Here is a 106,459-nt window from a genome sequence, read left to right as displayed (position 1 = left end):
ACAACAGTCTCACAAACACACACAAACACACACATGCTATATCACTGTTCTGTATGACAGCAGCAGTGGGAATTGCTGTATAAAAAGAATTTCTATACAGGTGTAAAAAAAAAAGCTCATTTTTATACTCCTGTGACCAAGTCAACCTCGAAGGGTTCACATGAGGTTTCAGGACAGATTTTGTATAGAAATCCTTCTTTACTTCAGCTTTAAGTGACAGTGGCAGCCTGCCAAGCTCAGATCAGATCACTCCTAGATTTTTTTGTTTTTCCTTTTCAAAGCCAATATCAAACTTTTTCTTCTTAACACGCTCCAAGACATTTCAAATCACACTGCCAATAACAACACAAGGCCACATGCTGGAATATAAATACTTTATATTTGAGGAAAATAACATGATATATATTTCACATACATAGAGTCTCCATGAGATAGTAAAGGCAATTAAAAAAATAAACAATTTGTAACTTTTTGGAGTAATTTTGGCATATGAGATATCATTAGTGTTTACTGTCACATATCTTTACATGTTATGATGAGCATCATAGTGTTAAGTAACTTTTAAATGTTTTGGTAAACTTTAAAACACCCTGAAAGCATCAGTTACTTTTGGTTTCACAGATCCTTTTAAATACATTAACTGAAGACACATGATTGAACATAAAAAAAACCCAGTGATTTTACTCTTGTTGCTGCTTTCTGGTAATAACTAATAATAAATAAATACACATGAAAGATTTGCATCTGGTGGAAGTAACAGTCCGACCATCTCCATTCTTAGAAATAACAAGGCACCTATTTCTTATTTGTGTGATAAGGCAACAAGTATGTTCACCACAATGTGAACTTGGTTGAGGGTTTATCACAACCAGGCGGTGTGTGTGCTAATCTATCCTACTGCCCTTGAGAAGAAAAGGCCACAGAGATCCTAAATGTTAAACTAAATCCAATGAGGGTGCTATCCTGAGTCTCTGCTGATGGAAAAACAATATAAAGATACACATCTGGTGATAAGAGCGTATAGAATACAGAAATAAAGAAATTGCAATATAGCTGTGGTATGCCGGGCAGAGGAGATAAGACACATAGAGCTTACTGTACAATACGGCTACCAGATGTAATACAAGATAGATGAGGACTGCATGCATACACGGAGCCTTAGCACATACACACTCACACTCCCATAAAGTGTCTCACACAATGGAACAACAAAGCTGACAGCTTGCAGTATTACCCGACCATCAGAAACGTCTATCAGCAACCTTGACACCTCTATAAACATGATTGTTTGACATGTACAGCACTAGCAGAGAAGCATTTACTGTATTGATATATTGACTCACATATAATGTGGCACAGTGAGGTTCAAATCCATCAAACATATGATACCATGACATTCATACATCCCCTGTCAGTAAGGTTTGCTGTGTTCAAATAGATGACATACATTAACATTTAAAAATAGAAAGGAGTGCTTACATTCTCATTATGCTGGTGACCTAACAGTCATAAAAAATTAAACAAAATCATTGACCTTAAAGGAAAAGTTCAACAATTTGACTTATTAGCCTTACTGCTGAGAGTTAGATGAGAAAGTCTATAACACACTCATGTATATATGGCAAATATGAAGCTAAAACCAGGAAATGATTAGCTTAGGTTAGCATAAAGGCTGGAAACAAGGGCAAACATCAACCCTGGCTCTGTTCAATGGTAACAAAAATCTGCCATGTCATTTGTTTAAGGTGTGAAAAAGGAAAAGTGTAACAATGACATGTTGTGATTTTATGAGGCGTCATGTGTCAGACTATTTCTTGCAGGACCAGTAACCTCAAAAACTTGATGCAGTATCATAGCAAATGCAAAACGGGACAAAATAGTCAATGTTACATTTAGCAGGATCTTCTGTATTGTACACTCTTTAAATTCTACTAAATTTTCCAGATTATCAGAACTCAGTTCAGATTCTTTTCATATACAGTATATATTGCATGCTGAACCTGAGAATGGTATTGAAATACATCAAGATGCAAAGTTATCAATGGCTGAGGCGTACTGATATCTGCAGGCAATTTGTTCAGCATGATGCAAGCCACAACCACTGCAGTTTGTAATTTAGACATGATGTGTACTGAAGCTGAAAACAGACAGCTATAGATTAACAGATGGACACAAACTGGCTGCTGACGTAAAACGGTGACTGAACGACTTAATAAGAAGGTCGCTTTATTGTTTAATTAAATCATGCTGAGGGGAGAGTAAAATGAAACCTGTGCTGAGTACTGATCAGCTGCTGGTGCTGTTTTATTTTATCCCGCAGTGTTTCTGTAAAAGGAGACCATTCAGAAACAGATGAGAGAACCACAACTCTCCTCGAGGCTATGTTGTTAAATTACTGTTTCGACTCTAAACTGAGCTTCTGAATTAAATATTTGTGCATTTTGGGAAGGTGGAATGGATGAATAAGGTTTTAGTGTTTCTGTAACGGCTCTAATGTTTCTCCCGAGCCTATTACACGGAGAGAGTGTCCATCTGCATGAGGATGAGTAAAAGTGAACTATGTGCAACTCATGGCAGATAACAAAATGAAGTGAGAGGTAGGCTAATAAGATGATCTGAGCAAATGACCTTGCTCGAGTCATCACCACAGTTTATAACCTTGTTCTCTCCACAACTAAGCTGCTACTGCCTCTAAAGCAGCTCACCAAAGCTTTTACACATAGAAGCATGAGGGAACCAAGCATAAAACATTAGCATAGTGTTCATACATTACATAAACTGTCCTTTCATTAATGACGCGTTTCTGGCTGGATGAAGGCATTTCAAAGTTTGATTACTACTTTCCCCCTACTAGAATCCCCCTCTAGGGATTACTTACTGCTTAATGCTGTGAAAAGAAACTAAATGTTCTAATCTCAAAGTAAATTTTGTTTGGCACTAATCCAACACTTGAGTGATGGGTGTTAACACTCCATGTGTTCAATAAAAGATCAAAGTGAAATAATATTCCTGCTGAGAGCGCTGATTAAAACATCACTTATCCAGGAAGTTTCTGCTGGTCTGTTATTGTCTCACACAGCTTGTGTGAGCAAGAGACCACAGTATCAGCAGATGATTGGATACTTTAAAGTAATGGAACGACAAATGTGATAGAAATGATGATGCAACAGTAAAGTGAATAGTGTTTCATTAAGAAGTTATTTTGACCTGAAGTCTGACGTGATTTTTGGTGTCCACAAAGGATACTGTGACTGAGGTACAGTGCAAAGCAATATTTTTGTCATTGTTCTTTGCATACTGTGTGTACGAGCTGCACTGCTTGTCAATCAAAGCACAAAGCAGAGTCGTAACACACAGATTGATGGCCTGTGTAATTACCATTACTTTCTGCACGCTCTGAGGCCTTGGCTTGGCACTGGATGGCAAGGGCAAAAATCGATTTTGGCTGCGCAGACCAACAAACATGCCAACACACTCACTCTCACAAGCACACACATACTGTACAAACACCACACACACACACACACACATACACACACACATATTATGCTTCATGGGAACAGTCCACTGAGGTGTAGAGCGTGAAAGTGGGAGACTCATCAGTCAGGCAGTAGAGTCCAGTGCAGGGCTACCGATGCAGGTCTGGTTGTTACAGCTGCCATTACAGCAGCGCAGATCTGCTGTTAGTGAGCTGCCAACGTGAATAATGTGTCCCTCTTTCCATGTTTCCATATCCAATACGCTTCAGCATCCAAGTAATGTTCCATAAAGACCAAATAAATAGTATAAAATGCTAAAAACACAACTACATATTGTCTTATCTTATAAAACTTAAGGCAAAGGTGTTTTGTTTTTAAAGCTTGATTGAAGATGCTATTTGGTTTGTTCAATCTGTGACTTAATGGCACCAGAAGGTCAATTGTTTGGGTGTATATGACACCGATATGACAATTTCTTCAAATTGAGGCATAACAGTAAAAAAAAGACAAAAAATCTCTATTGACTTTGGTTTTCTCAATTTTCTGGTACTACACGTCTTGATCGATGATAATTCCTGATTCCTGATTGATTATAAAGCTTCGTGTTATCAGACTTGTTGAAATTTTCACACGAGCCCTGTATTTTTATGTTGCCCATGGCAACGGCCGAGTTCAGCCTAGCTTGGTGTGTGCGTCCTGGCTATAGAACAGGACCTGGAGCAGGATGGCCACGTCAATCAGGATCTGGACTAAACCGCACACCCAGAATTGAGTCGGGCTTTCGTTCATCAGAAAGTAGGTGGTCTTGAAGACGTCACCGGCCGTCCACAGCAGCACCATCTTCACACTGGAGTTAAGGAGACACAAGAGGAAGGTGTGAGGAAAGAGAGGATTAAGGAGTACAATTTTCCTGTTGATGACGTTCTCCAGGGAAATCCTAAAGTACAAAAAGTGCAGCAAAGGTCAAAATAACAGCAGCCAAAATAAGTAGCTGCTCCTTTTCCACATTCATCTGCAAACATTTTATTGATTTTTAGAAAGTTTTTTTGGTCTTGATTTAGTTCCTGCTATACAAGAAACAGCAGGCAGGCAGTGAAAATTTGATAAACAGGGTGAAGTTAGCCCTAAACTGCTGATTGATCACACCAAGTTAGAAAAAGTAAAGGAAAGACGAAGACGCATAGATTGCTTGTCTAAGGGAAACAGAGACTGAGAAGAAAAACCTTGCAGAAGACAGCAGTCATCTACCATGCCGGCGGACTGATGCCAACAATACCCTGAGGGAAGCTGAAACTTATAAACGGCATCAGACAGAGTAGAAAGGAGACACTTCACTTGTATCACTGCTTCTCATGCTTCTCCACTTGTCACTTTCTATCTTGTCATAATCATTCTTCAATTTACCTTTTCTCCTATTTTGTGCTACTCCTTCTTTCCTCCTTTCTGTTGCTGTCCCGACTCATTTACTGTCAGTTTTCTTTAACTCTTACCTTTCACAGTCTACGCTCTTACCTCACTCCTACTCCACCTACTCTCTGCTCCCTCCTCTGTTCTCTGTTATGCACTCTGAACAGAGAAATCCCATAGGTATGAATGTTATATGAGTTTATACTTTTTATTAGAGCTGACTGGGCCTGGGGACGGAGCAGGACCATCAGTCATCAGTGAGACATACTGTAAGGGTCGGGTAGGGGTGAGGGAGATAGGAAAGGGGAGAGAGAGACAGAGAGAGAGCCTACAGAGGACAGCATTTATCTAGCATGCAGAAAGAGAGACAGGGCTAAACCACCAGAGAGAAAGAGGAGGACCTCTGTGAGATAGATATGGATGATGAGTGTGTATGGGGGTGGAGGCAGCTTAATGACTATAGGGACAGCTGTCCTGTGCTATCCTTGAGCTCTCCTTGCAGAGTCACCTCAAATTCCCAGCTCTCCCCTGGGCTCCCTTCAGGCCCCGATGAGGAACCGAAACATTGGCAGCAAACAAGCAAACATTCCTGCCGTGGCATCGAAATGACAAAGAAATGAGGACATTGTTATTCAACATATCTAGGAATGTACCAAATCTAGACACTGGAAGTGGTATGAAAATGTGATTAACAACACCAGACTGATGCAGGCTGCAAACAGCAGCTGTGCTTGAGAGCTACAGGATGCGTAATGATTGAAACTGAACTCACAGCTGTTCAGATGGGCTACACATCTGGACACTTTCATACTCAATCATATCAGCGCTGACGCACTCATAAATTGAGTCATTAACTCTCTGATGAACTGACTGTCAGTTTCTGAAAGTCAGACTGAAATTTAAATACATTTTTGTTAAGAAATCAGTACATTCTGTTTTTTTTTTTTACTTTTACTTAATTTGGTCAAAGCTGAAATCATCAAACAGAAGAAATTGAAGTTTGATTTATTTTCCTAATTTGATTAAGCTAGGCTAAGTACCTGCACTTTCTGAGTTGAGTTTCCACTTTTCAAGTGTCTGGTGTCAGTCTACTGCCGCCATGGAATAACTCTCATCCAGTGGCTTGAAGCGTAGATGTTGTTTATACTACAATTTTATCCTTTTATGACAAAATTGTGTCCAATAGCTGCAATAACATTATAGTTTACATTTCCTTACACAACAAGTGATGATAATTCAGATTTCAGTTCGACTTTAAAGCAACACTGTGTAATTTTTGTGACAAATGAAAAGTTGAATTCATAAATAATAAAAAGCACCCTTGCTCAGTACACATTAAGGTTTTACTGCTACACCCAACCTGGTCTGACATGACCGGTAGCTTATGGCAGCAAATGTTAGCTGTTGGTTGCTAATGTCTGCCACTGTAAGCTTTGTTTGTGAAATTGTGAGATTGTGAAAGTTTGCTGGAAAAAAAAAGCCGCAGTACCGCAGCTGTCTGCCTTGTGAGTTTTCGTGTGGGCATGGGCTGCTGCACTGAATGCACTGCATGACAGACAGGAGTCACATAACGTCATTTTCACTGATGAAATGAAATGCAGGTCAATAATAAATTGTAACGTGCAAAAATAGATATTCGAATGGTTTGAACCTATGTGTTTATTTTAGAAGGAATAATCGAACATCATTTTTGGCCAATTTTGACAGCCCTGATTGTGACTTGTGGCTACAGTGGCCTTTGTTCACCAAAGGTTAGTCTTGCTTTGAACTGATTTAGTATAGTATTTCAGTCAAAAGCTAGAACAAGTCTAACCTGAATGTGTGAGCACACTTCCAATTTAACCACCTCAGGCTTTAGTAAGAATGAGGCTGTTTCCACCTCTCCCAGGGCTGACCAAGGAGCGCTTGTTTAGAGCACATCTGAGTCTCACTGATGCTCCCCTAACAATTTAGACTTTCGGGGTAAACACTCCAGGGTTTGATTGAACTGATCCAAAAATAAGTGTGCTAAAGAATTTAAAATCGTCAGGCTTTTACTCCTCTCTCTCTAAGCTGCCAGTTTTCCTCAGGGGAAATACTTGCTTTTTGTTCCACTTTAGTTTTTTTTCTCCTCAGAGAGTACCTTTGTTGAACGTCAGATTTCTTGTTTCATCTCATCTTTTCCTTTCACTGCGCCACTTATTTCTTTTTTCCAATGTCCCGCTCAACTGTCATCTTTATTACCTCTGTCATTGCCTTTAATCTGCTCCCCTCTTCTCTATAAAAGGGAATGGAGTTAGTGACTTTTATCAGCCTCTACTGTGAACCATGATAAAGTAAAATAATAAAGTTGCATTTTACAGCACGGTGATCTACAGCTAGTTGGAACTGAGATCCAGTGAGGAAATAATTATACATTTAAAATAAAAATAAAAAATAATTTCAGTTAAATAATTTAGGGCTGTCACTTTTTAATTTGAAATTTGAGCTACCATTCAAACATGGGAGCAAATTAAATATTGGATCTGTAATGATCTGTTTGACTTCAAATTCCAAACCACATCACATAATTTTATGTTGACATGTCCTTTATCACTGTTTGTGTCAATGCTGTCCACTAGCATTCAGTCTCTATATTTGTTTTCTTACTTTAGACATACAAACAGTAATCTACTAGTGAAGTCAAGGATGGATGGTGGTATCCACCAAAACTCAAAACAGATGCCAGTTTCACCAAAATGTCTCTATTCACTGGTTTCTCACTGTCAGTGTGCATCATTCACCTCTATTCACAGTAGACACTTTACAGGAACAATATGTAATGTAAAATTCAAAACATCTAAACATCATCAACATCATCAACATCATCAACATCATCAACATCATAACTACTTGATCTGTTTCCATTGCACTTTGCCACATTTTTGGTTTTATTGAAATGCCGACTTTTCTACCTCAGCCAAGCATAAAAACTTTTTGGTGATATTTCAAGATTTTTCTAAAATCTTCTACATTTCCGCTCAGGTTTTTTTATGCACAAATTGAAAACGCAAATAAAAAACAGGTACATTAGATGGAAATGCACATTGTCACAGCGTTTCAGCTCCCTCACATCTGATATCTGCTCTTTTGGCATGATGCAGCCCTCCCCTGTATGTCTGCAGTGACTCTTCCCGTGTCCATCACTTCCTCTGACTGACACATACCAGATACTTTCTCCTCTTCCCGTCTGTATGAGCGGCCTGTTTTTCCTCTCTGATGTCTGTTTGCTTTATATTCATAAACTAAGTTTCACCCCCTGTAATGTAAATGTGTTTGATAAATGATAGTTGAGGAGCTGCGTCTGTAAACTAAATTTGATCATATTTTCATATTAGTGGTCAATTTCTGCAATGTAAACATATAAATCTCTGTAGTAAAAGAGTAGATTAGTGTGTGCCTGCATCCAAAATTGGGTATAAGTGCAGGACTGATCAGTGAATAATGGTGAAGAAGAAAACAAAGAAGATAAAAAAAAAAGTCTAGACCCACAAGAGATTTTGCTGGTCAAAATGTTGCAGCTACAAGTATTAGGGTAGATTATAAATTCAGAGCAGACAATTTCTCCTTTTTTCTACCATATAAATCCTCACCCACTGCACCTTTAAATTCATGCTTTACTTGATTTATCTTTAAACAATGTCTCCTCTGTCCTTCTCTGCAGCCCTCCAACCTTCATTTATTCTTTATAATCCTCTCTGCCTCTGCCTAACACTCCCTCTCCTTCCTTCACCCTCCCAAATTCTCCTCTCCCCCCTTTGGCTAATTTCTTTGCTCAAGAGATGGCAAACATCATTAACGAGGATGAGTCATTAACAGTGTAATTAAGGAGGGCGGGTCATCTGTACAAAAGCAGTCTCTATAGCAGTGCAGCGGAATGGAGACAGAACACCAGTTTGAGGTCGTTCGTCTCTGGCAGGCACACACGTACACACACACACACATACAGTATTTTCCACATTTTACTGTTTGTCATGCTAGTCTCATGTAGCTCCAACTGGATTGGCAGAGATACCATTAATCGTGGGACTTGTGGCTCAGTTGACAGGTGATGAAAGACACACAGAACAAACAATTAGACTTGGTCCTGAGTGAGGATTTGTGCGTCCACAGGGACAAGGAGTGATTATGGTATTGATTGAGAATACTGACTGACTGACTACCACTGTCTCACACGCAACATGCAAGCACATACTAACCAGCATGTGTACTGGTTTGCTTTAATTTGCACAAAAACAGTGATGCAGATAGATGAAGAAGGTAAACCATGAAATTGCATATTGGTGGTGCACTCTAACTAAACAATACACACACACACACACACACACACACACACACACACAAACAAACACACTGACGCACACACATGCACTCACGCTGACTCAGTTCAGTTCAGCATGGACAAGTCGCTCATTGATTACTACTGACCTGATACCTTCATCTGAGCTAAGTGGCAAGAGATGAGAGAGGAAAGGGTGAAATGGTGAACTGTGCTCTTCAGGGATGGAAAGTAAAAGACGGTAGCTGGGAGATGGATGAGGGAGAATGGAGGTAAAGGGGAAAATGACGAGAGATGGATGACAATGTAGCCGGGCAGGGGAAAATAAATCAAGAGAAGGGTGAGAAATGAAGCCACCCTGATAGTCAGAGAGTGACAGGACGAGAGAGAGCAATGGAGAGAATAAGAAGGGGGTCTGATTGCACGGTGTGATGCCTGTGCCGTATGTGGGCCAGGCAGTAATTGTGCTGTGTATTGAGCGAGTGCTGTCAGGCCAGCTATTAGCTCCTCTAAGCGGCTGGAGTGGACAAGTGGAACACTACTACAGGAAAGAGGGCTGAGTGACATTTAGAAAGAGAGACAGAGACACAGGGAGAGAGAGAGAGAATTAAATGGACGTAAGTGTGGTGTATACAATTTACTGATTTCACGTTCCAAATGTTGCGAAGTTGCCTGGTGCATCTTTAAATGTCACTTTGTGAAGCAGCAATCGACTTGTTAAGGCCCAAAGCTTTCAACAGACAGAATGTTGTTATTGGACGATTCCCCAATCATCCGTTATCTTATCTTATCAAAATCCCAGATTACATTCAATGAAGATGTGTTTGATTGATCAATATTTTTTTTAATGATATATTCTTCTAATATCCACACGACAACTACAGTATGGTTAAGATATTTTGTGAATGTTAGGAAGAGATTGTGGCTGTGTATCTGCTGTAATCAATATTTCAATATTGACAATGCAAAAAATGACTGTAATGTAAAATGGGTTGCTGATGATGATGATCTCACAGAGAATGATCACCTCATTGTACAGTGTTTTAGCGTCTTTCAGCTCATTGTTTTGGTTTTATGTCCTGCAACTTTACAGTTTTGGTTCACTCTTACCACCCTCATCAGCTGTTTTTATCTAAAAAGCTTTGATGAACTCACTGTACGATACCTGTCTCGCACCAAATGGTAGACAGACCAAGTTAGCAAACTAGATGGTGAACATAGTTAACAGCTGATGAGCTGAGGACATGGTGAAGACCAAACCAGAGCTACAAGGAGAGTAAATATTGGACTAAGATTGGCCAGGTGGCCAGACAGACAATTTTGATAATCAATTACCCAGTCAAATAATTTACCATGCAAAAATACCACACTAACTGGCTACAAATTATATATATTTTGTTCACTTAATTGTATTGCAATTTCGAGACTTCCGTTATTAGTGGGTCAAACAAAAATCTGAGTGTAATTTTTGTTGATAATCAAAGAGCTTCCTTCTGTAATCTATTCAAGATCCTACGGTTTGTATCAGGGCTGTCAACTCTCATGTAACTGACACTTCACATGCTCTCATGCCACATGTCCAATTTCTTGCACAGTGAAAAACAAATTCATAGCTGATAATGTGGTGGAACAAAAAGAGAACACTGACAGCGCACAGACAGACAAAACAGAGAATCACAGTACAACAGCAGCATCATGCAGCAGCAAGTTATTCAGACTATCAGGGAGAAAGCGAGAAATATACATAAATCTATTATATTGTAATGTATTCCTATGCATGCTGCTCAGAGTAATCTCAGTCAGGGGCTCTTCTGGCAGCAGCGCAGCGTCTCTTCCTCTCCTCTTCCATAAATATAATTTCAAATAGGAAATAGTTATTCTTCTAATAATCATTTCCTGTCCTGATCCACCCAATGTTCTTGATGCATTCTTTGTTTTCATAGCACCCTCAATCTAACTAATCTAGACAAGTGAAGGTGGCTGTTTCTTGACTTAATCCAAGTGGTAGAGTGGTGTAGGAATGCAGAAAATTTGTTTTAACTTTTTTTTTGGAGGGGGGGCGGGACCACCAGGCCAAATAATGTGGGTTTTACAGTTTTACAACACTAAAATCACAGAAATGAACCACAAGTCAATTTGAGACACACTTGCCACACTGGTTTGTTGCCTGAACATGACCACTGAGTCTGTAATTACTGGCTTTTGGGTAAGGTATATTTATCATCATCTGGTGTTTTCCCATGGCCGAAAACCTTACTGTGACCAAAAAGTTGTCAACTGTCCAGCTGTGTTGTGGTGGTAAGCAGGCAGCTGATCGCAAGTTAAACCCAGTGGAGGCTTTGAGCTTTAAGTGTAGAATCACACTTTGTGTGTGAGACTTAAAGAGTCTCCAGAGGGGGGTTAGACAGTCCTCGTAATTGCTTGATAATACTAATACAAAGCTCATGGAGAGAGGCACACTCGAGCAGCAGGGGCTGATGTTTAAAGTTTCAAAGAGCTTCAGTCTAGTCTTTTTAGAACAACCATGCATGTGTGCATTGGCATGATGTGTGTGTCCACGCAATGCCTGTTTGTGCATCTGTCTGTGTGAGCATATGTGTGCGCCTACACATGAGGGTGCGTGTGAGGTGATTTAACAGCAGGGCTATAGCTCTCCCTGAGGGGGCCAGATAGAGAGATGAAAATCAAAGAGCCCAGCACTAGAGAAGCCGAGCTGCTCTTAACCCACTAACTATGAATTATGCATGATGATCGATCGCACACAGGCAAACACCCGAAAAGTTCCCAACCTGCCAGAAAAAGATGGATTCTACTTCACAAAATGAAGCGGAGGGAAGGTGAGCAGAAGAAGGAGTATCATACAAAGTCTGCCCAAGGATATTTTAGATACTTTTCTGGAAAATATAAACAAGCCAGAATAGATGAGATGGCTTATTGGTGATGGCTATTTCAGAATATTTATTACATCAGTAATATTATGTAATTGAAAAAAATGCTCTATTTGTCATTGCTTTGTTACTCAAAAAAAAGACAGTTGTGAATGTTTATAAAAACACAAGACTGCACAACCCTCTCCAAGTGTTTCTAATAAGAGGAGCCAATAGGAAATGTATTCCACTCACTTTTAATACTTAATACTAAATTATGACAGGAACATTTTAAGCAGAGCCCTTCCTCAGTGTGCAGAGTTACTCAGTGAGTTAAGCTGAAGAGTCTGTCTTCAGCCTGGTGATCTCTGAAACTATACTGTATAGGTGATTTGGATCAACAGAATGACAAAACACTCCCATTGTATGTAACAGACATATAACACAGACACATGGAGTCTCACTAAGTGTGACAGCAAACAGGAGGAATCAAAAACGAGAGAAAAATCCCCCATAAAATATGTGACCACACAAGGAATCCTTCTTTTCTTTCTGACTACATAAAAGCAAGTTAGAAAATAAAAGTGTAACATCTCATAATTACATGTTAAATGGTGACTAAGAGGACTTCAAAGTTACTACAAGGAACTTTCATTTTGTGTTGATTTAAGCGACCCTGTGATCAGTGTAGTGTTTTCCCAGAAGGCTGCGTTTCCCAGGAGCACCACCACCTTGTGTTGTGAAATCTTGGCTAGCGCGTGCATTTGTTTTGGAAGCGATTTAAAGAAACATGCAATTTATTTTTAATACTATTTTTCTTTTATCCATTTGTAGGATGCATAGCGATGAGTTAATGTATCTGTTTGTGGTTATGTAAGATTAAAAATGTTATTATGATGATGATGAAACAAATTAAACTTTGTTTCAGTACTGTTCATACATCTAGCTTACGTGTAAGGCTGCATTCACACCAAATCTGGCAATGCAGCATCTTCCTGCAGGGTTGTGCAGAGATGTGGGCGTGTTTATTTATGCTTTAGAACATAACCGCTGTGAAACAATCAGAAAATAATGTTTTATTTCTCAGATTTCCTCCTTTGTCCTTGCTACACCACTGCTCGCTCTCTTCATTCACTCTCTAGCTCGCTTGACCACAGCTGCTCTCTCTCTTGCTCTCGTTCATGCTCTCAGCTCTCTCTCTCTCTCTCTTTCTCTCATCTTTTTTAAAATGAGTCAGGAAGCTGACAAGTCGCACTTTACTTTTAACTTTATCGAACAAGAAGAGAAATGTCCTCCCCTCGTCCTAGTAATGTCTTTGTACTCCCTCATGCTACAACGCTACATGTAATGTAAACATAGGCTCTTCTGGTCTGCATGCTGTGAATCGTTTTGTCTGATTTTGCGGGGAATCCGACCTGGTGGCAAGCATTTCGAATAACTTTAGAAATAGCCAATCTTTCACTGATGGTGTCATTTGCTTATGTGGGTCATAAAGAGGCATAATGAGACTGTTTCATAACAAGTTAAAAGTTCCTTATAGTAACTTTAACATCATGCTCTCTCTTAATTTATAGGTATTTAATAATTATATTGATCCAATTACAAGCGATAATATGCTGATGTCTACACACTGGTACAGATATCTGTGCATGCTGAGGAAGGGCTCAGTCAAAGGTTCATGTTGTATAGATTTAGTGTTTGTGCATTTAACAGTTGAAGACTACCTCGGGTTGAACATGCACTTTTTACGACGCTATTACTGTACATTATATAAAACGTTTAGAAATGTGGATGTGTATGCAATATTGGAAAACCCATTAAAAAACATCCTCAGTCTGCAGGAGCAAATGCATCATCTGATTCTTTCCTAAACAAATATATCAACACTCTGAAAAAAGTTAGTACTCTTATATTTTTCTCTCCCTTGTTTTTCTGCAGCCTTAAGGCCAAAGCTAAACCTGCCACAACACAAGAATAATATTCAGTGAATCTGCAGTGCTGGTGTGTTTTGATGTGTTCTTTCACTTGATTCATCTCCTGAAGAGCTAGTCTCTCCAGCTATAGTTCACTGGGATATGTATTTTTTGATATTATCTCTAAAATGCCTGGACTGTGGGTTGCAGAGGTACGCAATTTGTTTTTTCTTCCCCATTATACAAGACCACAAAAGTGGACACGCTATCACCTCAAGGGAAGAGGTCACAGCAAAGGAGCCAGGACGAGTCTGGAAAAATCTTGCTTTTCGCTGTTCCATCATTGTGGTAGTTTACAAAGAAGATAATGAGGGTGGCTACTTGGCATGCATCTTATGCTCCCAGTGGGATCTAGGCTTTATGTAACTCTGTCCCAAGCTCTAGGTACAACATGGCCTTGAAATTTAACTGAATATAATGCTAACAAAGTCAACAATAAATGTATGCTGGTGAGGATTCTACAATGAAAGCATGAGTATATTTGAAATAAAACTTTCTAGCTAGTTACAGTGGAGTGCATGCATTACTTAAAAGGTACCCTGAGGAGTGTTGGCCACTAGAAAAGCTATGGAGCCATGTTTTTTTAAGTGGGCTAAGAAATGTAGCAAAACGCCAACAAAGGCAGCCAAAAAGAAGACTGCCAATATGTAACATGGGTGTAAACAATGTGGGATTTAAAATATTGGCTGGCTTTGCAAATGTTATATGAGGAAGGAAGTTCACTAAACATGTTTGTTAGACGTCAGGGATACACACAACAGATTCTGGCGAGAAACATGGTGAGTGTAAACAGAAAACTCCACAGAGCACCTTTTATTTGTTGCCAATTAAGGCAGTTTTAAGACTTGTTAGACACCACTGTGAAATTTTTTAGGACAACCAGCTTGAGGTAAAACTAATGTCATTATATTGTATCTTTTATGTAGTATGTAGTATATATCTTTCTACGGTATAAATCTGCAGCTGTGGATGATCAGTGGCGTCTTCCCTCTTTCATTTGGAGATCTGTTCCTAAAACTAAGTCAAATCTGCACAAATCTCAAGTGAGTTTTAGCTTATTCAATCTCATTTACATTAAAGAAAACTTGTCAGAATTAAACAGCAGAGCACAGACTGGATTATTTGTACAAACATGGTTCCAAATGCATGAATAAGTTTCATGATGCTATTTCATACTTTTTATGTTCACTTGGGAAATAGGAATAATAAATTCACACGGCAAAAACACCCAAAATGGCACTTCTCCAAATCCCTGCCATGTATAAATAAAAGAAAATGGATGGTCTCACAAGAAAATCTCCAGTCTTGTTTTGCCCCTGGGACAGTCAGAACTGAATGGCTTTGATTGCGTTCACTATACCCTATAGTTTATATATATATTATTATACGTGCTTTGCTTACACACCATACTATCTAAGCATCGAATTATTGCACACTATCATGCATGCATACGTGTACACATATTACACATAAAGGACTAATGCCTGAATGTTCACTGGCTGCTTCAGGCTGTGAGCCTATGAGAAGAAAATGAATGTGAGAAATAAATAAACAGGTTTATAGAGAAAATCCAGTGATATTACCAGACTGTATTAAAATGACTAAACCTGTAAATCTGTATATCACACTTCACAGCTGCTGTGAAGACTTGACTGCATTTACTTGCACAGGAATATGTCAAAAGCACTCAGCATATTCAAGGTTTACGTTCATGAGCTGCCACATATAAACATCATGGTTTATATGTTGAAAGTACAGCTAAAACTAATGATAGGTATATATTAATTTGATTTATATTTTTCTATTAAGTCTATAAAATGTGAAAAAAATAGCAACAACACATTTTTTAGCTCAGAAGTAGTTCTGTTGCACCACAGAGCATCTTTCCTATATTGCCCTTAACAGCACTGTCAGCCAAGAGGAAGCAAGCCAGCTTTTGGTTCACTGGTTGTTTTACTAAAACATAAATAAAAAAGACCAATGATTCAACCTGAAAACCTGAGGTTTGAATCTGGGGCTCCTCCGATGATGGTTCAAACCATCAACTTTTATGGGTGTTTTCAAACTGTGAATGCTCAGTTTGTTGAAGGTAGGAGAGCACATAACTACTCAAAGGTACTTTGACATAGCCACTGTTCTCACACTCACCATCCACATGTGGGCCCTTTTGGGACACAACTCTGGATCATAGGTCACAAAGTGCTTAGAGGTCAGCACAATGTCTGCATCACATCCTCCAGGGCCAGACTGTAAAGGTACTGACCCTTGGTTTGAAATGGCCTCAAGCTAATGGGCGCCTCAAGCGAAACGTGAAAGCACCATTAGGATGGCATTGAAGGGACATCGTAATTGGACCACTATTAACATTTGGAGGGTGTTACCCAGAACTGTGAGCTAGAAACAAGATGCTAGCTGTGAAGGTGTGGGAGAAAGAGAGTGATAAAGAGAGGTAGCTGAATACACACACACACACACACACACACACACACACACACACACAAACACACAGAAATGGAGCAGGTGTTTTATACATGTATTTTATTCTTTTTGCTGGACTCAGTTGTATGTAGGTAGTTTGGCTTCTCTTGTTACATTCTTGACAATAAAGAGCAGTAAAGTGAATTGAGAGAAGCAGAGAAAATTAAAAGCAGAGGAATTTTGTTAAGAAAGAGAACGAACAGAGGTAAGAGTCTCTTGAGAAGGGAAGCACTACTGTATATGTCTGCATACTTTTATGTCAGTGTGACAGAAAGACTGCCCCCGTCCATGTCCCCTCCAGTGTCACTGAGTGACATTGTGAAGGTTGGCAGCTTTGGTGCAGGGCTGGGAGAGGAGGCAAAATAGATAAAGTTTAATGAGAGGGAAGAGAAAAACAGGCGGCCTCCACAGGCAGCCGAGCAGAGAGTGCAGAGCAATCACTCACACACACACCAACACATTGTTGTTTATATAAACAAATCACAACTTTACCAGTCAATTATAGCTTCCACCTGAGTAATGAGTGTTTTTAAATGCCAAGCAGATGACAGCATCACTCAGCGACCAAACACTGTCAAATCAAAACCTGGCATCTCCATAAAGCCAGTGTTTAATGAATGACTTAACAGCTTAACGCTCTGATTGAACCGTGAGCAATACTCATTTTCATAGTTAATAAAGTTATATGAGGTCATGAAAATAACCTGGAGGGCTGAATGTGCAAAATAGTAAATTCACGCAGTAATTAAGTTTTCACACTTGCAGTTTGGTTCACACAAAAGAAGCTCTGGTAGGTTTTGTGTTCACACTGACTTTGAACAAACAAAGAGGTGTAAACATGAAGTCACATGGACTGAGCTCATTCTTTGGACAGCTCTGGTGAGCTGGTGGTGCCATCCTGCATCATCAGTGCAACATGGATCCACAGGAAAAAAAAAATCCAAGCTTGTTCTGGTGTCACAAAGAGTTCACTTAGAAATAACAGATGATTGGTAAATTGATTAACTTGCAACAAGCATAGTTAAGAGTTACAGTTGCAGTCTCATAGTTGAGACTGCAACAGGGCTTCATATGCCATAAATAATACTGGGGAGGTAGAAAAAAGACAAGAGGTGTACTTCTATAGTAACATCAGGGGGATAGCTGCTTACTTTTCATAGAGGAACTGCCAAAATACATGGAGGACACAAGTTCAGCACACCTCTGTTTTCAATGGATATATCAATGTGCATATGTGTCATCATGGTTATCAAATTATTTTGCACAATCACATAAATATTTACATAACTATTTTGCGTACTACATTGTTTAGGGGATTATTCCCTTGACAGTTTCCATGATCAGAACATGGATTGAGTACATTTTAAGGTAAGGTAGTTTAAAAGAGTTTAAGGGCCTTTTCAAACCTTCCTTGTTTAGTCTGGTTGAATTGGACTCTAGTTTGTTTTCCCCCTCGGTGTAATTTGTTTGGGCAGATCTAAACACAGTAATCATACTACGGTGTAGACCAAAACACACCAAGTCCCTCTGAGGAAGTGGTCTGGGTCTGGTCCCTAGACGTACTCTGCATGTTTGAGCTAAATAGCTCCTGTAGCCAGGTGCACTTTGCATGCAGATGAGCGAAACAACAGTTGCTAGCAGCTAACCGGGGAGTGAATCGACCTGGACTAGCGCAACAAAGTACGCTGCATTTGGCCAGAGGACCTTCTTCAGGAATTCTTCCTGTTTACGCTCCTTCTCCCGCCCTAGACACAATTAACCAATGAGTGGAGTAACGTTCTCACGAGGCATTTAGTGATGCATTTTGGTTCCGATGAATTTTTTCTGTGTGAAAAGAAATCGAAAAAACATGAAGTGCACCAACTCATTCACTAATTCAGACCACAGCAAACAAACTATGCCCTAAATGATAGCTTTTACACCAGCCTAAAGGAACCAAACCAAATGGGCAAACCAGCTAGACTGCACCAAACAGCTTAGGTGTGACAACACCAGAGAGCACCAGTAATGAAAAGGGATTGAAAATAAAGGGTTCTCCCTCTTTGATATATATCCTCTCATCTCTCAAATCTACTGTACATTCCCTCATACACACACGTTTATTTCTACGCCTCATCCAGTTTTGCCTTTTCTTTCCTTTCCTTTCTCCCTCTGTTTCTACAATTGTATCTTTCCATTACCACTCTGTGCTTTCCTCAATTTCCCAGGAGCAGTGGTATGTGTGTGAAAGTGTGCGCACACATGCACGAATACAAAGCGTCGATAGTGACCAGGCAGCATAATAAGCGACTGAACGGGCCTGTGTGTGTGTGTGCATGTATGTGAGACTCCCTCTGTAACTCTTTGCTTTTCCACAACATGCATCATTTGGGTGACCTGGAAAAGGTGAGCCATCCTTAGTGTAACACATCCATACAGTCACCATCATGCCTCAGTAATAGGACTCATGGGAATCTGACTGCACAACAACAAGTAACTGTTTCACATGGGATAACATGAGAGGAAGTGCAGACCATGTGCTGCATCATCATATCTGGAGAACAGTTTGCTCAAGCTTAACTGAGCAAATGGGAGAATCTTTAAGTACACATGATGAGGGTCAAAGGATGTGGAACCTATTATACACGAAAGGACAGAACTGCTGAGTGGGCTGTTTCAAGCCAGCAGGGTCATTTGTGCAATTAGACCGTTGAGAATGATAGTAACAATGGAATATTTTCAAGTTGAAATTACAGTATTTTCTGGAACAAGTCATTTAGCATTGTAAAGTATTCTATAATAACTTTGTTTTGTTGTATTCACAGAAATCATAAAGAAGAGTTGAAATAGAATAAGATCTGTTTTGACTTTTGATCTTATGATTATGATGCTTCTATCACTCTAATGCAAGGCCAAGATAAACAAAATGCTTAGGAGGGAACAATTATTTTTTGTTATAAGAAAACATTTAGTTATTAGTTATTAGTTATCTCACTGACCAAACACTATGTTTTCAGTCATCTGTTAATATTTTCCCCAGATAATTAATGAGCAAGAGGCTCTCAAAGTTTTTGGGAGCTGATATCATATTATTGAGACTGCAAGGACTTTTCCATAGATCTGAGTTGTGCAAATTGATATTCCTAACTTATTCATCAGTCATCTCTGGGACTTAATGTAGCATTATTGCGTATTTAATCTCTGGCGTGATATTCACTCTGAGCTGGAAGGGTGCTTACAGGAAGTGCAAGCCCAGATGTACACCCTGAGGACACTTCATGTGAAATGGGGCGTACTTTCCAGATAGAAGCTTTTGCCATTCAAACAGCAAATCACCTACAGTGCAGCATCTTTCATTACACAACTGCTTTACATGAAAACTTCAAAACTAAAGGTAAACATGTAATTATGGATAAATGTTTGAAATTAGGTAAAGTATGTGCAGACTTGACATGATTTTTTTCCCTCTGTGTGTGTTTCAGTGTAAAATATACTGTTACGGTTAATCCAAAGAAAAATGGAGGGGTAGAGAGACAGAAGGGAACTTGAAGCAGAACTGCAGACAGTATGTGGAGAATATATACAGTAGATGACATCTCTGTCACTTGTCTGCAGTGAAAAAGACTGTCTCTCAAGGGAAAAGCATGCATCATGAATCAAGGCCCTTTGCACCTTCTCTTTTTATTTATGTCATCAAGTGTACACTATTTCTATGGTATGCGTTTGCTTTGGGGAATTGGCAAAAAACAAATATGCAGTGAACAGGGACAGAAAATCACTGACAGAAAAGTCTCAGTCTATGCAACACAGCCAGGGTGTCTATTACAGCATGGATGACTTCTCATTTCAAAGGTAAAAACATTGGAGTTGATATGATTAGTACATTAATCTATGAGTTGATTGGCAGAAAAATAACCTGTATTTTAATAATTGATTAATCCCTCTCAAGATGAATTATAATGACTTTTCATCTAGTGCCATCATCAGCTCAAAACCTTTTTTATGGCCAAAACTTTGGTTTATGACCACATACTTGCAAAACAAATGACATTCCCTCAGCTATACTTGGTAAACATTATACCTGCTAAACATTAGCATTGTCACTGTGAGCATGTTAGGATGTTGACATCAGCATTTAACTCAAAGCACCACTGAGCACTGCCAAAGTAGAGCCTCACAAATCTGCTAACATGGCTGTTTACTCTTATTTTTGTTAAAGTAGAAACTTGTCATGTGTGAAAGTAAACTTAATATTTTTAGATTTTCGACTGTTAGTCGGACAAAATCAGCAATTTAATGACATCTCCTTGAGCTTTAGGACATTGTGATGGACATTTTCTACTATTTCCTCATTAACTAAGAAAATAATCAACATATTAATCAATAATAAAATTAATATTTAGTTACAGCCATGGATGTATTGAGGAGAACTAGATACCAAGTTCAAAGATGGTGCACATTCATTCCTATGAAAGTTGCTCAGTGCTGCATGAAGCCATAAAAGTCAGCCGTGCTTTCGCCATGCTTCCGTGTTTTTGGGCCCATAGAGCATGCGCACCTTCTCCGGCACATCCGAGACTTCCGCTGGCTGAGTAGGCTGACTTCCAGTTGGCTCCTTGTTAACTTGAATGGGAATGAAATAATTTGACAATGCTGCTCTTTTATACTTTCCAGATGTTACTGGGCCAAATGGATGAAATTCTGATAATAAAACGAGAAATTTTGCAGGGGTTGTGACAATGTATTCATTGTTTTACAGCCGCTCTTTTTCCAATTATTATGTATGGGAAAAATGCTTTTTGGGCCAGTGTGCATCACGTGATGGACCCAGAAGTTGTAATTACACTTTTTGGCCACATTGGCCAAATTGGCTTCACAGCCTGGTGCCATTCCTCAGGGCTTGGTTACAGCATAAATAATATATACATCTGTCATTGTGTATTTGTGTAAGAAGACATTTCGAGACTACTCAAAATATGATAAACAAAACCACTTCCAACTCAAGGAAAAGTATACAAGATTCTATTTTTAGACTCCCATCTCATCATATTCCCCTGATATGCACGTTAACTTGCATCAGACTTCTATACTTACTTACTTATACCTGAATATCTAATGATCACCAATGATGGTGGTTGTGTCCTAGAGAGAAAAAGTAAATATTTTGTTTTGTCTCTACAGGCTTTTTTCAGAGATGGGTGATCAGCAGAGCATGTAACTACGCACGCACACACACACACACACACACACACACACACACACACACACACAGACACACACACACACAAACACACTGTATGCATGGTTTTTGCACTGATGACAGACAAGAGACATAATGAGGAAATAATGATCATAATTAGTATGAGGTTCTGTGCCATTAGGGGCGTAATTGATCTTTAAGTCCTCTATCTGAGAGGCTAATCAGTATACACATTGACCTTTGCACACTCTGACATACTCTTAACAGAAAAAACATTCAGAATGCGAGCAAAGGCTTTTGTCTGCCCCACCCCCTCTTCAACCTTTTCCAACTCTCTCGATTCAAGGTGACCTTGAATTTAATGTGAATACTGCCTAAACATTAAAATGTGGCATGTAAAACTACTATTAAGAATGTTTCCTGGAAGGGATCTGTTGATTCCTTCAACTGATTTTAGATTATTATTATTTGAAAGAAGAGGGCAGATGGGTTATTTTAGTGTATTATCTGCATCTTTTTCTACTTTTTATGGCCCAAGTTCTCTGCTATAGGTTCAGTCTAAACATGAAAGCTAATTCAATGTGACACTGTTCATCATTATTCATTGCAATTCAGTGGGTGGAGATCTCCATCTCCATCTCCACCCAGGAGACTGGCAACACTACAAGTATGATCCCGACCAATCATCATTCATGACCTTGCACAGGATCATAGGTTGTCAATCATGGCTACAGAAGTGCTATGTGTGACACTGGCAGTCTTGTGTTCCAAAAAGAAAAAGAAAAGAAAGAAAAAACAATTGCGGACCCACTCTTGGGTGTCACGAAAAGGACAGTAAGGGCTGTCCATCCTTCGAAGACAACTTGAGGTACCAATGTGTTAACATGTCAAGAACATTACATAAATGTCGCTAGCTACCAGGTTTACTGTATGTAAACAGAAGGTCTCATGGAGGGAAAAATCATTGGGTTTTGGACACAGAGATGAGCCGCTGCTCTCTCCACTGTCTGTGACAATAAATGCGGCTCAGCTTGGCTGGACAGCAGCTGGACAGCTTTGACTTTCTGTGATGGTGTTTACATATGTGTGCCAGAGAAAATTCTGACATGCTAGACTTTTTGTCGGGGTGTCATGGGACGTCCCTGATGCCACACAACTGTTCTTCAATTCTGTCACACTACAAGGCCTTTTGGTCGTTTTCCAACATTCATTTTAACATTTTTGAAATTTGTCAGCGAAGACAAAATCGGGCTGAATTTATGTAGTCTGATCCAGGCATCAGGCTTTTGCCAGACGTAGATCTGACACATTCTGCACCAAACACATACTGCATTTATGAAACAGTTGCACCAGGCTGGAATCCCAATTTGCACGTTATTTGTTCAAGTGTTTGCAAGGTGTGCCTCTCTCCTCACTGCATATGCATTTAATGGAGGACCACTCAAAGAATAGAGGGAGTTATGTTGACAGAATTTGATCACGTGTTCTGCTGAATTTGAGGAAATTTAGTTTTGCGGGGAAAATTCTCCACCTCTGGAGACCAAGTGTAAACACAGCGCAGATGAGATTTAGAAAAGCCACAGGGAAGGTTGGAGTGGGGAAAAGAAACATAAATTAAATATAGGCTTATATATAACTAAAAACTGATCATTAGAAAGAAAATTGAGGAAAAAAGGCTATTAATAATGAACACAGTCTGATTACTGTAACACAAAGTATTAATGGATTGGTTTGTGTGCATCAAACTGTATTGCTACAGACAGATGCAACTAAACTTCTCTCTCTCTCTCTCCACCTGTTGCGTTGTTTTGTGTATATTATATGTGTCTTTTATCACTTCATATCCTTCTTGTTTTACATGAAAGTGTTTATTGCCACGAAATGTTTTCATATGTACGTATATGCTGAAGATTATAAACTCATCATTTTATGAGTAATATTTTCAGTAATGGCCTGACAGTTTTTCTTAGGTGGTGTTGAACTGCATCCAAAGTAAAGGTTTTATGATCAAGATCAGTACATTTTAATTTATTTTAAGAGCTTAGTGATTGCTGACTGAAAGTTGACTGTGTGACTGTGGGACTGTGTGTGCACGCTGTCTTCAGGCGCTGAATAGACGTAGATAAAAACCACAGTGCAAATTTGCACAACCTCATTGTCTTAGTAAATCTGGCCCTCGGTTTCTTGGTTTATCCAAATGTTGATTCACTGATTTTTTGTGTAGCCTCTAATGATTATAAATTACCTTATTAGCATATTTATTTCTTGGGAATATAAATTACTTGCACTCCCTGGACACTAAGGTTAATGAGAGCACACCGTGGGATGGTGAGCAATATTTAAATCTTGAGGGAGTGTGTTTCTGGATGACAGTGCAAGTGGTGAGTTTTCTGCAAAACTTTGTTTGACCTCAGAATGTGCTGTACCTCATGCCTTTGGTGGAGCGGTTGTGGAAGTTTTGCAGTAGCTGCGGGAGGCCCAGCATGGCCTCAAACATCACGGCCAGGGAGCCCAGCGTCTCCACAAACACAGCAGAGTCCAGCAGCAGCAGGGTAACTACCGCACACAGCACAGTGAAGCCAAAACAGAAGAGCAGGTAATCCTCGAATGCACTCCACTTCCAGAAGTAGCGAAAGTCCAAGTCTAGTTGAGGGGAGAGAAGAATAAAGCACAAACAGAGAAACAATTTAACTTGTACTCTAACTTGTCATCGGTATTGTTTTAGTCAGACTAAGTTATATGAGGAGCGAGGAAGGAACGTGAAGTTTGGGAAGAAGTGTGGGAGGATTAAAAGGAAAGAAAACTGACATAAGAGCCTGAGGAGATGATCAAACAAAGGAGCAGAATAAGAATGAGGAAGTGTGTGTGTGTGTAGTGTGTGAAGTGTGAGAACGTGGTTACAGTATGTGCAGATGGCAACAGAAGAGCAATAGTGACAGGCAGAGATTGAAAGCGGCAAGAGCGATATTGCGGGAAAGGAGGGAGGAAGACAGAGCAGGAATGAGAGTGTTTCATTAAAGGATGCATAGAAATTCTGCAAAGACAGCACTCCTAAATCAATACTGTGCACATGCATAAGTGAATGGAACAAAGATAAATGAGATACTCGAAAGCTTTTACATTTCTATTACTTTGGAATAACCTGGCCTTTGGTGAGGCCAGACTATACATTTAGACAGTTTATTACCTTTGGCTTAAAGCTATCTTTCCACTAGCAAAACCCTATTTATCATGTGTGGCTTTCAAAACTCACTGATTAATGCAAAGATCACCACTGTCTAAAGCTGTTGTTTATTCTCGAAAACATCTACTCATCTTGAATGGAGGAGTTGGCCGGCACCAGTGACTGAGAAAAACAGTCAGAGTGTGATTTTGAATTTTTTGAAATTTTCAACCTTTAAATAATCACAGCAGTGTAGCTACAAAAAAGATATAAAGCTTCTTCCATTGGCTATAAAGGGAGTTCACAGCTCAGGACGCTGGTTCAGGAGCTGCCAAGAAAAGCTTATGAAAGGAAACATTAAACCTACTACATCTACATTCCTGTCACCATCAACCATCTACTCAATGGACCATAATGTGAGATGATCAACGATCTCTCATTGCTTATGTATGACCATGGAGTTGTGGAAAACCAGCTGACATCAGCTAAGGGGGATTGATGGCTAAATAAGAGCACATTAGTTAGCGTGGGGACTCAAGTGTGACACTGCATACAGCGAAGCTCCTGGCTTCTCTATGTGCTGCTGTTACCTTTCACACTTCAGACTATACAGGCTGTGCAAAAATATGTACATTTGCATGTCTGGGGATGTCCTTGAATTTCTATATAGATAGGAGGCAAATGAGACAGCACATTGAGATAAGAAAAATGATGATAAGAAAATCATCTTGAATGTGGCAGTTTTAAGGCTGCAGCAATTTTTTTCATTGATTAACCTGTCAATTATTTAGTCAGATTACCAGTTTAATCAATAAAATGTCACAAAATGCTGCATCCCATATGGTAATGGTCTCTGGGGCAAAATTACCAACAAAAAGTCCAAATATCTCAGTAAGTTGTTGTGTAGACCTTCAGTTAAGATTTTGATGTTGCCAATGTCAAGAATTAACTTTCATGCTCAGGTACGTCATGGTTTCCTCCATATCAATGGTGCACCGCTGCAGAATTATGAGCGCTACTGCTAAAATTTCACATGATCATTAATATCAATGGGCTACTAATGATGTTCACTCACACATGATAAAACCCTACGTAATTGTGGAATTGTGAGTTTGAGTCATCAACTAGTGCAGAATCCTAGAATCCTCCCTCCCCTCATTCTTCATCTATGTGAAAGGTACTGTTATAAGAGTAGTGTAACTCCTTTAGCGCAGTGCGTAATATGTGTGGTTGAGCAAGAAGAGCAAGCAGAAGAAAAGTGACAGTGGATAATGTACAGTACAGGCTACAGTGTGTCAGTTAATTAATGTTGTAGCTTCTCAAGACCAAGAAAAGTCTTGTCTGTTGTTTCCACAACCGTTGCAAATGTGAAGGGGGTTAGACCCGAAGTTAGCGACAATGGGTTAGTCTAACCGGACCAGGCTCACTTAAACCAGCAGTATTCAAGCCTACTTTTTCATTGTGGTCAGTCACAACTCCTCTCAGCACTGAAAGAGGAGTGTTTTAAGTGCTTCTCTATCTAAAAGGAGATTTATCTGTTTCAATCATCATGTGTGTACTGTACACACATGGGCACACAAAATATTAAGTAAGCATCTATTCAAATTCAAACACACACAAAACCAAGCTGTGGAGTTTCTCATTACACTCCAGTGAGCTGCATCTGCTGTTGCATCCTGGGACAGACTGAGTGAGACATCTTGCAGCGGGTGCAGTATGGCATGTTTGTGGCAAACAGCGAACATGATTAATGGCTTTATTACCGAGAGCCACAAAAGACACATCGCCCACAGCTGATAACAGACATGCGAGGTGGGAGAGGAGAGATATAACAGAACCCACACGCATGCTTCTCAGCCCTCTCACACACATACTACTTGACAAATACTGACTCTCAGGGCGTGACTTATGTCTGTCCTCACAAACTGTGACACTGACGGAGGGCGAAGAGCTGCAGACGGAGAGCCTGGCATACTTTAGCTCCAACACAACTTCAAACCTGAGTCATTACAGCTACTAGCGGCTGGCAGAGGAAAACTGGAGAGCCGGGAGTGGCTTAGAGGCTGCCTTTTATCAGCAACATAAAAGCTCTTTCATTTCCTTTTGAATGAGGCTGAGGTGGTAAAGTATAAACATGCTGACAGCAGCAACAATGAGAGTAATGCTATTTCAGACTACTGTAAACTTTTCAGTGAATGAAGCCTCCAGCTGAGCTACTCACATCTTCATCTCTCGATTCATAACTCAGCTCACCTCTCCCTCTCCTCTCTCTCAGACACCAAAAACATTCTTCTCTTGGCCTCTTACCAAGCAATCCAGTCCATTTTCATATATATACAGCAACACACTTACTTCCCCTCCTCTTCTCCCTGCTCATTCATCTCTCACATATACTGCCTGGTATGTCTACCTGCATAATCAAATTGCCCGGAAGAGTATCATGGTTGGAGAAAGCTATGCATCATTTATGGAGTCATCTCTTTTCTTTTGTCCTCCTCTCATATAATGCATCATCCCCAGCTTCCTTTCCCTGACCTACCACACACACACATACACACATACACACACACACCTGCTTTGTGGCTGCTATCCTGTCACCTCAGCCAGGTGGCCAACCCTTTCCAAACAGCACCCTGTCTGGTGTGTATCAAGGTCAGAGCCACACTTCAAAGATCCCGCAGACTCCGGAGTGCCAGGAGGAGGCAAGGCGCTCTTTCTTCACACAGACTCTTTGTTTACACAAAGCCCATTCAAGATCAAACAATTCAATTACTAAAACGGCTGAGGAAGCGGCCCCGAGGATGTCAATATATGTGTATGAAGTTGCTCTGCGAGAAGGTAAGTCAATCGATTTGTGTATGTGTGTATCTGCTCAGGTGGGTGTCTCAGTAGGTCTTGTACCAGGTGCAGCATTCTCTGTTTCAGTGCTGTAAGACTTGAACAACAGTTCCATACATGCCACTAAGAGGAGGGAGCGGAGGATTAGAGGTGGAGGGAAGGATGGAGGGAGCACGTGAGTGAGTCAGAAGAAGAAGAAGAGTAGCCTTGAGTCAGTCGAGTAGATATATGGAGGCTAAACTCAAGGCATTTCCCATCAGGCCGAGCAGAGACCGCAGTACGGGGCTGAGAGTAGAGACTCCGAGACAGAGACAAGGATAGGACCTGACAGCTAGAGAGCTCCGAGATATGTTGACTCAGCACTGTCAGTCCTGGCTCTCAGCCTGCTCAGTGTATTTTAAGATGTGTGAAAGTTGCTGTTTGACATCTCTTACAGGCTGTCTATCCAGTGCTCCGCTCACTGACTGGTCTAACGTGCCGATACGTGCGGCTTCTTATATGACACAAACTTGTCAGATCATGTTGCTATGGCTATGTCAAACAGGCAAAAGCCCATTTTGTCCATGAATGTGGCTGACAACGTAAAGGACTAACTTCATCCATATCTTAATCTGATCCAGAAGCTCTGGTCAAGAGCCCTCCTGCAGAATCTACCAGCTGAGCATTTTCAGCTTTTTCAGTTCATGAACACAGCTCCATAGAGGATCGACAGGACAGACACACCAGAAAAACTCTCTAATACCCTCTTGTCAAGTTTTAATAGGGACACCACAGGCGCTATGAAATAATTTGGACAGACAGGAAGTCACTGAACCGTTCTGAACTCTCTCTCTCTGACGGGGGGCTTCTTTCTGTGCTGTGGGAGGCAGCAGAAACTTAACTTGGTTCACCGGCAGAACAGGTAAAGACAGACGAGAAAGGCTCCGCTGCACTCTGTGTTTCTTTCATTCTCTGTCAGCTCTCTCGATAATACAAAAGCTTCTAAAATAATGTCCATTCATTAAATTTGTGTAACACACACAGTAACACACACAATTGACTTGCCTTCCCAGTGGATTTACTCCGTTATACCACTTCATATTTATCCTAGGAGTGGAGGAACTTAATTACAAAACTGCCTTCCCTGGTAAAACATTCAGTTAATTTATTAAGGCAGATATTAGCAATACTGACTGAGAATTTCCAAAACTTTCCCACAATTTTTCACAAACTTTGCAAAGACTACTAATCACAAAATCTACAGAATACTCTATTTTAATAATTTATGAAACTTAGCTATGAGCAGAAAACTGAACAATCCACACATTGACAAGTCAAGACAAACCTGAAAAAAGAAAGTGATGACAAGACCAACAATCTCCTCATGATTTCATACATGCCACAGAATTTTTTATATCCCCCTACCCCTCCACATCATCTGCTCCATTTCACTCTGCCTCCCTCCTGCTAATACTGTTTAGCTGCATCCAGGTGGAGAGGAATGTTTAGAGGTGGACGTTGCACGAAGTCAGACCGAACCAACAACGGCACTGTGTGGAGAACAGTTCGGCTCAGGACCAGCCATGCGTTACAGGGGTTATTTGTGTTAACAAGGACTGTTATTTCTACCTGAATTCCCACCTGCTTGGCTGTACACTTTTGAGTCATGTTCACTGGCTGAGCTCAGTCCACAGCTGCTGTCTTCAATCACACAAAAAAGCGAACATCTCAAGACTTACTTGGCTTCTTCAGCTACCAAAAAAAAAGCTCCATGTAAACATCATTTAGCGGAGTCAAACTAACAAAGAAAAGCCTTAACAAGCTGATTAATGGCTTAATTTGCCCCAAAAGCTAACAATAAAATCACTGGAAATGTGCGAGTTGTTACAATGCAGTTTAGTTTAGTCATTTTCACTGAGGAAAGCAGGTCAGTCACTTTACATTTGTTCAGGGTGATCCTTTTTGTGCAGTTTGCTGACAAATTAAATTTTTCATCTCATCTTGCCAGCGTACACACACTATTGGACAAAAATGCCTTCATATACACTCACTCACAAACGTGCTCACATGGGAATCACAATGTCCACTTCAATTATCTTTTCATTTCCAGTAGCTCTGCGTGTGTCTTGTACCACAGGGGAATGGGGCATATTGTAATGGGCTGTACACTGCCTTATGTATCTGAGTTTTGATTTGTTTCTATTGCATTATCTTTTTAGTTTACATATTTAATCCCGTTTTGGATTTGTTGCTTCACTGCCCAATTTTCACAAGTACTTTCTTTATTTTTATGTGCAGTGACTTAACAATATAAATGAAGCTGTAACAGAGGGCCACATTGTTCTATAGTTTCTGACAGCGCTGCAGTGGTCTCTCTTAAGCTCTGTTTGGTCACATCCACAAAAACAAACACAAAAAAAGTCTGCCTGCATCTTTAATGCATATCTATTCATTTGCATAATAGTTTGGGTATTACAAAAGTCATTCATGCGGAAACATCCGAGTAATACATTCATAAGTCAATAGTTTACAGTTGCTTGTTTGAATGTCTAATGGTGAGGCGTTGTCGTCCTTTAAATAGAGGTTCCTCACATGCACTATCAAGAATGTGCTATGAGCTAGAAGGTACAATAAATAGTGACATTAGCACGTTTGCCTTAGCACAATTATTCTATTTACACAGGGTTAAGAGTAGGCATGTCACAATAATTATGTTATCAACTTACGTGATAACATGATTATCAACATTATCATGTCCATATATCGACTTATCGTACGATATATGGACATGACCTTGATCATTTTTGCTGACCTCGATATTGCCCATTGTGTTTACCTATGTGTTTGTCTACAAAGAACGTCACCAACATTTTAGCCAGTATGATGCCAGAATAAACAGCATAACTTTATTATAAATTATGTGTGGTCTATCTATTGGAGGCAAATGATGTGGCTACCTGTTTCAGCAGGTTGTGTCCAGAAGGTTTCAGCGTTTTGATAAATCCAGTTTTCACTCCTGCTGTTAAAATTAATAAAAGAGGAAGGCAGCGAGTGAGACCCCGCTCTTCCTCGCCCTCCACATCACAAACAGATCTCCCACACTCCGCATTAGCAGCTAATAGGCTATTCATGTCACATTGGCTAAGTAAGTAGTCGCCACAATTCCTCGCTGCGCAGTTCCTGTGTGGGGAATGTGCGATGTAATGTCCTTCCTTAAACTGGAAAAAAAAAATCAAACTCTCTCTTAGAGGATTGACTAAGAAATTTTACATTACATGGCAACCTACCCTCTCATATTTTGATAAAGTATCTACAGTTCCCATTGCTTAGAAATGCACTTTCTCATCACTTTGTACCCAGCTGTGTTTCTGTAGTGGCGTCATGTACTTGAATTCTTTCAGATGCTGAACATGTTTAATTATGTTTGCTAGCTACATGTGCTACAAAACACAAATTCATCTGTTAAAAGCGTACCAACTGGGGGGTGTGAGGGTGGGTGGTTTTTATTTTTATTATATTCCTGTTTCCTTTGTTCAACTGTATGTATGTCTGTGTCTCTGCTTGAACAAATATAAATCTGAACCTGTTGGTCCTTTCAGATGCTAATATGATGTGATGTCCCAATAAAACAACAACAAAAAAACAGAAGTTCCTCACAAAAACAGGGGGATCCACCTCTTACAGTGCTCTAACCCCATTTTTTCCACAAGCCTAATTATATAGCATTATTATATACAAACTGTTTGCAACATCTTGGCCATGGGTGCATGGGCCATGGTGAGCTTAGATTTTTCACTTGCTGAACTTGCACTTGCACTTGCTTGTGCACCAATTATTCCATCCAGTTTGGAGTTTATTAAAAGACCTAAGAGACTGGGGGCATAGTAGGTTTGAACTACTACTGCTGCTGTAAAAATAAGGATCATTACAATCACATTTCATCATATTTTTAATACATGATATATATATAGATATATTGATAACATTTAACAAGTTCTTCAATAATTTCACAATTTACTGCTTCATGTATATATATTTTTGTTTATTTGTTTATTTGTATCTCTTTTAGCTCAAGGCTAATCTCCCAAGAGTCCGTCTTAAAGTCATTACCAATAAAGTAATTACCATGTATAAACTAAGTGTTGGTATTTAATGTACACAGTATATTGTTTTTCACTCATATGATAATTTACTCATATGATTACTTGATAATTCCTTTACCTCTTGTTTACTGCATGTTTTGACAGCTAATTAGAAAAACAATGAAGGAAGAGAGAGAAAGATGAAATCATAAAAAAAATATTTTATCAATGGTGTGATTGGCTCACAGCAAATAATCTTTCATCACTTTTTCCTCCTAGTTTCTGCTGCAATAGCACTTCTGAAAGCAGGCTGCTTTGACCTTGCTAGTGAACCATGACTGTGTTTTTTCACCACTGATTGCTTCCTCACTGAGTGTATGTGTGTGTTCTCTTGAGCCTCTTGACCCTGACAAGGCTTAACTAATGAGCTCTTTTGGCATTAACAACCCGAAACAACAATTCGGTGACCGCTTGACCTCTGTTATGTACTAATGGATTCCATACCCGTTTCATAAAGGAATAACCCCAGGACACTAAAGTGCTCAATATCAAAGTCAGAGTATACACTCCTTCACTGACAGGGACTGAACAACCTACACATTATATAATGTGAAAGGAGACACTTCTGTGCTGTACTTTTGTTAATGGATAGATAGAGACAGACAGAGAAAAAGAGAGGAGAGAGAGCGAGGAACAAACGTTTGATGGTGGAGACGAAGATTGATGGCCTACTCCTGTGCTGGTTTTGTGTATATACTAACAGAATACCATATGTCAGTCAGTATAGTCAGCACATGACATCTCTGCACCTAACAACATTTTTCCAGCTTCACATCCATTGACAGACATACTGTCTAACCCCCACATCCACCACCACCACCACCACCACTACCCAATCTACCTTTTAACATTCATTCCCGCTCTAGTGCTTCTGTCCCTAAAAGTCATTGGCTGCCGCCTGCAGCTCTGAGATAAATGAGAGTGAGTTAGTCTGCCTCATGTACTCCACATCCCCAAAAAAGACTCCCATTCAGCCAGGTACACTGACCAGCTTTCTGTCATGACCAGGCTGTATGTGTGTACATAAGTGTTTGCGTCTGTGTTGAAATTTGAGTGGGTGTCATTTCATGGGTTCATGTAAGGGTGGGTTATAAACTCAGTAGAATCACATTGTGATTATTGGATCATTTCATGTTATTCTCTTGTTATTCTGCTAATTATAATTTAAAAAATAACTAAATAAGTTGTTAAGGGTTTTGGCTGTGTGTGAAAAGTTCTGTCTGATGTGATTAATAACAGGGGATGACAGCTCATTGTCTTAGATGTTATTATTTTATATGAGTGTGCAAACATTTGCTAAAGCATGATATATACAGTATAATGCTATTAGAAAAAAAAAACATTCTTACATTAATATCATGGTGATTTCAACCATATTACTCATTTCTAGGCTTACATAAATGTCATCACAATAGATTTTTTGCCATCTATGAATGACAGTGGTGGTCTGTCAAACTGTTGGTCAGTCCAAAACAATGGTAAAGACACAGCTATTGGACGGATTGCCATGAAATGTCCCCAGAGGATGAATCCTACTTACTTTATTTATCCCCTTACTTTTCCTCTAACACCAAGTGTCTAAACAACTATTGGGTGGGTTGCCTTGAAATTTTGGACACACATTCATGCCCCCATGAGGATTGATTATCACTTTGATGATCAGGTAAAAACTTCTATTTGTCTGATACTTTGGTTTATAAATGAATACTTGCAAAACTAAGGACATTCCCATCAGCATCACTGTAGTTTAGTTTAGTGCTAATTAGCAAACGTTACAATGCTAACATGTTAAACTATGATGGTGAACATGGTAAAAATTAAATCTGCTAAATATCAACATGTTAGCATTGTCACACTGAGCATGTCAGCATGTTGATGTTAGCATTTAGCTCAAGGTGCTGCTCTGCATAGGTTTGGATAAGCTTAGGTATCAGACATATACACAAGACCCAGGACTTGCAGCAATACAACAGGACCCTCCTAAACCTGATTGGACTGAATATAATTTGGACCCAACTCGGGGCCTGGTCCCAGTTACTAAAAATCAAGGGGATCTGTGAGGACCTCGACTCTCTCCCTCTTTTTTCACTGCATTCCCTCTTTCTAACCTCCTTACAACTCTCTTTCCGCTCTACCTCTCAGTCACAGCACCTCCCCCCTCTCCCTGTGCTTGTCTTCTCCTGCATCTATCCAGCACTGCAACTTCCATTAAGCAGAGAGAATCAGAGATTTAAAAAAAGCCCTTCACTGGCATCGTCCTTCACTTGTCCTGATAGCAGCTGTATAAGTCTGTATATCTTGCCTTGCATGCCAACTAAATCCGTAAATGTCCTAAATCTTTCTGAGATCACACAGGATCGGGTGTGTCTGCAGGTGGTTTTGGCCTTAAAAAACTTCAGCATTCTCTTTGAGGTTTGTTGCTTGTTTAGGATTTGCTGTCGACAGCAAAATAAAAGTTTGAAGAAGAAAGAGCTGTTCTTCTGTTTCATGTGATTTTCAAAGGTTATCTGGCGTGATGCGTAAGCAGATATGTGTTCTTATTATGGGTGCTGTTATCTACAAATCCCAAACACTGGTCTATTTCTATTTCCTGCATCAATGGCATAACAGACACATAATCATAGTAGATCACAAAAAAAAGTTCAATTTTAACCAATTTTTCTTCATACATTTTGATGTGAGAAAATGTAAAGAGTCTGAGAGCTGATTTGACTGTCAGTTGTTAGTAGCCTCACCCCCGTCATGACTCATTTTCAGCAGCAGTGGGGTAATGGCTGCAGCACCGGCAGGAGATTCAGATGAGGCAAAACATCCCTGGCCTCACTTTTATTTTCTCTCTCTCTTTGTGAACAAGCACTTTCAACCAGCTTTGGCAGCTCATGCTGTCAGACTACACTGAGCTCGGGTTGTGAATGCCTGCTTGATAGCAGAACATTACAGCCGCTGCACTGACACTGAGCTGACAGTGAGAAGGAAAGTCCGTCTTTTCAGGCTGTGCTTACGCCCATATTTGTAACTAAGTACAATGCAGCCCTATATGAACAATAACACATTATGTATTGTTCTCACTCTACTCCAGCACGTTGGATTACAGATGAAACAAGAACTATGAGATTGAAGATCTGGCATCCAGTTTTAAGAGTGTTCATGTACATACTGGTTTAACATTTTTATAGATAATCCTCCATTTTTAGGACAATGCAGCGAGACAATGAAGTGCTCAGCTGTCATGTCCTGGAACTTACAACATACATATGTATATAAAGATCTAAATGTTCAGCCACACCTGCTTTGTCTCATATTCCAAATGTTCAAGCACTGCTCATGTGTGGCAGCATTTTGCATTAAATGAGCCATCATGTACATGTACATCCATGTATACACAGAGGAGTGATGCTGGTCAGTTATGAGCTTGTTAAACACAGCCTGGCTGCCAACTGTCATTCTCATAAAGTAAAAACACGTTTTTTGCCGCTCTGATTATAGCAGACATTAAAGGGTTCTGAAGGGCTGAAATGTCGGAAAGTGCTGGTGTAGTGGACCATGGAGCTGTGTGTCTTAAGTGTGATAACTGGTGAAGCCGAAAGCGCTGTGCTGCAGTGACCTTGGTCCTGAGGATGAAGGAGTTGATGAAAGGAGAGGGTGGAACTGAAGAGCTGAAGCGTCACTGGAGTGCTCCACCCTTCTTAACACACGCTGGGAGAGCATGACGGAGACAGAAGACAAGGAGATCAAATTAACTACCCTTAGTCTCTCTCTCATTCTGTCTTGACCTGTTCTATCTCTCTCATATATTCTCTCTCTCTCACATGTCAGTGATGTGGGTATAAATTAAGGTGGGTAAAGGGTGATGTCTGATACTACTTGCGTGCATCATCACTTGTACTTTGAATATATGGTATGTCAAAGATTTTTGGTACTGCAGATTCCATGGATTAACTGGATGCTGTTTGGTTTATGCTTCATTATATATGATGTATATAATGATGTACATATACACAAGGGTGTATAGATGGACTCTTCTCTTTTTCTCCCTGCTTCCTTTATGTTTTAGACAAACCCACACACTCACAGTCAAAGTTAATCCTGGCTGTGTGAAGGTGATGGTCTGATAATAATCAGCTGTTGACCAGATGGAAGAGTCAGGAGGTCCAGATAAGCATCCAACAGCTCGGTGGACTGGACGGGTCCAAACTATTTATTAGGGTCTAGTGGGGCAGACACATTATCAATGAGAGGCTTTCTTCCTATAGAGATAAGCAGGTGTAAATCAAAGATAATGTGACTGGAAAACAAAATCAGGGGGGAGCAGTGTTAGATGCAGGACTATTATTAGCTGCACAACAACAGTGTGTGCCGATAAAGCCTTCCCGATCAAACAACATGACTTTCATGGCAGAGATGATTGTTTGTGATTTGGCATGTCTGTGTGTGAAGTCTAGGCTTTTGCTGAAAGAGGGGTTCACATTTAACATAAATCTGTTGTGTGAGGTTTGTACACTAACAATTCTATTGAACTTTCAACCCAGCCATACAACTGAATATAGCCTGAATACATGAAATTCAATGAATGATTGCAGTTTATTAGACACAGTATAAAGTAATGATAGCCCCAAGCTTGTGTAAATAACATTATGTAATTAATGGGCACATTAGGGCACATGTTGACATTTACTAATGTTATGGATAGAAAGGAACACATGCTAGCGTACATAATGGGCAGTGTTCATAAACCATATTGCTCCCTTCAATCACATCCCTCAGATGTTCCCCACTCATCCCCCTAACATGTACCATGCAGGCTCTAAGCTCTATGCTAGTGTGTTCATAGATATATTCTGACAGTTGAGATGAGAAAGCACTACACTTTCATGGAAAGTAGTGAAATACATGAGACAATATGAGATTAAACAGCTGCAGATGACAGCAGAAAAACAATAAGGACAACGTTTCGTTTGGTCACATTTGAATTTGTATAAATTACACATGTATAAACTTGAGGGAGCCCACTTGCTTGCAAATTTAAGAACTTGGTTAAGTGCAGTATATGTTGTAAATCTTTGTACAATCCTCTGCATCTCCTGCTTAGTCATAGTGCTCCAACTGAGCTCTTAGACAGAATATATAACTGGTAAAAATATGCGATAAATACTTACATGCAAGATTAGAGCTGCTATTTCCCTCACAGCATGTTGTGGGATATAAGGGAATAGTCAGAAGCAGCTTTTAATTATAGTGTGATCTTATGCCAGATATCCGTATCTAACAGAGCAATATGGAGAGAGATAGGAAGAGATGCGTGTTCGGATATCAGTTGGCAAAAACTTTGTTTTCATTTCCAGAACAATGTGGCTGAGGTCTGATTCATTCATCTCTCCCTCGTCCTCCCCCTGATCTAACAGCAGGTGAGGGAGGTGTGTGGAGCCAACAGTCATATGTAGCTCTGTACGGCACTTAACTAAGCCCTGCCTACTTTTTAGTAGTCCAATCAAATGCAAAGGATTTGATTTAAATTCCCCTTGTAACTGCATACTGCTCAAATATTCTGTTTCACTTGGAAATATGTCACAGTACAGAAGCTAAGGACACTCTAATTTCCATTTCACTGGGACTGGGAAACTGTACACAGTACAAAACCACCAATATTTTCATAACTTACACATCACTGCCACTTTACATGCACAAAGCAACATCAGCTTAGTTTTCTGCTTGAGAAATGCATAGAAAATACAGAAGGTGATGCAATAACTGAAAATGTGATCACAAGAATCTTAAGAATTTATTATTTTTATGCAAGACAGATTTCACACACACAAACACAAGTGGCGTATACAGCCACAAACACTTCTACTCTTCTTCCTCAGGGTACAATTATCTCATCACCCAGTCCGAGGCCACAGTAATTAGCAAGGCAGTGCCTCATTAAACGTCATTATTTAGATGGAATGCCCATTGACCTTCCTCAGCATGTAATTGGCTACTTTCCTTTGTTCCCTTCTCCCAGGATGTACGTACGTGTGAGTGTTTACCACCCAAAGATAATGTCCATTGCAGTTTATTGGGACTGCCTCCACCTGTAGCTTTTATTCAACTATAATACAGTGTAGTAGATATGCTGGACAGGGGCTAAGATGTATAAATACAGTATTTTACCATGTGTGGCAAACTACAAAGAATTAAATAAAAATAAATACAAAATCTAACTAGTAAAATGAAAATATTGCTATTTGTTCCCTATGGCATGTGTTTGCAGCAATGTTGGTTTTGAGAAATATGAGTCACTGAGTGGGTACCACCAGTGTTTCTTTGTGTCATTCAGCATTGCAATGTTACATTTTTTATTTTTATTTTACCATGTCTAAACAGTAGAGAGAAATAGAACAATGACTGCCAAACATAATGGCTGCCAAATCAAAATGCTGATTAGATCAGACTGGGTTTATTTTCAATACATTTAGCTGTCAATTTGAATCTGTGAAATGTGGGCAAATTTGTGTGTTGTTAACTTTGACCAGCAGTAAGTAGAAGCAACTGCCTGTCAATCTGTTGAGCGCGTACTGTATATTCTGCTGATGCTTTATTTGCTTGTTCTGGCTATAGACTTTCATGTAGATCCCACATTCTGCCTCTTTTAAGTTCAAACAACGCACAGTAAATCAAAGATTAAAGTACAATTTGTTTCTCTGATTTTCAGTGTTAGAAGTTTAGTCCAAGGCAATTATTCATTTTTTTGTTTGTTGCCCGACTATGAAAAGAAAATAAGTGTCCATTTTTCCAACTTAAAAACCAAAACAACAACGATAATAATGCTCTACATCATCCAAAAGTTGGAATAAAGGTATATGTGTACACTGTTTGGTACTTTTATCTACTGAGGAGCAACATAGACTTTAATCTAGCTCTGACAAAGAACCGCAGAAGGACCCATCTTTATGTATAATTTTATAAATTAGTTGAAAATCTAAACAATATAATTTTAGCCCAAGATATGACAATAAAGATACACCCCATAATAAAATCTGTCTCTTACACACACAAACAGATAACAGGCACAGAGCCTATTCATAAACACCTTTATGAGTCACTTCAGAATCTGATGGATCATCAGGACCTCACCACTTGTCCCAGACCTGTCTGGACACATCTTCTCACAAATGATGTACCTGTTCCTTTTTCAACTTGACGAAGCTCTGGCTTTCAGTCCTCCTTTTTATACCATGATGATTGAGATGGGAATAGGATCTGAGTATCAGTGAGTGTGCTATGTTGTTGCTGTGTGGTTGCATCAGTGTCCATTTCTTGTTACAGTATAGAGAGAAGAAATGAGATATAGAGAAAGATTTATAGAGTTGGGGGAGGAGGTGGAGGGGTTTAACTGTGTAAAAGAAGAAGAGACAGAGTAGCAGGAGAAGATGAATCAAGTTTAAGAATGACAAACAGAATAAGGGAGGGAGGAGTAGAAGGAGAAAGGGTCGGATGCTGTGATAACTGCTTCTCGGAGGAATATCTTACAATAAGAGGCAGAGAAATGTTTCCTGTAAGAGTTGATGAGACTGATTCAAGTTGAACTCCACATAGATGATACTTACATCAGAATGTTTTTACATTAATCTTAATGAGGGGAACAGGATGTGCATTTAATTGACTTTCTGTACACCTTGTGCTGCTGCAGCCTTTGTTAATCTGATGGTATTCAATTCAGACGTGTGCTGTGTTGGAATTGTTACGGAAATATCACCAGATCTCACCTAGTAAAAAAGCAGAGGTAAACCTTGGCTTTCAGAGTGGACTATTAGTTTGCAGTTTGTTTAAGGGCTCGATACATTACTCTAAACTTAAATAAAATCATTACGTCCAACTGAATTATTTCTCTGTGATTTAACCCTGCAGAATAACAGCAGGGTTTGCAAACTTTCATTTCTTTTGCTTCCAATATGAACAAATAATGATGGAAGCACTGTGGGGTGTCCAGAAAAATATGGCACCCTGTCTTAAATGACTCATGTGGAATTGACTCAGTCAGAATCAATCTAACAGCAGTGATGATTAAAACTTGCTCATAGTCCACTTCAGTTTGACCCTGTTGGTCACAGCCTACATATGTTACATACACAACTTCTAGTTGCTGCAAACTTTGTTGTGAGGATACAACATTGGATGTATTGATTATGTGTTATCATGCAGCAAATGTTGTTTACATCTCTTGCCCTAATTGTTATTCTGATAATTAACCGAGCTGCTTGTTGGATGCCCTGCTTTGGTGGATCTATTTGATCTACAGAAACAGTGGGAGCACCAGAGGGAAAGTTACAACATGACTAACTCTAGACCGCCTGCAAGAGAGACACACTCTAGTACACTCTTACTCTTTTCTCATATTCTGGTCAATCAGTTATGTAGCCAGTTTTAAAACTTTGTCATTGTTTGACTATAGAGATGTGTGGTTTGTGTGTGTGTGTGTGTGTTTGGGTTTGAGGGCAGTCCTGCAGGCACTGCTGTTCTCAGCAAGCACAGTGTGACATGTTGGAGACAAGTCAGAGGAGTCTGCACAAGTTTAGTGTCTCATGGATGATGCAGTGCCCGGGGCATAGCATCACCTCTCCAATTAGGACACTGGAAAAGCAGGCATCCTGCTACATACTCTACTGTACACACAGCTGCAAGTTCAGTTCCTGCACTCCTACAAAATTAATCATCCCAGATTTTTTAGTTTATGGTTAAAAAACTTTCTGTGTGACAAAATGTTTTTATTTCGCAGCTAGTTTGAGTTGTCTCTCAAACTTGTGGGTGGGTCATTAACTTGCCAGGAGGCTTGCCTGACACGAGTAGACTTCATCATGCTACTATAATCCCTGACAGGCTGGATGGTGGAATAAATTTACAAGACATGACATAGGGAGGAACTATGAGAAATAAACTGTGGATTCAGGTCTAGATAAAGAAGTGCCTTATGTAACGGCATGTATATTTAGCCAGTTATTTACTGAAATAAAAAAATAACATTTAAAAAAGTGATAAATCACTTCAGTGTGGCTATTTCCTTTGAGGGAGGGTATGTGTGTCCTTATGTCTGTGTGGAAGAGACAGAGTGTGAGACATAAAGAGTTCTCTTTTAATGAGTGAGCCAGAGGGTTTTAAAGTTTGACTCTACATTCCCTCTAATGGGGTGTGATCAGAGCACAACACGCTGAGCAACAAAGCTGTGAGAGAGTGAAGGGGAAATGGCTGAGGCCGAGCTCATTTCAGTTCAACTCAATGGGGGAATAATTAGCTTAAACCTCACAGGGATCAGTGTTTATCACGCCGCCTCCTTGACATTGTGGAGTCAAGGACTAATGTGCATTAGCCCACCAAGGATCATATGAGGCACTGGACTATTCAGCTCACCCTTTATGCATCTCTGTAGCAGTAATTCATCTGTGATAGCATGCAGTATGTTGCAACTTACACTGAAGCTTTGCAAGGATCTAAAAAGGAGAACATCTACAATCTAGAAGAGGTACAGCTTGTCCATACTCAGCACTTTTGTTGTAAACTACAGTACTTAATGCATTGGAATCATCATTTGTCTTTGTGGTATGATTCTCTTCAGTTTGAACAGCTGGCCTGACAGAAAAGCTGCAAACCTCTAAAACTAACAGATGTCTGGTTACTTTCCTCACTGGAGGTAAAATGGGGTAATGAGAGGAAGAGAAAAAGACATTTCATTTATGCAGATGGGTGACAAATTAAAGGAAGAACCAACATAAAGTGTCTTAGTAAGGTGTTGGGCCATCAGAACAGTTTGAATGCGCCTTGGCACTGATTGTACAAGTCTGTGAATTCTACTGGACGTCATTCTTAAAAAAGGCAATTCCCTCATTTGGTGTTTTGATGATGGAGGGGGAGAGTGCTGTCTAACATGTATATCTAAAGGCACTTAATGAGAATAAGACCCTTGCGTGCGTCCATGATCTTTTCTGCCACTATTCATATGGTGGCAGAAAAGATCATTGTTGACCTTCTGCAGGCTGCCACAAGCCACTACCACTGCCCTGACATGGAAAATACAATACAATCTTAATTTTCTCCATAGGGGTAACACAGTGAATTTGTATTTTATACAATTTGTATTTAATACAATTTTTGGTGTGTGGTTATAATAATCAAACCAGTCATGCAGGCTGCAGTTGCACAGTGTACCAGCAGCTTGCAAAAACAAAACAGCCACTGACTCAGAAGATACAAAGACAACGAAGCTACAGGGAATTCAATTTACCCTCCCTACTTGTGTGAAAAGTGCTGACAAAGAAGGTCAAACAATGTTAATGATATGGAGGTGGTGTGGTTATGCAAAAGTACAAAGGCTTAGAAAAATATGTGCTGCTAATTATGCTTTCAGGCAGGGTAAACCAGGGCAGGAAACTAATTTCTTCCATCGCCTACAAAGGTGCCATCCCAGCGAACACATAGAGCGTATGAAATTACAGGCTCATATGTGTCATTATGTGTGTGTCATTTAGACAAACAAAGTCCGATGTGCTTTAATGAATTAATTAATATTACTTTGACAATAGTTATACTGGAGCTCAACCAAAACAATCAATCACCTCATATGTGTGATCTGTTACCCCTTATGAGAAACAATACTCTTTTTTTTTACAGAAGACATTATGACATGTAACCAAAAACCATATATAAAAATAAATGTAGTGAGATGTGATGTCAAACATTGGTTTACATTGGAAACGGTTTAAAGCCAAGACTTGCAGCTTATGATTCCAGTTGGAGCAGAAAATCTGTTTATTCTTTGAAGAAGAAGCTCCGAAAGTCCTAGACAGCGCAGGGTCCAGAGCCAAGGAGAGCAGCTGGCAGGTTAATTGTCAGTTCCAGCTGTCAATCAACACCGCTTGCATGTAACGATAGAAAAAGCACAGATTAAAATGATCAAAATAACAATGGCTGAATTCCATTTAGCTGCTTCTCTTTCAGTGGCCTGGTATTGTGTATGCTGTCTCACCGTCACAGCTTACCATGACACTTGAATAGAACAGAGCCATCGTTAACATTATTAATAACACATGTGCTTTTCCTACTACAGTACCAGTCAAAAGATTGGACACACCTTCCCTTGAATGAAAAAGTGTGTCGAAACTTTTGACCGGCACTGTATGACAAGTCAAAGTGTCTGCTTTGATGAAATGTTTTAAAGGAATCTGGAATAATTGTGCACACAATGGGAAAAACTGAGAAATCTGCTGTTATTCTGACTTTGTTCACCCTTTATCCCCAACTGCTAGCCTTGTAGCCACTCCGGATAAATAGTCTAAATTAGCTATGTTTGCTGTGTGAGGTATTTGTAGCTGTTAGTTAACAAGTGAAAGCGGATATGGCTCCTGTTTTAATTCGCTGAATTGATTCTATTAGTGTCAACACTGGAATTTATTTAGTTGTAACTGCTCATGATGTTAGCTTTGCAGCCATGTTTCCAGAGGTTTACTGAAATATCTGTGGTTCTTCCTGCCAGATGGGAGATATAGCTGTCAGAAATCCCTGATATCTTGGAATAACAACTCAGAGGCTGATATGAACAGTTTTTCCCACTCGGCTGCCCATAATGACATAATGTGGTGCATCCCAGCACGTGCTACCTCCCTGATATTTGATATTGATTCCCGATTACATGCTTCCATGTTGAAATGATACTGAGCCTTCTAGTTTTTGAGGCTTTAGTCATATTCAGGGTACTTTTAAAATGCTATAGCTGCATTATTTAAACATGTAGTGATATATATCAACATCAACCATATAGGTTGAACAGTATACTGTAGGTTGATATTGATATAACCGAATATTTACCACAAGATGAGCCTGGTCTTTCGTCGACTTAATGGGTGCTCTGAAGGTATTGACTTCATGTTCAGTTAGCAGGCATTTGGCTGGCCTGATAGTCTTTATCAACATGTTAGACACACACACACAGACACAATCTACTTAACCACTAAAACAGATGTGCAACATGTCCTGAGACTCTCACACACACTCACACATACTCAGTTATAGTACACACACATAACAGATGGGTACACATATCCTGACACCCTGTCTCTTCAAACACACACACATTCACACACACCTGTCAGGTTATATGGCGGAGATGGATGGTGATAGATGGTGTCTGTTTGTCAGGTCTTCTCTCAAGTGTTGGTCTAATGAGGCGACACACTGTCCTCACTGACACAACCAGTTCAGCGGGGTCAAAGACAAGTTCATGAATTACTAACCCATATCCATAAATAACTACAAGGTATCGGGGCAGACCCTCAGAGAGGGACTGAGAAATTTGCTCAATATCAAGTTTTCCATCAGAGAACCGAGTTTCCATTCTGTTCCATTCTGATGTGACTTTTTCTAGACCAGGTGGGTCAATTAAGCCAACATTCAGATTCACACTTAATTGTGAAATGTTTCACAAGAGGTTTCTTCATTAAATTGTGTCCTAAAACAAGAAAAGTATATTTGGGCAATGAACACCTAGTCTGGAGAATATCTGCTTTACTCATGTATGAATAATTCATATCAGGACATGAGAGCGACATGTTGCTTTAGCCATCAGAAAAAAGGGAGTCACTCCTCCATCTTCTTCTTTTAATATCTACCAACATGCCACCACTCCTAACGACTCTTACACTTCAGACACACACGAGAAAAAACAATACCCCCTTTTATACAGAGATCCTGCAATACTGCCAAGAAGACGACCCGTCCTTAGACTGGCTTTGCTTTTTTACAATGAACCAAACAAAGCCAGCATAATGCCGCCCCCGCATGTGATTTTAGATAGCATGCCAGAATTGCGGAATCAGAGGTGTGACGTGTAACACGGCAGCGTGGGCATCTAGTGTGACTGGCCCTGCCATGCTGGCTGTCCCTTTTACACAGACGTCAATCCGGCAATGCGACTACCTCCACTGCCAGCTTAATGGTGTAACAACAATGGCCCCCTATTCCGTGTTCATACATTTTACACAGAATGGTGAAGCGGAATAACAGTGAAACATTCCCGCCTTGAACAGGCTGTGTAAAAGGAGCTATACTTCTGAAGGTAATTACAAAACTTATCTTTTGTTGAAGAAAATGCTTTCACATTTTGCTAGAAAAAAAAACAACTTACAAGAAAAAAATTATCTCCACAAATACTCCCTCAAAGCAGAGGCATGTTATATACTTCCATTCTTTAAATATTCTGCTCAAGTAATCCAATAAGCTCAACTGTTAATAAACCACCTTTCACCTACCTGACTTCATTTGACTTGTTAATTAAACTCTTCTGTTATCAGGGGTTTAATTAAACACACTTCAAGTTGAAAGTAAGCAGAACACTTTTCTTTGTGTTGTAGGACATGTAAATGCAATTTGGTTGGGTTGCATAGTGTCTGTCTTTGTGTCCAATGTGTATGTGTGTGTATGTGTGTGTGTGTGTGTGTGTGCTTGTGTTTGTTGCTTGTGATTCATTCTGATTTGCAGTGCTGCCTGAGTGTTGCAGATAAGAGTGAGTGGCAGAGTCATCATATACTGCACTGCACCACTCAGTGATTTCGTTACTGTGACACTATATTGGGTCAAAGTCAGAAACAAATGCAACACACATATGCACATATATATATATACATACTTATAAGTACTCTCACCGTTCTGGCCTAGGAAAGGAAACTCATACACAGAGAAAAGTAAAACTAAACAAAAAAAGCTCACATTGTTGTCTTCAAATGTTATTAAAACACATAAACCTAGGGAAGTGCAAATATCTTTCAAAATGATACAATGACTCAGGGTCACAACACAACTAATATTGATCCAATGATGTAATGTAGGCAGTAGCGTACTTAGCCCAAGAAGCAGCCTCAGGAATGGATGGGAATAGATGTAAATGTGGTCCAATATGTCAAGTGGAAGCAGAAAAGTAAAATATTCTGCTTTCCTTCAAAAACTACTGTCAAGTTGTTATCCTTGAGGAAAAAAATCACTGAGCCCCAAGCAGGAGTAATGTGTTGACTGATCAATTGCGAATTTATTTAAAGGATACTTAGAATTAATTTTCAGTTGTCAGACAGCCTGAACAATTCAAGGTAGTTACCGCTGCTCGGTGTTGAACAGCAGAGAACTGAGGCTGTAAAGGACAGCTACGGTGTTATTCTTGCCTGGATAAATAAAAGCAGTATAAAAGTTCATTTTGCAACATTACAGACAACGAATTAGGCACTAACTGAGCACACAATCTTTAAACAATTCCTGTCACGCTTCCAGTGTCTGCTCTGTGCAACCTCTCCTGAAGAGGTTATCTAGAACAAATTGAAATGGCTTTCACCATTTGAGTGCTATTGGTTTTAAGGATGACCGCAGGGTCAACACCAGCTATCAAGAGTCCCATCTCTTCCTCTGGTTATGGTCTGGTAAGCTCTCGCTGGCTCCCACGGACAGGATGTTAAATAGCAATTGTGGCTCTTCACTCGGTGACTCATGAAGTGGTGTTGTAGGCGAGAGCTGAGAGTGTTGGCTGGTTAAATGTGAAAAAAAAACAACAACAACAATGTAAAGCATATAAACTGTATGCACAGGTTACGAATAAAAAATATCTTAGCAGTTGAGATAAAATGTGTTTAAACGGTCAGGTTTAGCTATACCAGCTCCAACCAGTAGAGGAGGATGTTGTTCCACTGTTTACTGGATATAATGCAGTTCATCATATTATGCTCAAACTTACTTAATTCCCATTAACATCATACTAGAGGTAAAAAAAAAAACATAAACACCTTTTCACTTGTCCAAAGTCCCCCCCCTTTCATTGCACCATGCCTGACACTTAGCTTGAGGTCACATTTGCCTTTGAACATATTCTCTCTTCTCTCTCCCTTATCAGCCTCCAAATCCCTGTATCGTGAGGTCAGGACTGTTAATATGGCACCCTGTGGCAGCCACTGGAAGTCACTGCAAAGTCATAACTCTGAGTCAGCTCAGTGTAGAAACCATAACAAAGACTTTGTGGCAGTGGCACACGTGCTCCAATTGTATTACCTAACCCTAACCCTTTGGCCATGATCCAAAAGACCACAAAGCCAGGAGTTTTTAAGTAGTAGCTGAGGAATAAAATTCAAATTGGCTGTTTAACAATGCTGCACGGAAACTGACACAGATAAAATAAAAAAAACAGCCTCTGTTTTTGCTGACTTTTCATCGTGTAATTATAGCACCATTTCTGTATTAAGGCAGGATAAAGTAGAGCTCGTGTAGAGCACGCAAATGCACACACATACACTAACTCATAAAGAAAAAACACTTAATTCACCAAGTGCATACAAACTCATTAAAGATAATGAAGGTGACCTGGCTAGAAAACTCAATTCCATTCTAATCATGTTGATTCTCTCTCAGCCAAAACAGCCAAAAGTCAACAGGGTTCAAGTCACGCTGAGGTACAGTTCATGTATAAGCCAGAATGCGAAACACACTCTTACAAGTGGGACGTGCACAGGTCATGATAACATCATTACTTGAATTCTTGCATTGTTAACAAGACAGGACAGATAAAATACCTCACTGATACATGAGCGTGTAATAACATTTAAGCCAAGCTACACGAAACATTTTTGTCCTAAGAAGGCAGTGGAATAGTTCACTTCTTTCATACATGCTAATATGGTTCTGCCTTCACATTGTTCTTCATTTTCCCAACATGCATCGGAAAGGCATTGTTGCCTAGCAACGACTGTAAACACCTACATTTTGTTGAGGAGATCGGTACACAAATAAAACGAGGAAGGAAACAGCAGTTAACGAGTATGTAAGCAGACCAACTGGGTTGAGGGAGAGGGGACGATCCACGTCAGGTTTGGATGCAAACCAACAGGCCCAGTGTGAAAAAAGGCCTAAATGTGATTCTTTTAAATATATTAACTGTCAAAGCATTCAGAATGGCTGCAACGATGCATATTCAGTTGTATTTAGCAGAAAAAGCTCTGTGCTTGAGAGTGAACATCAAATAAATCAAAGCAGCATGCCAGAATCTGAGCACATTGAAATCACTGAGTGGTTGAACAGAACTGGACCCAGTAAACATACTGTATATCAATGATACATGAAATGCATATAATGAAAAAAAAGAAAACCAGAACAGGCCAGAAACCACAGACTGTAACAGGTATTCAATCAGCAGCGTAACTAGTAGTCGCACAGACAACAGTTACACCTTTACTTTCAGTTTGTGTTTCTTGTCTTTAGGAAGTGGAAAAAGAGGTCAGTAAGTAGGAGACAGGTGTTGGCAGGCGAGCAGCAGGATTGTAGATGACCCTGTTACGCCACACATGTACTTTGGCAACCTCAGATGTTCCTTCTGAAAGGAGACGGAGACGGGGAAGGAAGAGGAGGGGAAGCAGATGAAACAAGAACAGAAGGACAGGAAGAGAGAGAGGAGGAGCAGTGGAGGAAAGTGGGAAACGAGAGGGGAGAAGAAAAATAAAGAACGGGGAGGCATGCTAGGCGGGTAGCCGAGACATGACAGGAAACAGCGCAACGTGAAATACGCTCAGGAATAGTTACATATTTGGAAATCATGGCGACACGTGTCTTGGGGAGAGGAAACTAACTGCTTTGCATAGAGACGACCCTGATCTGCTGGAAAGACTTAGCGATGGATGGATGGAGGGAGGGATGGAGGGAGGAGTGGACAGTTGGGACCAAAGGCTGTTTTGATCTATTCTCGTCCTGACCCCACCATCCCCCATCGTACTTGCACTCTGTGAAACCGGACCTCAGGCCCACCCTTCTGTGTGGGGGGCTTACTGTGAGAGGGTGGTCACGCTGTGTTTTAGTAACCTGAGTCATAGCGGACAAACTCGTATATGTAGATTTGACCCCTGGGCTTCTGGGCTCTGTTTTCTGTTTAACATAGAGAACACATGGCCTGCAGGCAGACTTTCTGTCCGCTGTATTTGCAACATGTGTACAAATAGTGAGCACAGATAGATATAGAGCTTATGAATATCATCTGCCCTCGGAGAAAACAGACAATCCACCACCACAAGTTGTCATGAATTATTTCATTTGCCATGAAAAAGTTTAAGCGTGGGCATTCATGATAAAAAAACAAAAACAGGGCTGATGATGAGTAATACACCATCTCTTTTCTGAGACAATAGAAGCACAGATGCCTAATATAAAGATGATCATCAGTCTCATGTCAACAAAATCAAAGCTTACTTTAAAGGAATTGCCACTGACAGCAAAACACACACATATTCTGTTTTTCATTGTAAAGAAACATTTCTCTCCCCACAAATCAGTTTATGTAAACAGTTACCATAATTTACGTCTTTAATAATGCATTCTACTCTGCGATCCATCAATCAATTTCACTCCGTTGGCTGTTATCTAATAAAAACTGTATTAGATTGAATTTCCGTCAGCCCATTTGCAAAAGCAATCAACTCGAGTGTCTGTAAAAAAAAACACAATTACCCATAAAAGTCAGCACCCTATAGAGTGACCCTGAAAATAATCTTGGACAGGCTCGCTTACTCTGCACTTGTTGACATGAGTCCCACAATGCACAGTGGATGCTGATATTGGTCTTCTTAATCTTAGCCCTCTTCATCCCCTCTCCAATCCTCCCTTACTCTGCACCAATGCCTCATCCATTTCCTCCCTTTATACCACACACACACACACAGACACACAGTCGTGCTTAGAATAGACTAATCTCATGTGTGACCGTACTGCGACTCATATATCCATAGGACATTTCTGCTTTGCCTTGCACTTTCTTACATATCTTAATATCTAAGAAACCATTATTTTCATTTCCCCTCCGGCTTTACCATTACTAGCGTGCAGCAGCATCCATTTTAATGTCTAGACATGCAGCCAAAATGTACTATTCAATCTAGAATTACTGAAACGAAAATCTGATAAGAGGAAAATAAGTGAGGTAAGAGGTAAGGCATATTGAAAACAGCAGCCTTGCCATTTAAACTTTTCCAATGGCCCCCTCTTTTGGCAAGAAGCGGGAGCTGAAGCACTCAGCATGTAAACTGCTGACACACAGAAGGTGTATGCTGGATATGTCATTTGATACCCTGACAGGATTTGTAATTACCGTAAATACACAGCGATAGTGTTGCTGTTGTCAGGTATCATTGTGTGATTAGTTATGACTGTCGTCAGTCCAGATGATTCCGGTACAGAGCTGGTTACCTGAAAGTCGGTGTTGCTTGGTGCTCACTCGGTTGGTGTTTTGGACTGTGCAGCAGAGGTGGAGCATTGCAAACATGGTGAGGATCATCACCACACTCTGGAGCAGCAAGGTGAGCTCAAACTGCTTCCCTATCCTGCAAAGACACAGCCAAAAATACCAATTACATTGCAGAGTGTACATAACAGATAAATACAGTATAAATGACAAATGAATATTGCATCAGCAATGAAATCAAGAACAAATAAACAAGGAATGTAAACACCACAGTTAGTATACAAGATTCTAATCCATTACATGAGTTTCATTACAGGACATGTCATACAGGGCAGAAAGACCTTATAAATAATACAATGTTCTAACCAGACGCTATAAAGAAATTATTACACTTCCTCTCCCGTCCCTCCGACCAGAACAATGACCTGTGCTCCCTGATGTGTAAAACCATTTTAAAAGAAGCTTCAAACTGAACAGCATATGGCTCTGATTATATCATCAATCTCATTTTAGTCTGTGATTTTATTCCTCTTCCATTAACCTCTGACACAAAGACTGATCTGAGGGATGACTTTATAAATTGCCTGTGACTTCCAAAAGGCAAAAAGAAAAAAAGCAAGAACGTAGACAGAAAAATAGATAAGAAAGACAGGCAATAACGCAAGTAATATGACAACACAGGCCACAATGCCACAAGAACACCCTTGTATTTTTAACACTTTCCTCTCTCCTGCATCCTTACCAGAAGAAAATGCGAAGGATGTTGGCTATGAGCAGCACCAGACAGACTCTGGTGGAGAAGCCGTCAGTGTTGCTGCTCCTCTGGATCTCTTGGTACTGGGGCACGTAGGGCAGGGCTCCCCCAAACACCATGAGGCAGGACGCCAGCCAGGACAGCAGCGTCCACGAGCCCCCCATGTCCTCCTCCTGCAGAACCACCTCTGCATCCATCACACCAAGCGAAGATCAGGGGTGTCCAGGTGATGTAGGGGTTGCACCTGAGAAGCAGAAAGATGATGGGATTTATCTGAAGTGTCTCTGATGGCTGCTCTGAGGTAACCGGACGTCACTACCAGGGTCTGAAATTAACATTCCCCAAGTACCACATTCTAAGGTGATTACATGTAAATAAGTATTTAACTCAGTTATGTATGGGCCAGTTTGTTTCCTGCTGTTTTAAATCACTGGCCCTCCTGACTGAACAATGCTCTCTCTCACCACAACAAAATCTAATTAAAGCACAATGGCTGGAGAAGCCAAACTTATGCAGACTTTTATATATTTTGAGGAAAATAAAATGTAGCCTATATCAAATATTATACTAGTCTCTTAAAGGTAGCAGAAATGACTTTTGGGTTCATTTTTGATGTTAAAAAGGTCCGCACTACACAACAGTCTATAATATGCACATCAGCATGACCAACATACACATTTCAGTCATGTGCCACGTGTTACTCTGCCTGCTGTGCATATAAACAATGTTTAACTAATATGTAAATGCAGGTTTACATAGTAGTCAACATGTGTTAATGTTTTTCCCTTTAACTTTTTGTTTGAGATACCACCCCTTGGAAATCAATCAGAAGACAGAAACAGGCCTACTGATTGATAAATATGTCAAGACAGACATAAACATTTTAATCATTATTGTTTAGTAAAATGCCAAACATTTAGCAATCAAAGCTTCAAACTACTTGATTTTGTGTATATTTCGATTGTTATGCACCATAACACCGAGGCAAACTCCTTGAATGTGCAAACTAGAGCCCGACCGATATATCAGCCAGCTGATATTGGCCTATCACAGATATATCGGTATCGGCGTATATGTTGTGTAAAATGCACCGATATTTGTTTTGATTTTTTTAAAGTTATACAAGCAGCATTTTATGCATATTTGAGAATTTTTCTTAATTCAAGTTTAATATATACATACGTATGTTTTTTTTATTTGTTTTTAAACTCATAGTAATTTATAATTATTATAACAATTCCCAGTGATGTTTACTGTTTCAGTGCACTGATGCCATTTTATACAATAAAGGTTAATGTTAAACTGTAAAATATCATCCATTACATAGTTTTGTGTTTGATAACCACATTTAAGGGATCATTGCAAAAAAATGTGCATTTATGTATATATTCTGTATATATAGGATTATTGGCCGCTAGATTGATGTTGGAATTTTTTTTACTCCCTAATATCAATATTGGCATCGGCCCCAAAAACCCAGTATCAGTTGGGCTCTAGTGCAAACCTACTTGGCAATAAACCTGTTTCTGATTCTGAAAGCCTTTTTTTAACAAGCACATAAAATAAAAATGAAATAATTATAATAAAAAAGTGAAGACAATTCCTAGTTGTAACCCAAATGCACACAAGTGCTGTATATGCACAAACACTCAGACGTGTTATAGGGTAAACGTCCCTATTAAGCTCACCAAATCTGCTTTTCAGACATTTTTAATATATAATGCTCCAATTTAAGTGAGAACATTTTCATTAAAATGAAAGTCCAATCTCTCATTTGGAGTGTCAATAATTCATTTACACCAACTTCTAAATTCTTTTTTGTTTAATTTGTCAAAATATGTCAAGAGTCTGGCATGGGCTTAATGGGTACCTAACATACCCTTTAAGCCCATGGGTGTTTCAAATAAGCCCACTTCATGATTTGTTGATAAATAAATATATATATTCAAAAATCTTAAGAATACAAATCTGTTCAAATCTGTAATCTCTTAGCTCTCAATAGCTATTTTCATTTTGTCTCCACTTCAATCCTACGGCCTGTAAACGGCATTTGAAATAGGCGTGACCAGCCATTTAGCTGTGTTGTCAACGCAGAAAAAGCTAAACTTAGGCTACAACAAGTCTTCTTTGGAATGAAGCCAAAAAAGTATTTACGAACAAAATCAAAATTATAGTGGAAATTATTCTCATATACTTCATCTTTCAATATGTGTTGTCATTTTGTCTGTATCTCTATTCTATGGTGTGCTGCTGGCAGATGTGCTGACACCTGAATAGTGGTTGTATTACCACTGAATTATTGACCACCACCACTAATATTATACGCAAATACTGCACTCTGCCTTCCTGTCTGCCACCATCAGTGGATCACAGAGGTAGAGCACACCTCTTTGATGTTTAGAGCTGCGAGAATTAGTCGAATGATCAATTAGTCAATCAATGCAAAAGTAATCGGCAACTACTTTGATAATCAAATAGCTACTTTAGTCATTTTTTAAGTAAAAATTCCAAACATTTGCTGGATCCAGCTTCTCAAATGTGATGATTTTATGGTTTTCTTTGTCTTCTGTGATGGTAAAAACATTTTTTGAAATTTTATAAACAAAACAACAAATTGATTAATCAAAAAAAATATTCAGTAGATTAAATGATAATGAAATTAAATGCTGGTTGCAGCCCTACTGATGTTGACATCTTTACTAGAGCCAAACAAATCGCAGTGCTGTAAACAAACAAAAAGATCCTTTCTAGTTATTTTTAACATATATGGATTGATTAATAATATTCTAATAAGTATATACTTACAATTTTAGAGACACAAGCAATAATATAAGCTTTCACATTTCAAATAAGTGTATGTATTAACAGCCACATAGAAGGACTGAGATGACAGGTGACAAAGAAACAGAAATATCCTACAGAGGGAGGGTGGTAGGCAGGTACTGGGAGCACTGCAGGAGTGACCTGGGTGGGAGGTGTCAGTATTAGCTGCCACAGTGCAGAGATAACAAGTCAACATTCGAGTCAGTGTCTCCTCCTACTAACTGACTTTTCTCTTGACAATGATTTCAGTGCAGCTTCTTCACTCTGAGAGTTCACACAGTAAACACATATTATTACCAGACTGTCCTGTCTGCATAACAACTAGCTCGGGTATTTAAACACTCCCTAATCCCTAAAATCGGGGTGTTTTAATGCGTAGTGTTAGCAAGCATTCTTAGGAAATAATAACATCAGTTACCACAGGGACAAGCTTAATATTTCCCTCCTTCTATCGAGCAATCTACAGATTAAATAAAGTGGTGAGGCGTGATTCTCGTGTGACTGTACAATTCATCTTGTAGCTGTGTAATAATCATAGTGTCAAATCTCAACCACACGGCCTCTGTATATCTTCTAAACGCCTTTGTTCCCATACCTATTTGGCAGCCAGTGTCAGCTGACAAGTCATACATTATAGCTTAGAGTCAACACTGGTTGAACACTAAAAAGTACCACAGCAATGACAGCATCATAGACCTCAGCAACAGGTTCTCAGGGGCTGACGATTTATCACTCTCATGGTGTGACTGCTGATAATATTTCAACGCTGCAGTAAATGCAGCTGCACTTGATGCACCGAGCTGAAACGTCAGTGGTAGTCACAGTGGGAAAGTCATCCGGAACGGGAATAGGGTCTAATTATCCATTAGACATCTGTTATTTCACATAAGTCAGCTGTAAGGGTGTAAGGACACACGACAATACTAAAGCCAAGACCTCACTGCTGTGGAGGACAGAGCAGCGCAGATGGAACTGGTGGACGGAAAGCTGACTCTAAAGTTATTCATTCCTCTGTAGCAACACTCAAAGTGTAAACATACTGTGTGGATGTAAATAGATTTTGTCAATGGTTAACTGTACATATACATATATCCTATTAATACACACACATAGTTTATTTACACTCAAATTACATTTATATCAACAATGGTATTTATACTTCTATTTATATTCTGCACACACAGATGCAAGCACATAGTCCACCCCCACTACACAGAATCTTTGTTACCACCCCTCTCTTTCTTACACTGTTATGTTTGTGTTTATGTTTATTGTTTAATGTTTATTGCTTTTTCTGTTGACAACTGGACCACACTGAATTCCATGTACTTGCTAATAACTGGCAAATAAATGTGATTCTGATATGTCTCTCTGTCAATTCTATAGAGATCATTAACAATACAAAGTGAATGCCTGCAGAGTAGGGTCCTTTTGTGTTTTACAAGTTTCCTTAAGTTAAACATTATTCAGAATTTAACAGTCCAAGACGTCTCCTGCAGCCACTTCTTACTGCCTGCTGTGAAGAGTAAACCATCACACCACTAGCCTACAAGCTTTAGGACACCTCTAGTACACTGTGTTATGTAAGCAAAGCATAGCTTAATGGGGTTGGGCCAAAATGCCCGAACTTACAGACATCAATTTTGGGCTATAGCAGCACAGCACACGAAGAAACAGCTATTACAGAGGACATACGTTGTTATAAATTAATATCATACTAGGTTTAACGTTGGTAACGTGGGTAATGTCGCATCCACAACTCTGAGGTAAATAAAAACCAAAAGCAAATATCCTCTGGCAAAGTTTGCGTCTTGTTCTAAAAGACTTTCAAAAACCGCGTTTAAAGCACGCACAAACCCCAACAGTCTGATTCTGTGTTAGTAACTTTATGTCTTACAGGTAAAAGCCATAGACAACTTCCAGCTTTCCTTACCTTCATTCACGTTCCTTCACCTTATCAAAACACAGACCCGCACATTCACACGACTTGTTGCAGCGTCAGAAACACAAACAGAGCTCCCTGGCAGCTCCAACTTTTCAAATCCCAACTCGTTCACAAGAGAGGAGGAGGCACATGCACGCGCAGGCATGCACGCACGCACGCACGCACGCACGCACACACACACACACACGCACACACACACACACACACCCTTGTTCAGTACTTTTTGTAGCACAGTCGTAAATTAAACATGTAGGTCGTTGAGGCGTGCAAGGATGTAGCCTAACTCTGGGGAATAAATGCTATGAATGAATACCGTGTAGGGTCTTCCTGAGGCCATGAGGGGTAAACTAAACTACAAACTACTGTACAAGCCGACCCCCCGTTGAAAACTCAATGTCCCACATTTCTTTGCACCTTGATACAACTCTCGCGAGACTACAGGAACAGCTGACTGTGTGGTGGGTGGTGCGAGCTGAGAGACTGCTATCTATTTCTAACAGTTACAAAGCAGATAGTGTAATAATCGGTAGACTGCGAGCTTAACTTTAATACTGCTTAGGCACTGATAATCATTCACACCATGGCTGAGACGGATCCCAAGTCGGTGCAGGACCTTACAAATGTGGTGAGTCGTGATCGCGACGGCAAGCTAGCGTTAGCTATATTAGCTTAGCTAGCAGTGTGCAATAAGAGTGCTAACGAAGGGAAGCTATCTAGCAAGCTAACGTTAATGTTTCCCCGAGTATAGTGCTTCTGTAACGTTTAATACTTATTTGGGTATACAATAAAAGGAGTAAGTATATATATAAGTATGAGTAAGTAGTATAGCTGCGTAACCTCATGTAATGGTCAGTTGCTCTTGTTACCAAATGACATCACAAAATCACAACCGATGGGACCGCATAGCATTACATAAACAACTTATTGCAGGGCAGTGATGTTTGAGCAGAGACGCTTGCGCTAAGAAAACGTTTTCTATTGCTAATTCATTTTCTCCATTATATTGAATAATGGTGTACAGGTTCACTGATAAAAGCTTACATAGCTTTCTATTTATTCTATTGTAACGTTACGGCAGGTAGGTGAGGTAATGTTTCTGACAGTTGCCATGGAGATGAACATTTGATAAAGCGTTAAGCTTCCAGACTTTTAACAATTTACCTGTGATAGTTGATGTTGTTGTCTAAATGATTTTCATGGACTTTTTATTCTTATACATACATTCTGATATTTTTCTATGCACTGTGCATTTATAGAAATTGTCGAATTAAGTTTAGAAAACCTTTTCAAGCGTGGGACGCACAAATATGTATTTTAATGATGTATTTTAAGTGTAAATAGTCTCTTGACATTATAATACTACTGCTTTGAGACTCCTTAGCAGCATAAACCAGTTGTAGTCAGTTCAGGTTTTTCCCCTTTCGTAGAGTCATAAAACAGTTAAATCAGTCTATATACTGTGTGTCTTAAGGGGAAATGATAAACCATTAATATGGTTACATGGGAACCACTTTGGACCCAACTGTTAGACTGTGAAGCCACGTTTTGTGATGGCAGGCAGAGAATGCTCAAATACATAGCAATGTGTATTTATGGTGCTTTTATTGTTCTGCAGGATATTCTGGTCACAGTGAATTAAAGAATCGTCTCCCGTGGTTACTGAGCTTTTACATTGTTGTCAAGGAAACCGATATTTCTGTTACCATCGTCCTTCTGCCTTTTTAAAAATCATTCATAGACCACAGGCACGGTGCATTAGGGTCACAGTGCGGTTTTTTTCAGTGGCACAGGTATTGTTAATAGTGGACAAGCCACAATATTATAGTGGTATCACTTAAATTCTCTTGTTTCACTTACAGTGCGTCTGTTGTTTATTTCACAGGTCCAGACACTGCTGCAACAGATGCAGGACAAGTTCCAGACCATGTCAGACCAGATCATCGGGAGGAATATCCAAACAATCATTTAAAATGACAGCAATCAATTGTTCATTGATTTAAATGCATTAAGATCCGGAAGAATTGTAATAGTTTAAATCTCCTGCAATAATAGATTGATGTTTCAGTGGGGATTTCTTGCATTCACTCAGCATTTTCCCTCCAGTAGTGACTAACTGACCAAGACATAGTTTACCTCATTTGTGAGATTCCTCATTTTAAGTATGTGCCTTAACTGCTTCTCCACTCGATGAGATGAGCACGCGTATTGATGACTTGGAGAAGAATATTGCTGACCTGATGACCCAGGCTGGTGTTGAAGAGATCGAGGCAACACCGGAAAAGGCTAAAGAGGGTCAAGGCTCATCATGAAGGTGAGACTGAAGCAGCAAATCCATCATCTCTGTATCTTAAGAGTTTCTCTTCACACTCTGCATTTTGCACTGAGGTCTAGGGTTGTGTCTGTATTCCTAATCTTGCGAATATATAGATATCAGAAGATTGACTGTCTTTTGACACTTACAGCATTTATCTAAATGTTAAACATCTATGAAATAATTCCACCATCATTCAGTTTTATATCATCTGCTAAACATCATTTACAGAATTCTGCAGGTGTTTAAGTAGCAAAACACATGATCACATGTATAAATGCATTCATGTTAAGTCTCTTTACCGGCTTACTGAACGTGAACCTTTTTTTCTGTCTGTCTCACAGGTTCCTAAGAAGCAAGGCGTGAAGTCGGGTCCTATGTTCAGGAGCAGCAGACTTAAATTCTGAAAATGACTTATATTGATTTGGTGTGTCGTTGTGTGATATGCTTTTTTATATATTGAATATTGTGATAAACGGTTACAGTTATGTAATGACTTGAAAATTGGAACGTTATTTGTAAGCTAGAATAGTGCGTTATGCCCTTCAGAGCTTTAAATGCTCTTGTGCAGGAATGCAATTTATGGATTTTGTGCACCGACCTGGAGGTTATTTTGCTTCCATCGTATGTCATAATTAATTCAGTCCCATGAGGGGATGGCTGATGGAGACATTTTTTTGCGCTAGCCTGTGCTGAGTACACCTTGCAGGCAAAAGGGCCAGTAAAATCTCCATCCCTACCAACATGGGAAATGGGCACAGTGAACATCTGAAGCCTGCAGTGTTTTACAAAAAGCGGATATTAGAGGTGTGGGATGCATTCCAATTCTAACAGATTTTCTTCTATTAAAGCTATTTAATACAATGCGGTTTGTCATGTATTGCATAATAAATATTTGGCCAGGTGCTGAGTGAATTTTTAAAAATATCATTAACTGAGGTGCTCATAGTGTTCTTCTGTATTTATTTTTTCCAAACCAGAGTAGTATTTTCTAATGCAAATTACCTGGAACATCTCAGTGTTGCATGGATTTTATTTTTTTGGTTAACATTGTTAAATGCATTTGAGCGACAATTTTGTATCACATATTCAGGTCAACTAAAGCTGAGAAAGTAGGCATCTGTCATTATGGTCAATTAGATGTTTAATTGAAATCCTGTATATACATGGAATTGGAGGCATTTGCATCAATGTCTACTTAAAAGTAGTATTTAGACAAATTGTAACCACTCTTGTCACTTCACTGCATAGTAGGAACTTTTATTCAAATTAATGGAAACGTAAAATTTACAAACAAAATACAAACCAACAGTCCTTTAAAGTGCCAAAAGCATCAAACAGAAATGAACAGCAGTAAACAAAACAACGTGTCACAGGGGCGGAGCTTAATCATATCACATAATCTCATTACGTACAACATCAGTAGCCTATGAACATTTTACAGATGCAACATTACAGTACTGTATGTAATATAAAGACTGAAGAGTTTTGGATGTTTCAGACTAGAACTCAAAGTCTGCCTCTGTCATGTCGATGGCCCAGGCAAACTTGTCCCTTTGGCTCTTATTGTAGATTTTTTCTACAGGTACCTCAACGTTCTTACACCTAGAAGAAAAAGAGACTTAAATATACTCTGCAAAATAAATATTCAGTTTAACCCAACATTAAATCTTCTAGTATCAAAATCTTAATATCCAGTTACTTCTGGCCTAGCTGGCTGTAAGTAAGTGTGAAAATTATGTAACACTATTACTAACATTTTGGCTCTCACTGATAACAGATATACTGTTGTATTGAATTATGAACAATACAGAACATCCAAGTTAATAGTAACAGGGTTTTTGCTACTGAAGCAACAGTAACACTACAGATAGTGTATTTGCAGAAACTTGAAGGTTTGAAGAATTTTCAAATTCTATATATTATAGTTCAGTTGAAACTAAACTATAGTTTCAGTAAGGAGATATTTCTCCAATAACATGGTGCAACAGAGGTTTTATATGCAATCATTATGTCACTGAATCTACAGATAAGATTTTCTTTGTGTTCTGCATTACTGACAACTATTGTCACCTAGCTTGCTGCTGTAAAAATCTGTTTTAAAGCCTGACAGGACAAATGGTTGTACTACAAACATTTCTTATATCTCTAATAAAATCATCATAAAATGCGATGTCAGTCAATGATCTGTAAACACATTGCATTGTCTCATTATTTTGCAAATGCAGTACTTCTGTCCATTGCAGCTTCTTGTAGAAACAGTGACTCAGTTTTTTACTTAGTGGTGAGTCAATGGTTGGATTGTTTACACATTTTGATCCAGTCCACTGACATGAACCTGTCTCAACAGGTTAGTCATGCAGTGCAGGTTACCATGGTAATACCTTATGTCATATCATGATAATGCAAGTTAACACTAAAATTAGCTGGCTGACTGTGTGCTTTTATGTCGGCCTATAGGTGCATCAGTTTGGGCAGTTATGTGCATAAGTGTGTTGTCAGCTAGGTATCAAGTTTTTTTTTGTATTCACCCACCAAGCCACACTAATGCGTGGATCCAGGTAGTTGAGCTTTGAGGTACCCAGAGCAATCTGTTTGTTTTCCTCTCTGTCAGTTGCCTGGACTTCCATCTTCAGCAGCTGCTCCTCACAGCGCTTCACAGCTGCCTTCTTCCGCTCCACCAGCCTGACAGAAAATATACACAAAAGCAAGTGCAGCACTCAAAATGCCTTTAGTGATAGCATTCCTCTCTGTTATCAGGTGTAGGGCTGACTTACTCAGCACAAGAGCTGTACCCACTGTTTTCATGAATGGTCTTATCAAGGCCACCATGGCTTTTAAAGTTCATGAAGTCAAAATGAACAACAGGGAAGCGACACTAGTACCTTCCACATCCCTGGAATGAGAAAGTGTGTCCATGCTTTTGACTGGTACTGTACATAATTGCAACTTCAAGCTTTTACTTTTCCACACAGCTCATTATTCACACTGAAGCAGTTATGTCCGTTGATTGGAGGTGTTTAAACCTGTAGGGTACTTTTCGATGGGTACTTGTGCGTGTTGCTTGTGATTAAGTCTGCACTGAAGAGATCCTTGCATTTATAAGCGTGTTAATCATTTCTCATTGTTTTAATATCTGTAGGTTGCTCTTTTTTTCTGCACCGTTGTGACACTTACGTCTGCAGTTTGGGGTCTGAGCTGCCTTTGGTCTTGGCGTCCTTCTTGGCCTGTTTCAGCTCTGTCTTGGCAAGAGCCAGCTGCTCCTTTCTAGCATCAATCTTGGTGGAGCACATTAGGACATAGACATTCAAGATTTCATTGAATGCGCTGGAAAAAGATACTAAAATTCTCTGTTTCTTAAATTCTAGCCCACAGTCCCTGCTAATGCATTGCCAGGGAAATCCTAATGTGATGAAATACTGTGTCTAATAAGCTAAGTCAAGATTATTCACCAATATGGCTGTTCTTACCTTGGCCTGTAGGTTAGCCATGGACTGCTCAAAGGTCTTTGGCGGCGCCCGCTGGTGGTTACAGAGAATTGCAACTGCTCTGTTAGCTCTGTTGTAGGAGAGCAGCTTCTCTGCCACATTGTCAGACTCTTTGGAGGGTGACAGAATAGTAATTTGTATTTAAATAGGAAAATTCCACTGAGAACACATATCTAACCAGAATCCTGCACAGAAATTTAAAAAGATAAAATCATGCTGGTGTCCCTTGTGTTATTATTGCCAACCCACCATCTGCACCACAAATCACACACAATTACAGGTTGCTACAATTTCATTTCATTATTCAGATCCCCATTAGCTTTATCTATTCTTTCTGGGGTCCACACGACACCCACCACAACCATGTGTCAGCCCACAGACTGGCTCTCAGTGGCTATCCAGAAATGAGAAGAGAGTGTGACACTTCTATCTCTGAATGAGAAACTGTGGCAGAGGCAGCCAATGGGACCCTGATAAGAGGGAGGCAGAGACGCACAGCACTGGGTACAGTGATAATGTACTGCTGCCATGGATGGAAAAGCTGACTGACGCCAGGGTATCTTGAATCAAGCAAACTAAAAATAAAAAATGTCAAAATATCAAAAGTGTGGCATTTTTTTTGATGGGACTCCATGACACAAGCAGCCAGGTAATGAGACGATGATAAGAGCCAGAGTGATAAAAGGCTGCAGTATTAAAACTGCAGGTACCCGTCCAGAATATGAGCCAGAGCCTTAAAAAGCCTGAGTATGGTATACAGCAATGTATGTAAGATTAAGCTGTTTTACAGTATAGTGAGTGTGTGTATGTGATTACTGTTTGTGAGTTCTTTGAGCTGCTGCTGTAGGGTGATGGAGGCGTTGTATGTCCTGAAGACCTTCGCAGTCAGACCTGGCATTAGGGAACTCAGATGTTTGTTCATCATGGTCGTCTGACACAGGTGGGAAAATAGAAAAGAGGAGGACAAAGAGCGACATATATCCACATGAATGTGGTCTAGGACAAATACAGCGTCTGCACTAAACCATTCAGCCAGCTGAATGAAAGCATGCTCTCTAACCACTAGGTGGCACTATGGCATTGTATGACAGCAGTGTTCAAAGCGTCTGTGATATACCATAACAAATAAAAACACATAAAACACCATCTCTGCCTTCATTATCATCATCATCCATTAAGAGTGGGGAGATTAAAAAAAAAAGAGAGCACATAACTATTCCCCCTCTGACATTTCTGCAGGTATTATAACAATCGAGAGCCGTCATAGCCGGTGGTTAGACAGCCATTCGCTCCTGTCGGATGGCTGCAGCTTCAACAGAACAGCAGAGAGATGAAACAGAGTTAACAGTGTAAGGGCACACAAACTGGTGTGAAAGCAAAACAAACACATGCGGCACTGATATGAGGTGCAAACACGTAGACTTGAGAGACAGGTATCGCATGTGTTTCTAAGCATAGATGAAAACACACAGATGTGGGAAAAGAAAAGCCGGGGGAGCTTACCATTCTGGCAAAAGATGAAATGATTGTGATGAAGATTACAATAATGATGCGGTTGGTTTAATCAGAGCAGGGTCAGGACCTGGCTGTCTGGGGCCACCGACTCGTATGAGTGTGTGTGTGTCTCACTGCGGGAGCCAATTACAAAACGGGATGAGGGAGGGTTTACATGTATATATAAGTATACATGCATGCATGAGCACACAGGTACACACATCTATGCACACACACACACAGTTGGTGTCGTGCCTGCCTTGTTAATGAGCTACCTAGCTCTGCCCATGCAATGCTAATGAAGGTGTCTGCAAGTTTGAGGGGCGAGTATTGATAGCGCTCTCATACCCCCCCAAACTCCCTTGCTGTGATGTGTTGTGTGCACAAACGTGTCTGTGTTTGTGCATGTCATCTATGTCATGTAAGGCATTACCACAAGTTGTCATTACTGCAGTTCTAATTTCCTATTTATAAACACAGGGGTTTATGTACTGGACTTTCTCATTAACATACTGCAAAGCCAATTTGTGGTGTTGGCGACTAATGCCAGGGAGAAATATTGACTGTTGCCATTCTAAACGAGCTATGATGATCTGTTTTTCACTTTTCACTGGGTCCAATTTGTGTGTTTTCTCTGCATCGGCTCCCTGATAAAACCTGCCTACTAGTAGATGGCAGAAGGGATACAATAGGGAAAAAATAATGAAATGTGTCAAAATAAAGCAGCTCATAGGGACAACACTGCACCGCAGGTAGTAATTTAATTTAGTAGTAATTTGACTTAGATGTAGTTCAGGAAATCCCACTGAGGTTACAGTTAACCTGAAACTGCAGACAGAGTGTATACTGTAGCTATAATGATGTGGACTCTGGAGAGGAGCCTTCCAGATAAACCTGACAAAGCCTGCGTTTTCAGCTCACATCAGACACTCAGACCTTCATATGATGTGTGTGTGCATACTCGGGGAAAAAAAAAAAAAAAAACATGACCTGGCTGGCTGTGGCTTGTGCAATTAAATATTGAGGAGCACCATCTCTCCCTCCGTCTGAAATGTCATTCAGTACAATGAAATGTTTGCAACACTGAACGCTTACAGATATTGAAAGCTCGGGCCACAACATTCAAAAATGTTTTGTGCACTGTGACGTACGTTATTTCTGCAAAATCAATATAACTGCGTTTCAGTTTGGCATTTTTGTGCAGGTAAGCAGAGATTGTAAGACCGGGACAGAAAGGAATGAAACGCCTCAAAGTTCTTGTGCTGGATTTGAACCCTCTGTTACACATGAGTGCTATGCTTCTTGAGACTTCTGAGCCTGCAGGAACTTCTTTTGACAATATTGAACAATGCAGTGCTTTTCTAATTATAGCATTTTGTTCAGGAGACCTGTTAACATACACACAAATTCATATCCTGTTACCGCATGTTCACACACGTGAATAGCACTGAAACAATTAACACCAACCCCAACAGGCAAACTATTTTGGCGCAAAACGTCACTGAGGCTGTTAATGGGATATAGCTAGGAGTCACTTAACTCTTTCACATTTTGTTTTCCCAGTTATCCACTTTCACTCTTCGTCAATGTCTTCCACCTTCTCTCTCCGTATGCCCAGCTGAGGATAGCAGCACTCTTTACATCTTCTAGCTTTCTTCCACCTCCTCCTCCTCCTCCTCCTCCTCCTCATCTTGGCCTCACCGCAGCTGCCTGGCTGTCACTTATGCCCCTTGCCTTCTCCAACCCTCCATCTTTCCTCCCTCTCTTCCACCTCCTACATTTTTCCAGCCATCGTCGTCCGCCTTCTCCTTCCTAACCTCCTCTCACCTGGACCAGCTGTCACTTCTTTCCTGCCACTCAGTCTACTCCTCCACGAACCACCCCCACCCCCCACCACCCCCCCTCCCTTTGCTCTCTCGGTGGCCTGGCCTTTCCAGGTGTCAATCAGGCCTGCCCACAGCAGCCATTACCATTCCACCTCCAACACACCCTGACATTTCCTGACACACTGGAGGGCATAGAGCAGAGGCAGCGCACTCCCTCTTTCAATTGCTCCATCTTTGCATTTCACCCCTTCACTCCTGTCCTGTCTTGCATCTTTCTCTTCCTACTTGTCAATCTTTATACACCAGCAGGTAGCTGACTCTCAGACCTTCTTAGTGCTTTCTTATCTGCATTTCTTTCTCCCTCGATGTTTGATTAAAGCCTTCTCCTCCAACGTGACCATTCATCTGTTGTGTTATGTTCCCACCTACAACCCTGTCTCTCTTGGGTGTATGGTAAGGTACTTCTCTGCAATGACAGCACTTAACCCAAGGTCAGCAGGTTGTGAGCTGACAGAACAAGCAGTACCCTGGTTTCCACGACTAGAAACCTGTATACTGAATGACTCTGAATGCGTCCTTGATAAGGATCTGTTAGCCTGTGTTACGGTTTCAAATACACAAATAATACTGTTGATAGTCATATTGACATCATACCAGCAACATTACACCTTCACTATCAATTTCTGTATCTGTAGTATATGTCACAGACATGAAAAAAATATTAAGTGTCACCACTGCAGGTCAGCCAGGGCAGGCAGCACCTCTGGTGGGGAACTCCAGCGCGGAGAGTCGGTGACACCCTGAGCTTCTTTTCTCAACTCCTGCTCGCTTTCTGTGACATTAGTTCAAACCGGGACTCTTGTCTGTTGTTTAACTTGCTTCCAGACGGAGATTTGGTGTCATTTTCCTTATTTGTCATCAGTTTCTCTCCTAACAGTTAAGGTTGGAGGTTTGTTTGTTGGAGTGTGTTTGGCTCGTTTGGGGGAACTTCGTGGAGGGATTTTCTTCACTTGGAGCGGTGACAGTGGGGGCTTAACTGGCAGAACAATCAATATAATCAATAAAAAAAAAAAAACCCATCCAGTGTGAGGAGTGTATGTGGCTCAACCAGACCGCACCATGCCTGACAGAAAAAAAAGCAGCTTTCACCTCACGTATTATTTATTTTTCACAATTGAGTTCACACTTCTTAACCTTTCTCTGTCTCGACTAAATATAAATGAAATTTCTGATGAAATGATATGAAAGTTTCTATTACTGGTGGCTGTTAGTAGCAGCGCCGCAGCAGCGACACCGTCTGTGCGCACGCTGCACGCTGGTGAGCCGCAGCGGTACAGCAACGCACGCGCTGCTCGGGTAGAGGTGAGCAGTGTTCCCCTGGTCTGAGAAACCCAAAGTATCCCTGCAGCGGACTAACCATGTGTACAACTGTTGCATTCTGTGTGGCCTTGACACCTGAAGATAGAGGAAGAGGCTGAGAGGACAGGCAGATTTTTTTTATGTGTGGAAATTCATCCGCCCAGCATGTTCACTCTCCATTTCCACTCACGCAGTTTCATTTTTATCTGCCAGAGTCCATCCCTTCTCTCTTTTGAAAGTCCTCTCTGCTTTCAGTCTCCCCGCTTCCAATATTCTTCCCTACTCCTCACCTCCCCGTTTCCTCACTTTAGCCCTTTCATCTCTTCACACCAATGGCTCACCCTCATTCAATCTCATCTCTTACACCTTACAATTTAGTCCCTGCTTTTCCTTTACTGCAGTCTTCTGTCCCCGGAAAACATTAAAAAAAAAGAAAATTCTATTTTGCTCTCACAATCTTTTTCTGCCCTTTCTTCAAATATTACACACCTCGGGGGTGTTTCTCACACTTTTTACATAACGCTCACGAAAAATTATTTCACACAGACTTTGCAATTAATCAAGGCACTTGTGAGCAGTTTTCAGCCATCTTTTACCAATTCTCTGCTTCAAACACTAAGACGTAGTGTAGCAGCTGGTAGTGTTTTACACAAGGTTCTTCTAAACTAAACATCTGGTGACTAGAATCATTGAAAATGTGTAAAAAAAATACTCAAGGAAATGAAATGTGGAGGCGGTCAGTGAGACACTCACATTAAGGCGGTCAAAGAGTTCGTCTCCAGGTTCCTTGTTGTCCAAGAATAGTTTCACATTCCTAAAAACCTGAGAAGATATACAGACAGCAACTTGTACTTTCACAGGTAGAAATTAAAAAAAGAAATGTTTTTTGTTGAAAGCTTGTTGTTAGTATATCTCAACCCAACCTGTGGTTACCTTCTTTAATCACTAACCAGGATTGAAATCGGGTCAGGCCTGGTTGTGGAAAATTCATTATTTTGGGTGCAAAACATCAAAGGTGAAATTGCATTCAATATATTAATAAATTTAACATGAAAGGCAGTAAGTGACACCAATTCCTTGAAGGCTAGCTTGCAGGGCAGATCTAAAACATTTTACATATATATTAAAACACACATACATAGACATTATAAAACACCTTAATGTTTTAGCAAGTGTGTCTAGAGCCTGACTTTTTTTTGTCCATATCAGAGCAGAGCCAGAGGAGAAGAATTGGCACAATTACCTGTACGTCTGACATTTCCAGCAACTCTGTGGGTTCCACAGATGCACCGTTCCCCAAATAAACTAGCCAAATATGCAAGACACCAATTAATAGCAACAGATGTGTTGCTTTATAAAAACACAGTGACATATTTACTTGCTGATTTGTGTTGCAAAATTTTCACTTCTGTGAATAAACTAATAAAAATAAAGTGAAAGTGCTTTTGGGATGGAAATGTAAATCAGTATCTGTCCAAAAGTCTCAGAGAAGCAGAGACACCAAAGTGAGTTTGCCTAATTGGTTTAGTGATGTGTTTGGGGGTGTGTGTGTGTGTGTGTGTTGAGGATGGAGACAATTAATAAATAAATAAATGCTCAGCAGGCTGAGCTTACCCAACACAATACGTTTATGCATCTGCACACTCTGGGGTTATTTGATGAAGCCATTCAGCGTGCTAACTGGTGTTCAAATGGATAATGGGTAACTGTTTTTAAACATACAGATACACTTGGGTGAGGACCAGCCATTTGTTAGGCATTCATGGCTGGAGGAGGCACTGCTATTTGTGTGCCAATTCCCTACATCATCCAACTGTATGTTCTCTGCATGCTAAGATTTTGCACAAACAGCAGAAATTCCATAGACAGTATATGTATGTATGTATGTATGTGTATATATATATATATATATATAAAAATAAGAAAAATATATAATCCCCCCCAGAGGTTAAAAATGGAAATTCCTCACTTCCATCCTTGTTCCATTTTAATCCAAGTGACATTTAGCAGTAATCTCACAGATTTTCCGGGGAATTGATGATGCTAAAATATGCAAGGGAATAATTAATTCTAGCTAATGTGTTGCTTTTGAATGCACTCATTTGAATAATTATATGTTCTCCCGAAGAAACAAAACACTTTGGTTGTCAGGTGCTAACATTTCTATTTCTATCTCTGGAACAGAAGATAGCATGGGCTGCCACCAGACGTGGGGGTAGAAATTTACACATGCATGCGCAAATACGCACACAAATGTGACAGCTGTTTGACAGATTGCAAACAAATTGCAGACAACTCAACAAGATTTTAAAAAAAGGTCCCTGCCACATTTTATTGTGTCTTGTATTGTGGCGTTGGCCAACTCGCTCATTACTTTATGCAACATTTACTGTATCAAATACCCTAACAACTCACAAGAGCTGTTGCATTGCTTAATCCCTCTGTTCTTTTATAAACACCCTGATGGCAGTCTGTCCCATTGGTGTTACTGTAATCTGTGGACAATTGTGCAGCAACACCAATTGAGTGCCCTACTTAAACTGACTTAAGCTGATTGATCAATGAATATGTAGACATTTGAAGAGAATTTGCTGCCTACACATGTCAGTTTAGTGGGTAACAAGCTTGTAAATATGACAACACAAATTATGCAGCATTTTATTTATTTATATTTTTAACTATAGTGATTTTGCTGCAGTACACTTTCTACAGTTTCTCACATGCAACTATTCTTTATTTGCCAGTACGCACTGCTGAGACCTGAGAGGCTAAATATAAACATAGAGAGTTTAAAGCCATGAACCTCAGCAACAAGCTCAAGCTGTACTGCAGCTGAAAAAACCCTGAAAATTCCTGTTATCACAGTTTTTACACTGTGAAAACAGCCTCTTGAATGGTGACAACACTTCCCTTCAAGAAGGAGAAAACTAAACTTCATGTGCATGGAGTTTAGTTGTCATGAAGAGTACTAAACCTGATGATGTCATACGATGTCTACAGGGCTATCAGCTTGGGTTTGACTTCTTAACAGAAAGCCTGAGTTACAAAGTGGAGGGGTAGGCATCTAGAGATCAGGTTGGATTGGATTGAAAATTATGGCTGCAACCAACAATTATTTTTAATTATATACACAATTAATTTGTCACTTATTTTTGTGATTAATCCATTAGTCACTTCGTCTATTAAATGTCAAAAAATGAAGTGAAAAATGTTGATTACTGTTCCAGAAAGACTAAGATCCTCAAATGTCTTTTGTCCAAACCAACAGTCCACAACCCAAAGATATTCAGTTTACTATAAGACTACATACGAAAATCTCTACTACATATCAGAAACCAGAAAATATGAGAAAGTTTGAGAACCAAAGAATTTAGAAAAGAATGACTTTAAAAATGACTCAAAATGATCAATTATCCAAATGGTTTGGCGATTTATTTTCTGTCAACTGACTAACTGATTAATGAACTAATTGTTGCAGCTCCACTTAACAATGCTGACTTTGTCTGACCAAAAAAACCCCAAAACTAAGCAAAACTACACATCAAGGATATATGATACAAGTAACTGTTACCAGTAAATCTGTATCATACTGACCATTGACTTACATTAAATAATGATTTCTATTGCATTACTATGTACTGCTCATGAAGTAGAAACTTGACCAAGTTATTCAAACCGCATTACTTAGCTGGACTGACCAACTCCAGGGCACCTCAGTAAATGGGTTGAGAATTCTGCTTCATGAAAACATAATCCAAGAGGGGCGGACTGAGACAGACGGACAGTTCAACAGCTCCAACAGACTGACAAATTAAAAGACCACAGCTTCAGGAATCCAATCTAAAACTGTGCCCCGAGGGCACTTCTCACTTCTGTCTCTGCTTTGGACTCGGTGCATATCGATACACATGCAAGTGACCTTCTCTGCAGGGGGACTTCTGCCAAAACGCAAAGGCCAAAACCTAGATTACTATAATGAAATATATTGGTTTTGTATCACCATGAACAGTGATACAATATATGTTAGTTTCTTTGTTAATGTCTTCTCCTACTACTAATGGACAGATTTGCCTTGTATTAACAATGTGAAGTGACGAGAATTGAAAAATATTGAAAAATTATTACGTGTGGAAGTGCGAATCAGTTTGCACACACTTTGTTCTTTTACCTTCTTGATGACGGGAACCTTGTTGTAGTAGCGAATGGAGTCTTTACCCAGGAAATCGAATTCCACCACATACTCGTTACCATCCAGCTGCTCGTGGAGTGTAATGTGCTCGACACGAAGCGAGCAGCAGCCCACTGTGTCTGCTGTCTCTCCCTCCTCCTTCTCATTACCAGCTCTCAGCGCCAGCTTTTTTTTTTTTTTTTTTTTTTGGATCAGAAGATAGAGATAAATACACAACAGATCCACACATACAGACCAGTCGCTGTCATCATCAACCCTCCCATCCAGAGCGAGCATGTGTCAGTCAAATGAATATTAAATGCATATATACACACAGAGACACACAACATTAACTGGAAATAAAGAGCTGAAGAACTGCATAGTAAACACGACAAAGCCAAATCAGAAATGAAATAGTCTTCAGCGTGAGCCAAAAGGCATTCACAGGCTCAATCTATCATTTTACTCAATGCAGACTGAGATAATTAGCTTGGGTTTACTGAAAGAACATGGCTACATATAATCCATTTTTCTGCTTGTAAAAGATCTTCCATCTAGCTATGTGAAAAAAACAGAAAAGGGAATCAAGACACATTGCATTGATTTCCAATATGTTCACATGCGTCTTGGTATGAAAGCTGAAGGAGAATCTGTGAAAACTGAAGGCAGTTTATTTCTAGCGCTGGTGTGTAAACACGTATAATTGACTGTGACGACGGACATCTCAGACCTTGTCTATGAAGTAGAGGGCTACGGCTCTCTGGCGAGTGCCCATCTGCTTTGATTTGAGATCCTGGAGGTACTGGGTACGGATGTCGTCCACACATGACTTCAGTTTCCGAGCAACCTCGTATTTCTCCCAGTCCTTCTCCCCCTGCACTCACAGGATGAAAAGAAGGAAAAAGGGATGAAGGAGAGTGTAGATAAAGAGAGTAAAAGTGAGCGAAGAGCGAAAAAAGTGAATAAAGGGAGACAGTGAGAAGGAGGGATGCAGATAGGACAGAACAGCAGAGAGAAGAATGAGAGAGAGATGAAGAGAAAAGCAAAAAATGAACAAAAGAACTAAAATGACAAATTCAAACAATTTTCCTTCAAAAGCCTCGGATCTAAACATTTGTCATTATGGTAATCACGACACAAATACAGGCAGTTATATCACACAAAAGAACCTGGCTACACAACTATAATTACAAAATGCTCTCCGCCTGCTGTTTGCTGCTGGTTATGTGTGTGTGTGTCCATCGGTGAACAAACAAACCCACACACACATATTATTATGAAGACTAACGGTGGAATAACTTAACCTTTACATGTGAGATGGAAGGACGGAAAAGGAAGCAAAACAGAGAGAGTAAGCAACTGGAGAACAGAAGAGATATGAGAGAGGGAGGAAAAAAATAACACATTGTGCACATAACTCACGGACGTCATTTACGCTCTTTTTGAACAAAACCGTTGTGGAATTTTTTCTGTTGTTCTTTAGAAACAGAAACATTAGAATACTTAAATGCACATCTCCTACACAAACTGTATTAGACTTATGGAGTTACTGACTATGACAAGGAGGCAAGTACAACATCAGACCCATAGCTCTAGTCTAAACACACTAGTGTCAGCAATCAACTACACAGAACAAGCTTTCAACGTGCCACTTTCTGACTTAATAAGCGAGTAAAACCCGACAAATTAGCTGTGACAAGCAAGCAATGGTCTGATTTGAAATAAATGTTTTAGGTGTTAATTTAAGTTTACTTGAGGAAATTGTCAAACTCCAATAAACCCACTGTACACTTTATGTCCTGTGCCAATGAGCAGACACACAGAGTTAGCTAATAGCTGCTTAAGAATGTCAAACATTGAGCGAGCTAAAGACCCAGGTGACCAGAAATATAACTCTGAATTAATGCTAATGTTGCTCTGTACGCATATATGTGTTTATATGTTCCTACATAGATTTTTAAATGCATGTTTTGTGCATAGTAGGGAGGCAGGCAGAGCACAAGTTTTCATTGCACTGGAAAGCACTGCTTCTAATGCGTAAGACGATAAACTTGCTTAGTGGTGCATTGAGGTGCTTCTTGGAAGGTTGGATAAATGTATTTATAACCTGAAAACCTATTCTAAAAACCTACAGTGCTGAATCAAATTAGAGTCACATAAACAATAAAACATTTTTTCCCTGTGTCAGCTGTTTAATTAAAACGTGTTAATTCAGCCCTAAACTGGTTATGACGTATGTGTCTGTTAAACATACTGTATGTAGGGCATTTTTTTGTGGGATTGATAGGTAACCTTGAGTTTGGAGTTGGCGTTGAGCATGATGTATTTAATGGAGCCCTGGATGTTCTCAGTCCAACTGGCCAACCATGTCACAGTGTTGTCATGTCGAATCTCCTTCCAGTGGTGACCAGCTGGTGGCACAGGGAAAGGTAAGTCTCTGTTGGAGAAAGACACAGCAAGAAAAAAAAAAAGCATCTTCATGTGTGTAATCAGCATTTAGAGCATTTTACAACATCCTACAGAGGATCAAACCTCCTAAACATAAATGTATGACATACTGTACCTTTTCAACTTCAGCATACCAGAAGGGGCTACAACAAATGTAGTTTAAATTATGTTTGAGTGGAAAAATACAAGAGGAAACTTTTCTGTCAGGCTACTGAGAGTAAATAATAAACATTGTGTAACTATAAGCCTTTGGTGATGTGCTGCTTTAACGTGCCATATTTCTGAGATTACCTTAAGAAAACGTGTATTCTTCCTTCTGTTAATCCAAACACTGTACCATCTGCAGCACTGTATTACTGATGCCTGTGAAGCTGTCAATATGGACACGCTTTGTTGCATACTTGGTGAAGGTCCTTTTTGGAAAGAGTGAGTTATTACACCAAGTTTCCAAGTTTTAAAACACTTGCAATAAGGTCCTGCTTTATTTTCCTGAAATTAGTAATTCTTTGCTGTGTACTCAGCCAGAAGGTCACAGCAGGAGGTGTGACAACTTTTTAGCAACTTTTCAGTTTTTAGCAGCTAGGATGACAGAGTTTGAGTAAATCATGCTTTTTTTGTCAAGCCAGCCTTTTACTTATGCATCACAACAATGTCACACATCTCTGTATGCACTTTGCCTCGCTCTCACTTGCTGCAGTTGATGATGACATCCTCTGGTTGGATCCTTTTCTTCAGCATGCCCTGTTTGGGATGCTCGCCTCTACCCCTGAACAGTCCTGGAGGCTCAATCTTAAAGTTGCCGATACGTTCTTTGTGGTGGTCCAGCAGACAGAAACCATACTCATCCACTATCTTCTGATTGGCCTCTTTCACAGCCTACAACAGAAATAAAATAAATCATCAGTTGTCCAGATCCTAAATTATCTACATTGACCTCCTTAAGACACCAACAGGAAGAAGAGTACTATAACATATGAAAACAGCAGCATTAACATGCATAGAAGGAAAAAAAAGCATGAACATTACCAGTTTCTCCTCCTTGCTCATGTTTTTCCTGGCCTCCACCTTGGCTTTGTGCATGGCATGAATCTCTCCAAAGTCACATTTGTCAAGATTTTGAATCAGTGACCTCTCCTCATGGGTCATTTCCTAAACAGGTACAAAGCGTGTTACACTTAAGTTTGACTTCATCTCCAGTCTGGAATTCTTTTTGCAGATTAATTAACATAAAATTTGCAGCGATTAACCGATTTCACTATTAACCGCACTTTAGAACGCAATCAGTGCAATCACTTGGTTGTAATCTGCAACTTCACCACTAGATGCCACTAAATCCTACACACTGGTCCTTTAAAATGCCGTGCTGCAACAAGTTCAGATACGCAAAGTTACACATGCTGTCACGAGAGTGTTGTGGCAATGGCTGAAGCACTGTATTCACCAAATGCCTTAAATCATCAGTATGGGAGTATTCTGGATATATAAAGAATGGCTACAGGGTTGTTCAAGGAGACAGATATCCAATTTTTATAAAATTTGCTGAAGAAAAGTCACTGCTAAAGGATCAAACACCTTGAACTGAATGCAACATCTTCAAGATCATTATCCAGCTATACATGCTCAAGTGAAGGTAATACACTAAGTAATAACTAAGTTAAAAAAATCATTACTTTGGTGGCAAGTTACTTAATGAAACACTGAGTTGGTAGGGAATAAATATAAACGTGTCACTTATAATCACCAAAGTCGCAGTGAGTTAAGAGTTGGGCTTTCAGTGAATCGTAAACCTACAGCACAAAGCAGGAAAAGGAGCATCGCACAATTTATAAATGAACGCTCACCAAACAGCTTGTAAACCCCTCAAGAGCTTCAGTGTGACTATTTACATCCTGTTGCTTCCTCCTATCTGTGTTGAGTAAATGCTGGTATGGTTGGTAAATATGCCCGCTGTAAAAGAACTAACTTAACATTAGGATGGTCGACTTCCAGCTCTATATCATGGGATCTAATTAATTGCATTTCAGTGATTAGTAACACCTGCATTTTCTCAGGCCACATTTAAAATTAGATTAATCAAAATAGATGATTAAAAATGAATTTAAAAAATAGGCATGGATGACAGTTGATGATAAAAACACTTTCCCCTATCAATAAAGTTCATCTTAATCTTATAATGATAATAATAATAACTCTGCAGTTCAACCCTCTGTTTCAGTATTCTTGGTGAGTGTCTTTTACTCCTGCTTCAAAAAACAAAACAACCAAAAAACAAAACATGCTCATGTGATTTTATCCATCCATGGTATTGTGGAATGAATGAATGCATAATAATCATGAAACTGTGATTTTTCCTATAATCATACCATCAAAATCTATAATCGTTGCATCCCTACTTCAAATAACACAGCAAACAATGATGCATCATAAAAGCCAAATGAGACGAGCATAATCAAAACAGATCAGTGACCTTTCATTTAATTACTCATCTTTATGGAGGCGGAGAGGACAGAGAAAGAAAAAAAAAGAGTCGTTATGAAAGGCCACGGTATAGACCATTTCCTCCTGAGAAGGCCACTGCCTAGCAAGTTACACAGACTTGACACAACAGTACGCTGAAGGCAGCGGCAGCAGAGTAGCTCAGTTTCAACTATAATTGTCAACTTTCTAAAGTTATTGCACAAGGGGTTACCCCATCAAAGAGGTCACTAACAGAACAGCAATATAGATCAACTCAGTGGAGGCTTTATGGTTCATCTCAGAAGTTTCTTTGCTAAAATGCCACAACAACACGAGTGGCTTTTAATATGGCCTCCTGCTGTCAGGCAAGAAAGCGATTGCTGTAAGAACCACAGGCCAACATTTCAGGGACTTTCTGCCCACATAGAGCAAAAATCAATTTTTGGATTTCTATTTTTAAGGTTATATTGGCACTGAGCAGCAAAACATAACAGTACAACTGTAACACTGAACAAGGTTTTTAATGAGTTGGATCTCATTGTCATCACTCATCGTTAAAGCAGTGCTCATCACAAATGGGGCAGTAACCCTAATGGTTATCATATAAAAACATTAAGACTTAAATATACTTAAAAGTACTTGACAAACAAAATGACAGGAAACCTGAACATATCCATTAAGGCTGAAGAAAAGTGTCCAGTATTGTCGTCTAAGGATGTAAGAGTTGAGATGCAAAAACAGACCTCTAGATCAGCACACACCTCTCTCTCCAGAAACACTGACAGTATGGACACACAGTCAGTCTGCGTGTCTAAGCATGACTGACACCCAACAGTGGGCGGGCACTGAGGGCAGTGGAGCGAGGAGAGTTTTTTCCGGCTATAATAAAACAGTTTAATTGGATTTGTTCATATGCAGGGGAGCTACTTGTATGGATTAGCATATCAATGCCTTCACACAAATCGTATTTTCAAGTGCATTGAGCACTAAGCAGCGCAAAATTAAATCTGCATGATATGCCTTGGGGCTTGGCATGGTGTTTTCCCTGTACAGAGGACACCCTGACAGACACCAGCATGCATGTACCAGTCACTGTTACACACACAAACCATACTTTACACACATATAATTCTACTATTTACGACATGCACATATTCTAACACAAAGCTAGAAAACAGACCGATACTATACTTGAATTTAGGGGTGTGAGATATGACGATATTAGATTGTGAACGATTAAAACGTCTCCACAGTCTGCCTTTACGGAGAGATCGTTAGTATCGTGCCACAGTGCACATTGTATCAGTTCAGCTCCATGACAGAGCGCTCACAGCAGAGCAAACTATCTGTTTACATCAGCAGCCCAAAGTGTTTGTTTTTAATGGTAAATGCTATAAAAACAGCAAGCAGCGGCGCTTGTGTCGGGCCTCACCTGTCTGAGCATCGTCACGTAGCCGGCTCACCAGTTAGCTCACAGATTTGATACTTGGTAGCATGTTTACAGCAGTTTTAATGTCCTGCTGGGAAGGTCACCTGTTGCACATCATGTTAAACTGACAGCTGGGCTGCAGTTAGAAGCCACCAATTAGCAGTTAGCTCACCTCCTAACTGGTAGCACTAACTTCTGTTATGCCGCAAGCTAGCGTGATGTCTGGTGAAGCTCTGGTGTACTGTGTTGGTGCCAAATAGACTGTCACTACTTCTTAATGCAGCTTTGCACACCTGCTCTTATTTATTTATGGAATTGTTTGTGTTTTAAAGTCATTTTATGTGAGTCTTTCATGGGTGTATGTTTTTTTTGTTGTTTGTGAGCCCATAAACCAAGACAAATTTCTATCATTATGTGACAGACAAATACATTTTTTGAATCTTGAATCCTGCTCAGATTCATGATCGTACCTGAAAAAAAAATCATATGATATTTTTGATATTAATATTATTGAAAGTTTTTGTAGCTGACATTTTGAAATGTGGACGCTGTTTGACTTTTTCTACTAACGTAAACATTATTCAGCAGAGGTAACAGCTGAAGTTTTGACTAAGACCATGTTTCATCTACGCAGAATATTATCCACAGATGACAAAGCTGCCAGCTGTCATCATCATAGCAGCAACAAGGAAATGTTGCTGGAGGAAAATCACAATGGTTCACATTCAATAATCTTAACAATAACTTGTTGTAAAGCATGGCAATATGTTTTATTAGAAGTTTTAGGGCCCTCTGAGGCCTGTGTTGTACACCCTGCAGGTACTGGCTCAAAGGGCTGTTAGGAGTGGGGTTTTTTTTTTTTACCTTCCTCCAATCTTTAAAGAAGTTCTCCCGGAACACCTTTTTGGTTGTGTATTCATGGTCCAGCATCTGAGCAAAGAACAACGCCACCTCCTCAGCTGCCAGGCTCAGCTTCACCTCCTTACCTGTACACATACAAAACACCACTACACTGATATATATATTTTTTTAAACAGCACAAAACAACTTTGGGTTTGCAAATGCTTTATGGCTTGATAGCTTTAGAAGCTCAGAGTCTGATCAAAGTCAAATATGCTATACAGTAACACCCACCTCGGCTTCTCTAGAGTCCTGTCAGGCTAATGCATGAATTTATAGAGGGCTCTGAGGCAAGGACAAAGATCTACATTCAACCCCACTGCTGAGACTGAGCTACAAACAAGAACATGCACGCACAGGAATGAACGGATCAAACCGACTCCCCGTAGGACACCGCTGTGGGCCGACTGCTTAACAAAGCAAAAACAATTACAGTCATCAATCAGTGTTTGACCCAATACACCTTTGGTGTCCTAAGTATCCAATTGTGCGTGTCTTGTGTGTGTGTGTGTGTGAGCAATCAAACGAGACCACCTTTACACTGACATCCAGAGACCAACTTCCAAGAACTCCAACATAAAGAAATCATATTATTATTTTAATTCACTTTTAAAGTCTCTTAAGTCTCTTATAATTATATACTATTATGTGTAGCACTTTGAATTACTTGTTTACTCGCTTTTATTTATGTTTTATGAATTGACATGTATGTAAAAATATGTATTATACTGACACAAGCTACTGTTGTCTGTTATTTGGCTTTTTTATTGCAACTTTTCTGCTAATTTCATAAAGCATTTGAAAACTTTGAAGTAAAAACACTGAGAATCCTGGAAAAAAATATCAAAAAGTTGACAAGTGCAGTGTGCAGAACAGTTGAATTTACTTGGAGTGGTCTCAACAGTACCTGTGAGAAAGTGAGATTATTTTTCCATTGCTGTCATGACAGAATACATGTGGAGTGTGTCAAAAACAACTTGTGTCAATCCGGTTTCAATCACACTTTCTAACACATTCACCTTCCGTGTTGCACTGACCATTATAGTAGAAGTGAACGTCGTCTGGTAGAGGCTGGTACTCAGGAGGGAAGTAGGGTCCTTTATGTTCCAGGGACTTCCATTTTACCCCATCTTCATACTTCTCTTCCTCCCACCTGACAGAAAGCAAAGAGGATGTATCTGAAAAAGTGAAATTGCTCCTCTCCGGTTTCCCCATGCAGTGTTTGTGTTTGTGTTTGACAGTGTGTGTGTGTGTGTGTGTGTGTGTGTGTGTGTGTGTGTGTGTGTGTGTGTGTGTGTAGTGGAGAGGTGGGGCCAGGTCAATGCAGGATGAAAGGAGCAGCATTTCCCAACCATCGCCAGCGATTCTGCTCCTCCTCCTCCTTCTTTTTGATCTTCAGCTGTCTTGCCTCTTCAATCTCCTCCTTTGTCCTCTTAGGTTTTTTGGAGACCGGATACTCTCCTTCCTCTTTCTTTACCATCTGTGCCGAGAGAAAAAAAAACACCTAAGATGGGAATTCAAACACTCCCACTTTGAACCGCATTTCTTACAAACTTCATACGGCAGCAGTGTTACTGATGGAGACAGATTATCTCGGGAGTACACAGATTTTTACCTGTTCCGATCTCTTCTTCACCTTCTTTTTCTGAGCTTCTCCGTCACTTTCTTCTTCCTGCCCGTGTTGCTTATTCTTTTTCTTTAAGCTGCGGGTATCCAGAGACGTAACAAATACTAATAGCTTACACAATGTATGAAAAACTAAATTACAGTTTGGAAAACACACAAACTCTCATCCAGAAACCCGGCACCGGCTTACGTTTGTGTAGCACTGGAGTGTGAAGGGCCTTCCATGGGTTCATCCTTAATTCGTTTCCTTTTCAAACCTTTCTTCTTTGTAGTAAAGTCATCTTCCTCTGACTCCCTAAACCACAAAACGAGGACAATCATCCGTTAAGTAATGTCCAGTGTACTTTTCATATTCGTGCTGGCTGTTCTTGTCCCCCCTCCACCAATCAGAAGTCTGTCTGCTTTGTAGACTTGTGCAGTTCTCATTAGTTGAGAGAAAAATAACCAACCCTGCTCTTAAACTCCTGTTTACAACATTTAAGCAATATTTCAATTTAAGTTTTAAAACTTAATTGTTCTGTTTTTGCATTTTGTCTTAGAAAATCTGACTTGAGCTGTTGATTTTGAATTACTTCCTACTTAACAAGCTAATAAAAAGGCAGAGTAAAAGTTTAATGGCTCTTTTTCACTGCTGGCTACAGAGTTAGGACTAAATAACCCTTCTGTGCAGAATAGAAAAAAAAAATCTTGAGCACATAATGATGTGATGACTGATATATCTGTCGGCCAATATCAGCCTATCCCTGATATTTTGGTATATATTGGTATCGGTGTGTATGTTGTCCAATATACGCTGATTTTTGATTTTTTTTAATATAGGCAAGTTATACAGGCAGTATTTTATGTATATTTGAACTGTTTTCTTAATTCATGTACATATAATAATATCAGTATATGCCCCAGAAATCCAGTATTGGTCGGACTCTACAATGATGACTGACCGACCACAAGAAATCAAACCTAATTACAGTAATTAAGCAACATTATGGAAACATGAATGAATGGTAATGACATAATTATGGCAATTACGAATAAAAATAATTACACAAATGCAAGCTTGGATGTCCCTGCAGAGTGTAGAATTGGTGTATAGGGAAATAGCCCAAATTAAGAAATCCACAAATTACAGTAACTGCTGCTAATAAATAATAGTGTTCTTGTTACCTTCACATAACATTTAGTTGGGGGGGAGATTGGGGAAAATGTGAAACAGTTTACTGCACTGTAGCACATAATTGTCAGACTGGCTTACTAAATCCCAGTTACTAGCCACTAAGACCTGGTACACAGTGTATGAGCCTAATGCACTCTTCCTGCACTTCTACAGTAAGGCTCCTAATAGCTTCTGATTGAGGGCAATGAGCCTTTTCTCAGGTTCTCTGGTCTGACTTCATCTGATGTTTTCTGCACATGTTCAAGTTCACACATAAAACAAAGATGATAGAGTATAGGACATTTGTTTTACCTCTCAAGAAATCATGTTTTGGATTCCAATAGATTAAAAACAGAAGAAACAAACTTCCTGTAAAACAAGCTAAAGAGACAAATTAAAAACTGTTTCAAAGTAAAGTTTTTTTTTTGTTTTTTTTTTTAAATAGGCCTTTTTCTTTTTACCTTGACATAATGACAAGGAATTTCATTTAGCAGCTTCAGTTTCAGGGTCCAAAGTAACTCCCTCACTCACTCAATCAATACTTCTTATAAAATAGACAATAGTGAAAGAGTAAAAGATTTTGGAGACTTACTAATCATCATAATTTTGCATAATCACCGACAGCTGAGTTGTCCAATGGTGTGCATCTATAAAATGTGGCGTATTGCATTGTCCATGTCATGGACCCTTTTTTTGTTCCACTGTGGAATTTTTGAGGACAAAACATAGTGGATAAATTTACACACTCAGAATTCAGACACTCAAATAAAAAGGCCATTGTGGTTAGTGTTATTACTAACACCTCTGCTTTTCCTATGATGACAAGTCAAAATATCAGCTGTGAACGAGGCACATTGCCAGCATTTTGATATAATGTAGAACCTGCTGCCCTGCACCATTTTCAGTGCTTTGCAGTGTAATCCTTCATTTGTACATAGGTTAGTAGAACATACATACGTACCCCTAACCGCTTTTGCTATGTTTACTTTTCTGCTTTCAGGAGAAACTGCACTGCTCACAAGCGGTACTGTTTTCCCTCTCTCATTTTACAAAACCAGAGACCAGTTTTGCCTATAAAACTACTCATCTATATCATTGTTTTTCTTTTCCAACTAGACTATGCGCAGGCGAATAAGGGCCAAACAAAGCCACATTGACTAAATTAGTTCCAACAGGTTCCCTTTGCATAAGGCTTGGCGCGTCAGCTCCCATCAGGGAGAAAGGGATTTTTAATGTGACAAGTAAATGCGGCTCCTACTGCTCGTCTGCAGGTGTCACAATGTGTCACATCCTTTGCAAAGAAAATTACTGACACATCAATGTTCATAACCTCTACAGTAGGAAAAATAATTGTGAGCCAAGGCTCTTTTTATGTTCACTACAAATTACACATATAGGAGTAACCTTTGTCAAACTTCCTCCCTGTTCTCTTTTAGTTTACTTCGCAAAACTGGGCTTGTGCTGTGGCTAAGCTATTCAATTTCAACTACTCATTGAGTAGAGATGGTAATGTTTTGTGGCAAACTGCACCACTGGGCAAAATCCATAAAAAGCTATACAAAAGGAGGGTGGGTCATTGCGCCCACTGACATTTACGGTCGGTGGTTCTAAAACCCTTATGTTCCTTCCCTAGCCTTAACTTTCCTCCCTGCGTGAAACCCACTCAACTTGAACAGCTACCAACTGAGCTTTTCTGGAGGAAAAAACCCTGAAGGGAAATATTAAAAGCCACAAATTAGCAAAATAGTTTTTCCAACTGACATCTCCTTTGAAATGTCACTCCCCACATTGGACTGGGCTAAGTCCACATCTGGGGAAACAACCCATTTATAACTCTATAGAAACACTGCTGTGAGACAGATTTGACGCAGCAGGCCTTCGGCCAAAGTCTGCCATCCCAGCAACACCTTGCTGAGCATCCATCTACTCAAACTATGCATTCTCATTTATTACTTTCCTGACAAGCCACAGATATTTGTCTTCAGTGCCGAGTAAAATTAATTTTCTGTGAGACAGGTTAACACGTTGTATAAAACGGGAATGGCTTCTGTCCAGGACAGGTCCCCTGACATCAAAACACAATAATTAATTTCCATCACCTCGGGAGGGAAGAGGGAAGAAGAGGAGAGAGATAAAAATAAGATTTCTGGCACAATCATTCCATAGTAGCTTGTCAGCTTATTATCTCTGCCTTTAAGAAGACACAGTTGACTGGCGTTAAGACTACCTCCCTACCTGGCACTGTTGGCTGACTCCACTGGCTCTGTCTTGGGTGTCTTGACCTGAGAGGAAGACATATATTAAAGCTCAGCATAGACAAACTCCTCTTTATAGACATACACACATTGTTGATACTATGCAAGTCTTAAAACAACCAGAAAAGGTTGTGACATATCTAAAACTCCTTGTGCGTACATTTATGCACATTTCTTGCGTAATCTTACTCTGAAACATGTCAACATGTCCTGCAAAAGTCCTTTTTGTGAGGCTCTTGATTAGAAGGTGAGAGCATAATCCAGTGACATATATCCATTAGTTGATCAACAGAAAATTAAACCAAACAAAAATTTACATGATCAAATATTTCAAGTAAAAATGACAAACATTCACAGTTTCCAGCGTCTCTGATATGAGGTTTTATATGACTGTAAATCAAATATCTTTGGGTTCTGAACTGTTAGTCAGACAAAAGAAGCAACCTAAAGATATCACTGTGGGCTCTAGGAAATTGTGCTGGGCATTTTTCAATTAATGAATTATTATTAGAAAACTAATCAATATTAAAAATAATAATTAGTTATGGCCCTAACTAACATTACACAGTACTGTGGAGTGGCAGTCAGCACAATGATTATTAAATTAACTTGTATCATTTAAACATTGTAATCAGAATACTGTCCTACTTCCAGTAGTCAGGATGTTGGTATGCATGTAAATATACTCTGCCAATGTTTTGGGGATCGAATAGCGTGGAGGTTACCTATTAGGACAAGCCGTTACACATGCTACAGCAATGACAGCCTGAGCTGGGGTCAGCGGCTAACCTGGTATTTGACATGGTAATTCCAGACAGGGCAAGAATTATGGGTGGGCTCACATGACCATCACAATCTCTACCCTGGTAGTGATGACACAGAATTTCCATTGAAATTGGGGTCATCCTAAATGGGACATCTGGGCCTGTATTTTTAATCAAGCTTCTCAGATTCACTCTTAGGAATCACACTGAAAGTGAACCCAGGACTACAAAATGCACCTGACGCAGAGCCGGACTTCAGAGTGATTTATGAAGCTGCCTACATTTACTTTCAGTAAGGAGAAGGACTTCTCTAATGAGAGTGTGGTGGCCCTGTTTTACAGCACTTCCAGCCACAAAGTAGAGATTATAATGACATGATGTAGTTTTCTGACAGTTGCGGTTTGAAATATTAAACAATGAAAAAATTGGAATACAGAAAATAGTATTTTTTATGTGTAGGCAAATTGTGTAAATATTATTAAGTGACTACACTATCTACCAATGCTCTTTTATACACAAAAATATGACACCAAAATGAATAAATAGCTTAAATGTCATTATAATATTTACCAATAAGCCATTCACAATAGGCTGTTAACACTGGCAAGATACTTGCTTGGCTTAAACAATAAATGTATATCATTTCAAATAGTAGATGATTTGATTCAGTTGCGTGACTTAACCTAGACATCATGTTGCATAGTGTGTTACTGCATATCAGGGCTGTGGGCGCATCTCACCCACACACTGAATCAGAGCTCCCTTCACTTTATTTGCAACACCCGTCCTTTTACTATTACTTATATGAAATGAATTTGATGTTGATATTTCTGTTCTACTTCATTGTATTTTTGTGACTCATGTTTTTATTTATCTTATGATGTCTTGACACATGAATGTGATTAGATTATTGTGATGTCACTGGTCACTTTCCTATATATCTTATTTCCTTCTTATGGGATTTTGTCTAAAGATGACCCCTACTTGGTCATAAAGTCGCTAATAAAGTAAAGGGAGTTCTGATTCAGTGTGATTCCTTGTATCTAGTCCTTGTATAGTTCAACTACTGATCTCCATTGATAACATGGAATTTATCTTCTCTTCCCCTGTCCAATTCACCTTCCAACTAACCACCATAAATTTATTATCATATTTATTAAATATAGGTCAGCTATCAAAAATGTTATGCAAATGATTGAATGAATGATGACGCAAAAGATTGATTTATGACTGCAGAAATTATTGGTTGCAGCCAAATCATTACGGTTTCGACGCTGCATCTTCCTCGTCACTGTGAGCTTATGACAAGAGCATGTGCTCTCTTTTGCATCCTGTCCGAGGCCCGAGGTCAAAACTGTTTTAATTTTTACAGAAACTGTATCATTCAATGAGTTCACAGTGATCCTCCCACAGAATATGTGCTTAATATCTGCCCGAACGCCATCTCCTGCAACTCCTAACAGGTTGGGACACCTCTGGAGCTTGTGCTAAAAGTAGGACCAAAACTGTGTCACTCTGAAAAAGCTTTTGCTAGTTAGGACTGATTTTCTACTTTCTATTTTCTACTTTACTATTCAGCCACATCTAGCCCTGCACAATATACACAGAAGAGAAGAAAATGAGTGATTTACCTTCTTTTGGGCCTTTCCATTATCAGTTTTCACTGCAGATTTAGTTGACTTTGCACTGCACCTCAGAAAGTCGAGATGGGACAGGGGTGAAAATGAGGTGGAGAGAAAAGCCTTGTTAATGATGCAGTATTTGTAGGACATGAGCAGTTAGGGAAAAACAGTAGAATTGTAGGGGAAAATCTGCTTTCACTTTCTGTGTGACATGACTGAATGGCCCCCTTAGAGACAGTTGAACTTTTAATCAGGTGTAGAATTAAAATGAAAGCACACAAGGCTGATGTTAGATTCATGTCTTTGTTCTAGTCAGACAAGCGTTGTCCCAGAGGAACCGCTTACCACTCCAACATGTTTCTTTTCAGTATGACCTTTCCACCCTTCAGGGCTGAATGTATCATGACATTGAGCTGCAATTATGCGTCTTTTTTTATTTTTTATTTTATTAAGAAATCTTTCCACGAACATCCCAATTTTGAATGTCAGACGACTAAAGCAGTAGGCACTTTCATGCTCAGGAAAATTAGTTCCATGAGTCTTGTAGCTGAGGAATATAAGTTGATCCTTAATCAGTAATTCAGTCAGTGTGCCATGAAATAACATGAGGCTAGCTGTCACAGAAAGCTGCCTGCTCTACTGCCAGTAGCGCTTACAGGTGTCTATTCATCTCCCTGCTCCCATCAATTACACAGGCCAATGACAGATCACTCTGCATTCATTTGTCTGCTCACATATGCATGGTAATAAATGCATCAGATATCAAGGTAAATTAATTTATTCGTATGAAGATGGAGTACCCACTGTACTCAGTGAAATGAATGCATACAATCAGTGCCACCAGCCCGCTCAACAGCTCAGCCAGCGTAGCTTTCTCTCAGTAGCACTTTTTGGAGCCTGTCCTTTAGTAGCACACAGGTGCCACCATATGGCTCTCACTCTCCTCTGGTTTATCATCATAGCTAGAATTCGTTTTTTTTGTTTTTTAAAAAAATCCAAATTAATTTATCCCCACATTTCAATAACATGAAAGGCAATGCTACTTGCTGGCTCTATGTGAAGCTTTGATGTGTGGCTTGTGTTGATGCTGAGCAGATGTTGGACGTGCTGCAGTTTAGGTCACTTGCATATATTATTAGTAAGCTGCTCTAACTTAAATATGAAATATGACAGGAGTAGCACAGGCAACTTATCTGATAATGGCACTTGACTTCTTGATGGAAGAATGGTTAAATGTTAGCTACACTGTGACTGTCAGCAGTTTTTTTTTCTCTTTTCTTTTTTCTCACACACACTCTACTCACCTGTTCATGATCGTATCCCCCCCGGCACCTGCGCTTTCATTATCACTCAGCCTCTTCAGTTTCGTTGCTTTGGCCTTGGCCTTTTCTTCTCCTTTGGCGTCCTTCTCTCTTCCCATCTCTCACTTATAAATTACCTTTGTAAGGCAGGCAACTTTGACTGGTTAACAGCAAATAAATGAACAGGTTGACAAACGTCAGTGTTCATAATATTTAAATTATTACCGCCCTGGATGGCTTTATCCAATTAACGCATGCTAGCTAACTTTAACACCAGTTGGCACAAAAAAACACTTTAAACGCTAGTTAGCTAGCTAACTGCAAATAACTGTTCAATTGTATTCCGCGTTGGTATATTAAGCGCAAAATAATCAAATTACACGACTATAGTGAGTGAAAATCAACAGTGTTACAAGACTTACTCACCACTTGCAAATACTGTTTTTTTTACTATGAAATTCAAACTTTTCAGGTGGTTTAATTCCCTTGATGGTCAGCGCGATATTTTCTCTCTAAACTTCTTGCTAGCGTAACGACAGCAGCGCAAATCGGTCGTAAATCCCATGTGGATTCTGATTGGTTGAAGTTGGGTGGTGTCACGAAATAATCTGTGACCCGTGCAATTGTGTGACCTGTCATGGCAGGACAGGCCTGTGCTGTTGACGTTGCAGAGATGGCTGGTTGGGGTATCCCAAAGAGTTGATATCAATCATTTTGACAAAACTTCTGTCATCAATTTTAAGATAACTTTGAGGCATCTTGATATTGACCATGGATGTATTATAAGAACTTACTCTTATTATACATCCATGATATTGACTAGCACAACCTACATCGTGGTACGGAAGCACGATGTATTAAGAAAATAATTGAGGCCTTATCTCGTAATTAGGACTTACTTACTATCTCATTGTTTTGCAATGGTAGCATGATGCGCTTGTATGAAGGAGACTAGATGTAGGTTAAGTAAGAAAATGTAAGTCTGGGGGGGTCAAATGTTAAGAGAGAATAACTACAATTAAATATTTGAGTCATATTTGTATTGTTATCAAAGTGGAAGGACTGGGGATAGGCTTACGACCTTATCTATGGGGAAACTATAACAAATAGTTCAGTTCACAAAAACTGTGATATAAAAATAATGTAAAAAGCCATTGCACCTTTTACAGACTGTTGTGTAGCACCAGTCACCACCATCATTTGCAGTGGATGTCTCTGATAGTTGATATACTTCCAGTGTGCCTGCAAATCGATTTATCAGTCTAACTCAAGGGAGACAGCTCATATTGTTACACACCACCATCCACACTTCCATTACCAATGTGTTTGTCCTTGAGAAGGGCCGATGGTCATGCTTGATGTATTTACCTTGGATGACGAATTTCAATAGAAGAGGAGGCTTTGATTTAATGGAAAAGTACTGTGGACAGGAGCAATAAGGAGCATGATATGTGCCTAATACGGTGGACTTCAGAGGGTTGTCAGTGCAGGTTTCTCGATAGAGCTTATACTGTACTCTTACAGGCAGAAATTAACCCATCAAAGAGCCAATGAAAATGATTAAACAGGCTCCAGAAAGAATTAGATGGCGGCTATAGATCATGAGGGTAAACAAATGTGTACTCCAAAACCTTCGGCCAAAATAAACTATAGCTGCCAGCAGGGTGTCTGATGCTGAATAAACAAAAATGTAAAAAAACAAACTAAAAAAACACCTAATTCTATGCCCAGTCAGTTTATTATGATTGTGATATGATTCTCTGTGGTGTGTGTAACTGTACTGTAAGTCTGCCCCCCTACAGCTCTTAACAATCAGATACAGGCCAAACGAATTCATGTTATATAGTGATGACATAAAAATATAATGATGGCGGTGGTGGTGACTGGATGTGGACATACATCATTACCTGTCTTTGCATTATTATTCATTAGGATATGCATACTAATGAGTCCCATTTAAACTACAGGTTCAACTCACGTACACAATAAATGGGCTATATTGATGATGTATCTTTCTAGAATGTGTAATATATTTCATGCCACTCCAGAAGTGAAGGAAAGTGCTCACCACTGACAGCAATGTTGAGAGGCCTGACAGACAAATCACCTTTGTCGGTTAATACTTAAACTAATGTTCTATGAAACATATCGCAATACAAGTACTGCCATTTGTATACTGCCTCTCTGTTCTGACAGCTGCCATAGAAATGGATGAGTGATAGTCTCAGAATATTGATTGAATATGATAGGAACATGCTGCCTATCTGTGACATCAAAAAAACAATATTAATGTCAAGTTGTTAGCATCTGGGAACTGCTGGGTGGCCAAATCTATAAGTATATACTAACAAAAGGAATACATAAAATATGGCGGTTAAAAAATAGAAAATGAATAGCAAGGACTAGGGCAATCCTTTCTAGGACCATACAGTTCTTTCAGGGATGAAGATAGAAATCTGTAAGTGGGAATAGTGTTTGCACTGCAGAATGCCTCTGATTCTGTAAAATGACCCTTTACTGTGCTGCTTGACCTTTTTCTTCTATCATGCTGGGCAGCTTTGACATGACCTGATAGCTCCCACAAAATGCTACAATTACAGATAAACCAACATGTTTAATAGCCAGTAACATGCGATAGATTGTAGGTTGAAGGCTCGGCTTCCATTGCAGGGAATAGGATGGAGACAGTTAATGAGAAGAATATACACAGACATGCATATTGTTGTGTACGTCACTTTTTTGATAAGTCTAACCGATAAACCATGGAATATATGGTCGTAAGATCTAGCCCTCTAATTTGTCAACTTTATAGCAGAAATAAGTAAAAAACAAAAGTGAGCATTTATTGTTCTTACATGACATTATGTATTCATAAAATTTGTCCAATAAGGTCAAATTTTATATAATCTCCTTTCTTTAAAGCTGATTCACATTTAAAAACAAACAAACAACCCTCTCTTGATTGTCTTCTTGTACATACTTTAAATAATTAATTAAACAGTCACTGGAAACATTTTTATTTACACATATGCTGACTACAGACTTCCTAGACTAAGATTTCCAGAAATGCCTCAAATAAGAGCACAATGACTAAACTGTTTTGAGATTGCAGATCAAGTAATAAAACACAAGAATGAATACATGAGTGAAATAAAATAAGAAAATTATATAAAGTTCAGTTCTGTTAGAATAGACTTTTTTGCTGAAATGAAATATGCAGAACATGAAAATTTCAGACATAAGTCTGCATATACATTGCAGCTGTAGAACTACAACATGAGACAGGGACAGTGTAAAAAAGAAAATTGATTAAATAATTGACAAAACATCAAATGTGCCTCACAATGTTTTCCAGAAGAGTTTTTGTATTTTTCTGTTACAGAGATTGTTTAGGGATGCATAATATTTTTCCACATCAGTTGAAAACGTCTGAAATTTGGTACATTGTTTGTTGATCTTAATTTATGAATATGATATTTCCCTTGCAGACAAAGATGTTTTTACAGTCCTAAGTGTGACCAGATAACATGAAATCATGTGTTCAGAAAATATAAACTAAAGAAACTGATTATTAACACTTCTGACCAAATTTTTGGTGTAGCATGCTAAATACAGGTGTAACATTGATTCTATTTCAAATGTACAAAATTAGCATAGAGGAGAAATATCTGTATATTTACTCATGGATTTATTACATGGATCAAAGTTATGCAATATTTTTAAGTGAACCTCTTTACTTTGTTGGCTATAAAGAATGAGAGAGGGCTTTTGAAACATGTTTTTAAAATCTAACAAATGAAATTCTGTTGACTGCTGCCAGTGGATAGCGCTGTGTGTTGGCTATTATACACTGTCATGGTATTTCTTATCATCATATTGTTACACCTTTGGTCACAAAGGTCAAATCTGCTGATTTGTCCATTCGATGAGTCACTGCAAGGTAGTTTTTATGATGTTGATGAGTGTGTCACTGGAAAACATTTCAAGGTTTCCCAGTGAAACTCTCCTTACAGCAGATGAATGTGAAAACAACCTTCTAGCGTCAAACTCTGCACACATATTATTCTGCACAGTGAAGCTCAAATATTCAACTATAGGAACAAGAAGAAAAACATATTTTTGAGTGGAGGGGCCTTTAAATACTGTCATGAACCCCTGACCTTGTTGCCATGACAGCTGTACTGTCTCTTTAAGATACCCGGAAACGGTTCCCTGCTATGTGCTTACTGGTCGCGGTTCAAACAGACAGCTGACCTCCCTCCCGGCGATGATATCCCACCCTGTAATCTATGTTCTCCGTAACAGTGTGAGGTGCTGGCGACACCGGGCTGTCCTTAAAGCCGCTCTGAAGGCCTCGGACTTCAGCGTCCGGCGCTGCTACTCTACCCCAGTTCGTGGCGGTGTAACGGGCATGGAGGAGATACTAGCGAGGGTCGTTGCACCTTTACCCACATACGAGACGAGAGACAAATCCCCCCCTCCTCCTGAATCCAGCAGCGTGGAGTTCATGCACTTCTACAGAGGTCTAGAGAAGGAAGACAAACTCGGTTTCCTGGCGAAGCTGTCGCAAGATTTCGGGGTGGATCACAAAAGTGTGTCGGAGCTCGCCGGAAAGCTACTGGACACCCAGCTAAGGGACTTGGCGACCATTTTGCAAGTTGAAGACAGACTGCGCTACAACTTGACACCCCGTTACAGACAGTTGCTCAACCATATAAGCAGAGTTGAGGGGGGAGTGAAGTTTCTGGTGGATCTCAGAGCCGATGTGCTTGAAATAATCTCATCTAAAGCTATCGAGAGCCCACACATCAGGGTAATGCGTATGTTTACATTTTCTACGGGTGCTCTCATGTGTCAAATAGTGCCGTTCGCGTTTAGACGTTTAGCACAGTTGCCTGAGTATAGTAATTCGGAGACAGTGTATACAATATAATATAAGTATAAAAATATAAAGAGTGTAGCTGCTTCAACAACTAACCCCCCCCCACAGAGGAACTAAATACACTCGCAGCTTTGCCGTCATCACATGGCTCACATTTCATCACAGCTTGAGTGGTAATGAACTTTACCCCAGTTATCCTTCCTCACCCCTACTGAGAAAATAACTTGTATATCTATTTTAATTTCCTCATTGTTTATGATATTTTTTCCAATAAGTTAATCAGAGCTTGTTTGGCACAAGACATTATTAAGCTTAATTTCAGAGCTGCATCCTTCACATTTCCTTCTTGCCTCGCTTAGGCAGATCAACTTAAAGTACAACAGTAGTGTTGGAAATCTCTTGTTGTTCTATGATCCATTCTATATATGAAGAGGCAAGCAGCAACAAAGTGAGAGAGCAGAATATAAATCAAGCATGCAATGAATATTTTGAATGAAAAAAAAACACAATTGAAAGAAAAAGGCAGTGGAAAAAATACACATTTTCCATCACACAGAGCTCCCTTGCTCTTTGTCCCCTTAATGGCACATTTTGGGCAAAATTATTTTCCAGAAACGCCACCCTTTCCACTTCACTGTTCAGTCATTCATATCCAGTCAACTGTATTTACAATTTTCAATTCAGTTCAGCACTGGAGTGCAGCAGTTTTCATGCACACTGTGGGATAAGAGTGGAATATTTTTCAGATGGCAAGCTTGATGTCATGTTAATCCATGCACCTAGTTTGTTCAGGAATACAAATGAACACTGTGGGCTGCGCATTTAATTTAGACCCTCACTGCACCTTTCTCAACCAAGTTTGTAAGGCCTGGTGACCTTTTTCAAACATATAAAAAGTATAAAAATGTACCATAGATGTTTTGATATTAATACATACTCACTTATTCAGTGCAGAGATCGAGTAATTTGACAGGATAACTCTTTTAATAACATGCCAAAGAGAGGGGCTTATAATTAGAGGGCATCAAAGGTTGCACATTCAAGTACTTTCTTGGCACCTAAACTAAAGCAATGTGAAGATGAATGTTCTACTAGTCCCTTTTTTAACTGTAGCTAAAGCGGTGCACTTATTACTGTTTGCAACACTTACAAGCTACAGAAGAGCAACTTAAACGTGTGATTCAGACACTTCACTTCGCTTGTTATGCAGTGGAATTAGAGCTTACCACCAGATGCTTGTCAGTGAGGGCAAGCAACACAGAAACTGCAGTACTTAGTTGTCCATATACAGTATATACCATACATGTGTGTATGTATATATATTAATCAAGTATTTATCATGATAGTTACAAGATTACAGAACTATTGATGCTTGTGTATTATCTGTACCTCTCATAAACACAAGACAGTGTATTTGCAAATAATTTCTTTAAACCATAATGGAGTAATAGATGCATATGGGCAGATTTAAGTGAAGTTATCTGATGCACAATATTACTAGGGCTGCAACTAACGACTATTTTAATTATCAATTAACCAAATATTTTCTCAATTAATTGATTAGATATAAAATTTCAAATGTCTTGTTTTGTCCTGACCAACAATCCACAACCCAAAGATTCAGTTTTTTACTATCATAGAGGACTAAATAAACTAGAACATATTCAAGCTTAAGAAGCTGGAACCAGAGAATTTTGGCATTTTATTCTTAAAAATGACTCAAGATGATTAATCGATTATCAAAATAGTTGGTGATTAATTTTCTGTCAATCAATTAACTGGCTAATTGTTGCAGCTCTAAATATAATGCTAATTTCACTGTCAATAACAATGTGTATACAGTCCTTGGTCATTTGACCCCTGACTAGCTAGGCAGAATAAGGGCATAAATGCAGGTTTGCCATCGATCTGGTTTATATTCTCTACGTTGGCTGAATCTCTAAGCGAGATTCATACTGAGTTGGCATGATACTGTTGCTTTGCTGCGGCTTTGTAAAAGCTTGTGTGCAGGAGAATTGCTGTTTGTGTGTCAGAGGTCACCAGCAGTTGTTTTTTTGAAACTATAAGCAGAAAACCCCCATAGTGTGTAGATGTTGAGGTAATCCAAACCAAATACAAGCTTCATAACATAACATCAGGAAATATGCTTTACACAGTGTTTTGTGATATGATGGCCTAATCTAAACCAAATACCATAGTTGCCAAGTTGTGTCCACTTTTCTCAAACAAACTAGATGAAACGCAAACTGCAGATTTGTAAACTTGTCTCTGAGAGATGCATTAATCAAAATGTGGATGTGTGCACCATCAAAAGCTAAAACTGCCCCGCTTGAGAACATAAGGACCCATTTAAAGAAAACTTACTTTTAATGGTACAGTATGTGCTTTCTTTGGACACTGATTGATGATACAGTGAAAGAGGTTATCTGTTACCTTTATGATCAGTTTATGTACTTGTAGCCTCTCCTGTCCTGCTCAATATCTATTTTATTCCTGCTGAGAGGTGGTACAGATGCATTTAATCTCAATAACCCAGACCCACTGGGACCCTTTTGTAGTTTAAAAAGGTCTAAGCTACCTACAGGGTCCACACTTGTACTCGGTGCTGACCACCTTGGTCTTGGTGGTGCACAGCAATCTCTGCGTGTTGTTATTGCCAGAATTGATTGAGCTGAAAACGAGAAAAGGTCATGGTAAATATGAAGCTTTTAGTCGCTGTATTGATAGTGTATACCAGGGGGAGAGAAAAGTGGCAATCAAAAGAAAAGATGAATCATAGAAGGAAAAAATAAAAAAATTTCTAAAATTGCAAATGTTATGAAAGTTTGGAATTTGCAAGGTTGCTGCTACTGTGTTTCTTGCAAGAGTGGCTCTTTCAATTTGACGCTAGATTAATCTCTCTTTGTGCAGTAATTGATTTTTCATGTTCCTCCTCACTCCTTCCACCTCCAGGCCTTTTTATTCTTCTCCACCTGCTCTGATGAAAGACATAAAGACAAGTTTGAGACGTCGTTTTCCTCCTAGAGGATTACATAAAGTATCAGTGAGACTATTTTTGACCCCCATAGACAGAGTGTCAGGCGACATGTGGCATACAGCCTACTGGAGTAAAGGTACTGGCACACAGTGGTCATTTGGCCTCGGATAGACGGACTGCTCCTTCCAGGCACTGCAGTCCTCATCGCTCTGTATAATCACAATATAACTGCAGCTCAGGGTAGAGAGGGTCCTTGTAGCAGAGGCTGTATCAGCTCAAAGCATCAGCACCTCAATGCTTTGATACAGCTCCAGTGTCAAAAAGCGTTGCTTCATTTTCTTTCTAATGGAGTGCAGGATTTTCTTCTCCCCCCTTCCCTATTTTTCCGCCGTCTTTCTCCTAACCCGAGGCTTCGAGTGCTATAACCCTTCCATTTCAAAAGACTTCATCTTCTGCTAGGTCAATGGAGTACACATTACAGTTTGGCCTTCCTATTGTGTGGGTGAGAATTGGCTACCTAAGGCAGTGCCTGCGCTTTCACGGGTTGTTGATGTGCTGCATTTTCCACAGAAATGCTGGGCCAGGATTATCGGCCATCATAGATTATTTTGCTGCAGGCAGTTTGTGAAGTTTGAAGAGCACAAATGCACATCAACACAAACACACATCGCAGAAATTGGGAAGTAATGATGGAAGTTGTGCTGAACTTTTTTCTTTTTTTTTTTTTTTTTGAAGGTTACTTTTGATTTGCTCCTCACTCAACTGATTTTTCCAGCGTGAAACCTCTGAACCATAGAGTTGAATAATGCAGGGTCTGCTGTATATGTGGGGAAGAATTTTAAATTTTGTATGTTTTGGTTCTGATAGTTGCTCATACAGAATTTCAGCTAGTGGCCTTTATACCATGACAGTACTTGAGCTTGTTTGTATTAGCTATTATTATGACTGACAAGACGGCATTAAAATAGGCCCAGAGTGAAGTCATCCTATGGAACAGCCAATATAAGGCTGTATTTATGTGCACCGTGTGCACTTTGTTTGTGTGTTTGCAAGAGATTTGCTTTAAATGAAGTCTGACCTTTGCAGGAGGACAGGCCTGCTTTGAAATGGCAAGTTGTTTATTGAAGTGCCTCCTCTACACCCATTGCAAGCTCAAACAAATCATTACTCATAATGTGAAAACATTCAAACGGCATACAGACAGCCAGGGGACCGTACACCCCGCACAGTGTGTAAGATATAGGGTATGGAATTGTTCATAGCCTACAGACAAACTTTAGCAACTCTGCTGTCAGTCAATAGGACAGAGTTTGTGAGTTCTTTCAATAAAAGAGGTCATGAGGTTGTAAAGAATGTGTGTTTTTCTAGTTATTTTAATGGTCATATAAAAGCAGCAATTTCATCAGAATACTTTTATAGTGTTTCTTCTTTATAAGATAAATTCCTCCATAGATACAATGAACTTAGATTGCTCAATGGTATAGTGGATACAATGACATTCTTTCTCTCATTGATCATGTACTTCTGAGGTTTACCCGCACACCAGTGTTTTATCAAATACAAAGTCAAGATTCTGCTTCCATTTTCCTGACAGATCGGCCGCTGAGCGGTTCTCAACAAGTGAAAGAATGTGGTGATTTTTAGGTTATTAAGTTAGTATGGACGTTGATTCTAAATTCTCACCTTTTATCTCTCCAAGGACCTGAATGGCACACTGAAGAGCTTGCTGTCTGAGTGGTTCTCTGTAGGTCTTCTCCGTCTGGAGCGAATCACCTGGCAGTCCCCCTGTGAGATCCTGCAGAAGATCAGCCAGTAAGGGCATCCACACTCCCTTATGACATCCTCCTCCTCCTCTCCCTGTTGCATCATAATCTCTTTTCTTACATGTCAATTAAACAGTACAGTATGAACACTGAAACACTAACTAAAAGCCTTCTGCCAGGTATGAAGCTGTCCACCCTGTGAGGAACTGGACTGACCTGAAGCGCAGAGTGGGGCCATACCGTCGTTGCTATGCCTTCACCCATGCTGCCATGCCAGGAGAGCCCCTGGTAGTGCTGCACGTGGCCCTCACTGAAGACATCTCTGATAACATTCAGGTTAGAAGCTATAGCTGCAGGCTGCTGTAATGGTTTGTCTGACTTTAACGCACCTTCGAGGGTAGTTAAACATCTGGGATTTACTATTTTGTTCCTCCTCTCAGCTGACAAATGAGTTATTGCTCTGTAAAAAAACAATGCATGAGACCTTTTTAAAGTGCATCTTCCTCTGGGAGCGACCTCCACAGTGCAGACTTCCTTTTCTTTACATTGAGTAAAAGGTGGTTGTGATATTTCAAATATATTATATATTTCTCAGATAGTTTGAATGCTTATTGTATTGAGACTGCTGCCTTGACTGGAGCTATTCAGCGAGTAACAGCAAGTTTGTGTCTGGATGATGACTCAACAAAAATGTGTTTTTCTCTTAGAGTATCGTCCGTGAGTTTGGAACCCTCGATGTTGAGGAGGATGTGAATAAGATCAATGCAGCCATCTTCTACTCCATCTCCTCCACCCAGGCTGGTCTACAAGGGGTGGAACTGGGCAACTACCTTATTAAGAGGGTGGTGCGGGAACTGCAGGTGGGTGCAGGAGGGATGCACGATGTAGTTTAGGATGTTTGTCAGCAAGAATGTGGTCTATGGTTGACTGTGGAACTAGAAATAGATGTGGCATCCCAGAAACAAGCTAATCACAGTTAAAGACAGTTTGCCTTTAGTTTACTTTTTAATATTCATTGCAGGAGCTGGAGAGATCATCAGATACACACATTCTAAAGAATTACAATTACAGCACTTTTGCTCAGTTTTCACAACAGAAGTCTAAGGTACAAAACACTGACTGACTACTAAAATCTTCTCCTGAAACACAAAATCCTGAACTTCTGTACAAATTGCAAAACACGAAATCAAATGCTCAGACTACAGCCACTTCAAATTAGCACAAGTTTTAACTAATAACTATAACTGAATATACAGATCACTGAACGAAAACACCATGTTTTTGCAAGTATTTCTCCTTATTTTAGCATCATTACTTTTAGTCTAGTAGGAAGGGGGGGTCCCCATGCACCCGACTGATATATTTTTCTAACTTAGTTTTTTGTAATCCTCAAGGTGTCTAGTAAACAAATTTTCATGTTCCCAACGCGAAATATTGTCCCATGGGTCCGTTTTGCGGCCATCTTGGCGGCCATCTTGGCGGCCACATAGGAGTTCCGACAAAAATTGAAAATCGACATAACTTTTGAACCAGACATCATGCAGAGACAAATGACCCCATTTTTCTATATAATTTTGGCATGAGGAATTGATTGAGATGGTTATTGTAATGATTTTAATAAGTTTGGTACATTAAAAATCAAAAAATAAGAAAAAATTCTGTATAATTTACACTCAAAATCTTGCAAAATACAATGTCTACATGTATACCAAACTATACGGTCCACACAAACTCTGGAGTCAGCTAAAATTGACAGTGAGTAGGGAAAAATAACAAAATATGAGTTAAATAAGTCAAGTAAATAAAAGGAAGGTGTTCCACTCCTAGTATAATCTTTCATGACAGAACAAGCGACAGAGGTGCTAAGCAATGCTACTTTTTCATCGTGCTGTGCTATATTTAGTCGTCATCATTAAGAAGCTCTTCATAGTCAATCTCTTGTTCCTCTTCCTCTTCTTCACTCTCCTCCACCTCCTCAGCAGTTTTCTCTAGTAAGTCAATGAGGGAAGAGGGGAAGATAGGGCCACAAGACCACACTGGTTCCAAACTACCCTCTTCAGTCTTCTCCCAGCCTTGTCCAGGATCATGAGGGTTGGGATGGGATAGGTTGGGATAGGTTGTATTTGTATTCGGGCACACCCGTAATGCAGCTCTACTATGAAATAAGATTTTACCCATTTTAAATGGTTAAAAAAAAAATAGAAAATCAATATGTGGTGGTCAATGTTGATATTATGGCGGGCCACCACAAAGACATGAATATATGGGAAATCCTCTATATATACCAAACTGCTAATATTGCAGATAAATGCAATGCACAGGCCTCTACTGGACTCCATGGGTAATACTCCTCGCCAATCACAGGCACACAGTCGCTCACTGAAATTTGCATATACGTATCCGGTAGTCAGGCAAAGAAGCAGACACCAAGCAGCAAACAGCTAAGGTGAACCGACAGGGTGCCCAACTCACTCACTCACTTGAAGTCAGTGCAAGCAGCAAAGCTGTCTTGAATGACCACACCTTTAAAGAGGAGCGCTCCAGAGGCTCACAGGGATCACTCACTAGGCCTCGAGCAACACCTGCAGTTCCCACTGAGGAGTGGAGACACGCCTGACTTCTTGCATGAAACGCTTCATGAGGAGTTGGGCAAAGACAGGTCTGTTGCCCAACCCCTCATGAGAGGAGGAAACAGCTGCTGCATACACTTCAACAGTGGCATGAGACAGCCCCTTATCACCCAGATATTGTAGAAAGGAAAGGACCTCTTCCACTGCACGTCAGGGGGTCCGGCCTCCTCTCCTCGCACCTGCGTTGGAATCCCAACCATTTTGCCTTGTAGCAAGCAATAGTGGATCCTGCTCTCGCTTCCTGGATAGTCTGCACAACCTGTGCAGACAGTCAATTCAATTTCAATTCAATTTACTTATATAGCGCCAAATCACAACAAAAGTCATCTCAGGGCGCCTTTCACATGGAGCAAGTCTAGACCATACTCTTTAAAGTCCAGCCCTCATCAGCCTATCCCTCTCAGGAGCCAAGCCCGGAGACGTTGGCCTAATATGGGCAGCACGCCTATTGAGCCCACCTCCTGGGCCAAAGCCCCCTGCACCTGGGGAATAGACCAGAGCTGGGCCGCCAACATCTGGGTCATCTCTGCATACCACGGTGCCCCTGTCAACCCCCAAGGGTGGTTCATCCTGCGGTGTCAGGAAAAACCAGAGCAGACAGCAGGTGTTGTTTCCACTGGCGAACAGGTCCACTTTCACTCTCCAAAACCAGTTCCAAATCTTCTGCACCACCTCGTCCAGCAGAGGGCTGCCCCTCAACATGACGTCAGTGCCCCTGTTCACCAGATGCGGAACGTGGAGGGCTCTCAGAGACAGAAGGTGTTCTGAGCCCCACACCAACAGGTTCTCCACTATCTTCAACAGGGCTGCAGACCGGACCCCACCCTGCCTGTTGATGTAGTCAACTGTGGCGCAGTTGTCTGTTCTCACAGTCTACCCTGAACCACCATTGCAGGCAGCATATGTGCAGGAGCCCCAGTGGAACGACTCGATGGCCCGCTGCCATGAGCCCCAATGCCTGCATGACAGTCAAAGCTGTCACCGCCACAGTCTGAACTGCCACTGCAGTGCCGTCCATCTGGGTTCTGATAGAACAGCCCGCAGCCTGGCTGAATCTGGCACTCTTCTTCCAGTTGATGGCAAAGCCTAACTGAGTTAGGTGCAACACTAATCTGGCTGTGTGGAAAATGGCCCATCCTCTGGACCTGGCCATGACAATGAGGTTATCTAAATAGAAGAAGACCCTCTCACCACAGTTGCAGCGCTGTGTCCACACACTTGCTGAACGTGCAGGGAGATGGGGAGTAGTCGAACGGCAGCCTGTTGTACTCGTAGGCTATCCCCTGGAAGGCAAAACACAGAAACTTCCTGTGTTTCGGTGCCACCTTGACATGAAAATAAACACCTTTCAGGTTGATGGTGGTGAACCAGTTGCCTGATTGAATCAGTTCCAGCAATCTCCTCATGGTCAGCATGTGGAACGTCTTTGCCAATGTATTGGTTCAGAATGCAGAGATCCAAAATGGGTTTGAAACATCCCATCTTCTTGGGAACAAAGGAAATACGCAGAGTAAAACCCCTTCTGTCTGTCATGAGTGGGAATGACCGACACCTTGTTTTGATAACAGGTGCTGGATCTCATCGAAGAGAAAATCTATTTCCTCTTGAGAGAATAGATTTATTTCCTTGATGCCCAAATATGGAGGAGGAACACAGCAGAACTAGAGAGGATAACCCAGTCTCAGTGTTTTGTCCATCTACTCCGATAACACGCAGCTGTGCTGCCATTTCTCGTCACAGCGGAGTGGGACACCACATCGTCGAAAATGTTCCTACCGTTTCTGGCATAGATCTGGAGGAAGTGCTCAGCAGAATACGCAGAGCGGTGGCTGTATCATGCCACTCTCTGTGTAGGCCCACCCGAGGTACTCAAAGCGGGAAGTGATGTCCGGTGGAGATGAGACCAAGGCACGACGGGAGGAATGAGCATGTACCGGCGACTCCATCCCTGGAGAAGAGAGATAAGTGAGCTGATTCGCTGTTGCTGAAGAAAAGAAGATGCGGTAGCTAGACACTGCTTATATAGGGTGCAGGATATTTGAATCGGTAGGCGCGTCCTAATTGGCTGGCTACGTACATGCAAATTTCAGTGAGCAATTGTGTGTGTGTGTGATTGGGGAGGAGTATTACCTATAGAGTCCAGTAGAGGGCGGAGCCTGTGTGAGATAGAACTTTTACTATGTCATTTGTTCAGCGTTGCTGTAAAGACTCAGAAGTGAGGGTGAAAAAATCATATAAATAATCATTAAACAAAAAGAAAGAATTTTAATATGGTTTAAAGTGATATTTATATGAAAATATTTCATTTGAAATAATGTCATATTGTAATTGAATTAGCTCATTTTTATGTATCTCAACATTAAGACCACAGTTGTGGAACATGAACAAAAGTGGTATTTGGACCCATAAAATGCTTCATAAATTTTATTAAATCACATTATTTAGTAATTATTCTTTATGTCAAGATGTGTAATAACACTGTGTATATATTTATCAAGCGTCATATGTACACCCATATGTAGACAGTCAATTTGCAAGATTTTGAGTGTAAATTATACAAACTTCTTTCTTATTTTTCGAGTTTTAATATACCAAACTTGATAAAATCACTACAATAACCACCTCAATCAATTCCTCATGCCAAAATTATATAGAAAAATGGGGTCATTTGTCTCTGTATGATGTCTTGTTCAAAAGTTATGTCAGTTTTCAATTTCCGCCAGAAATCCAAGATGGCCGCCAAGATGGCCGCAAAACGGACCCATGGGACAATATTTCGCGTTGGGAACATGAAAATTTGTTTACTAGACACCTTGAGGATTACAAAAAACTAAGTTAGAAAAATATATCAGTGGGGTGCATGGGAACCCCCCCTTCCTACTAGACTATTTGGTGAGCAGCATTGCAACATAATTGCTAAATAATTTGAAAAAAGAATCTGGAAAAGGAAATGTAATTTGTTTCCTTTTGATTACATTTGCAATGTATTTAGTGTTACAGTTATGTAAGTTGTGGTTTAATGTTATATTTTTATGTAACTTACAGAAATATCTAAACTTTGTGGTCGATACAGAAAAAAAAAGTAAACTGAAGCAGCAAAGTAAAATCGGAAACATAATTTTGCCCTGTATGAATGTAGGATTTACTGTATGTTAAAGTCAAACTCTAATCTTCATTATCTACTTATTTACAGTAATACAGCACATTCAATAAATAAAACTGAAGTCATTCTTGCACTACATCATTTCAAATACTGACCTCTGCATACATTTCACATTGTTTTGCTAATTATACAAAATTTAGGAAATCAACATTTTATATGAACAACAACAATTTATATTCAATGATAATAATATACAATGATGTGATGCTCTTATAAAGTTTTCTGTGATACTAAACTATATTTGCTATATTATGTGAGATTTTAATGCCAAAATGAGGAGTTCAGTATTTTGAGTTGAGAAGAGGCAAGGTTATGTGAACATCAGTTATCTAAGCATTTAAATTGTCTTTCTCCATAATAGCTGGATAATAACACTTTATCTCGACAGCACACGCGACACATGCAGAGACACAGCTGTTAACTTCAGCAGAGCTCCTCAGCTCCTCCTCTATGGGGTAGTATCAAAAAGCATTTTGTCTCTACCCTGGGAACAACATATTTCATTCTGTATGACTTGCATACTAAGTTCAATCAAAAAGCTATGGTAGCCTTCAGGTGCATCCCAGCTGGCAGGGCGGTGTTCTGGCAAGAAGTACATTTGTGACAGGCAAGATTTTTGATTGATTTGATTGCTTTTCAAAAGTTTAAGTTTTTCTTTCAGTCTCAGCGCTAAAGCATTAATTGCCCACTTGTTTTAGCAGTTGCTTATACACACATTAATGTACACACATAAACAGAGCAGTAATGAAATCTGCTCTGTCACTAAACAGGCAGTAATGAAATCTCATCCATCCCGCTCAATAAGCGCAGAAGAGTCCTTCATGTCGAGCCACTCCAGCTAGCACTTGTTAAATGATTGGAACATTGAATGGAACATCAAAAACCACTCTACCCAACAGCTGGGAAATAGCTCTTTATAGTATATCCTCATAAAATCGGGTTTCAGAGCTTTAAGCTGCTTCCACTTTAGTTATTCATACAACAGGATTGCTGCAAGCTTTTTACTTAATGGCAACATAGGGTTCAGTGAGCTCAGCAGATATTGTTTTTTGTTTTTGCTTTGGCATTAGGGCTGCTTGTGTCGGAGGTTGGAAAGTAGGTTATATCATACTGTGTTGTAAAGACAGTTACAGACGGTGATTGTTGTTTTCACCAAGAGGTCTACTAGCTTTGCATGTCAACATCTTCTCCTCTCATGTTTGCTGTCTTTCTAAAGAAAAAAATAGTCATCTAAAAAAAGAGGTGTGCTACTTTTTAGCTTCCCTACACTGCCCTACAAAAGTGGAGAGCAGTAACTATAAAGCAGTGAAGCTGAGATAGAAAGATAGAAACGGATAGAAAGGTTGCAATGCCTTTATTAAGGCATTAATGTGGTAATTAAGAACTAGTCAAACCTCAAACGATGGAAAACCACATGGAAAATGTGCAAAAAAATTAAAATTGTATTTATCTGAGGAACGTTACAGTCTGTGTTTTTATCTCCCACCATTTTCCGAATCTTCAGTAGAGCAGAAGCTTGAGTGATATTTAAGTCACATGCTTCCTGTACGTACATCACAATTCTTTGTTGCTGTTGTACTTTTTTTCATTTTCTTAACTTGTCCACATTTAACCAAACGTAAAAACCTTTTTTATGCCCACATTGAAAATAAAAACCAATGATGGAAATGCACTTTCTGATACTCTGCTAAGCTAGTTAGCTGTAGCAGGTGTTTAGCTGTCTTTTTGAGTTCAGCTGCTGCCTCATATAGTTATTTTGAATAACAAAATGAATAACCAAAATGTTGGGTGATCAAAAATTATATATTATATTTTATTATAATTACAGTTAACAGCTATGGAAAAAGTAAATTTAGTTTTAGCTTTAACAAAGGCTAGCCTGTGTCTTCCTCACCAGCTAGCTTTCAATTGATATAGCTCTCTTGCTTTAGATGTATAGTTGGTTGACTCCTCGTGGTATACAGTGCACTTAAGTGCAACTGTGGCCTCTAGAGCAGATTACCAAGCCAAAGCCAAATTTTACATGTTGTATCCATAGTGATTTTAGTATGCTAGAACAGATGCCAAAAATTCAGATTCTTAATTCAGCTTTGATCAATGCACATACACTGCATTTTGGCTTTGTAGGGCAGTGTAAAGTGACTTTTGTGTGACATTTATTCCTTTTCTGGACACTCCACAAGTGTATCCATTTATTATGCCCCTAGTGGGAATCGAACCCCTGACCCTGACAGTGTAAGTGCCAGGCTCTACCCTCGGGGCTACACAAAACCATAACACACGCTTGTATTCTGAAGAGGCCCTGGCTTTCTGATAGAGCTTTACCTTACGTAAAGGTGAAGAGAGGAGCAGCATAGCTACAGAGGAACCACAATGATGATGGATAGATGATAGAGTGGAAAAGAACAGGTCACAGTCATGATTTAAGATGAAGGGAGGAGGTCTTGCTTGTCTTTGTCGATTGGACCCTGGGGCACAGCTCTGGCACTTCCTCCATATCCTTTCCTTCCTGTTCCTTTTTCACCTTCCCTACCGGCCTTATCCATATTTCCACCACTCTCTTTCTTTGTCATCCCTGCCCATTCTCGACATGGGGGCACCTAGTAGTTAAAAGAAGAGGTTGGAGTGAAGAAGGTGAGATGGTGATACAGTAGAGTGAGAACAAACACAAGGGCAGGGAGGAAGAAAGGAAAACAATGTTGCCGAGAGAGGCAGACAGACAGCAGTGTGTCCCTCCAGGGGTTGTCTGACACTTCTACTTTCATCTGCAGCCTTTCACTCCTCTGCCTAGCACATCGCTCCTTCACTTATCAACCCAGATGCTGGAGCGTGAAGATGGGCGGAGAAGAAGGGGGAGTATTTTGGGCGAAAGGACAGGGTGTAGTGGGTTGGAAGTAAACTTATAAGATGGGTCGGTGGCTGGGTGGGTGGGTAGGGGGTGTGTGTGCGTGTGGGTGGTCTAGACAAGACAGAGACTCGGAGGAGAGAAGAGTGAGAGAGGAGGACGGGTATTAAAGGTGGGGTGCAAGGGAGTGATGAGGAGGAGGATAGAATAAAGAGGGAGGGAGGGAAGGAGAGAGAGAGGGGATCATCCATCTCCATCAGCAGGGCAGGATCGTAAAGCAATGGAGTTGATTTGTAAAGCCGTCCCTGTCTGAGGAGCTAATGGCCTGAGCACACACAAGAAAATTCTGTTTTGTGTTTTGATACTGAGGATGAGTGTTCATCTCCCTTACTTCTACTGTTGCAACAATGGAGCTCTTTGCATTCTAGTGGGGATCAAATCTCTGCTTCCTCTCATCTGTTTTCCTTATACTCTTACCTTGTTTTCTCATCCCTATCCCTTTCCTAGTTTTCTTTCTTTTGTTTTTCCTTTTCTTCTCTTAAAGCTGGTTAAGGCAGGCAATTCTATGCTGAACTGTCTATGTATGCAAATGACTCTGCATCTTTTTATAGTGTTTCTCTAAAGTGGATTTAAATATAAAAACTTTTTTCTTTATTTTTCATCCCTCCAGAGCGAGTTCCCTCACATGGCCCAGTTCTCCAGCCTGTCACCCATCCCAGGCTTCTCCTCTTGGCTCCAAGGCCTCCTCAGCCAGTACAGGAAGGAAGGCCGCGGCTCCGACCTCCTCTCTGAGCAGGAGTGGGGGGAGGTGGAGCAGGCCACTGACTCAGCCCCGGGGACCCCGGCCATAGATGCCCTCCGCAAGCTGATCAGCACAAGTGAGTGGATGCGCTCCGAGCGTCTGACCCGCGTTCTGGAGCCCGTCTTGATGCGGCTCTGTGCCTGGTACCTCTACGGGGAAAAGAGGCGAGGCTACGCTCTCAACCCCGTGGCCAACTTCCATCTGCAGAACGGCGCCATCATGTGGCGGCTCAACTGGCACGCTGACACCAGTCCCAGGGGCGTCGCGAACTCCTGCGGCATCATGGTGAACTATCGTTACTTCCTGAATGAGACGTCTACAAACAGCGCACTTTACCTGCAGAATAAGGTCATCACGGCATCAGAGCAAGTGCTGGGGCTGGTGTCCCAGTTTCAGAAGAACAGCAAACTGTGAGATACAGATGAGGATACACCCATAAATACACCTTTGATCTATTGGTCTGAAAGTTTGAATGCACTTCAATGATACTAATGACTGGCAAACTTTTGTTTTTTTGATTTGTCTTAAATATTTGACAATTCATCTAATATAAAAAAAAAAGTGACGGCTTCGTAAGCACCATTGAATGGACGTCAGTTGATCTTGTTTTTGAATTCATCCCGTCTGCTGTATTTAATGCATAGGTTAGGGTTTTTTTTGCCGCACTGGGTTTCTGGCTGAAGCTGTTTCATATTGTGTTATGGCTTCACAGGTGGAGAGACTGTAGCTAATGAAGCACGAGGCATCTATCAATGCCTTACCATGTTCCTGGATAACAGTGTGTGTAATGGTGAAGCAGGAGCTATGAGTGAGTGCAGCTACTGGAATAAATGGTGTTTAGATTCTTTCATTTGGCTGAATTGTCTCACTGCAAAGATGTTGGGAGAGTATTGGATTTTGTCTTTTTTTTTTTTCTTGGGTCAGGTTTATACACACCTGCTGTTACAACGCCTATTCCCACTAAAGCTCAATACACAAAGGCATGAAATCACAGACTGGAAATATTATTTCATATTAAATAACTCTAAACTAAACATTTTTTTTGCCATGTATCATGACTACATTTTACAGTCGACTGTGCTCATTCACACCCAGTGGGCCGGACCCTTCTGGTACCTCCATTCAGGTGATTTTCAAATAATTTTGCCTGCACACACACACAGACATGCACACACACCACCAACCTCTCCAGAGAGCCATCGCTGATGTTCTAACTGCTCTGTACAGGTGCCAAGCAGGGCTCATATCA

General features: G+C 39.9%; 4 protein-coding genes across 5 annotated transcripts; 2 read left to right on the top strand and 2 right to left on the bottom strand.

Moving 5' to 3' along the window:
• Positions 1-360: 360 nt before the first annotated feature.
• On the bottom strand, positions 361-55,693 carry si:dkey-246g23.2 (solute carrier family 66 member 2). The gene is made up of 5 exons (XM_067589074.1): positions 55,536-55,693; positions 50,768-51,023; positions 50,031-50,164; positions 24,107-24,323; positions 361-4,326 (listed from the first exon to the last, which is right to left on the bottom strand). The coding sequence occupies exons 2-5, from the start codon at positions 50,974-50,976 to the stop codon at positions 4,152-4,154; spliced, it is 735 nt and encodes a 244-aa protein (XP_067445175.1). The 5' UTR covers positions 50,977-51,023; positions 55,536-55,693; the 3' UTR covers positions 361-4,151.
• A 286-nt stretch (positions 55,694-55,979) lies between these two features.
• hsbp1b (heat shock factor binding protein 1b) lies at positions 55,980-58,797 on the top strand. The gene is made up of 4 exons (XM_067589075.1): positions 55,980-56,172; positions 57,430-57,496; positions 57,732-57,858; positions 58,203-58,797. Exons 1-3 carry the CDS (start codon positions 56,128-56,130, stop codon positions 57,854-57,856), a joined length of 237 nt encoding a protein of 78 aa, XP_067445176.1. The 5' UTR covers positions 55,980-56,127; the 3' UTR covers positions 57,857-57,858; positions 58,203-58,797.
• Positions 58,798-59,097: 300 nt separating this feature from the next.
• Positions 59,098-86,711, bottom strand: zgc:173742 (DNA topoisomerase I, mitochondrial). 2 transcript variants are annotated; one of them, XM_067589071.1, is made up of 20 exons: positions 86,575-86,711; positions 86,152-86,285; positions 84,857-84,911; positions 82,442-82,488; positions 79,244-79,348; positions 79,043-79,130; positions 78,780-78,907; positions 78,465-78,580; positions 77,392-77,513; positions 73,668-73,790; positions 73,330-73,517; positions 72,486-72,630; positions 70,924-71,067; positions 70,194-70,379; positions 66,779-66,847; positions 62,163-62,277; positions 61,329-61,456; positions 61,036-61,136; positions 60,394-60,543; positions 59,098-59,463 (listed from the first exon to the last, which is right to left on the bottom strand). In XM_067589071.1, exons 2-20 carry the CDS (start codon positions 86,265-86,267, stop codon positions 59,361-59,363), a joined length of 2,229 nt encoding a protein of 742 aa, XP_067445172.1. In that variant the 5' UTR covers positions 86,268-86,285; positions 86,575-86,711; the 3' UTR covers positions 59,098-59,360. The 2 variants fall into 2 exon arrangements, with proteins under 2 accessions (XP_067445172.1, XP_067445171.1); XM_067589070.1 differs by having other exon boundaries at positions 86,152-86,308; positions 86,575-86,706.
• Positions 86,712-90,361: 3,650 nt separating this feature from the next.
• On the top strand, positions 90,362-106,060 carry mlycd (malonyl-CoA decarboxylase). The gene is made up of 5 exons (XM_067589069.1): positions 90,362-90,961; positions 95,707-95,819; positions 95,950-96,106; positions 96,478-96,630; positions 105,079-106,060. Exons 1-5 carry the CDS (start codon positions 90,416-90,418, stop codon positions 105,622-105,624), a joined length of 1,515 nt encoding a protein of 504 aa, XP_067445170.1. The 5' UTR covers positions 90,362-90,415; the 3' UTR covers positions 105,625-106,060.
• Positions 106,061-106,459: the final 399 nt, after the last annotated feature.

This window comes from Thunnus thynnus, chromosome 5, assembly GCF_963924715.1.
Source record: "Thunnus thynnus chromosome 5, fThuThy2.1, whole genome shotgun sequence".
In the NCBI taxonomy this organism is placed as follows: domain Eukaryota; kingdom Metazoa; phylum Chordata; class Actinopteri; order Scombriformes; family Scombridae; genus Thunnus; species Thunnus thynnus.
The sequence above is the reverse complement of the archived record's forward strand: the minus strand, read 5'-3'. Positions and strand labels throughout refer to the sequence as shown.

Bases quoted from the DNA above. Each gene is read 5' to 3' on its own strand.
- si:dkey-246g23.2 (XM_067589074.1), bottom strand. From the start codon at position 50,976: ATGGATGCAGAGGTGGTTCTGCAGGAGGAGGACATGGGGGGCTCGTGG. The intron at 50,165-50,767 runs GTAAGGATGCAG...GTGTCTTTGCAG, and splicing joins ATCCTTCGCATTTTCTTCTG to GATAGGGAAGCAGTTTGAGC. The intron at 4,327-24,106 runs GTACAGCACATT...CCTTAACTCCAG, and splicing joins CGCTCCACCAAAGGCATGAG to TGTGAAGATGGTGCTGCTGT.
- hsbp1b (XM_067589075.1), top strand. From the start codon at position 56,128: ATGGCTGAGACGGATCCCAAGTCGGTGCAGGACCTTACAAATGTG. The intron at 56,173-57,429 runs GTGAGTCGTGAT...TTTATTTCACAG, and splicing joins TGCAGGACCTTACAAATGTG to GTCCAGACACTGCTGCAACA. The intron at 57,497-57,731 runs ATATCCAAACAA...CTGCTTCTCCAC, and splicing joins AGACCAGATCATCGGGAGGA to TCGATGAGATGAGCACGCGT.
- zgc:173742 (XM_067589071.1), bottom strand. From the start codon at position 86,267: ATGGGAAGAGAGAAGGACGCCAAAGGAGAAGAAAAGGCCAAGGCCAAA. The intron at 82,489-84,856 runs GTAAATCACTCA...TCTTCCTCTCAG, and splicing joins ATGGAAAGGCCCAAAAGAAG to GTCAAGACACCCAAGACAGA. The intron at 61,137-61,328 runs GTAAGAACAGCC...TGCTCCACCAAG, and splicing joins TGGCTAACCTACAGGCCAAG to ATTGATGCTAGAAAGGAGCA.
- mlycd (XM_067589069.1), top strand. From the start codon at position 90,416: ATGATATCCCACCCTGTAATCTATGTTCTCCGTAACAGTGTGAGGTGC. The intron at 96,107-96,477 runs GTTAGAAGCTAT...TTTTTCTCTTAG, and splicing joins ACATCTCTGATAACATTCAG to AGTATCGTCCGTGAGTTTGG. The intron at 96,631-105,078 runs GTGGGTGCAGGA...TCATCCCTCCAG, and splicing joins GGGTGGTGCGGGAACTGCAG to AGCGAGTTCCCTCACATGGC.